The following is a 143,123-nucleotide window of genomic DNA, read 5'->3' on the forward strand; positions in this document are numbered from 1 at the left end:
TGTAAAATTGAATGACACTGAGCCCGGACTCAACGTAACAACTTATACTTGTTGCTTCTAGTTGGATTCTCTGCCCTTTGCCCGAACGCTGAGGATTCTGCTAGCTGTTCCGCCCTGAGTTAATTAATTACAGCTATAAAATTTCGTGACCAGCCAGCAGAAACCGGACGACTTCTCCAGGCACGTAAGACTACACTTCCCAGAAAGGATTGCGATACTCTTCTACTGTTTAGTTTCTTTTTCCTATCGTCAAATTTCCGGGTTATGTAGGCGGTGCCAAAATAATTATCCAATGAGCAACTTCGTAGGCTGAGAGGGCAGGATAATTGTTCAATGAGCGACTCGGAAGAGGAACCAATAAGCGGAGAGGTTGCTGGGGCAGCCGGCGTGGGCGGCGTCACTGAGCCGCGCCAGCTGAGCCAGGTGGAGCCTTACCGTCTTTTGCTTTCTGCCTGTGACTAGCGCCGTCCCCCACCGCCGGTCGACCCCGCTTCCATGTCCCTGGCGGACACAGCTCCCCGGAACCTCCACGCCCATGGCCACTAGGCAGAGGGAGTCCTCTATTACCTCCTGCTCTTCCGCCTCGAGCTGCGACGCGGACGACGAGGGCGTGCGCGGCACCTGCGAAGATGCTTCCCTGTGCAAGAGGTGCCTGTCGGGCGCGGGGTTCGGGGCCGGCATCTGGGGCGCGGGCCTAGGTGGGAGGCGGGCCTGCGTCTGAAGAATACGCTCGAGGCTGGCAGGGATGCAGCCCCCGCCTCGCACGACCCTCGCTTCCCACCTGTGAAGTGCACGGAGCAGGGCTTCATGTATTTAATGAATCGTTTCTGAGTTTTTGCTGTGAGCCAGGCAGAGGGCAAGCCTGGGTACCGTCGATGGGAGCAGGCCCCTGAACTAGGCAGACGAGGCCTTGGGCTTCTTGGAGCTAAACCCTGCTGGAAAGACAACATGAAGCACATACTAGCTCCAGCCTCGGTGGGTTACGAGGATGAGAGATGTAGGTTCTCTCTCTTTTGTAGGTTGCATTCTTTAGGGGGTTGGCATGATCCCTGTTGTGCACCTGAAACTCAGGACGACGAGGGGAAATAACCCGCCCAGGGCCAGGTAATATCTCCTTGCAGAGCCAGTAGCACACTAAGTCTCCACAATTAAGGGTGTGGTGGTGGAGATGGGGGCGTAGCCAGCAGAGGTACATGTCAGATAAAGAGAAAACATGAGACTTGAGTGTCCACCATTGATTCTTTCATTCAACAAAAATTTTCGAGAGCTTTGTGCTAGGCCCTTACTTTGGGCTGCTTAGTAGAAGTTCAGTGGTGGAAATACATCAAGAACAAGACAGATATGGTGTCAGACATACTGGAACTCACAGCTTAGTTGGAAAAGAGAGACAGGAAGCTAATAATTACTTATGAAATACATAATTATGATTTTTTTGTGTTGAGTGCTGACAAATACAACAGTGCCATTAGAGTTGTAATTTTGTTAATGATGTTTAAGATGAGAAGAGTTCGGGCACGGTGGTTCATGCCTGTAATCCCAGCACTTTGGGAGACCGAGATGGGCAGATCATGAGGTCAGGAGTTCGAGACCAGCCTGGCCAACATGGTGAAACCCCTGTCTCTACTAAAAATACAAACATTAGCTGGGCATGGTGGCGGGCACCTATAATCCCAGCTACTCGGGAGGCTGAGGCAGGAGAATCATTTAAACCCGGGAGGCAGAGGTTGCAGTAAGCCAAGATCACGCCATTGCCCTCCAACCTGGGTGAGAGTGTGAGACTACGTCTCAAAAAAAAAAAGAAAAAGAAAAGAAAAAAGTGAGAAGAAAAGGCTTGAAAAATAGGAAAGTTGTAAGAGAGTGTTCAGAGGAATGTGAACTGTTAGAGGAGCTCAAAGAATGCTTTTAAGGTGGGAGAAGGAGGCTGAGGCCACATAGTGATTGTAGAGTGGGGAAAACCAGTGTGTTGGTTTAAACCGTGCACTTTTTATGGGTTCTTGGGGACTAAACTCTCAGAGCATGGATTCTGGAGCTAGACTCTGTCAAACTGAGCTTTGCCACTTACTGGCAGTATAAAGTCGGGGAAATTACTAAACCTTTCTGTGGCTCAGTTTCCTGATCTGTAAAATGGGGACTATAATAATGCATCATAGGTGGGCGTGGACAAAAATGATATTTAATATTAGAGCAGTTGGAGCAGTGTCTGGCATGTAGTCTGTGTAAGTGGTGATTGATTAAATCAATAAATACACAAGTATTAAAGTCTTAGAGGCAGTCCCTTGTGAAATTTGTGAATTCGAGTGGATTATACTCAGCCTTTTTTCTTCTGTGGTTTTCACTTGCTATTGGCCACAGCTGTCTTGGCTCGCTGTAACTTCCACCTGCCGGGTTCAAGTGATTCTCCTGCCTCAGCCTCCCAAGTAGCTGGGATCACAGGCACACACCACCATGCCCGGGTAATTTTTGCATTTTTAGTGGAGACAGGGCTTCACCACGTTGGCCAGGCTAGTCTCGAATTCCTGACCTCAAGTGATCCGCTTGCCTTGTCCTCCCAAAGTGCTGGGATTACAGGCATGAGCCACCCCGCCCAGCCTAGTCTTTTCATTTTTAAAACAGTGATAATAAAGGTAACCTTTATGGGTGTCAGGATTAAATGAGATTATCGATGCAGAGGATCTGACACAAAGTGAAGCCCTCAGTAAATTATTATTGCTAGTTTTGATTTCCCTCCAGGCTGAATACTGTTTATAGTTGCTGAATTTGCAGGAGCTATGAGTTAGGGTGGTTCCTGCTGCCCTGAGTGAGTTGTAGCTATAAAATAAAAAGCCAGTCAGCCTTCTGGGGCACCTATAAATCTTTTACTTCTGTTTAGTTTTCTTCCTCCTTTGGTACAGAGCCCTTCTGGGGATAAGGAGGATGTTACCTGTCTCAGAGGATTGCTGTGCAGGTGAAATGTGGAGTGTTTGAACAGTGCTTGGCATACTGGAGGTGTTCAGAATTGGTAGTTACTGTCATCACCACCCCTCATGGTCGTCAAACCGTTATCATCATTATGATCCTGGACTTGTGGTATCAGAAATTTTCTGGTTGGATATATTAGGTTTACACTAATTCCATTTGACTCAGTAGGTATCAATTGAGCTCTTTTCATGCACTCTCCTTCCCTTCCCTTCTCTGCTTTCCTTATGATGTCTATCATGCTATGCCACTGAGTCTGTTCTCCCTCTTTTGTTTACCTATGACCCAGCCATCCCACCAACCCCTTACTGTGTCCTCTGCAGTTACCACCCGATAATCAACATCAGCTTCTGTTTTGTTAGCCACTCCTTAGCCATTCCCTCCCTCCTTTTGCCTTCATCCTGACCCTTCCCCAGGAATATCCCATCTTGAAGCCCTCTCCTGTGGCTCCTCATTCTTCTCGTCCCCTGTGTATCTCAGGATTAGGGGTTTGAGCTTTGTGTCCTCCTGTGTGTGTCCCCCCTCTCATTCCATGGAGATCCTTCCTGCCCAGCTGGAGTCCTCCTGGTTGCTGTTGTTCACCTTCTTCTGGTCATTCACCTCATTCATGGAAGACTGGGGTGCTTGGCCCACAGTGTCTTCTACCTCAGTTCATGACTTCACCTTAGGTGACCTCAGCATCCACATGGAGCCTATGCATGGGGCACTCAATTTCTTGAACACCTGGTTTGTAGTAATCACCTCTTCCTATCTGATTCTGTCTCCCTTTCCCACCGTGATACCCTGTGCTTTTATCCTGATCCTGCACTGCCTCACAGATGAGAGTGCAACACTCTACAGCCCTGACCCCTTTTTCCAAGTTGCTTGACCAGTTATTTTCTGTTTCCCATGCTGTGCCCATTTCTTCTTAGCACCTCAGTGGTTTTCTCTATCTTTTAGATGTTCCCTCTGCTGTTACCTCTTAATTGATTACTTAGGGTTCATCCTTCATCCCTCAGTAATTCTGTTGACAGTGCATTTATCTTCCTTGTCCTTTGGTCTTAGACCCAAAATGCTGGTTTAACCAAACTATCCATTTTTGCCTTGAATTCAGGTGCTAGAAATCACACAGTAGGGTGGCTTGGTGCCACTACAATCATGTCAGCCAGCCGCACCTGTGCCCTTAACAGAACCTGACTATCCTAGTTTGTTTCTCAGATCAACTCACTCTCCCTTTCTCCAGATACTTAATTCAGACGTTTTTCACTTTCTTCAGACTTCTGATTTACCCCACCCCTTTTTTATTCTCAAGATAATATCAGCTATTGCTCAGCATAGAAAATGGGAGCCCTCAGAATGAGACTCCCTTAACTTCCCCCAAGTAACTTTTTAAATTTTGTTTTGAGAGGGAGTTTGGCTCTTGTTGCCCAGGCTGGAGTGCAGTGGCGTGATCTTGGTTCACTGCAACCTCTCCCTCCTGGGTTCAAGCGATTCTCCTGCCTCAGCCTCCCGAGTAGCTGGGACTACAGGCACCCCCCCCCACCACACCCAGCTAGTTTTTGTATTTTTAGTAGAGAAGGGGTTTCACCATGTTGGTCAGGCTGGTCTCGAACTCTTAACCTCAGGTGATCCACCTGCCTCAGCCTCCCGAAGTGCTGCGATTACAGGCATGAGCCACCGCGCCCGGCCTTCCCCCCCCCCACCCCAAGAAACTTAATCATCCTTTCTTACTTTTACAGTTGTGAATTCCTCCAGTAAAGACCACCAGAAACACACCTGTAGTTAAGCAAGCTGGGGTTATTACTTATTGCAAGGAGGGAAAACTCACACCATGAAAAACTGTGGGTCCCATCAGTAAGAGGGTGTTAGACATTTAGGATCTGGGCTTTGGCTGGGCGATTTGGGGGAAGGTCGGATTTTCTCTGTATTGAGTACTGAAAGGAGGTGGGAAAATTCTATCCAGTAGCTCTCTCTTTTCTGGAAGGAGATTTGGCTGGAGTAAGGCTAAAGCTGTAACATGTGAAGAAGCCGCAGTCACTTCTATCAGCTGGGAGAAAGAAATGTCTGGTATTCCGTGGGTGGCACAGTGACCTTGATTTTTCTCTGCTTAGACAAAATGATGAGGTGGTCTCGTTTCGTCTCCTGTCATCAGTGATGCAGAGTGCCCTTGTGTGGGTGGTCTGCGTGGTGGTTTATGTCCAACAGGAGAACAGCATGGCCTTCCTGTGGGTGCCAGTCAGCTTCTAACAACATTAGGGCCTGGCTCGCAGCACCAGGCCAGCTCCTCGAGGTCAGTGCCACTCTTCTCTTTTCTGCAGTGGAGGAGGTGTTAAAGAGAGAAACTGGTAATCCTAGCACTTGGAGAAGCCAAGGTGGCGGATCACTTGAGCTCAGGAGTTCAAGAGCAGCCTGGGCAACATGGGGAAACCTCCTCTCTACAAAAAAAAAAAAAATAGAAAAAATTAACTGGTGTCGCGGTGCATGCCAGTAGTCCCATCTGCTTTGGGGCTGGTGTGGGAGATCACTTGAGCCTAGGAGGTCGAGGCTGCAGTGAGCTGAGATTGCGCCACTGCACTGCAGCCTGGGTGACAAAATGAGATCCTGTCTCAAAAAACAAAGAGATAAACCGGAAACTGGGGTTTGCCGGGCAGAAGACAGTAGCAGGAGCAAAGGCATGGAGACTGGAGTAGAGTGGTATATTAGGCGAACTTGACAGAGAGTAGGGAGTGGGTAGCACGTTAGAATTTAGAAAGCTGTTCAGACAGTGAATCATGGAAGGTCCCAAGGAGTATGGGTTTTATTCGAAGGGATTTTGAGTGGGGAACTGGTGTGATCTTGGTTTGTATTTTAGGAAAATTCCAGGCAGCTGTGTGGGAGAGGGGTCGGTGACAAAAGGGACATCTTCCTCTCTTTTCCACAACCATAGTCCTTGCTTGGGCTCTCCGCACTCACCTGATCTGTTGCAATGCGCTCTTACCTGCTGGCCAGGGTGATTGTCAGGATCGCAAATCTTACTCTGTCACTCACCTAAAAACCTTTTGATTCCCCATCAGCTGCAAGGTAAACATCTGCACTTTGTTGCATGACATACATACTGTACCTTTTCACGATCTGCTCACTCTAACCTGATAGGCCGCCAGCTGGAAATCTCCACTTGGATGTCTCAGTATTATCTCCAGTTCACTATTTCCAAAACTGCTTCATATCAGCTCCTGCCATTCCCAACCTGCAACTCAGTGAATGGTGCCATGGTTTATTCAGTTCACAAGTTAAGGCCAGGTGTGGTGGCCTACACATGTAATCACAGCACTTTTGGAGCCGAGACGGGTGGATACCTGAGGTCAGGAGTTTGAGACCAACCTGGCCAACATGGTGAAACCCCATCTCTTCTAAAAATACAAAAATTAGCTGGGCATGGTGGTGTGCGCCTGTAATCCCAGCTGTTGGGAGGCTGAGGCAGGAGAATCGCTTGAACCAGGGAAGTAGAGGTTGTAGCGTACTGGGATCGTGCTACTGCACTCCAGCCTGGGCGACAGAGGGAGACTCCGTCTCAAAAAAAAAAAGAAAAAAAAAATTGGCATTGTCTTGGAACTGCCCTTTTACTTTCCCTCTTATGCAATCAGTCACCCAGACCTGTTAACTTTTATCTACTAAGTATTTAGGGGATGAGGGAATTATTTGGCTAAGTAAGGAAAGGAATCAACTTTCCTCAACCTCTGTTTCTGTCGTCTGTGATCTGAACTATGGTACTAGTCTCCCAAATGGGCTCCCCCAATCACTCTTACTTCCCCCAAATCTGTATCTCACACTGAAGCCAGAGGTTTGTAAAAGGCCCATTTGATCCATTTGATCGTGTCACTCCCTAGCTTAATGGCCTCCTGTTGCCATTAGAAAAAGACCAACATTTCTTACGTGGGCTACAGGCCCCGGCCTGCTCTCTGTACTTCCCCAGCCTCACTTCATACCACACTTCCCTCCTCCGTCACCGCCATCCCTTCAGTTCATCTAATGTGCCCTGTTTCTTCCATCCTCGGGGCCCTGGAGCATGCCATTCCCTCTGCCTGGAATGCTTCCTCCACCCTCCCTTGCCTGTTTAGTTCCACATTATCTGTTAGGTTAGTGCATTCGCTCCACATTCTTTGTTGAGCACCTGCTCCGGTTGTGGAGGTGCTGTCCTCCACCCTGCCAGTGCAGAAGTGAGCCAAACACAGGATGCAGCTCTTGTGGAGCATTGTTCCTGGAGTGGGAGTGGGTGGGGCATAGCCAGGAAACAAATGAGCACAATATGTGGCATGTAAGATGGTGGGAGATGCCGTGGGTGTGTTGGAAGGCATTGTCATCTGAGATGGAGTGGCCAGGGAAGGCCTCACTGAGGTCAGTGCAGAGGAAAGGCTTGCAGGGGGCAGGGGGTGAGCCCTGTGGGTGTCTGGGGAAGCAGTATCCAGCAGAGAGAAGCAGGAGAGTAGAAATGCCCTGAGGCAGGAGCCGGCCTGACCTGTTCCAGGAGCAACAAGACCAGGATGAGGGATGGGGAGGAGGGCAGAATGGATCTGGGACAGCATGGGCGCAGGAGGTGGGGGCAGATGCTGCAGGTCACACGAGGGAGGCTCTCGTAAGGACCCGACTTTTCCTCTCAGTGGGATGGGAGCTGTTGGAGCATTTGGAACTGAAGAGCGAGGTGGCCTGACTTGGTTTTAACAGCATTGCTTCTGCCTCTGTTAGGAGGAGACTGCAGGGGCAAGGACGGAGGCAGGATCAGTTAGTTGGCTATAGGGGTGTCCCCTGTGAGACAGGCTGGTGCTTGGATCAGGATAGTGGTGATGGAGGTGCTGAGAATGTATCAGATTCTGGGCGCATTTTGAAGGTGGAGTTGATAGAATGTTCTGGCAGAGTGGATATGGGGTGAGACTGAGGGATCCAATATGACTCCAAGGCTTTTGGCTTAGCTCAAATGTGGCTCACTCCAGGAGGCCTCTCTGACACCCGCAGACAAGATCTAGCTTCTGTTAAATGTTCTATAACACCCTGTTCATCTTCTTGGTGGTCGTCGGCCCAGTTGTAGTTTAGAAAGTGCCTAGTGTTCTGCCACTGGAATAGACGCGAACTGAGCACAGATCATTCCTACCTTTGCGCCACGTGAGCTGTATTTGTCAGCTGGCCACAGTGACAGGAACTGAGTGCACATGTTCAAGATTGTGTTTCCTGATGAGGTCTTAACATTCTGGTTTTCTGTTTTACTGACTTTTAGTGGTCTGTGTGTTCTAGGAAGCAGACCAGGGCTTATAAGGCTGAAATTTCATTGTGAAAGTTACAGAACTTAATCTCATTTTCAACTGCATGGAAAAATGTTCTCCCCTTTAGCAGGTCACAGGGTCTCTCCACAAAGCCAAGTTTTTCCTCACGGCTTAGCCCAGGGCCTTTCCGGCATCCTGATGGCATCTTCTTAGCTGTGCCCCAGAGAGTAAGGTTGAGATTGTGATCTGAAATATTTTCAAGGCAGGTGCTGCTTTCCATCCCCAGAGAAGACATGCCACTTCAGAACTAGAACATTCTGTTAAACATGAATTAGCCGTAAAACTTGTCTATCAGGCTGGGTGCAGTGGCTCACACCTGTAATCCCAGCACTTTGGGAGGCCGAGGCAGGCAGATCATGAGGTCAGGAGATGGAGATCATCCTGGCTAACATGGTGAAATCCCGTCTCTACTAAAAATATAAAAAATTAACTGGGTGTGGCGGCGGGCGCTTGTAATCCCAGCTACTTGGGAGGCTGAGGCAGGAGAATTGCTTGAACCTAGGAGGTAAGGTTGCAGTGAGCCAAGATCGTGCCAGTGCACTCCAGCCTGGGTGACAGAGTGAGACCCTGTCTCAAAAAAAGAAAAAAAAAAAAGTCCATCAATAAAGTGAAATTTTATGGTGTTTGATTTCTTTTTTTTTTTTTTATTTACCTTTTTTTTTTTTTTTTGAGACAGAGTCTCGTTCTGTCACCCAGGCTGGAGTACAATGGCGTGATCTCCGCTCACTGCAGCATCTGCTTCCTGGGTTCAGGTGATTCTCATGCCTCAGCCTCCCAAGAAGCTGGAATTACAGGCATGTGCCGCCACACCCGGCTAATTTTTGTATTTTAGTAGAGAAGGGGTTTCACCGTGTAGCCAGGCTGTTCTTAAACTCCTGACCTCATGTGATACGCCTGCCTTGGCCTCCCAAAGTGCTTGGATTACAGGTGTGAGACACTGCGCCTGGCCTTGTTTTCTTTTTGTTTTTTTGAGATGAGGTCTTACTCTGTGGCCCAGGCTGGAGTGCAGTGGTTGGTATACTCACAGCTTACTGCAGTCTTGACCTCCCCGGGCTCAGGTGATCCTCTCAACTCAGTGTCCCGAGTAGCTCAGACTGTAGGAGTGCATCACCAGGGCTGGCTGAATTTTGTTTGTTTTTTTTTTTTTGTAGAGACGGGGTTTTGCCCTGTTGCCTAGACTGGTCCCAAACTCCTGGGCCTCAAGTAATCCTCCCACCTTGGCCTCCCAAAGTGCTAGGATTATAGGCATGAGCCAACACACTCGGCCTTGTTTTCATTTTCTTAAGGAGCAGATTAAATTTTGGGATGTGTTTGCCGAAGTTGATGACTTTTACATCAAGAATATCAGTTTTGGCCGGGTGCCGTGGCTCACGCCTGTAATTCCAGCACTTTGGAAGGCCGAGGCAGGCGGATCACGAGGTCAGGAGATTGAGACCATCCCGGCCAACATGGTGAACCGTGTCTACTAAAAATACAGAAATTAGCTGGGGGTGGTGGTGGAAGCCTGTAATTCCAGCTACTTGGGAGGCTGAGTCAGAATTGCTTGAACCCAGGAGTCGGAGGTTGCAGTGAGCCAAGATCACACCACTGCACTCCTGCCTGGTGACAGAGTGAGACTCCATCTCCAAAAAAAAAAAAAAATATATATATATATATATATATATATAAATTTCAAATTATTTTTTCTCTTAAAAGATTAATATTTTTAATGACAGAAGTAAGTTCTTTTTTTCTTCCTTAATGACTGTATTAGTTTGTTCTCATACTGCTAGGAAGAAATACCTGAGACTGGGTAATTTATAAAGGAAAGAGGTTTAATTGACTCACAGTTCCCATTGCTGGGGAGGCCTCAGGAGACTTACAGTCATGGCAGAAGGCAAAGGAGAAGCAGGTACCTTCTTCAGAGGGCAGCAGGACGGAGTGAGCGCAAGCACGGGGAATGCCCGTCGCTTGTAAAACCGTCAGATCTCGTGAAACTCACTATCGTGAGAACAGCATGGGAGAAACAGCCCCCATGATCCGATTACCTCCGCTTGGTCCTGCCCTTGACATGTAGGGATTATGGGGATTACAATTCAAGGTGAGATTTTGGGTGAGGACACAGCCAAACCATATCAGTGGCCAAATAGGAGCATATTGTCCATGTCATTTCACAGAGATCTGCCTCATTGTTTTTAATGGCTGCACCGTGTTCTGCAGTTTCATACATTGGCCACTCTTCTGTTGTTCATCATTTAGGTGGCTCTGGTTTTGCTCTGAAAATAGTGTGATCAGCATTTTTACACGTGTGTGTGAATTTTCTTGTGAAATAGATTTCCAGGGAGAAGTTTTTGCAAAATGCTTCTTGCAAGATATTATATCAGTTGTACCTACCCATGGTGAATGCAATGCTAATTATTGAATAGTCTCAGTCTCTTTCATTGTTTACCAGCTGCTGGGTAGAAAATAGGCTGTCTCTTTAATTTCTATCCTATAATCACTCATGAGGCTGAGCTTTTAAAATCTGTTCACTGTCATTGATATTTCTTATGTGAACCCTCTCTCCTGATTATTATTATTGTTTGAGACAGTCTCACTCTGTCGCCCAGGCTGGAGAGCAGTGGCACCATCTTGGGTCACTGCACCCTTGACCTCCCTGGTGGCTCAAGTGATCCTTCCACCTCACCCTCCCGAGTAGCTGGGATCACAGGCATTCACTACCATGCCCGGCTATGTTTGTTTGTTTGTTTTTTTCCAATAGAGATGGAGTCTCACTTTGTTGCCCAGGCTGCTCTTAAACTCCTGGGCTCAAATGATCTGCCCTCCTTGACCTCCCAAAGTGTTGGGATTACAGGTGCGAGCCACTGCTTCCAGTCCATGTTATTTCCTGTTGGACTGTTTGTCGTGTCTTGTTTGGTTGTTGTTTTCTTAGTGATTTGTAAGAACTTTTTATTTCAGGCATAGTTATCCTTTGCCTTTGCTTTGGTAGCAGTATTTTCTGTCAAGCTGATGCTTGTCTCTTGGTTCAACTCGTACAGTACATTTCTTTTTTTTTTTTTTTTTTTTGAGACGGAGTCTTGCTCTGTCGCCCAGGCTGGAGTGCAGTGGCCGGATCTCAGCTCACTGCAAGCTCCGCCTCCCGGGTTCGCGCCATTCTCCTGCCTCAGCCTCCCGAGTAGCTGGGACTACAGGCGCCCGCCACCGCGCCCGGCTAGTTTTTTGTATTTTTTAGTAGAGACGGGGTTTCACCGTGTTAGCCAGGATGGTCTCGATCTCCTGACCTCGTGATCCGCCCGTCTCGGCCTCCCAAAGTGCTGGGATTACAGGCTTGAGCCACCGCGCCCGGCCAGTACATTTCATAATTCAGAAATTGTAAATCTTTTTTTCTTTATTTTGAGACAGGATCTTGCTATGTTGCCCAGGCTGGTCTCAAATTCCCGGGCTCAGGTGATCTTCCTGCCTCAGTCTCCTTTGTAGCTGGGATGTAGGCGCTTGCCTCTGTGCCCGCTTCAGAAGTTCTAAATCTTTATGATACAAAATCCGACAATCTTTACCTTTATAGGTTGTGAGTTTGGGGCCATGCTTAGGCTATTTCCAATTATTGTAACTTTTCTTTTATCATTTTTCTGGCTTTGGTTTTATGGTTGGATTGTTCATCTGTCTTTTTTAGTGTGTTGTAAGGTTGTAGTATTAATTTTATTCTACATCATTAGCCATTTGTCCCCATACCAACTACTGAATGGTCTGTATTTCCCCATTGATTTGAGACAACACTTGTATTATATATAAATTGTTTTGTTTTTGTTTTTGTTTTTTTTTGCGACAGATTCTCGCTCTTTGCTTAGGCTGGAGTGCAATGGTGCAATATTGGCTCACTGCAACCTCCACCTCCCAGGTTCAAGTGATTATCCTGTCTCAGCCTCTTGAGAAGCTGTGATTACAGACATGCACCACCATGCCCAGCTAATTTTTTGTATTTTTAGTAGAGATGGGGTTTCGCCATGTTGGCCAGGCTGGTCTTGAACTCCTGACCTTGGGTGACTCACCCGCCTCAGCCTCCCAAAGTGTTGGGATTACGGGCGTAAACCACTGCACCCAGCCTTATACACTAAATTCTTACTTACACTTTAACATTGCAGTGTGTGTTTCATCCTTGACTTCCTGTTAAATTTCTTTCTTTTTTTTTTTTTTTTGAGACAGAGTCTTGCTGTATCACCCAGGCTGGAGTGCAGTGGTGCAATCTCGGCTCACCACAACCTGCCTCCTGGGTTCAAGTGATTCTCCTGCCTCAGCCTCCCGAGTAGCTGGGATTACAGGCATGAGCCACCATGCGCAGCTAAATTTTTGTATTTTTAGTAGAGGCAGGGTTTCACCATGTTGGCCAGGCTGGTCTCGAACTTCTGACCTCAGGTGATCTGCCCGCCTCGGCCTCCCAAAATGCTAGGATTACAAGAGTGAGCCACTATGCTTGGCCTAAATTGCTTTCTTTCAATCTGATAGCTCAAAATGTTGACTTCCAAAGGCTTTTAGTTGCAAATTGAGTCAGATGCAATTCCCACAGCTTGTTTTGCAGATGTAAGGATAGGTTTTTACCAGGGAATTGCTGAGTATTCTTAGTCAATTTGAGCAGCTTTGCTCCAGGAGGGAAGAAGAAAAAGAAAGAATCCTAGGAAAGGACATCTGCCTCTCAAGAGTGTATTTCCTTTCATCAGGAAAGCAGTATCTTTTCAGGAAACTCTACAGGGTAGACCTGTTATTATAAAAGAGTAAAAAGTTGAAAAAGTTTAAATTTAAGTAAACTACAGTAAGCCAAGATTAACTTATTAGAGAAAGAAAAATTGTAAAAGTTTAGTGTAGCCTGAGTGTACATTGTTTTGAAAGCTTATAATAGTGTAAAGCAATATCCTAGGCCTTCACGTTCACTCACCAGTCAGTCACTCACTCATCCACAGCAACTTCCAGCCTTGCAAGCTCCATTCATGGCAAGTGCCTTGTATAGGGGTACCATTTTTTATCTTTTTCTTTTTCTTTTTTTTTTTTTTTTTTGAGACAGAGTTTCACTCTTGTTTCCCAGGCTGGAGTGCAATGGTGCGATCTCAGTTCACTGCAACCTCTGCTTCCCGGGTTCAAGTGATTCTCCTGTCTTAGCCTCCCAAGTAACTGGGATTACAGATGCATGCCACTATGCCCGGATAATTTTTGTATTTTTAGTAGAGACAAGGTTTCATCATATTGGTTAGGCTGCTCTCGAATTCCTGACCTCAGGTGATCCATCCATCTCGGTCTCCCAAAGTGCTGGGATTACAGGCGTGAGCCACCATACCTGGCCCATTTTTTATGTTTTATCCTGTATTTTTACTGTACCTTTTCTGTGTTTATGTTGAGATATGGTACTTTTTTTTTTGAGACAGAGTTTTGCTCTTACCACCCAGGATGGAGTGCGGTGGCACAATATTGGCTCACTGCAACCTCTGCCTCCTGGTTTCAGGGGATTCTCATGCCTCAGCCTCCTGAGTAGCTGGGATTACAAGCGCCTGCCACCACACCCAGCTAATTTTTGTATTTTTAATAGAGTCGGGGTTTCACCATGTTGGCCAGGCTGGTCTTGAACTCCTGACCTCAAGTGATCCCTAGATATGGTACCTTTTTTAAGTTAGCTATGTTTAGATACTTATCATTGTGTTATGGTTGTATGCATTATTCAGTACAGTGTGCTATAGAGGTTTGTAGCCTAGGAGGACTAGCTATACCTTGTAGTCTGGGTGTGTAGTGGGCTGTACCATCTAGCTTTGTGTAAGTGCACTCTGTGATATTTACACAACAATTACCTAACAGCATGTTTTTTCAGAATGTATCCTCATCTTGAAGCAACACATGACTTATGTGTACAGGTGTGTACAAACACACACACATCATTTAAGCAACTCAAGTGTTATGAGGGGAAAAAACAAGTGTGTATGGGGGGTCAGATTTAAATCCAGGTGAGAAAGTTTGAACACCTACATTAAACTTTCAGTTCTCTATGTTAATAGAATTAAGTTCCACAGCTGATATAACTGACTTCAATCTGTAAAGCCGAGCCTGCCTTGTAGGGTCTTATGAGGGTTCCTATTTGTGTGTATTCATATTTTGTCAAGCATTTGGAATAATGCCTGGCACATAGTAAGCACTTGGTGACCGTCGATGAAAGAAGTGAGACTCCAGGCTTGATCCTTATAGGCCAGGTGAGCAGGGAGGCCCCTTTTCATTCTTTGACGCCTCAGATGAGGAAACGGCTGTTGGAGGGGATTTCACACCTTTCAGAAGAAGGCCCCGTCGTTCCAGTTGACGCTCGTGGAGATAGGACTCAGTCAGTAAATGCTTCTTGAATGAAGCATTAGGTGGTTGGACCAGATCTGCCTTTCCCATGGGAGGAAAGAGATGATTTTAGGTGTTACACAGATGTTTATCATTTTTGTAGTTAGCTAATTATTACAGTGTTGTGTTAGCAGAAAATATTAGGCAGCACCTCCGACCTCGGTATTTTTAAAAAGTGATTTAAAGACACACTAAATTGAACAGGTGGCATGTGAATGTCATGGAAACTGAAAGCATTGGTGGATTGAAAGAAAAGTGGGAAAATCTTTGAGGTCTTTCCAAATCTGAGATGTTTGATTCTTTGAGTCTGGCTTTAAATGTGAAATCAGGATATACAAATAGAAGTGATATTCTCTGGGTTTTGGGAGCAGAGACGTGTAATGGAAATGGACAGGCAGAACTGGATGCACAGTGTCATGGAGGGTGCAGAGATAACAGTGTATTAGCACTTTGGTGTCTGCTGTGGGCAGCCTTGTGTGTGTATGTATTCTCTAACAAAATTGGGAACATCCTATACATACAATTTTGCAACGGGGTTTGTTCACCTGATACTGTCACTCTGTGTTCAGTGTTCCTGCAGAGAAATCTTTGTGCCCATTCTTGATGATTTTCTTAGGATTAAGTCCTAGAAATGGGATTGTGTGGTCATTGTGTATGCATGTGTTTCAGGCCTTTTATACTTGTCATCACAGTGCCTTGCAGTATGATTGTGCCAGTTTAAGATTCCAGCAGCTTGAGTGCCCTCTTTCTTATCCCTCTCCAAAGTTCGATTAAATAGTAGTTTTGTTGGACTGGGCATGATGGCTCACGCCTGTAATCCCAGCACTTTGGGAGGCTGAGGCAGGTGGATCACGATATCAGGAGTTCGAGACCAGCCTGCCCAAGGTGATGAAACCCCATCTCTACTAAAAATATAAAAATTAGCCAGGCGTTGTGGCAGGCACCTGTAATCCCAGCTACTCGGAAGGCTGAGGCAGGAGAATCACTTGAAACTGGAAGGCGGAGGTTGCAGTGAGCTGACATCACGCCATTGCACTCCAGCCTGGGCCACAAGAGCAAAACTCTGTCTCAAAAAAAAAAAAATGATAATAACAATTTTGTTGCCAGTTTGTTCAGCAGTTGATTCACTTACTCTCCAGCTGATGTCCTGTACATCCTGAAACTTGCTACTTGTCTCCCTTCAGAACTCTCATCGGCAACCCCCGACAGCACTCTCCTCCTCACTGCCTGACACTGGGTGGCAAATCTTTTCATCTTGGCCACTCTGATAGGCTGGACAGTGAGATCCTTCTTCCTAGGGTGCATGGAAACCCATTGCAGTCACCTGGGTTTGCAGAGTGGGAGGAGGAAAGTGTTAGGGGCACTAGGAGGTGGGAGCCGGTGGGAGTTTCTGGCTGGGTGTGTTTGTGTTATGGACCCGTGCATCTCACCACTCTCTACCACTGTGCACCACTGTGACCACGGACAGGGTGCTCTTGAGGTCAGTCCCAGATGCCCGCCAGGCCCTGCATCTTGAGCCTGCTTCTCCCTCTGGCCTCTCCAGTTTCTTGCTGTCCTCCGGCCTCCCTGCCTCCTCTCTGTACTGGAGGCTCAGGTGTGTTCCCCGAGCCTTTCTGCCTGCCCTTCCTCCTGTCTGGAATGCCGTTTGGACACCTGACTCTCCCATTCTCCAGGGCTCGCCACGGCCATCCCCTTCTGAGAGAGGCCTTCCCCTGTCACCTTCATCCCCTCTATGAGTCACAGCCTTCATTCCTCATCATCTTGTAATTATCTGTCTCTCTCCTTTCTCTCCTTGTTTACTGCTGTACCCCCAGTGCCTAGCACTTGGCAGACACCCACATGTTCCTTGACTAAACTCAGTATTGAATAGTGTGACGAATCCAGAGGTGAGAGGATAGAACTGCTCTTCATTGTCCAAGAGTCCAACAAGTTACGACTTCCAGAGGGAGGCAAATTGATCAGCTTTTCAGCAGAGCTGCTTAGCAGTGGGGTGGGTGCCTTCCTTGGGGAAGTAGTCAAGCAGTGACTTGTTGTTGCATTGGTTCTTGCACTGGATGTTAGGGTTGATGAGATCATTTCTAAGGTCCCTTCCAATCCTTAAAACTGTGGGATGAGTATTCTCATCTGTGGGTTGCTGGGCTATCATTCTTGTTTCCACTGCAGATGTGGCTTTTACCACTAGAGGACACTATATGATTTCTTTGAAATCAGCGTTTCCTAAACTGCCAACCACAATGAGAAAATATGTTTTTCATTGCACTTACACCCTCAACACACACTTGAAACAGAAGTAGGCTGGGCACGGTGACCCACGCCTGTAATCTCAGCACCTTCGGAGGTGGAGGTTGGAGAATCACTTGAAGCCGGGAGTAAGTGTCATGAATGTCTTAATCCTTACTATATGTAATGCATCCTATTTTTTATTTTACTTTGTTGGACATTTAAAAAAAATGCAGATTTACAAACAAACTGATTTTATTGTATTAATGGGTCATGACTGTTTGAAAACATTTTTAAAGTATGCTGTTATAAAACTGTGTGGGTATGCTGTTTTCCTTGGACAGTCTGGGCTTGTGTAACAGATTGTGTCCATTAGTGGATATTTTGCATGTTTCTGTGGTGAGTTGCTGCATGGAACAGCTGAACGTGTGCTTCTTTTTGGGTGCCTGTGGATGAAAGAGGTTGGAGATTGTGCAGAATTCAACACTTACTGTAGTCAGGCCAGAGATGAGCCTTAGTAGTAGATTTAAAGCTATATGATCTGCTTCTAGAAGCTCGGAGACATGACACACCCAAACCCTAAATTTCACCTTACTTAGCAGGCAACAGGAAATGGGGGTATTACTCAGGGTATCACTAGGATGCTTTGGGCTGCAAGTAACAGAAGCCTGACTCACATTGGCTAAAAGGGTGAAGACACTTACTATCTCACAAAATTGATGTTCAGAGGTAGAGCAGTCCACAGACCCAGAGCAGCTGAGCATGGCCTTTGGGATCCAGGTTCTTTTCATGACTCCTCAGTCATCCTAAAGCTGGTTCTACTCATGGTTACAGGAAGGCTTCCTGTGCTAAACGAAGCCTTAACTCCTTGTGGTATAGACTGGGTAGAGAGAATTAAGGCTCCTGTAGCATTTTCCACATTGTTTTGTTGGTGCTTGCTGTGTTCATTTGTTCCTGGTTTCCCTACTCTGACCTCTCTAAGGGGAGTAAGAGGACGGCACCTAATACAGAGTCAGGAGAAACACTTGGGTTAATTCATGCTGTTTGTCGAGTGTTTCTGAGTCTCCCTTCCTCTGGGCACAGGCCTTTTCATTTAGTGGAATTAACTAACTGTGGCCATGAGTTTGCGGAGTGAATAAATGGCTGCACATCTTCTATATGAAGCATGAAGTGAGGTTATTTGCTATGTAGGGTCCTGGGAAGTGAATTAGCAATATGAGGAAAGGGAGTGAGAAGGCCCACTGTAGGCAATGTGATAGGTGGTGTAATGTGAACATAAAGATGAACGGATGGCTGCGTCTTCACATGTGTAACGGGGCACTAAACGTGCACTTGGCCTTTTGAGGTGGATGGTTGGTTTTTGTCGAGTTCCTTGACCTGGTTCCTGGGAACTTGGCAGTGGACCTTGGCCTGAACCTACTCCATCTCTACTCACCTTCCTCCTTTTTCCTCCCTTCCAGGTTTGCAGTAAGCATTGGCTACTGGCACGACCCTTACATCCAGCACTTTGTGAGACTGTCTAAAGAGAGGAAAGCCCCCGAAATCAACAGAGGCAAGCGACCATCTCCCTGCCCAACAGCACCTCATCAGCTGCCTGAGGTTTTAGGGGTTCATTCTTGAAAGGAGTCGTGGTCTGCTCCCTTTCCAGCTGTGCGCAAAAGTGCTTATTTCACCAGATCCTCACCAACATGATGTGTTATAAAACTTGTTTGCAGCCTTAAAAAGGAATGAGATCATTTCTTTTGCAAGGACATGGATGAAGCTGGAAGCCATCATTCTTAGCAAGCGAACAGAGGAAGAGAAAACCAAACACTGCATGTTCTTACTCATAAATGGGAGTTGAGCAGTGAGAACACATGGACACAGGGAGGGGGAACATCACACACTGGGGCCTGTCGGGGTGAGGGGTAAGGGGTAAGGGGAGGGAGAGCATTAGGATAAATACCTAGTGCATGCGGGGCTTAAAATCTAGATGACAGGTTAATGGGTGCAGCAAACCACCATGGCATATGTATGCCTATGTAACCGACCTGCACATTCTGCACATGTATCCCGGAACTTAAAAAAAAAAAAAAACACACAATATCTACTTCCACTTTAAAATCATGAGAGTTTTTGAAATTTTATTAAATTTAATGAATTGGGAAAAAAAGTACTAATCTTTGTTAATCTGTCATGTGAAAAATGGTATCTTATTGCAATTTTAAAAATATTTCTCCTATTTATAGGTAACGTTGAAGATCATTTTCATATATTTGAAGTCCATTTAAATATCTTTCACTGTAAACTCCCTATCAGTAATCACTTTTTTTCCCCAATGAAAAAAATACATAAAGCTTTATTTTTCAGATGTGTATTCCTACTCTAATTGGATAAATACGGAGAAACTGCTTTATAGTACAGTTATGAGGAGGACAGTCTCTTATCAGAGTTTACATCAGACTTTTCCTCTGTTTGGTTGGTTGCCTATGGCTCATCTAGGTGTGTGGACTAATTATGTGGATTTAATTGGGTTCTTCTATAACCCAGTGTCTATAAGGAGACATTCCAAAGGCTTTTGTATATTTCAGGCTGAGCATATCTTAGTTTTCACGCCTCTTGTCTGTGTATATGAATCTTCCCTGAGGATGGAAGTTGAGGATTTCTGCCCAGTTGCACAGCTTGAGGGTTGTAAGCCTAGAGGGTCTTTTACAGCTTTGTTGACGTTCCCCACTGGTGAGAGGGAAATGTTGTGAGACCTGGTAATTCTCATATGAAGGAGGGCTCAGAGGTGCTGACAGCAGTAGGCCTAGGCTTAGGAGATTTGGCCCTTAAGATTCTTCAACAGGGCTGGGTGCGGTGGCTCACTCCTGTAATCCCAGCACTTTGGGAGGCCGAGGCGGGCAGGTCACGAGGTCAGGAGATGAAGATCATCCTGGCTAACACGGTGAAACCCCATCTCTACTAAAAATACAAAAAATTAGCCGGGCGTGGTGGTGGGCACCTGTAGTCCCAGCTACTCAGGAAGTTGAGGCAGAAGAATGGCATGAACCTGGAAGTGCACCACTGCACTCCAGCCTGGGCAACAGAGCGAGACTCCATCTCAAAAAAAAAAAAAAAAAAAAAAAGATTCTTCAACAGAGTTGGGTGTGGTGGCTCACGTCTGCAATCCTAACGCTTTGGGAGGCCAAGGCAGGTAGATCACTTGAGCTCAGGAGTTCAAGACCAGCCTGGGCAACGTGGTAAAATCCTGTCTCTACAAAAAATAAAAAAAAATTAGCCAGATGTGGTGGCTTGTGCCTGTAGTCCCAGCTACTTGGGAGGCTGAGGTGGGAAGATCACTAGAGCTCAGGCAATCGAAGCTGCAGTGAGCTAAGATTGTACCACTGCATTCCATCCTGGGTGACAGAGCGAGACCCTATCTCAAAAAAAAAAGAGTCTTCAGTAGATTTATTTTCCTCCCCAGCTCACAATATACATAGGGTTGGCCATTTAAGTATTTATTTATTTTGAAGCTTGCACCAACAGGCAACTTGTTCCAGAACATAACTAGAATATTGTTTCAGATGCCTGCCCCTTAGAAACTCCAGAGCGTAAAGAGAAGTCTGTATCTGGACATGCATGTGCCATGTGCAACGTTTGTTTGGCAGCAGCCTGAATGTGTTAAGTCCCCAGTTGCTCTTTCCCAGACAGCAGAGTATGCAGGAAAGGTAGTCATTCAGCTCCTTTCTGGCTTAGCAGTATAAAGCCTGAGAGGGAAGAGATGGAGAATTACTTTTTGTTGCCTTATTTTAGTGTTAATGACACTATTAGGCTCTGCAAATAATTTCCACCAATGAAGTCAAAGGCTTTGAGACAGGAGCCTGCCTTATTCTCAGCCAGATTGAGAAATTGACCAAATGACCATAATTCTTGTGTGTGCAGGGAATCTTGGCCCTCAGGTTGGATCCTGTAGGTGGGTTCTATAAGAAATGCCAAGAAATTTTAAAGTGGTGGTTTCTGAAAACAAGGACATGCAATTTTATTTTGCATTCCCTCCCCTGCTTTTGAGGAAGATTTCCTAACAAATGCTGCACAGGCAAAGACCCCCACCCCATGCCCTGGCAGCACCCCTCTCTTCTACCCTGGACTTGAACCTTTAGAATGCAGCCAAATTGGAGTACCTCCTAAATGGTGTATGGTGACGACATATTTCCCCCAATGTCCAATCCATCACGGATGATATCTCTGTAAAATACAATAGAAATGATCTAGAAAAATAAAATGAAAATGACATACAATGTACAATTCCAAATCATTTATTAGTAGATCGAACAGACTTGAAATTTCTCTGTCAAATTGTAATAAAGTTTCTAAATGCTATCAGGTTTTTTTCTTAAAATAGGCACATACTGTTAACAGCCATGCATATACTTTGAGCAGCAGAGTTTTAGAGCACAGACAGACCTTGTGGTCTTTTCTTCTTTATTTCCCATCTCCTTTTCCCCAACCCTCCACCCGAAAACTTAACAGTGGCGCAATCTTGGGCCACTGCAACCTCTGCCTCCTGGGTTCAAGCAATTCTTGTGGTCCATCCTCCCAAGAAGCTGGGATTACAGTTTTGCACCACCATGCCTGGCTCATTTTTGTGTTTTTAGTAGCAAGCCATTTTATTAGGCAACAATTTGCTGGTCTTCTCTGTGACCCCCATTTTACATAGAGACTAACCCATTCAGGGTGGAGGTGAAGGGAACAGGATAACAAATATAGCTTCCTTTGTGTTAACATTCATCTGCTCAGTGTCCTGACCCATAATATTATTTTTCATGTGATCTCACAATTTTCAGGTTTACCTGAGTCCAGAGTAGCTTTCAGTATAGCCATGAAAGGCACATTTCCAAGATGGACTTCAGACGTTTCAAAGTAAAACACTTATTTTTCATATATAAAAATATAGCTCGTTTTTTCAAAGGCAGTTAATTGCTTCATGAAATAGATTGTACTTACCTTGGTTCAGATGCCTTTAACAAAAACAACAACAACAACAAAAAGAGAATTTGAAAGTTGCTATTTCTCCCATCGAGTCTGCAGATTAACCTCTGACACTGCAGAAGGGTGCATGCTTTCTGATTTGCTCTTCTGCTGGGGTGGGCTTCACAGGGATAATTTCTGTCATCTCTGTGTGATAGCTTGTTTCTGTGTCCACCCCTCAGGATATTTTGCTCGAGTCCATGGTGTCAGTCAGCTTATAAAGGCGTTTCTACGGAAGACAGAATGTCATTGTCAAATCATCAACCTTGGGGCAGGCATGGATACCACCTTCTGGAGATTAAAGGTATGTTCAAATTCCCCTCCTCCCTCTCCAAGTGTTTAGATTTCATTTTTGGAAGATTTTCACCCTTGGCCGGGCGTGGTGGCTCAAGCCTGTAATCCCAGCACTTTGGGAGGCCGAGACGGGCGGATCACAAGGTCAGGAGATCGAGACCATCCTGGCTAACCCGGTGAAACCCTGTCTCTACTAAAAAATACAAAAAATTAGCCGGGTGAGGTGGTGGGCGCCTGTAGTCCCAGCTACTCAGGAGGCTGAGGCAGGAGAATGGTGTAAACCCGGGAGGCGGAACTTGAAGTGAGCTGAGATCCGGCCACTGCACTCCAGCCTGGGTGACAGAGCGGGACTCCGTCTCAAAAAAAAAAAAAAAAAAAAATTATTTATATATATATATATATATATATGTGAAAAGTTCTGCAGCAAAAGCCTGTCTCCCACCCCCGTCCCATCTGCCTAGATGCGCCTATGACTGTCAGTCCTGTTTTATCTCACCAGGGCCCTAGAGACAGATGTTTTAGGTTGTCTCTAATTGTTGTTACAAATGGAGCTATAATAAAAACCCTTATATTTCTCTCAGTATGAGTAGAAATATGTCAGGAGGAAAAATTCCACCAGTAGAATTGCTGGAATGGAGAGCCCATGCATGCATTTATAACTTTTTTTTTTTTGAGCCAGAGTCTTACCCCGTCACCCAGGGTGGAATGCAGTGGCACAATCATGGCTCATTGCAGCCTCGAACTCCTGGGCTTAAGCGATCCTCCCGTGTAGCTGGGAGCACAGGCATGCATTACCACATCTGGCTGATTTTTAAGTTTTTTTGTAGAGACAGTGGTCTCACTATGTTCCCCAGGCTGGTCCTGAACTCCTGGCCTCAAGCAGTCCTCCTGCCTCAGCCTCTCAAAGTGCTGAGATGACAGGCATTAGCCACTGCGCCCTGCCTACATTTGTAATTTTGACAGTAACTAAGATTTTGTCAGGATAATGGCATCTTGGGTAAAATTTGGAGATTTGTATGGCTAGCTGATGACAATATGTTGCAAAGCCATTTTGTAGTCTTTTTCTGATTTGGTCTCTTAACTGCTCTGTTAGAGTATGAATGCAGGTCTAATTACATTCTCACAGGGAAAGAAAACTAGAGTGTGGTCTTTAACTCCTGGGCTTAGTTATTTTATTTTATTTTTTTGAGACAGTCTTGCTCTGTTGCCCAGGCTGGAGCGCAGTGGTGCAATCTCAGCTCACTGCAGCCTCCACCTCCCGGCTTCAAGCGATTCTTCTGCCTTAGCCTCCTGAATAGCTTGGACTACAGGTGCACGCCACCACGCCTGGCTAATTTTTGTATTTTTAGTAGAGATGGGGTTTCACCGTGTTGGCTAGGCTGGTCACAATCTCCTGACCTTGTGATCTGCCCACCTTGGCCTCCCAAAGTGCTAGGATTACAGGCGTGAGCCACCGTGCCTGGCCACCTGGGCTTAGTTTTTATAGCCAAACCGTTTCCCTACAAAGTCCTCACTGATTGGCCGGGCATGGTGGCTCACGCCTGTAATCCCAGCACTTTGGGAGGCTGAGGTGGGCAGATCACTTGAGGTCAGGAGTTAGAGACCAGCGTGGCCAACGTGGTGAAACCCTGTCTCTATTAAAAATACAGAAATTAGCTGGGTGAGGTGGTGGGCACCTGTAATCCCAGCTACTCGGGAGGCTGAGGCAGAAGAATTGCTTGAACCCAGGAGAACGGTGGTTGCAGTGAGTCGAGATCATGCCGCTGCACTCCAGCCTGGGTGACAGAGTGAGACTTTGTCTCTGAGAAAAAAAAAAAAAAAGTCCTCACTAATTGCTTTTTTTTTCTTTTGTAGGTTTGTACAGATTTTGCTTGGTTCTATCAGGTCCGTCATATGACAGTAATGGGTACGTGCGTTTCTCCAGATTTTTTGCGGATGTTGACCAAGACCTGCTTATCTGTTTTGTCCCTAATCAGTTTACCTGATGTGAAGGTCTTTGGTCATCAGAGCTGTCAACCCTTCTCTTACTAAAGTGAGAAATCAGTGACCTCAACAGAGTGTAGGTATTTGTTTGCCTCTGCATTCTCTTCTCAAGATATAATCACTAACATGAAGTGTTTTTACATACGTGACCTCATGAATTAACTCGAGAACTCTGTAAGGGTGTTTTGCACAGATGAAGGAAATGGGACTGCAAGATTGTCTTCCAGGATCCTGCAGCCAGAGGCTCTGGGGCAGGGATCAAGCATTGGAATCTGCCCATTAAACTCCACATTTCTTCCTCTTTCCCCTGCACACAGCCTCTGGTTTTTCAGGAGGGTGACCTTCCCTTTTCTGTAGATCTGTTGTGTCTTTGTTTTTCTGTCATTGTTGTTTTTGAGACAGAGTCTTACTCTCTCACGCAGGCTGGAATGCCATGGTGTGATTTGGCTCACAGCAACCTCCACCTCCCGGGTTGAAGCGATTCTCCTGTCTTAGCCTCCCTAGTAGTTGGGATTACAGGCATTCACCACCACGCAGGGCTAATTTTGGTATTTTTAGTAGAGCTAGCATTTCACTGTGTTGGCCAGGCTGGTCTCAAACTCCTGGCCTCAAGTGATCCACCTACCTTAGCCTCCCAAAGTGCTGAGATTACAGGTATGAGCCACTACGCCAGGCGGACGTGTTGTGTTTTTGTAATGAGTTGTCCCATGGTGTGGTGTGAGGAACCAGAGCACAGTACAGTGTGAGAGAATGTGCTATGTCAGTGTTAACAGAGGCCGCTGGAGAGATCCTGCCATTGGACCTGAGACCCCTTTGATTTGTTTCGCAGTTTGTTTTTTTTTTCTCCTGTCTTGTAGATGGATTAATAACTAATAAATCTGAGCCTCTTATTTCTGAGCAAAGTACCCTGAGGCTTATGTACCCCTCCTAAGAAAAAGGCAGTCAGTCAGTAATGAGGAAGGAAGACTGTATAGTGTCTGAAAGTTCTTTGTGGAAATGTTTTGGTTTTGATTGGTAGTTATATTGGGCTGAAGGCCTTTTTTTTGGTCTGAAGTTTCTTGTAAAATATAAATATATATATACACATATATATATGTGTATATATATATTACATTTGTTTGCTTTTTTAGAACAGGTGTTACAAACTGTAGCCCAGGGCCAAATCTGGCCCACAGCCTGTTTTTGTAAATAAAGTTTTATTGGAAGACAGCCACTCCCATTTGTTTGCATATTGTGCTTCAGCAGCCATATGACAATTATAACAGCAGAGTTGCGTAGTTACAACGGAGACCATCTGGCCTGCAAAGGCTAAAATATTTACTTTCTCGCTCTTTACAGAAGCAGTTTGCCAATCTCTGTTTTAGAGGTATGTGCGTGTCTCTAAAAGCGTAGCAAAAACATTGTCTGTGGGTCTTAGTGTCTTATGCTGCACCTTCCAGCCGGAATGGTTCCTAGGTTGCACCAGCAGAAGTTTAGCTGTGAGTCATGGGTGTGAGCTTGTTCTGTAAAATCTCAGGAGCCCAAGACTGTACAGTTAAAGACTCCCATCTGCTGGCAGTGAGCAGGAACAGGACAAAGAACAGTCTTGTCACAAAAAAGGAATAAAGGGGCCAGATGCAGTTGGTCACGCCTGTAATCCCAGTACTTTGAGATGCCAAGGTGGGTGAATTGCTTGAGCTCAGGAGTTTTGAGACCAGCCTGGGCATCATGGCAAAACCCCATCTCTACAAAAAATTTAAAAAATTGGCCAGGCATGGTGGTGCACACCTGTGGTCCCAGCTACTTGGGAGGCGGAGGTGGGAGGATTACCTGAGTCCCAGAGGTTGAGACTGCAGTGAGCCGAGATTGCGCCACTGGACTCCAACCTGGGCATCCAAGCGAGACCCTGTCTCAAAAAAAAAAAAAAAAAAAAAAGGAATAATGGGTGAGTGAAACACTTGAAGGGGTCTCTATTTCTTGGTGTCTCCGGAATTCTGTTTCCATAGAACCAAAGGATTCGTACAACCTATTTCTCTCCATCTCCCTGTGGAGGGAAGCAGGGTCAATTTTGGCAGTCTGTGAGGTGGTCAGCCATGTTGAGTCCTCTTTGGGTGCCCCATTCCTCCTGCCCTGTGGCAGCTGTTCCCAGTCTCGGTGTCTTCCATTCCAGTCAGTTGCATGCAGGCTATTTGGGGTGAAATGTCAAAAGGGCCATCAAGAATCACAGAATAAGAAGTTGAAGCATCACTTGTCACACACAGTCATTTTGCCCCCTTCTCAAGAAACAGGATTTTTTTTTTTTTTTTTTATAAGTTCTGGGGTACATGTGCAGAACGTGCATGTTTGTTACATAGGTACGCACATGCCATGGTGGTTTGCTGCATCCGTCAACCCGTCAGAGTCTCACTCTGTTTCCCAGGCTGGAGTGCAGTGGTGTGATCTCCGCTCACTGCAACCTCTGCCTCCAAGGTTCAAGCGATTCTCCTGCCTCAGCCTCCCGAATAACTGGGGTTACAGATGCACACCACCGTGCCTGGCTATTTTGTAGAGATGGGGTTTTACCCTGTTGGCCAGACTGGTCTTGAACTCCTGGCCTCAAGTGATCCACCAGCCTCAGCCTCCTAAAGTGCTGGGATTACAGAATTGAGTCACCACATTGGCAGGTTGTCTTTTTTAAGAGGTCTGGGTGTGCCTTTTGTAAGCTGTCTCTGCTCTGACCTCTTATTCAGAGGTTTTACAAGGCTCGGGAGTGCTAATGCGTGGGAAAGCTCTTTAAAAAGGAAGAAGTCCCGTAAGAGCTGCGGGGCAGTATACTATCTTTCGTTCATATGCTTTTTTTTTTTTTTTAGCACCAAGAAAATGTTGTTCTTGTTGTTTTCTGGAATTTTAGGTGATCCTTAACTTCCCATACCCTGTGAGCAAAAGTTCTTAAAAGGTGTTGTAGAAATTGAAATTCCTAGGGAAAGTTATTTCCATTTCCCTTCTATCCATATCCCTCAATATCCCTCAAGTAGCTTTTTTTCTTTCTTTTTTTTTTTTTTTTTGAGAGACAGAGTTTTGCTCTTGTTGCCCAGGCTGGAGTGTAATGATCTCAGCTCACTGCAACCTCTGCCTCCCGGGTTCAAGCAATTCTCCTGCCTCAGCCTCCCAAGTAGCTAGGATTACAGGCACCCACCACCACGCCCAGCTAATATTTTGTATTTTTAGTAGAAATGGGGTTTCACTCTGTTGGCCAGGCTGGTTCGAACTCCTGACCTCAGGTGATCCACCCGTCTCGGCCTCCCAAAGTGCTGGGATTACGGGCGTGAGCCACCGCACCTGGCCCCCCTCAAGTATCTTGAAATAGCTTCTGCATAACCCTACTCAGCAGGCATGGACTGTACCTGTAAGTGTGATCAGCTCAGATTCAGGAGCCCAGGTGTCCTGGGATGGCTTTTGTGACAGGATCTGGCTCTGTATCCCAGGCTGGAGTGCAGTGATGCAATCTCAGCTCACTGCAGCCGCCTCCTCCCAGCCTCAAGCGATCTTCCTAACTCAGCCTTCTGAGTAGCTGGGGACTACAGGTGCAAGCCACCATGCCTGGCTAATTCGTATTTTTGGTAGAGATAGGGTATTGCTATGTTGCCCAGGCTGGTCTCGAACTCCTGGGCTCAAGCAGTCCTCCTGCCTCGGCCTCCCAAAGTGCTGGGATTACAGGTGTGAGCCACTGTACTTGTCCCTCCTTTTTTGTTTTAAAAAGATAAAGCCAGCTGGGCGCGGTGGCTCACGCCTGTAATCCCAGCACTTTGGGAGGCCGAGGTGGGTGGATCATGCGGTCAGGAGATTGAGACCATCCTGGCTAACATGGTGAAACCCTGTCTCTGCTAAAAATACAAAAAAATTAGCTGGGCATGGTGGTGGGCGCCTGTAGTACCAGCTACTCGGGAGGCTGAGGCAGGAGAATGGTGTGAACCTGGGAGGCAGCACTTGCAGTGAGCCGAGATCGCACCACTGCACTCCAGCCTGGGCGACAGAGCAAGACTCTGTCTCAAAAAAAATAAATAAATAAATAAAAAAGATAAAGCCCAGGTTGGGTCCTCTGGGATTCCAGCAGAGGACTGGTGTGTATGTGGGAGGGTGCTGTATCTTTCAGCCCTGATGTTTGCTTTTAAGGGTTACTTATCTACTAGGATATGGTTGCAGGTGATTTCTGCCCCCATCATGCTGTCCACAGGAGGTCTGCTATCCCCCACTCATCCCCTGGGATTCATCTATCCTTCCATACTTGTGCTTCATCTCCTGTTACTGTCTCCATGAATGGTTCTCTTACCTGCCCGGTTGCTCCAGTCAGAAACAAGGTGTCACCCTACCTTTCCTTTTCCTCCATCCCGTCCTCTACCAGCGAAGCCATCACCAGGTTCTGGATGTCAGCAGTCGTCTTTGTTTTAAAAAAGTAGTTCTGTATTTCTGGGATAAGTGGTGATGGGGAGAAGGGGAGAGGCTGGGCAGGTGGGCCAGGCTGTGGAGTACCTTGTTTCTTGCTGAGTTTTAGCAGTGTGCAGAGCTGCTGAAGGCCACCGGCAGCAGCTAGTGCAGTGCACAGCAGCGTGCAGCTTTGAGACACCAGAGGCGGCGCTGGGACAGTCTGGGTTGGAGGTGATAGAGCTCAGGAGGAGTGGAGGGATTCCAGAGGCATCAGCAGGGCTGAGGTACTGGGTGGCTGAATGGCGAGGAGGGCACGGAGAGAACACTAGGATGATAGGATGATGTGTGCGTGACTGGGTAGGGAGGGTGTAGCTACCAAGCAAGCCAGGTGACCCAGGGCTGTGTGTGCGCGCGCACGTGTGTGTGTGTGGTTGTGTGAGTATGTGTGTCTTTCATATTTGTTTGACTGCAGGCCACAAGAAGAAATGTTATATCCCGAGCAAGGGCCCCCATCTCTGTACTTGCGTCTGTAATAATAAAGGCACACAGAGTGTGGATTTGAATGCTAGAGACCTCATTTTAGGGTGCTGCTTTCCTTTGATCCCCGCCCCACTTTCCTTCTTGCCCTGGGACCTTCTTTCCAGCACGTTGTGCAGTATTGAAAACACAATATACCTTCCCTTACTGTTATAGCTCATAGGCTCTTTGGATCCCCGTGTGATAATTTTACTAAGGTTGGGCCCTTTCCTGGGAGCCCCACATGTATTGCTTCATTAATCCTCACAACCCCATGAAGTGTTAGCATTTTCTTCACTTTTCGTTTTTTTTTATCTTTGAGACGGAGTCTCGCTCTGTCGCCCAGGCTGGAGTGCAGTAGCACAATCTCAGCTCACTGCAACCTCCACCTCCCGGGTTCAAGCGATTCTCCTGCCTCAGCCTCCCGAGTAGCTACTTTTTGTATTTTTAGTAGAGATGGGGTTTCACCCCCGTCATGTTGGCCAGGATGGTCTCGATTTCTTGACGTTGTGATCCGCTTGCCTCAGCCTCCCAAAGTGCTGGGATTACAGGCGTGAGCCACAGTGCCCAGCTTCTTCACTTTTCAAACAAGTAAATCCTGGCCCAGTGAGTTTACTGACTTTCCCAAGACCTTACAGCATATAAGTGGTGGAGCTGGTGTTTGAGCCCCTCCAGCTCCAAGAGTGCATGTTCTTTAATCTACCATCCTTCACTATCACAGAGAAAAATGTATCAGAGGCTGGGCACCTGTAATCCCAGCTACTCTGGAGGCTGAGGCAGGAGAATCACTTGAACCCGGGAGGTGGAGGTTGCAGTGAGCTGAGACTGTGTCATTGCACTCCAGCCTGGGTGACAGAGTGAGGCTCTATCTCAAAAAAAGAAAAAAATATGTATCAGAAAATAATACCTTTAATATATGTTATGCTTTTGATACTAGCTGTTTTAACCTATTTCATTCAAAAATTAATGCTCGTCAAAATCTACTACATTGATTCCCTGACCCTCCTAATAGAGCTCAAGCTGACTTTTTTGTTGTTGTTACATCGTTTAAACTTTTTAATATTTTTGTATGGGCAGGGTCTCACTGTGTTGCCCAGGCTGGCCTCAAACTCCTGGCCTCAAGCGATCCTCCTGCCTCAGCCTTCTGAAGTGTTGAGATTACAGTCGTGAGCCACTGCACCTGGCCTCAAGCTGCCTTTTGAAAATATGGAGTGTATTCTACTTCCAAAGCGCCTCTGAGCTCTCCCCACCATCCCAGCTGCCACCTCCTAGCTCAGGCTCATTCCTGGACCTTACCTTCTTATCTGGCTAACTCCTCTGGCGTCCTGACTTTTACCTTCATCTGTGCTTGCTTCCCTCAAATCGATTCATGAGTAATTTGAAAAACATGTCTGCCCATATCAGTCCCCTGATTTAAAATCCTTAAACACTGTATTGCTCTTAGGTGCCTAGTGCTTGCTATATGGAAGATGATCAGCACATGTAAGAGTAAAGAAATAAAAAGTATTGTGTGTTTTTCCCCAGGATGAAGATCTTCTCCCAAGTAAATATTTTGAGGTTGACTTTCCAATGATCGTCACAAGAAAGCTGCACAGTATCAAGTAAGTGTGGTGTGGCCAGAAGAACAAGAGCCAGCTAGAATTCAGATCTAGCTCTCAAGAGGTGGCAGATCTGAATGCCAGAGACTTTAGGGTGTTGCCTTCCGTTCACTGCCTCCCACCAACTTTCTTTTGCCCTGGCTCTCATTCCAGCATGTTGTACAGTCTGCAAAATGCAATATACATTTCCTTATTACAGATCACAGGCTCTATGGTTCCCCATGTAATTAAAATTAACACGAGGCCAACCAGATTTCCCAGACAAGGATTTTGTTTTTGGGGCTTGTACTCAAGCACTAGGGAGACAGCGGAGGCTCAAGGACTGTGTTGTTGGCTCCCTGAAGAGGCTTGCAGGGATGTTTTTATTAGCGAAGCGTGGGAATTGACATCACGAGTAAGGTGTGCAGGCTGGGCCGGGCAAAGCACGTGAGGGGTAGGGGATGCGGGTCACTGTATCTGGTTGCGTTGGTTATCTTGATTAATGGGCCACTTGGTGGTCTGGCTGGCGGGACGAAGACTGTCAATCAGTTGTTCAGTGTTCCTTCCTGAGGTGGGACACTCCATAACCTTGGTTTCATATTTAGATTTCCTAAGGCCAGTTCCTGGAACTTTTAAGTAGAAGGCATGGTTAAATATTATGAAGAAGCAACCCCATTCCATTTCTGTTCTATCTTTAGTTCCCTTGAGAGATTTCACCCTCTATTCTTAAGGAGAAAGGGCTGAAGATCTCATCTTCTGAAGCTACTTCCTGCTGAACAGGGATGTCGTCCTTGCCTCACTTCGAGGGGTGGGGAAATCTCTCACTGACTGTCCTAAAGACCTGTAGGGACTGGGGTGCTCCTGGGATGGTATGGGTTAGAATCCTTGGGCCATCATTAGCTTGACTTGGAGCGACTGAAACCTGAAAGACACAAACTTTACCAAAAGGTTAAAAACACAATACCCCAAAAGTAATAGCAATTAAATGACCACTTAGGGTCTGAAGAAAGGTAAAAACCATGTCATACTTTGTAGGTATGCACTGATGGAGTCCCAGATGATTTGAGCAGTAGAGTTATTGAGATTATGTAGCCAGGTAGCCTCTTGGTAAATCTTTACTTTTATTTTCTTTTGGAGACAGGGTCTCACTCTGTCATCCAGATAGGAGTGCAGTGGTGCCATCATGGCTCACTGCAGCCTCAACCTTATGGGCTCAGGTGATCCTCCCACCTCAGCCTCCGGAGTAGCTGGGAATAAAGGCACATGCCACCAAGACTACCTAATTTTTCTTTCTTTTTTTGTAAGTTTGTAGAGATGGGGTTTTGCCATGTTGCCCAGGCTGGTCTCAAACTCCTAGGCTCAAACGATCCACCCACCTTGGCCTCCCAAAGTGCTGGGATTACAGGCATGAGCCATTGTGCCTGGTCTTGGTAAATCTTTTGAACTTGCAGTTTAACCAATTCTGAAATGTTAATGTAAGAACAACAGATGTGGTTTATTACTGCGCATACCCGCCCTTGTTCAGCAAGAAGATAATCCAGGGCAAATCTGTTGTCTAAGGCAGCATTGGCTAGGGAGTGCAGGGAGGCTTGACGTCCTTTTATGGCTCTGCCTCTACTAGTTGCCAGTGTTTCAAGGGTTTGAAAGTTTCTCAAAGCCGCCTCACAGTGTGCAAAGCCATCCCAAGGGGCTGCTAAGGGGCAGAGCCACCCCAAGGGGCTATTCCAACTCCCGCCAAAATTAGCCCTATTGCCCTTTTAGGTTTCACATGTGTGATATTATGAACTGTTACTCCACTGGGACTTAAAGTACCTAACGTGCATTCCTCATTGTGTTGTACATTATGCACACAAGGGCACACTAGTGCAAGTAACGGAGAGGTAAAATTGGCTGAGGGGTAGCTGTTGGTCAGATGGCAGTCTGGGTGTCCACAAAGGAACAGAATACCCCATGGGTGCACAAACTTACACAAGGCGAGAGGAGTTCAGGTGAGCAGCTAAGCTTTGGAGAGAGGTGTGACTGTTTTGGCGTGGGGGAAAAGATAGCCTTCCTGAACCCAAGTTTGATTAGGGTTTTTCTTTACTGCTAAGAGAAAACCTGGTGGGATTCCAAAGTAGGCGGTCCAGCTTCTCTTTTTTCCACCCTTTTTGGTGACCAAAGCATTTAGCAGCCCAATGAGGTTTATACATTCAAAGGAAAGGGAGATACTTAGGTCCACAATAAGAGGTACAGAGGTTATTTTAGGTTTCCATACCTCCTTTGTGAGGTTGGTAGTTGAGCTTTTAGGGAATGGAAGAGGCAGCCCCTCTGAGCCTGGAGATGATGGTAGCACACCCAGCAGTTGGACAAATTATGACCTGAAGCTATAATGCTGGAAAGGTTGTCAAGAGAGATCATTTCCCATTTTAATGGATCCAGCCTACCCTGTGCCCCGATGGGGAGGAGTAGGAACAAAGTAAGGAGTAGCATCTTTATACCCAGCAGGGACAAACGAAGTCTTTACCTGAGGGAGGAGGCTGAGCAAAGCAACAGAATAATAGTGAAACAATTAGTAATATGAGGAAAAGTATTGGACTCAAGATCTCTAACCACATTACTTCTCCGATGATGAATTGGCTCTCCTGAATTTGAGGTCTTCCACAGGTTTTCAGGAGGAAGATGGGCCTTCTGGGCGAGTCTGGAAACATTTAGGAGAAAGCATTTCTGATTGGGAGAGGTGTACCCAGCTAGTGATTCCTTGTGACTTGGCTGCGGTTGGAGTGGTCAGGGTCACCCAGTAAGGGCCCTGCCATTTAGGCAAGGGGTGGTTCTCCGGGGAGCCTGCCCTTCCAGTCTTTAGAAGGACTTGGTTCCCTGGATTAGCTTGTAAAGGGGTTTTCCCATCCTTAGTGGGGACTGGTAGGATTTTGTTTCTGTACTCTGAAATCGCTTTTTGAATCTGTCCTAAATTGATACTGTAATTTTTTATGTAATTCTTCACGTAACAGGAGGTCAGTGGTGGGGAAAAGCCTCTGGTAGATCATCTCAGAAGAACTAAGTCTTAGTCTGCACACAGGGGCCCTGCGGACCCTAAGAAGACTGGGAGCATCTTAACCCAGGGCTCGCGTGGCTCCTAACAGAGTTTGGCTGGAGTCGTCTCAAGTGTATGGTTCATCTTAACTTTCCCTGATGGTTGGGGTGCCAGTTCATTATCCTATCAAAGACTGAATGCTATCATTCAGTCTTTGCATTCTCAAGAGGCTTATCTCACAAGCCAGGCCTGCTGGAGTGTGTTCTTTGGGCCCTGTGCATTGATGCTGTGAGTCCTCATCATCTGTGGTTGGGAGTGAGGTTGCCATGTTCAAAGTCTGACATACCCTCAAAGTAATATCCAGGGTGTCTAATAAGAGAGCTTGGTGTCCCTTGACTTCTAACCCAGTCTGAACCTGGTGGGGAGTCATAGCTTCTGTATATTGTCCCCGTGTCAGCCTAGATGCTTCACTAAACAGCAGGGCAGTGGCTGCCACTGCCCTCCAGCAGCCAGTCCAGTTCTGTGCAACTGGATTTATCTGTTTTGAAAAATGAGCCACTGACTTCTGAACAGGTCCTAACCTTTTAGTTAAGACTCCCAAAGCTGTTCCTAGTGTCTCACAAACATATAAGGTAAGTGGTTTTTCTCAGTTGGGGTGTCCAAGGGCGAGGGCTTGACCCAGCTCAGTTTTTAGGGATTCAAAAGATTGTTGACATTTCTTCTCCCAGTCCAAGGGCTCTCTTTCTTCCCCTTTTAGAGTCTCACGTGGGGCTTTAGCTGTCAGGCCATAATTTAGAATCCAAATACAATAGAAGCCCCTCAAGAAACCCTGGGGCTGCCTTTTTGTTTGTGGGACCAGCAATGAAGTGATTGCTTTTTCCAGTCCACAACTAGTGTTTGGGCTCCTGGAGTCAGAATGAACCCCAGATATTAGAACTTCTGTAAATAAATATGGGCCTTGGATGAGGCTGACCTTGTATCACCGCTCAGCCAGGAAATTCAAGGTTTTAATGATATTAAAATCTGAATCCTGCCATGTCTGTCTGACAATGAACAAGTCATCCACATATTATAATAAAGTCCCATTCTGTAGGCTTAGCGCCCTGCATTCCCAGAAAGGTGAGGGCCTTCCCGGAAGCCCTGGGGAAGCACAGTCCATGTGTACTGTGTGGCTTTCTGGGTATCAGGGATTTCTCCATTCAATGCAAAAAGATACAGGGATTCTGGGTGGAGAGGGCTACACAAAAGAAAGCATCCTTGAAGTGTAGTAGAGTGAAAAACTGAGCATCTCCAGGTATCTGAGCACAGACAAGCTTGGGACCAATGTTGGGTGGATGGGAATGACTGCCTCATTACCCCACTTCAAGTCCTACACAAACTGATATTCTCCATTAGGCTTTTTAACAGGGAGGACTGAGGTGTTGCCTGGGGACTGGCACGGTTTAGCCCTTGCTGTAGGAATTTGTGGAGTAATGGCTGAACCCCGTTCAGTGCCACAGGTTTTAGGAGGTACGATTTCTTCCATGGGTAGCCCATCCCAGGCTTCAGATCTGTCTTTGCTGGGGAAGCTTTATTAGCCTGTCCTAGGACTGAAGTGTCCCATAGGGAAGGGGTGACGGGATCCTTGCTTTCTTTGGGTATGTTTTGGGTCTCAAGTTCCTTTCCATTTAAGAGTGCTAGCAGGTGGACTCCCTGTCCTGGCGCTGCCTCTACCTGCAGTCTGTCCTCTTCCAGGGAGGTGGTGGCTCCCATTTTGCTTAATAAGTCTCTACCCAGCAATGGAGTAGGACATTCTGGGGAGCATACAGAAATGAGGAGAAATAAGGCTAGACATGGCCTCACAAGCAAGAGGGAAAGTAAATTTTCTTACCTTAGGACACCTGTCTATTCCCATTACCCTGCAATTGCAATTGGAGAGGGGGCAAATAGGCTGGGTCAGGACAGAGCAGGCGACTCTGCTGTCCACAAGGAACTCAGTTTTCCTACCTGCCACATCAAAGGTGACCTGAGGGTCCGTGGTGTGATGATGATGGAGTGTGCTGCAGTCGGAGCCAGGGTGCTGTCAGGCGGTGTCTATCAATCTCATCTGAAAGCTTGGTGAGGAGTGGGGACTGGCCAGGGTTGCCTGCCGGCTGTCCTGTTTTATGGAGGTCAGGGCAGCCTCTCTCCCAGTGACCCTCTGTCCTGCAGTATGTACATTGGCTCCATCCAGGGTTGGCTGTCTTCGATTGGTTGGTCTCCTGGGCCTCCTAGGGTCACCCTCAGGTGGTGGATGAATTAGGGCAGCCAGAAGCTGTGCTGTTTTGGTCAGTCTCCTCTTCTCATCTGCCATCTCTGTCCTGCCTGTTATTGAAGACCTTAAAAGCCTCCTCTGCCAAGGTCAACATCAGGGTCTGGGGTCTGGCCTCCAAATTTTCTGTAATTTCCTTCTAATGTCCGGAGCTGGCTGAAGGATAAAATGCACAGCACGTGATGCCTCCGCTCTGCTGCCTCCAGGTCTGCATGGGTGCATTTCTCAAGCGCTTCAGGGATTCTATTGAGAAAGACTACTGGGATCGCCTCCTTTCTCTGGGTACTTTTCTTGACCCTGTCATAGTGTGCAGGTTTGACTATACATTTCCTTCTTCCTTCAGTCAGGCAGGGGACAGAGTGGCTTATTCTAGCTTTATCTAGGTTTTCTCCATAGTCTCACTCGCATGGAGACTGTGTCTGGGACCGCATCTCGCCCTACACGGATGACTGCATATTGGTGTTTAGTGACTACCTAGATATTGGCATATTCCTTAGCCTTTTCAAATATGTGTTGCTTTTCATCAACACTGCAAAGTGACCATAACATCCCGTCACATCAATGAAAAGGTGAAATTTAGTCTAACAAATTCATCTCTAAACTTACCAGGATCCTCTGAAGGTCTACCAAAGTGTTCTTTACATAATCCTAGATCCACCTCCAAAAAAGGAATGTGCACCCTTGTCCCTCCCCTGTTTCCATCCATTTCTCTGAAGGGAAAACAGCCCTGGGCCAGTGGGGAAGCAAAAGAGGGTGCCTGTTTGGAGTCCGATTAGAGCACTATTGCGGACAGCACAGGGGTCCCCTCCCCAGGAGGCCTGCTTAGGATAGGGAGGGAATTCCGGGAGCCTGAGGCTGTGGAGGTCCACTTCCTCAAGTTCCTTCAGGAGGAACCTGGAAATAGGGGCCACACACACCTGACAAGAATCCAGTAGCTTTGGGTCCTAGCATAACTTCATAAAAGCTTATATCTAGTTATCTCTCCTCATTTCTCTGTCCATTCACAGAATAGATCCGGCTGTAAGATAGTGTTAAAACTAGGAGATCCACTTCCACCCATGGCCATTTTTCTTGATCTAATGTGTACTAGGGCAGGTTGTATTACAGAGGAAAATCAGTTTCTTTTTTTTTTTTTTTAATTAAATTTATTTTTTTGAGACAGAGTCTCACTCCATTGCCCAGGCTGGAATGCTATGGTGCGACCACAACTCACTGCAGCCTCAACCTCCTGGGCTTAAGCGATCCTTGCCTTAGCCTTCCGAGTAGCTGGGACCACAGGCAGGCACCCCCACACCTGGCTCCTTTTTCCTGTTTTTTGTAGAGGTGGAGTTTTCCTGTGTTTCCCAGGCTGGAGTTTCTTTTTCTTTAAGCCATCGGATTTGGATTCCTTCCATTTAGAAATGATACATCCCAGACGTGAGTCTTGGAAGATGCCTGGGGCATTGCCCATGACTGTAGCCCCTGTGTCTGCTTGTCTTAGTAAAGGGCCAGGGGCAGGGTGCAAGCACAGGTGTCAGGCGACAAGAGAGTTGGCTCCCAGCCCCGCACAGCACAACAATACAGGTCACACGAGAGGGCAGGTGTGGCCAGTGAAGAGAACTTCTCCCCAAAACGGAGTGCTAGCTTGGATGGGTTCTTTTTATTCTTCAGCCTTACACGAGGTCCGGGTTCTGCTGACCAGTGTCCTGCATTTGGTAGTAACCGAATGACAGTCAATAAGATGTTGAATGAAACACACAAAAAGAAAAACAGATCAGGGCATGAGCTAGGCAAACTCCAGCCCCATGTGCCGTCCATTCTCCCCACACAAAGGCAGCACCCAGAGTCCTTAGGCTCGAACACTGAACAGACAGAGAAGAGCTCACAGGCTTCCGTCCCCCCAGGTGTGGCAGAGGGAGGGAAAGCACTGAAAGACTTGAAGTTGACAGAGGCCGAAGCCAGGGTGCCTGATAGTTCCTGCCAGCCACGTCAGTCCATCCTGCACGGGTGTCTATTCAGGTTGAGCCAATGAAGTTAAAAGTGAAGGAAAGAAAGCAGAAAGGAAGAAGGAAAAAGACAACAAATAGGGGACGCGAGGGAAGAGAAAGCGTTGTCTGGGGCGGGGGTGGCGAGGAGTCTCTCGGAGACCGGAGGAAAACTCACCAGTCGCGGTGGCAGTGCTGAATCAATGGGGCCTCACTCCGGCCCACTGGCTCATCAGCCTCCCCTGCGGGGCGGGTAGTTGTTCCTTGTGCTCCTGCCTGGCTCACCGGATAATCTGTTATGGCACCAAGCAGATTTCCCAGACAAGGCTTTTAGTTGGGGGCTTGTGCTTGAGCGCACAGGGGGACAGCAGAGGCTCGAGGGCTCAGCGACTGGCTCCCTGAGAGAGCCGGGAGAGACATTTTATTAGCGAAGCCTGGTAACTGACATCAGGAGAGGGCATGTAGGCTGGGCTGGGCAAAGCATGTGAGGGGTAGGGGATGCGGGTCAGTGTATCTAGTGGCTGATGGTTATCTTGGTTAATGGACCACCTGGTAGGCTGGACAGAGGCAACAAGGCTGTAATCCAGCTTGTTCAACCCCAGGCCTGCCGGTGGGTGACATACGGGCATGTGACATGCGGCCCAGGACTGCTTTGAATGCAGCCCAACACAATTACGTAACATTTCTTAAAACATTATGAGATTCTTTTGTGACTTATTTTTTTTAAAGCTCGTCAGCTATTGTTAGTGTTCGTGTATTTGTGGCCCAAGACAGTTCTTCCATTGTGGCCCAGGGAAGCCAAAAGATTGGACACCCCTGCTGTAAATCAGTTGTTCAGTGTTCCTTCCTGGAATGAGACACTCTGCCGCCTTGGTTTGACATTTAGATTTCCTAAGGCTAGTTCCTGGGATTCTTTAAATAGATCTGGTTAAACATGAAGAAGGAGCCGTATCCCATTCCTGTTCTTTTTCATTATGACTCTCCATCCATTAATGTAGTTTCCCGGAACATTTAAAAAGTGACCCCATATTTTCATAATCTGAATTTGTGTGTCTTTTGTTTACTACTTTATTCCAAGGGCATGTAGAAAGTTACCTGGCCTTGGCTGGGCACAGTGGCTCACACCTGTAATCCCAGCACTTTGGAAGGCCAAGGCTGGTGGATTGCTTGAGCCCGGGAGTTCGAGACCAGCCCGGGCAACATGGCGAAACCTCGTCTCTACTAAATATACAAAAATTGGCCAGGCATGGTAGGTGCATCTGTAGTCTCAGTTACTTGGGAGGCTGAAATAGAAGGATCACTTGAGCCCAGGAGGTCGAGGCTGCAGTGAGTCATGATCACACCACTGCAGTCTAGCCTGGGTGACAGAGCAAGACTCTGTCTCAAAAAAAAAAAAGTAAGTTACCTGTCCCAGAATAGATGTACAGTAAGTGGTTTTTTTGTGTATGTGACTGAATTAATGGAAGACTGAAGTTAGTTATTACATATGAGATGTTATGGGCGCCATTCCGAGTCCAGTATCAGGGAGTTTACGGAGTTGCAGATGACAGGTTTACTAATGTGTGCTGAGAGCTTTCACAGCCTACTACCACGTTAAGTGCTTCACTTGGATTGTTTCATTCAGTCCTCACAAGACACTCATGAATTAAGTGCTGCTGTTATCCCCTTTTTGCAGATAAGGAAACTGAGGCTTAAAGAAGTTAATTTGCCCAAAGTCTTCTATCTAGGAAAGGGTGGAGCTGAGATTCAAACTGTGACTTCAAGCTCAAGATCAAGGAATCTTAATTGTTGGTTTTTTTTTTTTTTCGAGACAGAGTTTTGCTCTTGTTGCCCAGGCTGGAGTGCAATCTCGGCTCACTGCAACCTCCACCTCCTGGGTTCATGCGATTCTCCTGCCTCAGCCTCCCTAGTAGCTGGGATTACAGACATGTGCCACCACGCCTGGCTAATTTTGTATTTTTAGTAGAGATGGGATTTCTCCATTTTGGTTGGGCTGATCTCGAACTCCTGACCTCAGGTGATCTGCCCGCCTCGGCCTCCCAAAGTGCTGGGATTACAGGTGTGAGCCACTGTGCCTGGCCCGCATCTTAATAGTTTTAACTACAGTCCCTCCCCATCCCCCCTTTTAACTTAGTCATTTAAATAAAACCCTAATTCTTATATTGAAAAAAATGTGAGTAAACGTTAAAGTGTTTCAGCCATCCTTTAGAAAAGTCTGATCCTTACAAATTGGAAATAACTTTCAAGCTTTATTTTTTTCTGGATCCATGAAAATAATGGATCAGGCCTTATGTGCCTCCTGAGTTTACCTTTTCTTTTCTATTTAATATATTTAATTTTATATTAAATATGCTTTTTAAGTGATACATGGCAATTCTGATGCTCTGGGAACTCGAAAGTACTGGCTGGTTAGAACTCTGAGTGGAATAAGAGTAACTGGCTCTTGGTTAAGTCCAGAGGTGGTTTCCTGGGATAGAAAGTGTGTTGGTGTTTGGTTATGGTTGTTGGGATATTGATGCATATCTCATTTCTGATTTTTTGCCTATTCTGGATTGGTGGAGTTACCACATAAATGTTACTGAACTTTAAGTTTGTGTAAGAGTCCATTCTTCTGGCTACTTGTGACAAATAACAGGTAACTTTTAAAATTTGATTGAGAATAGGCAGCAAACTAGAGATGGCCCAAAAAAACATTGGAACGTTTGAAAAATTCTTGTTAGGCTATCTTTAGCTATTTCTAAGTCTAAATACTTCATGATCAGTTTGTGATTTGGACATCGGATGCCAAGTGTAATGCTTAGCCAATGTCACCTGAGACCTGTGTCCACTGAAGTTTTACTGTATGTGTGTAGGGTCAAAAGTGATTAAACTGAAGCCCTTTTTAGAGGGGCCCCTGCTTTGAACAATAGCAAATATATATTTGCCATTTTGCTAGTGAGTGTCTGCATTTGTGCAGTAAATGAGCTCATGAGTAAATTGAAGAGCAAATAGACTCATCTTTCTCCTCTTTCCCATCTTCCCATAGATGCAAGCCTCCCCTATCCAGCCCCATTCTAGAACTGCATTCAGAGGACACACTTCAGATGGGCAAGTATCAAGCTAATGCAAAATTGACTGTATCAGTATTTTTGCTTCCCACCCCTTTTTTGAAGATGGGGTTTGTGTGTTGGGGGGGGGTGTGTGTGTGTGTGGTGTTATACAATGTATTGTCAACTGAAGAATGACGAGGTTCGTAAATTTGGAAAGGAGAGCTTGCTTTCTCAGAGAGGGTTGCAGCCTGCAGGGAGGCCATTCTAACAGGCTAGGAAGCACAGCTTCCTGCCAGAAGCCAACAACAGATACTTTGAAGGAGGGGCAAAAGGAGGAGGAATTTATGCTCAGCCGGGTGGGCGAACATACATATTTAATGAGCTATAGGAGGAGTCATGAATATTTATGAAGGGACAACTGTGTGCATGTGCGGTTGAGCTTCACACCCCATCATAGGTCCCATGTACAAAAAAAATGGCAGTGTTAGCATGATCCAAGGGTGGAGGTTTTGGCCCTCTGACATCAAAAGGTGAGGCAGAGGACACAAAAACCCGCATCTTTCGGAGACTGGCCAGCACCACTCCCTGTTCTGTGGTCTCTTATCAGGAAGGAATGCTGGTTGACTGTTTTGAAGTGGCCAAAGAGAAGGGTAGCAGTCAGGCAGCTGGGTTGGATGATAGTAGCAGTAGAGTCTTCTGAAAGGGCTGGTTGCTGTTTAGCCCTTAGGGAAGAACGCCTCCAGGCAGTTAGTAAGCAAGGGGTTTAAAGGAGGCATCTTACCTTCCATCCCCACGTGGCCAAGAACTCAGTTTTCAAGGTCGTTCTGGGATCCTCTTGGTTCAGGTGGCTGGGGGGCTTAGAATTTTATTTTTAGTCTACAGTAGACTTTTGCTGATACATTTACATTTGTGTTGGGGTTACCACGAAGGAATTTTCAACGACTTTCTGTATGACTCTTCTTAGATGTCCTTAGGTCTCTAATCTTCAGTCTTTCTGTAAAGACCTTGAGTTAGTTGCCAACATTTCAAAAATAAACTTCTCATGAAAAATCTCGATTTCTAACTTTCCTTGGAAAATCAGAAGACGCGGTAACATTAGGCCATGATTTCCACAAGGGAACAATTAAATAGTGTCTGCCTCAGTTAGAGGAGTTGCCGTCTTCCAGTTCTTTCCCCACCACTCTCTGGTATCTTACGCTTGACCTGCTTCACTCAATTCTGTTACCTGCTTGGCCCTGGCAGTCAATTTTCCCCGTTTTTTCCCTCAACTTTTAATTATGATTGTGTCTTTACAATGGTTTTCCCATTTCTGAGCCTTTCAAATTATGGGTAAATCTCTACCACAATTTTCCGTTATTTTCACTTTTGTCTGAGAGAAGTTAAAGGGGTTTATTAGTAATTCAGATCAGAGAACGTGCAGAGAGGACAGCCTTCACCAATGGTCAGCACAGGTAATACTGTGGGCATCAGGTGACTAGATGAGCCACGTCCTTTTATTACAACAAGTAGGGACATGAGAGGAGGGAAAGTGTTCTCTGAGGCGGGGGTGGCAAGGAGTCTAGACTTTTTCTAGCCCGCTTCGCCAGATTCTTCCAACCTCTACCCATTACCCAGTTCCAAATCTGCTTCCACGTTTTCAGGTACTTGCAGCCACAGCCCCTCTTCTCAGCTTCTCAGTACCAGTTTTCTGGTTTAGCTTATTTTGTGCTTCTATAACAGAATACCTGGGACTGGGTACTTTATAAAAAGAACAGAGACTTAGTACAGTTCTGGGAAGTTTGAGGTTGAGGGGCCCACATCTGGCCAGGACCTTCTTGCCGTGTCATCCCATGGAGGAAGGTAGAAAGGCAAGAGAGCATGACTGTGTGAGAGAGAGGTGAAGGAGTGCAAACTCAGAACCTACTCATAATCCCAAGATAGTGGTATTAATTCATTCTTTGGGACTGAATCACCTCTTAAAGGTCCTACCTTTCAACACTGTTGCATGAGGGATTAAGTTTCTAACACATGAATTTTGGAGGGACACATTCAAACCATAGCACCTGAACACTGGGTATTGTGATTTAAAATTTTTTCTACCAGTCTGGCTGGGCGTGGTGGCTCATGCCTGTAATCCCAACACATTGGGAGGCCGAGGCAGGTGGATCACCTGAGGTCAGGAGTTCGAGACCAACGTGGCCAACATGGTGAAACCCCGTCTCTACTAAAAATACAAAAATTAGTTGGGTGTGGTGGCAGGTGTCTGTAATCCCAGCTATTTGGTAAGCTGAGGCAGGAGAATGGCTTGAACCTGGGAGGCGGAGGTTGCAGTGAGCTGAGATCATGTTGCTGCACTCTAGACTGAGTGACAGAGTGAGATGAGAGTCTATCCAAAAGAAAAAATTTCTACCAGTGTGGTAGGCCAAAATGATGCCCTATTATTTTATTTTATTTTATTTTATTTATTTTTATTTTCTTTTGTTGTATTTTATTTATTTATTTATTTATTTTATTTTATTGTTTATCTTTATTTTATTTTATTTATTTTATTTTATTATTTTATTTTATTTTATTTATTTTTTTGAGATGGAGTCTCCCTCTGTCACCCAGGCTGGAGTGCTGTGGCTTGATCTCGGCTCACTGCAACCTCTGCCTCCCAGGTTCAAGCAATTCTCCTGCCTCAGCCTCCCGAGCAGCTGGGATGACAGGCAAGCGCCACCACACTCGGCTAATTTTTTTTGTATTTTTAGCAGAGACGGGGTTTCAGCATCTTGGTCAGGCTGGTCTCAAACTCCTAACCTTGTGATCTTCCTGCCTCGGCCTCCCAAAGTCCTGGGATTACAGGCATGAGCCACCATGCCCCACCGATGCCCTATTATTTTTAAAAAAATGTATGTAACTTTGAATGCTAGTGAGATGGAGCATCTTTCCTTTGTTTTATTGGATGTGGGGACCTCTTGTAAAGTTTTTCATTTCCTTTTAACATTAGTTTGTAGTTTCCTTTTCCATTTATAGGAACCCTTCATAACACATTGATGTGTTCTTTGATAAAAGTCTGTTGTCAACTTTTTTTTATTGAACTTTTTTCTCGTTCTTTTACTTACCTGTTAACTTTGTGTCTCGTCGGTAAATTTTTTACTCTGGTTCTTTATAGTTTTTTATTTTGCCATCATGCCGGGAAAGGAGAATTTGAATAAAAATGTGAATGAAAATTTGGGCAAACTGATAGGTGATCTTAAAACTGACAAAAATATTTGTTTAAAAATGGCCTTGTTTTATCAAACCTACAAGGCTGTGACGGTAAGAATCACCATTATTTATTTATCAATCAGTAAGAAAGGAAAAGTGCTGACACTTAAGCTGACACATCACCAACTGTTAGATGCATCCTGATTTCAGGAATGTTAAAATGTGAAAGGATGCATCTTAGAATTGATGATGTATTTTTTTAAGCTAAAATCTGCTTAGGGTAAAAAATCAAAAGTGTACAAATGGACACACAATGAAAAGTCAGAAGGTGTTTTTTTAAAAAGGAAGGCCGAGTATGGTGTCTCACACCCGTAATCCCAGTGCTTCAGGAGGCTGAGGCAGGAGCATTGCTGAGGGCACCTAGTGAGACCCTGTCACAAAAACATTAAAAAAATTAGCTGGGCATGGTGGTGCACGCCTATAGTCCTAGCTACTTGGGAGGCTGAGGTGGGAGGTTACCTTTAGCCCAGAAGTTGGAGGCTGCAGAGAGCTATGATCGCACCACAGCACTTCATCCTGGGTGACAGTGTGAGACCCTTTCTCTCAAAAGAGTGAAAAAGGGAAATTGTGTTCTGTTACCCCCTTGCTTAAAACTCCCTACCGGGCAGAACCCATGTTGTTCATCAGGCCTCTATGTGCCTCCTGATTTCCCTCCCTCCCTCCCTCCCTCCTGCCCTTCCTTCCTTCCTTCCTTCCTCCCTTCCTCTGTCTCTCTCTTTCTTTCTCTCTGTCTCCTTCCTTCCTTCGTGCCTGCCTGCCTGCCTTCCTTACTGCCTTCCTTCCTGCCTTTCTTCCTTCCTTTTTGAGACAAGGTCTCACTCTGTTTTTGCTCAGGCTGGAGGACAGTGGTGCAATCGATCACAGCTTACTGCAGCCTTGAACTCCTGGGCTCAAGTGATCCTCCTGCCTCAGTCTCCCAAGTAGCTGGTGCTGCCACACCCAGCTGATTTTTATTTTTATTTTTTGGAGAAGGTCTTGCTGTGTTGCTCAGGTTGGTCTCGAACTCCTGGGGTCAAATGATCCTCCCACCTCGACTTCTCAATGTAGGGATTACAGGCGTGAGCCCCTGCACCTGCTCCTGATCTTCCCTTTGACCACAGTAACTATGATCTAGCCACATAGATACCTTGCTGTTCTGTGACTGTGCCAAGCATGTTCTTTCCCTCAGTCCTTTTCATTTCCTCTCTCTTTGCTGGATGGGCTCCTTCTCATCAGCTCAGCTGCCACTTCCTCAGAGGGGCCCTCCCTGACTACTAGGTTAAAGACAGACCCTCTCCCTGCTGCCTAATTTCACACTCTTCTCTTTCAGTTTCCTTGTGGTACTAAGTGCTCCGTGATATCATCTTGATTACTCATTTACCTAATGATTCACTTTCTCCCTCTTCTACCATGTAAGCTTCCTGAGAACAGGGACTGCTTCTGTCTTGTTCGCCACTGTAACCCCTGCACCAAGAGCAGTATCTAGCGTAGTGTTGAATGAATACTCACGTGACTGCTTGAATGGATAAATGTTTGTTTTTGTAATCCACTTCAACTCTGGTGAAATTAGGTAGGCAGAAAGAGAAAAGAATAGCAAGTGGACAGCATTTCAGAGTGCGAACAGGATTTCAGCTGCGCCCTGAGAAGGCCCTAGGTAGGGAACAGATGATCTCAGCCGGGACTCACTGAAGGAAGAGCTGGAAAGGCCAGTGTGGCTGGGGCTCGCGTGGCAGGAGGTGTGTGCTTCATGATTGAGAAAGATCGTAAAGCCGGCTGAGAATTTTGGACTCCATTCTAAAGGGAGTCGGAAGCCTGTTACGCATGCCCCACAACACCCTGAACTTCTCTGTAGCCGCTTGCGCTTGTTCTCTCTCTTTCCCACTGGATTATAAGCCCATGAGGGCAGGGACCATGTCTTCTTGTTCATCAATTATTCCCAGGACTTGGCCCAGTGCCCCGTAAGTATCAGATGGGTAGTCAGACAAACTAACCCTCTGTACAGTCTGGAAATCCGCCTCAGGCTGTCTCCATTTTACCTCTTCTTCTTTTTTTTTTTTTTTTCCAACTAAAGGCTCCTAGGAAAATCTGTGAACCTAAAAGATCACTTTGCAATGCTTAACAACAGTGATAGTCTCTCATAGAAGATACCATGAATGGGATTGATGGGATTCACTACAGATCCAACACATCTCTTTTGAAATGCACCTGGCGGTGGTGGAAGAGATTATTAGTCATATGATACACCAGCACTTGTGTGTGTATGTGTTTAACTACTGTGTTACGTTGTGTAAGTCTTCAGTTTTCTCATGCCTTTTCACCTCATGACCTACTCCCCTCTTAAAAGTGATTAAGACTGGCTTGGTGGCTCACACCTATAATCCCATCACTCTGGGAGGCAGCGGCAGGAGGATCCCTGGAGCCCAAGAGTTCCAGACCAGCCTGGGCAACATAGGGAGACCCCCCTTCTTCCCTTCCTCCCTCCCCCCACCCCCCCACATCTGTACAAATAAAAAAAATTAGCCAGGCATGGTGGTGCACGCCTGTGGTCCCAGCTACACAGGAAGCTGAGGCAGCCTGGCGGGGGCGTGTCAAGGCTGTAATGAGCCATGATCATGCCACCGCACTGCAACCTGGGTGACACAGTGCAGCCCTGTCTCAAAAAAAAAAAAAAAAAAAAATGATTAGGACGATAAAGTATATGAGCTTAATGAGGCAAATAATTAAAGCCTGTATCTATTAGTTTGTGCACTGTAACAAACTGCTGCATAGCATGTGGCTTAAAACAACAGCCGTCTGTTTAGCTTACAATTCTTTGGGTTGGGTTCATTCAGGTGGAACTTCTCAGCTGGGCTCATTCCAGCACCTGCCTGGATTTAATCACTTGTGGTTGTCTTCACAGAAGACCTCTGCTGTGTAGCAAGCATTGGGCTAGGCCAAGGGGTCCCCACCTTTCTTGCTTCCCAGTAATTTGTCTCAATAATGTTTTCATAGTACTCCTGAGCCAAAAAACACACTCAGCAATTCTTTTTGATTAGCTGGGTTTAAACAGCCGAAGTATTTATGTCCTAACAACTTATTAGTCATTTGAAAAAAAAGTACACATACAGGGAAAGAAAAATACCATTTTTACTTCATTCGTAAGCACCCAGAATTGCTTACTGTGATGCGTGCCCTGTAGGGTACTTTACAGCTTCACCTTGGAATCAGATTAGACACCACCCCTGTTCCACATTCACATTGGCACAATACGTACTTTTTTTTTTTGAGAAGGAGTCTTGCTCTGACATGTCACCCAGGCTGGAGTGCAGTGGTACACACTCAGCTCACTGCAACCTCCGCCTCCTGGGTTCAGGCAATTCTCGTGCCTCAGCCTCTCAAGTAGCTCGGATTACAGGTGTGCATCACCATGCCTGACTAGTTTTGTATTTTTAGTAGAGGTGGGGTTTTATCGTGTTGGCCAGGCTGGTCTCGAGCTGGTCTTGAGCAATTCACCTGTCTCGGCCTCCCAAAGTGCTGGGATTACAGGCAGGCATGAGCCACCGTGTGCCAGCCTGGTACTTGCTTTTTAACCACAGCAACATCCGAACACTTAGCTTTGCAAGGATACAGAGCAATCTGATGTTGAAACTGTGATGGCCTTGAGCTAGTCGCTTACTTATGCCTGACGGATGTTGAGTAGTATCTCTGTGTTCCCCTGAAAAATTTAAAATATTCCTCTCTGCCCTGGTGAATTTCCCATTCCACCCATGGTACCACAGTATCATCACTTTACCATTTCCTTGAATCCTAACCACAGTCTTCTAAGACTGGCATTGTTCACGTTTTATGATTAAAAGAAAGGTAGTCTCAAGTGATTATGTGACTTTCCCAGAGTCACGTGAAATTTTTTTTAGAGATGGCCTCATTCTGTTGCCCAGGTTGAAGTACAGTGATGCAATCACAGCTCAGTGCAGCCTCGACCTCCCAGGCTCAATCAGTTCTCCCGCTTCAGCCTCCCAAGTAGCTGGGACTACAGGTGTGCGTCACCACACCCAGCTAATTTTTGTATTTTTTGTAGAGGTAGGGTATCGCCGTGTTGCCCAGGCTGGTCTTGAACTCCTGGACTCAAGCAATCTTCCCGCCTTAGCCTCCCAAAGTGCTGTGATTACAGGCGTGAGCCACAGTGCCCAGCTTACTCACATGAAATTTGACATTAGGGCTGTTTGAGACCAAAGCCCATATAACTGCAAATTCACTCCAAAGCGAGTTTTTATTTTGGATACTATGTTCTGGATAAAAGCCACAGCATGTTAAGTTTCCCTATCAGAGAATAATTGGAACTATTTAGGGATTTTTAACAATTGGATATCAACGAATGGCCTTTGGGTTTTTGTGTGTAACTTTAATGCGGGGTTTCACAACCTCGGCACTCTTGACACTTGGGTTGGATAATTCTGTAGTGTAGGACTGTTCTGTACATTGTAGGATGTTTACCAGCATCCCTGGCCTCTGCCCACTGGATGCCAATGGCACCCTCTGGTTGTGACAACCAAAAGGTGTCTCCAGACATTGCCAGATGTTCGCTAGTGGCAAAGTTGGCCTGTTGGAGAACCACTGCTTTAATTTAATAATGACCAAGCCTGAGTAGTTAGGATTTTCACAACCGTCTTTTCATTCTGGCTGTGTATAAATTGGTTCTTAAGTTTTTAAATCATATTATGATCTTATATTTTCAGGGCTTCTCTTCCCTCTTAACCCTCTTAGAAATCAATCCTCTAAAGTAGTATTGATCACAGAAAGAACTGCTAGTAGCAATATAGAGGTTTTAAATCAATGTTAATTGACTTTCTCAGAGTTGAGTAAGTATGGTCGGTCTTTTTTTTTTTTTTTTGAGACAGAGTCTTGCTCTTTCACCCAGGCTGCAGTGAAGCGGTGCGATCTAGGCTCACTGCAACCTTCACCTCCCAGGTTCAAGCGATTCTTCCTGCCTCAGCCTCCTGAGTAGCTGGAAAAACAGGTGCCTGCCACCATACCCAGCTGATTTGTGTATTTTTAGCAGGGATGGGGTTTTGCCATGTTGGCCAGGCTGGTCTTGAACTCCTGATCTCAGGTGATCCACCGGCATTGGCCTCCCAAAGCGCTAGGATTACAGGCATGAGCCACTGTGCCCGGCCGGTCTGTTTCTTTAGAAAGTTCTTCTGTAAGTATCACACAAAATGTTTTCAGTTGCCTTACATTTTTATCTTATGAAATAGAATATAGGAAAAGAAGGGATTGTGGATCTCATTTTGGCAAGCGAGTTACCTTTCCCACCAGCTCTCAGAAGCATTCCAGACAGATAAGGATTTTTTCTGTTCTCGTGGCCTCTTGCCAGTGCTAGACTTTGTACAAATGGCCTTATTTTCCCAGAATTATGAAACTCCTTTGAAACTTGCTCTGAGCCTATCCTCCACAAATACATTCAGTTCCCTGCAAAATAATGGTAAGGCATCCTTCAGGGACAGATAATGGACCTGTTATTTCCCCACAACTTGAGTAGCCCCTGACTTAAGAAGAGCAACTGAATCATGTGATGCTGGTGTGTGTTACTCAAGTCATCAAATTCTGTCATTTAAAGGGATCTTAAGGTCCTCTTGTCCAGTGCTTCCCATGTGGTATGCCAGTGTGCCACCACATACAGCTGGGCCACTGCAGAGTGGCGGGTGAGCCTCAAGTCACTGACTCCCTTCAGCTCAGATGTACCTTGTGTACAGCTTACAAGAATAATCATGATGATGTGTGATTTATGCTTTACATGTTAACATTAGATCCTAATGTAAGAGAGATCTCCCCTGAACTACATGGTACTAGACTTCATGTGTTAATATTCTGGTGTATTTGTTGTTTTTTGGCCAGGGACGGAAAAACTCATTTCGAATGTGCTTATTATTAATATATTTGTTATTTGCAAGAAGTTATGCAGGCATTTTGGAATTATTTTCGTAATAGGGTAGACAACTACCTTCATATTCTTTTATTTGGTAGAGACAAGGTCTTTGTTCTGTTGCCCAGACTGGAGTGCAGTGGCAAGATCATAGCTAACTGAAAGCCTTGAACTCCTGGGCTCAAGCCATCACACCTCAGCCTCCAGAGTAGCTGGGACTACAGGCATATGCCACCACATCTAGCTAGTGTTTAAAAATTTTTTTGTATAGACAGTCTTGCTATGTTGCCCAGGGTGGTCTTGAACTCCTCATTCAAGTCGTCCTCCTACTTGGGCCTCCCAAGTTGTTGGGATTATAGGCGTGAGCCACCATGCCCAGCCACATGCCATATTCTTTATATTACTTTCCTGATTCCTGGCACCCTAGGGCCGACTTCGGGTTCCCTGCTTGCCCTTTATTGCTTTCCTGACATCTAACAGGCTCTTAGGAGGTATTTCTTTAGCTTATGGTGTGTAGCCATATGTATTTGAATCAGCCAAGTGAAGTTATCAAGATAATAAATGAGAAACTACTTACATGTTGTAGGTTAGCCTTTTCAGCATTTTTTGCTGAAGTTCTCAGAACCAAGAGAACCTGAATTATTAGCAGTAGTATGGGTAGCTGTTGATGTTTCAGCTCCTGCCATGGTTTGTATCCTCAAGGAAGTTGAATGAATAATGTCTGAAGTTGAGTGAATAATAAAATCAAGCAATTTTCTTTCTTTAAAAAAAATTTGTTAACTTTTATTTTTTTATTTTTATTTTTCTGAGACGGAGTCTCACTCTGTTGCCCAGGCTGGAGTGCAGTGGCACAATCTTGGCTCATTGCAACCTCCGCCTCCCAGGTTCAACTGATTCTCCTGCCTCAGCCTCCCGAGTAGCTGGAATTACAGGCGTGTGCACCACCGCACCTGGGTAATTTTTTTTTTATTTTTAGTAGAGACAGAATTTCGCCGTGATGGCCAGGCTGATCTCGAACTTCTGACCTCAGGTGATCAGCCCGTCTCAGCCTCCCCAGGTGCTGGGATTACAGGCATGAGCCACTGCGCCTGGCCTTAACTTTTAATTTAAAAAAATGTGAAGTGTACGCAAATACGTTGTGACTAGGTTCATGAACCTCCATGTACCCATCACTTAACTGTCTCATTTTATTTGTAGCAGTCATTCCAAGAGTGTAAGTCCTCAGACTAAGCATCAGTAGCATCTGGGAACTTACTAGAAATGTAAAATTTTTTTTTTTCTTTTGAGACAGAGTCTTGCTTTGTCACCAGGCTGGAGTGCAGTGGCATGATCTTGGCTCACTGCAACCTCCGCTTCCAAGGTTCAAGCCATTCTTCTGCCTCAGCCTCCCAAGTAGCTGGGATTACAGGTGTGCGCCACCACACCCAGCTAATTTTTGTATTTTTAGTAGAGATGGGGTTTCACCATCTTGGCCAGGATGGTCTTGATCTCCTGACCTCGCGATCTGCCCGCCTCGGCCTCCCAAAGTGTTGGGATTACAGGCATGAGCCACCGCGCCCAGCCGCTAGAAATGTCAGTTTCCGCTAGTGGAAGATGTAGTGAATCAGAAACTTGGGGTGGAGCCTATCAGTCTGTGGTTTAGCAAGCCACCCAGCTGATTCTGATGACCACTGAAGCCTGAGGATCACTATAGATATCATTTCATCCTACCTCTGCTGGAGTCTTTCAAAGCAAATGCTGTCATTTTATTTGTGAATACATTAGTACATAAATTGTCTTTTTTAAAACATAACACAAATGGGCATAACATTTAGAAAGCAGCCTGCTAATGGGTCCCCATATTTAAATAGGCTTACCATCTGATCTCTTTTTTTTTTTTTTTTTTTTTTTTTTTGAGATGGAGTCTCTCCGTTGCCCAGGCTGGAGTGCAGTGGTGCAATCTCGGCTCACTGCAAGCTCCACCTCCCAGGTTCATGCCCTTCTCCTGCCTCAGCCTCCAGAGTAGCTGGGACTATAGGTCGCCTGCCACCATACCCGGCTAATTTTTATTTTTATTTTTTGTATTTTTAGTAGAGGCGGGGTTTCACTGTGTTAGCCAGGATGGTCTCAATCTCCTGACCTCGTGATCTGCCCAGCTTGGCCTCCGAAAGTGCTGGGATTACAGGCTTGAGCCACCACGCCTGGCTACCCTCTGATCTCTTAATTCTGCTCATACTATGTACTTTAAAGAAATAACTGGACAGATGCTTCATGATGTATATACAAGGATGCTTGCAATGCCTAGATGGGGAAAACTCAGGAATACCACATCTCATAGTGAGGGATTGGCTAAATAAGTTATGTTTTATCCAGTCAGTGGAATGCTATGAAATCATTGTACAGAAGGATGTCCCTGATGCTGTTGTTATGTAGGAAAAGCAGTTTTCAAACCACATATTGGGTGGTCCCATTTTCTTTTCTCTATTCAGGGTGTGTGTGTGTGTGTGTGTGCGTGCGTGCCCACCATGTGCATGAGAGGGAGAATGTGTTTTTGTTGTGTGCAATAACTTAAGCACATAGGGCAAAATGCTGAAATGTTACACACCAAAACACGAATAGTTATCTTTGGAAGATACGATTTTGGATAATTTTTACCCTCCTCTTACCTATTTTTTTTTTTTTAACAATGATGCGTGTATTTTTATAGTAGGGAAAAACCATAAGGCTACTATAACTTTGGAAAAGACATATTCATTAAAATTATAGCCTCTGATTGCATTTGCAGATGGACACATACTGGATTCAAAGAGATATGCCGTTATTGGAGCCGATCTCCGAGACCTGTCTGAACTGGAAGAGAAACTAAAGAAATGTAACATGAATACACAGTGAGATTTTTTTTTAAAACCTCTTTTACATTTGTGATTTTATGCTAATTATGAGACAAGGCCAGTCGGAAGTGCAGCATGATACTCATGTTCTTATTTTTTATTCTGTAAGTTTTATTTCATTGCTACCTAGTTTTCTGAAAAAAAATCTTTTTTTTTTTGAGGTGGAATTTTGCTCTTGTTGCCCAGGCTGGAATGCAGTGGCACAATCTCAGCTCACCGCAACCTCCACCTCCCGGGTTCAAGTGATTCTCCTGCCTCAGCCTCCCAAATAGCTGGGATTACAGGCATGCACCACCACACCCAGCTAAGTTTGTATTTTTAGTAGAGATGGGGTTTCTCCATGTAGTCAGTCTGGTCTCAAACTCCTGACCTCAGGTGATCTGCCTGCCTTGGCCTCTCAAAGTGTTGAGATTACAGTTGTAAGCCATCACGCCTGGCCTAGTTTTCTGAAATTTTTTAAGCAATACTGTTCTTCAAGTCTGTTTCTACATCTGAATCACCTGTGTTACTTTGTAAAAATATTGGTGCCTAATTTCATATAAAAGTTTGAGAGAAGATAATTGTATGGATAGAAACATGTTTGTGACATATAAAGAAAAGATTGGTGTCCAGAATATATAAAGAACAACTACCATTAAAAGCCTCATAGAAAAATGGGCAAAGGATAGATTACCAGGCAGTTCAAAGAAGAAACTGAATATCATATGAAACAGGTATTGGGCATCAGTGATAATCGGATGAAATTCTATTTTACTCTCACCAAGTTGGCAAAAATGTAACAGCTGACAGTATCAAGTGTTGGCAAGGATATGGGGGATAGGGAATGATACACCACTGCTGGAAGTGAACTTGGTGCAACCATTGTGAGGAGCAATCTGAAAGTATTGAGTAACATTGTAAGTATGTGTACCATAGGATATAGCAGTTCCACTTTCGTGGGTGTCCCCTTGAGAAGATCTTGCATATATGCCTAAGGAGAATGTTCCTTGTAGTTCATGAGTCTGGGAACTGAGTCCAGCTGCACAGGTTTGAATCCTGACAGGAACATGCACTAGACCATGACCTTGGATAACTTCACTTCTCTGCATCTGTTTCCTCTTCTGAAAAATGTGAATTATAGGCTGGGCGTGGTGTCTCATGCCTGTAATCCCAGCACTTTGGGAGGCCGAGGTGGGCAGATCACCTGAGGTCAGGAGTTTGAGACCAGCGTGGCCAGCATATTGAAGCCCCATCTCAACTAAAAATACAAAAAATTAGCTAGGCGTGGTGGTGGACGCCTGGACCCCAGCTACTCAGGAAGCTGAGGCAGGAGAATCATTTGAACCCAGGAGGTGGAGATTGCAGTGAGCCAAGATCACGACATCGCACTGCAGCCTAGACGACAGAGCAAGACTCCATCTCAAAAAAAAAAAAAAAAAGTGAGAATGTGAATACTAATAGAACCCACCTGTAAGTGTTAGCGGTTGAGAATGTTGATAATTGTCAAAGAAGTCTCTAGCAAACCAGCTCTTCATTTCTGTAGTTTTAATTGTTGCTGATGATTTTGATGGTTCCTCAAAGAGAAGATAAAAATAATTCCTAATCCCAATACTTAGAGATAACCACCTTAATAAATTTTATCCCAAAATTTGTAAATATATGTTTTTCTTTAAAATGTGATTATGCTATGTGTATAATTTTGGAACTTTTTGTTTGTTTGGAGACAGGGTCTTACTCTGTCACCCAGGCTGGAGTGCAGTGGCGTGATCTGTGCTTACTGCAGCGTGAATCTCCCAGGCTCAAGTGATCCTCCCACCTCAGCTTCCTGAGTAGCTGGGACCACAGGCGTGCACCACCACACCCAGTTAATTTTTGTAGAGACAAGGTTTCACCATATTGCCCAGGCTTGCTTTGAACTCCTGGGCCCAAGCAATCTGCCTGCCTTGGCCTCCCAAAGTATTGGAATTACAGGTGTGTGCCATTGCACCCAGCCAGTTTTGGAACTTTTAAAAGAATCGGCTGGGCACGGTGGCTCACGCCTGTAATCCCAGCACTTTGGGAGGCTGAGACAGGCAGATCACGAGGTCAAGAGATTGAGACCATCCTGGCCAACATGGAGAAACGTCGTCTCTACTAAAAATACAAAAATTAGCTGGGTGTGGTGGTGTGTGCCTGTAGTCCCAGCTACTTCGGAGGCTGAGGCAGGGGAATTGCTTGAACTCAAGGGGCAGAAGTTGCAGTGAGCTGAGATTGCGCCACTGCACTCCAGCCTGGTGACAGAATGAGACTCCGTCTCAAAAAAAAAAAAATCAAATATATGTGTGTATATGTACACATACAATCATTTGTTTGTTAGTCTATTCACTCATTTAGCAAATAATCGAGGTTCTGTGAGGTACCGGTACTCACTATAGAGCCATGAACAAAACAGCTTACACATTGCTGTGTAAGGAAAAGAGACATTAAACAGCTAATGACATTTGACTGTTTAGTTACTCCTGGGATATCTGCTTTGAAGAAGTGCAGGGAAGCATCTGATAGGCCACTTGAATCTGGGGACCATGGATAGCTTTTGTGTCAATAAACACAGTCCCTGAAACATCATACTTATGAGCTGCATAGTAGTCCATTGGGTAGGGCATACCATGTTCTTTCAACCAGTTTCTTGTTGGGCTTAGCTGGATGTTCTGCAGTTTAGGCTGGGCTTAGCTGGATGTTCTTCTGCAGTTTGGGTTGGCCTTCCTTAGCTGGAGGTTATTCTGCGGTTTGGACAGGGCTTAGCTGGATGGTTCTGATTGGGGTTGGGTTTAGCTGATATCCTGGAGTTCAATCATGTGGATAGTGGGCAGGCCAGCTAGGGTCTGGCTGGCTGTCAGTTGGGAGGCCTCCTTCTCTTCCGCAGATCTTCTCCTCCTATAGCAGGCTAGCTTGGGTTCCTTCAGATGGTTCCTTCTCCTCCTATAGCAGGCTAGCTTGGGTTCCTTCAGGTTTCCAAGTGCAGCAAGAGAGCAAGCACCAATGTGCAAGTGACTTTAAAACTTCTGCTTGCATCATGTTTGCTACTGTCCTGTTGACCAAAGCAAAAGTTTCATGACCAGCCTAGATTCCAGGGGTAGAAGAATAAACACCTCTCAAATGGGAGAAGCCTCAGTGTTATGTTGGCATGGTGTGAGTGCGCAGCAGGGGAGAACTTGTAGCCGTTTTTGCAGTCCACCACACACGCTTAACATGTTTTCATTGCCACCCAAATCATTGCTCACTGCTCACCTGTTCACAGTAGAAAGCTCGGATTGTGATGGTATTCCCCAAGTATTTCTGCCCTGACTGGGGCTGTGCTCGCTCAGGCCTTCTGATTTCCCTGGGGCATGGACTGCCCCACCAGCACTGCAGTATGATTAGAGGGTCCTGACTTGATGATAACAAATTTATGTGCCTTTTTTTCTTCTCTTAAGATTGCCAACACTCCTGATAGCTGAATGTGTGCTGGTTTACATGACTCCAGAGCAGTCTGCAAACCTCCTGAAGTGGGCAGCCAGCAGTTTTGAGGCAGCCATGTTCATAAACTACGAACAGGTAAAAGGAAGCACAGGAGAATTGGATTCTGTACAGGACCCCTGTGGTGGTTTCCCTCTCCCAGCACCCTTCGGATAACTTCCCTTATCCTTTTCCTTCTTCCTCCAGCCTCTCACATATCTCCTTTATTCATCAACCAGCAATCTTAGTACTCCTGACCCCTTGACCTCCTGCAGACTTTTAGCCAGAGTTATTGGAACTTCTGTCTTAGCCTTTACAAAAGTCTTTCAAGTTCTTATTTTTATCATTACATGTACCGTGGAGTCATAGAACATGAGGAAGGGGATTTTGGCTACCAGCATTTCGGGGTAGCAACTCAGATGCTGTCAGGGACAGGCAGGTGGTACCAGTGGAGGAAGTCAGCCAGGTGTAGTAGTGTAGGGTTTGGGGACTGTGGTGAACTGGAGCACCAATGTCCCACCTCACGGGAGTGGCCACTGTCCATTTACAGCCAGTTGTTATCATGTAGGCATGTGAGCCTAGAGCTGCCAGAACTACTGATTTTTGAAAGAAGCTGGAAATGTAGGATTTTAATGTAAAATATTCTAGTTTCTAAGATGACTGTGTATGATTTACCAGCTGCCTGTTTACTTCTTCTGATTTATTGCAGAAAAAGTTCTGTTTTAGAGCTTTGGAATAGCCCAGCTTGGGTTGAATCCTGGCCCTGGCTTGTGCTCTCAGCTATGTGACCTTAGGTAGCACAGCTTAGTGATTGGGAGTCCATGCTCCAGAGGTGGGCATTCCTGCTGTGTGACCTGGGCAAGTTACATAACCCCTCTGTGCCTGTTTCTTTTTTTTTCTTTTCTTTCCCTTTCCCTTTCCCTTTCTTTTCCTTTTCTTTCTTTTCTTTGCCAGAGTTTCACTCTTATTGCCCAGGCTGGAGTGCAATGGCGCGATCTTGGCTCTCTGCAACCTCCACCTCCCAGGTTCAAGCCATTCCCCTGCCTCAGCCTTCCAAATAGCTGGGATTACAGGTGTGCACCATCACATCCGGCTAATTTTGTGTTTTTAGTAGAGATGGGGTTTCACCATGTTGGCCAGGCTGGTCTCAAACTCATGACCTCAGGTGATCTGCCTGCCTCAGCCACCCAAAGTGCCGGGCTTACAGGCGTGAGCCACCATGCCCGGCTGTCCCTCTGTGCCTGTTTCTTCATCTGAAAATAATAGTCCCTACTTCATAGCATTGTTGTGAGATGTAAATGAGTTAATGTATCCAAAAGCACTGACAGTGTTGCCCAGCTGTAAGTAAGCATCAGCTATTTTTTGCTCTCTCTGAGCCCCCGTTCTTTGTTTTTAAAGAAATAATACCCACTCTTGGCTGGGCACGGTGGCTCACGCCTGTGATCCCAGCACTTTGGGGAGGCCGATGTGGGCAGATCACCTGAGATCAGGAGTTCAAGACCAGCCTGGCCAACATGGTGAAACCCTGTCTCTACTAAAAATACAAAAATTAGCCAGGCATGGTGGCAGATGCCTGTAATCCCAGCTACATGGGAGGCTGAGGCAGGAGAATCGCTTGAACCAGGGAGGCAGAGGTTGCAGTTAGCTGAGACTATACCATTGTACTCCAGCCTGGGTGACAGACTTGAGACTCTATCTCAAAAAAACAAAAAACAACAACAACAACAAAAAGTATGATACCCGCTCTCCAGATTATTATGGAGATTCCTGAGATGCTGTCAGTGGCTTATCGCATGATAAGCACTGATACATGCTCACTGTTTTTATTGTGTATTGCTTTTTGTTTATTTGTTTGTTTGAGGTAGGGTCTCACTCTTATCACCCAGGCTGGAGTGCAGTGGTGGGGATCATGGCTCACTGCAACCTTGACCTGGGGCTCAGATGATCCTGCCAGGTCATCCTCCCAAGTAGCTGAGATCACAGGTGCACATACCACGCCCAGTTAATTTTTAAATTTATTTTGTAGAGACAGGGTTTTGCCATGTTGCCCGGGTTGGTCAGTTTTTTTTTTTAAATCTCCTTTTCTTTTTTATTTTATCACACAAAAGATCAATAAGGGGACTTGCCCAGTGTCATGTAATTATGGACAGATCTAGGGCTAGCTCTTGGTCTCTCAACCTCCTCCCCAGGTCCCTTCCTGCCCAGGTTCCTGTGTAGATGGTTCTTGATTGGTTGATTTTGCATCCTTCCCTCTCTTTAGTTGGGAGCGCTCCTCAGACTCTGTCTTCCGTCCTGATGGATGGATGTAATGGAAGGTGGCCTCACTGGTCTTTTCTTTTGATGTGAATAAATCCTGGGGACCTATCTTTGCTTTCAGGATAACCACATCTGGGGAAACAAATTCCACTGTCCATACTCCACGTTTCGGATTTATGCTGCTGCTTTCACTTTCCTTACTTTGTGTATTTTGTTGAACAAGTGTTTATTCAACATCATATGAGAGATGATGGATTCAGTGAATTCTGACCAGAGATCTTGTCACTTTGGAGCAAGCCTGGGAATATGCCAGTTTTCAAAATGTTGTCCACAGCTGTCCCTCAACCGGTTCTGCTCCCACTCGCCACCCTCACCTGGTGCATAATGAACATTTAAGTTAATTCAGTAATTTCCTAACAAACACAAAATGATCAGCACTTCACAAACATGTATTAATTGCTCACATGCCTTACATTGTTTACTTTTCCTTTTTTTTTTTTTTTTTTTTTTCCAGAAACAGGGTCTTGTTCTGTCGCCCAGGCTGGAGTGCAGTGGTGCTATCATAGTTCACTGCAGCCTTGAGCTTCCAGGCTCAAGTGATCCCCCAACCTTAGTCTCCCCATTAGTTAGGACTGTAGGTGCACACCACCATTCTCAGCTAAATTTTTTTTTTTTGGTAGAGACGGGATCTTGCTGTGTTGTCCAGGCTGGTCTCAAACTTCTGGCCTCAAGCAGTTCTCCTACCCCAGCGTCCCAAAGCCCTGGGACTACAAGCATCAGCCACCATGCTTAGCTTGTTTTCTAATTAGTAGTTTAAGATGACAAAACTACATGGATGATAATAATTTCAATCATAATTCTAAAGCAGTGGTAGCAAATTCTTAGATTTTGCTTACTATATAGCAGGGACTATTCTATGAGTTTTACATATATTAACTTATTTATTTATTTATTCATTTTTTGAGGTGGAATCTTACCCTGTCACCCAGCACAATCTTGGCTCATTGCAACCTCCACCTCCCAGGTTCAAGTGATTGTCCTGCCTCAGCCTCCTGAGTAACTGGGATTACAGGTGTGTGCCACCATTCCCAGCTAATTTTGTATTTTTAGTAGAGACGGGGTTTCACCATGTTGGCCAGGCTGCTTTTGATCTCCTGACCTCAAGTGATCTGCCTACCTCGGCCTCCCGAAGTGCTGGGATTACAGGTGTGAGCCACTGCACCTGGCCTATTAATTTATGTAATTATCACAGCTAGCCACAAGTAGATACTAGTACTATTCTAATTCCATAGGTAAGGGGAGACTGAGGCACAGAGTTATGTAGTTTACACACAGCCTCAAAGCTCTTAAATGTCAACAAAGATTCAAACCCAGGCAATAAAACGACAGAGTATGTGCTGACAAACACTTTCTATCTGGAATGAAGAAGTGCCATGTGATCATTAGTGCCACATTCCTTTCTCTCCACCAAAATGGTGTTGGTTCTTGTCTAGCAGTGTTGTCGTGTGAAGCGGATTTTCCGCCGCTGAGATGAAGTTTCATTCTTGTTGCCCAGCCTGGAATGCAGTGGTGCGATCTCGGCTCACTGAAACCTCCAACTCGCAGGTTTAAGCGATTCTCCTGCCTCAGCCTCCCTAGTAGCTGGGATTATACTTGCCTGCCACCACACCCAGCTAATTTTTGCATTTTCAGTAGAGATGGGGTTTCACCATGTTGGTCAGGCTGGTCTCAAACTCCTGGCCTCAAGTGATCCGCCTGCTTCAGCCTCCCAAAGTACTGGGATTACAGGCATCAGCCACCGCACCCGTCCTTTTTTCTTTTTGAGGCAAGAGTCTGTCATCCAGACTGGAGTGCAGTTGCACAATCTTGGCTCACTGCAACCTCTGCCTCCCGGGTGCAAGTGATTCTCCTGTCTCAACCTCCTGAGTAGCTGGGATTACAGGCACATGCCACTGTGTCTGGCTGATTTTTGTATTTTTAGTAGGGACGGTGTTTCACCATGTTGGCCAGGCTGGTGTTGAACTCCTGACCTCAAGTGATCTACTCGCTTCAGCCTCCCAAAGTGCTGAGATTACAGGCATGGCCACCATGCCTGGCTGAAAGTGGTGAATTTTTGAAAAAGCGATAGTGTATATACAATGGTGTACACTAATATTGTTTCCTGGCGTTTTTCATATATAATTTGAGGTTTTTTAGATCAGTTTTTGTAATTCAAAAAGTAATACCACATGCAGAGTACAAAAATTAAAAATACAACAGGGTAGACAAGGAAAAGTAAATCTCTCTCTTGCCCCAGACCTTGGTCCTCTAATCTGGAAAGCAAGGCTGCCACATTCCAGAATTTTTCTGTGTACATAGAGATTCTTTTTTTCCTTGAAGACACATGGGCGTATACTATCCATATTCCTCTCTACTTCACTTTTCAAGAGTTTACCCTAGAGGTCATTTCATGTCTGTATCTGTCTTCCTTCTCTTGTTTTCATGGCTATATATAATTTCGTTATACAGACATGCCAGGAGTTATTTCCAGATTCTTCCTATGTTACCTAATGCTGTGATAAACATTCTTGCATCTTAGCAGATACGTGTAAGTGTGTCTGTAGGGTAGATTGCTTTCGGTGGAGTTGGTGGATCACAGGTTGAGCATTTATTTTTTATTTTTTGAGATGGAGTCTCGCTCTGTCGCCTAGGCTGGAGTGCAGTGACACAATCTCGGCTCACTGCAAGCTCCGCCTCCCGGGTTCACGCCATTCTCTCCTGCCTCAGCCTCCTGAGTAGCTGGGATTACAGGCACCCGCCACCATGCCCGGCTAATTTTTTGTATTTTTAGTAGAGAAGGGGTTTCACCGTGTTAGCCAGGATGGTCTCGATCTCCTGACCTTGTGATCTGCCCACCTTGGCCTCCCAAAGTGCTGGGATTACAGGCGTGAGCCACCTCGCCCTGCCAGGTTGAGCATTTAAAATGGGTGTATCCTGCCCAATTGCCCTTCCAGGGCTACCCAAGTTTATGCTCCCACCAGCACTGTGCTGGTGCCTGCCCCTCAGTTGTTTTCCTATGCTGGGTGTGCCTCATCAGACGTCAGCCTCTACTGCTTAAAAATAGGATGATGATGTTTTATTTTGCATATTTAACAAACCCTTAGAGTAATGTCTTACCTTCTCTTTCCCTCCTAGGTGAACATGGGTGATCGGTTTGGGCAGATCATGATTGAAAACCTGCGGAGACGCCAGTGTGACCTGGCGGGAGTGGAGACTTGCAAGTCATTAGAGTCACAGGTCAGAGAGCAGGGACTGGGACATCCATTTGGACCGTTAGTCAACCAAGATATATAAAGGTCTTTCTTTGCAGATACGATCATGGAGAAGCCCTGTTCAGTGCCTGCCACCATAGGCTGCTGAGCCTCCATGTGGGCCGCTAGTTCATGATACTGGGAAGACCAAGTCCTGCTTTGCCATCTTGGTGTAGAAAATACACATTTACATTTCCTACACCCTATTATTTTGACTTTGTATTATGCAAATTTTCAACAAAAAGGTAGAGGGAATGGTAAAATAAAAACACACGTCCCATCACCTAACTTCAGTATTACTTATTTTATCAGTATTATTTCCTGTATTCTCCCACAATTTTTTTGTTGATGTTGGAATATTTTCAGGCAAATCCCGGACAGCACATGATTTCACCCCTAAATACGCATGTGAATCACCTACCAATAAGGACTTGCTTCTCCCAGGATGATGATGACACCATTTCACAGATCATACCTCACAAGCTGACAACTCCTTCATAGCGTTTAATGCCCAGTTCATGTTCAATTTCCCCAGTTATTTTAAAAAAACCTTTTTTTTATAGTTGATGTGTTTGAATCAGGATTTAAACGTTGTCCACACTTTGTAGATGATTGATATGTCCCTTAAACCTCTTTGACTCTATAGTAATGCCCCCTTCCTTTAAAAAAGTCATTTATTTTTTCTCAAAACAACTCCCACCCCTGCCCCCATATAAATAGGTTCATTTTTTTGGGTGGGTGTGGTGGCTCACACCTGTAATCCCAGCACTTTGGGATACTGAGGCAGGCAGATCACCTCAGTTCAGGAGTTCCAGACCAGCCTGGCCAATATGGTGAAACCCCATCTCTACTAAAAATACAAAAATTAGCCGGGCGTGGTGGCACACGCCTGTAATCCCAGCTACTCGGGAGGCTGAGGCAGGAGATTTGCTTGAACCTGGGAGATGGAGGTTGCAGTGAGCCGAAATCAAGCTACTGCACTCCAGCCTGGGCAACAGAGTGAGCCTCTGTCTCAAAATAAATAAGTAAATTAAAAAATAAATAAATAAATAGGTTCATTTTTACATGTCTTTTGTCACATAACCATTAGAATGCTTTAAAAAACTGTCACTCATAGAAAAGTTCTTCCTTTATTTCTCTTTGGAAGTACTTTAGTGAATTTCTCCCCATTATAACAATGCTTGTTCAGTATGGAAAGTTGGAAAGTAAAAAGAAGATATTAGGGTCTAGGATGTGCTTTTGAGAAAGGAGTCAGCTCAGAGGAGGTCTGGTGTGCTTAAGAGCGTCTCAGTGCCTGGCACACTGGCTCACACCTCTGATCCCAGCACCTTGGGCAGCTGAAGGGGGAGGAATCGCTTGAGCCTAGTAGGTCACGGCTGCAGTGAGCTGTGATCACACCACTGCACTTCAGCCTGGGCAACAGAGTGAGACCTTGTCTCTTTAAAACAAAATAGTGTCTCAGATTTGTAAGCCAGTGCCTGGTAGTTCTCTAGTTCTCCATTTCTCTTCGTTGCACGTTTTAGAAAGAACGGCTCCTGTCGAATGGGTGGGAAACAGCATCGGCCGTCGACATGATGGAGTTGTACAACAGGTTACCTCGAGCTGAAGTGAGCAGGTATGGGGTTGGTGAGCGTCAGCTTGATGGGCATTCATTGTGAACTGAAGGCATGATTGCCTCTATTCTTTAATGCAGAAAAACAGAACAATATGTGGAGATTTCATTTAAAAAAAAAAAAAAAAACACAAGGCCAGGCACGGTGACTCACACTTGTAATCCCAGCACTTTGGGAGGCATAGGTGTGCAGATCACTTGAGGTCAGGAGTTCGAGACCAGCCTGGCCAATATGGTGAAACCCCGTCTCTACTAAAAATACAAAAATTAGCCAAGCAGGGTGGCACGCATTTGTAATCCCAGCTACTCGGGAGGCTGAGGCAGGAGAATCGCTTGAACCCGGGGGCGGGGGCGGAGGTTGCAGTGAGCTGAGATCATGCCACTTCACTCCAGCCCGGGTGAAAGAGCGAAACTCTGTCTCCAAAAAATAAAATAAATAAAAATGCAAAAGTTAGCCAGGTGTGGTGGCACAGGCCTGTAATCCCAGCTACTAAGGAGGCCAAGGCAGGAGAGTTACTTGAATCCAGGAGGCGGAGGTTGCAGTGATCTGAGGTTGTGCCACAGTATCCAGCCTGGGTGACAGAGCAAGACTGCTTCTCAAAAAAAAAAGACCCTAACTAGACCTATTTTGAAACAAGTTAAACACTGATAGCAGCTTGAAAGTAACTCATTAGCTATTAGCTGAGATAGGGCTTATGCCCAAACTGATTATTTTAGTTGAAACAAGCAGTTACACCTGGAAAACTCCCAGAGCAACCTTGGCAGTGGAAATTTTACATAACTTTGGAGAGGGAGGAAAACGACGTTGCTCAAGGACGTATAAGGGGCTGGAGGGTTTTTAAATGGACTTTTCTCCCCATTATAAAGGAAATCTATGCTTGTGGTTCTAAAAAGTTCCTCAAGCATTATAAAGTGCATGAAGTATAAAGTAGTTGTCCCCTCTGTAGTCACACTTGGGAGGTAGCAGTTCTTAACATATTGGGGAATATTCTTTTCCTAGATAGAAAGATAAATATTTATTAATACATAGATTTCTATTTTTTTAATCCATGGATTCATACTACACATACTGGTCTGTAAACCACCATCCTTTTTGAAAACAATAGATTGTATTTGCCTTTACATATCAAAATATTGAGGGTTGCCATATCCCATTTAAGGGTACAAAGGGCCATGCGTGGTAGCTCATGCCTGTAATCCCAGCACTTTGGGAGCCCAAGGCAGGTAGATCACCTGAAGTTAGGAGTTCGAGACCAGCCTGGCCAACATGGTGAAACCGTGTCTCTACTAAAAATACAAAAAATTAGCCGGGCGTGGTGGTGGGCGCCTGTAATCCCAGCTACTTGGGAGGCTGAGGCAGGAGAATTGCTTGAACCCGGGAGGCAGAGGTTGCAGTGAGCCGAGGTCACGCCATTGCACTCCAGCCTGGGTAACAAGAGCGAAACTCTGTCTCGGAAAAAAAAAAAAATAGGGTACATAGTATTTATGTTGATATGTGGATATAGTATATTGATAATAATTTTTAAATAATTAAAAATGTCTGTAGCTAGGCATTTAGTTGCAGTGTCTTGTTTATTCATCTTGTTTTCATTTCCCTGTTATAAACAACACTGGAGAGAACATCACCGTTGTGCATCTATGTACAGCCCTAGTGCGCACTTCAGCTCTTTTTTTTGTAATCACTCTGTGCTTCCTGATTCCTGCTTTCTTCTTGTCTTTGGAGACCTAAGATCAATAGCCTTTGGTCTCTTACAAGATCATGAGAAGAATTTTTGGCTTTGCTTTTCCATATAACTTCTTAACATTTAGACGTATCACTGTTTTTCCCAAATATGTACGTGAATAATTGGCCATGAAAGCCTGGAGGGTTTGAGAAAGTGCTGTCTCCACGTGATCAGGTCAGTGCTTCCTGGATTCTTCTGGAAGCATCCTTCTCCACAGGCTGGTTTTCATTTGCTATATGTCAAGACGACTGTTTTGAACACCCCTGACACGGGTTTGCTCTGGGACTGCTTCTAGATGCCCAGAAAGGAGCCTATGACTAGCATCAACCACAAGGAAACTCTTGCCTCCAGGAAGTCATTTGTCTCATGTTTCCAGGACTTCTGTAGACAGCAACGTGTAACCCTCGTGGGGGTGGTGGGTAAGGAGATTGGAAGGCCTTTGTCTATCTATGCCAGGCCGAACAGCCTGTCCAGCTCTGTGAATGCCACGTAGTTTGTATCTGCTTTCGCCAGAAACTGTGGAGTATAATAGGAAGCCTAAGGCGAGGCTATTCATTGAACAAATGCTGAGTGTCTGCTGTGTACCTGGCACTTTTCTAAGCACCAGGGTTACAGCAATGATCAAAATAGGACAAAAGACATTCCTGCCCTTGGGAGCACTCTTTCTAGTGAACAGCTTAATAATTAGTAGTGTCTCCTGATAGCTGTACTTGGTAATAACTGTCTTGGAGCCTTCAGTATGGTGATGGATTTTTCTAGAACTTGGTATCAGATCTGCTTTGGATGTCTCCTGGTAGAATGACTTGGGAAGCAACCACATTAGTTAATGTGTAGTCATTCTTTCTTCAGATGTGGTCCTGAGACCTGCATACCAAGATGGGAATGAACTCACAAATACAGAAACATGCACAGACATGCACATGTGTTCACACCTGTGCATACGTGCATATAACAGACAAGGCCTGGGCAAGTGGCAGGACTCGATGTTAGCAGTGGCTATTGTGAATAGTAGGAATATGGATCCTGTTTCTTTTTTTATTTTATTCTGTATACTTTTTGAAAATGCCTGACTTTTCCTCCATAGTGTGTACATATTTTGACATAAACTTTTTTTTTTTTTGATAGAGATGGAGTATTGCTATATTGCCTAGGCTGGTCTCAAACTCCGGGCCTCAAGTGATTCTCCCATCTTGGCCTCCCAAAGCTCTGGCATTAGAGGCGTAAGCCACTGCTCCTGGCAAACAGAAACTTTTTAAAGAAGCTGTTTCCATGTGTTTGTGCATATTTCTCTCTGTGTGTATATATTTATTTATTTTATTTTATTTATTTATTTTTTTTGAGACTGAGTCTCGCTCTGTTACCAGGCTGGAGTGCAGTGGTGTGATCTCTGCTCACTGCAACTTCTGCCTCCCAGGTTCAAGCAATTCTCCTGCCTCAGCCTCCGAATAGCTGTGACTACAGGTGGGCACCACCACGCCAGGCTAATTTGTGTATTTTTGGTAGAGATGGGGTTTCACCATGTTGGCCAGGCTGGTCTCAAACTCTGACCTCAGGAGATCCACCCACCATGGCCTTCCAAAGTGCTGGGATTACAGGCATGAGGCGCTTCACCGAACCTGTGTATGTATATTTAAAAGTTTAGATTTACAAGGCTTTTTTGGAAAAGTCATACATGCATATAATTTTTTATAAAGCCAGAATAAAGTAGTATAGAGTAAAAGCAACCCTCCTCACTGCTGGTCTACTCCCTTCTCTCTCAAGAGACAAGTACCATTTCTGGTTTCTTCTGTATTTTCCAAAAGTCTGTACATATACAGACAAATTTGTCTCACTTTTTCTTTACATGGAGAGTGGTGTACTGTGCACATTACTTGCTTTTTAAATCACACAACTTGCTTTTTAAATTCCATGATATGTCTTGGAGGTTATTGCATATTAATACGTATGGACCTACCCCATTTTTTAAAATGGCTGCGTAGTGTCCTGTTTTGACGGTATCAATCTGCTTCAATTTACTCTGCCTGTCTCCTCCAGTTACCACTAGTTTTTCTTACTGAAGTTTAACAGCTCTTTATATAATAAGGAACTCAACCCTTTGCCACTTGAATTGCAAATATATGTTTCTAGTTTGTCATTTGTGTTTTGACTTTGTTTTGACTTTGTTTCTTTTCAGTGAAAAGATTTAAAGTGGAGCCACATCATAATTACTATTTTATAGCCGCCTTCTTTCCACTTAACCTATCGTGAACATTTTTTCATATCCGTAACTATGGGCCATGATCTTCCTTTTCAATGCAGACCCTGGGATTGTTCTATTTTAATTCTTCCCACAGGATAGAATCACTTGAATTTCTGGATGAAATGGAGCTGCTGGAGCAGCTCATGCGGCATTACTGCCTTTGCTGGGCAACCAAAGGAGGAAATGAGCTCGGTGCGTGACTGTACTTTTCTTGCCTTGACCTGGAAGTAGTGAACTTTTCTTTTTCCTTTTCTTTCCCTTTCTCTCTTCTTTTTTTGTCTTCCCTCTTTCCTTCTCTCTTCTTTCTTTCTTGTTTTGAGACAGGGCCTCACTGTGTCACCCAGGCTGGAATACCGTGGTACGGTCATAGCTCACTGCAGCCTCCAATTCCTGAGCTCAAGTGATCCTCCTGCCTCCTGAGTAGCTGGGACTACAGGAGCCGGGCTGATTTTCTGTAGAGGTCTCTCTAAGGCTGGTCGTGAATTCCTGGCCTCAAGTAGGCTGGGCACAGGTTCTCACGCCTGTAATCCCAGCACTCTGGGAGGCTGAAGTGGGGAGATCACTTGAGGTCAGGAGTTCAAGACCAGCCTGGCTAACATGGTGAAACCCTGTCTCTATTAAAAATAAAAAAAAAAGAAAAAGAAAAAAATAGCCAGGCATGGTGCCAGGCGCCTGTAATCGCAGCTACTCGGGAGGCTGAGGCAGGAGAATTGCTTGTACCTGGGAGGTAGAGGTTGCAGTGAGCCAAGACTGTGCCATTGCACTCCAGCCTGGGCAAGAAGAGCGAAACTCCATCTCAAACAATAAAAAATAAATAAATAATTCCTGGCCTCAAGCAGTCCTCTTGTCTCAGCTTCCCAAAGTGCTGGGATTACAGACATGAGCCACTGTGGCTGGCCGGAACTTTTCTTCTTCCCAAACTGAAAGATATATTTGGAACTTTGGGCCCAGAAAGAACTAGAGGATCATGTACAAGTATCCGTGAGCATATCCAGAGAATTTGCTGTTATATCTTGTGTGTTTTTATAGCACAAAAACCAGGAGAACTGTTTAAGCCACGTAGCCCAAAACAACCCTTGAGAGATGTACTGTGGAGTTCCCGCAGCTGGAAGGTAAAAGAGCTTGAGAGTTTAAAGTAAAAATCTCCAGAAAAGTAACCGGCGTGTCTTTTCCATCCACTTGCAACCAGGTTCACTGGATGTGAAACGCACAGATCCTTACATCTCCCTCACGAACCCAGGCAGCTAGCGGCTGGATTTTCCCTCTTCTTGTTAAGGTGCACATCCCTGTCTGTGGCCGAGTAGGGCCACGGGGAGCAGGTGTGGATCCATCTCTGTGTCTTGTTACCTTGGTCTTGGTTCTGGTCCAGCTCCTTTTTAGTTGCCCCCTGCTGGGCTTGCTTCGCCCAGTGGTTAGGCTTTGAGTGTCTCTCCAGACCGATGGAGGCCACTGTAGATCCCAGTTCTGGCCTTCAGTGGAATAGCTTCCTTTCAAGCTTCCCTCAGTGACATGCAATCACAAGCAGGCAGCTGATCCGAAACAGAACTTGACAGAGGCAAGGACCTCCCCCATCCCCTATGCAAAAATTCCAGGTTGACTTGAGACTGATAATCAGCCCCTTTGGACTTGTCATTCCACACAGAATTGCCTAACTGTGCAGCTCAGCCCACACAGACCTTTCACATTGGTTTGGTTTGGTTTTGGTTTTTTTGTTTGTTTGTTTTGAGATGGAGTCTTGCTCGTTGTCCAGACTGGAGTGCAGTAGCATGATCTCGTCTCACTGCAGCCTCCGCCTCCTGGGTTCAAGTGATTCTCCTGCCTCAGCCTCCTGAGTAGCGGGGATTACAGGCATCCACCACCATGTCCAGCTAACTTTTGTATTTTCAGTAGAGACGGGATTTCACCATGTTGGCCAGGCTGGTCTCAAACTCCTGAACTTAAGTGATCTGCCTGGCTCGGCCTCCCAAAGTGCTGGGATTACAGGCATGAGCCGCTGTGCCTGGCCTTCATGTTTGTTTTGGATTTAAAGTCATTTATTGGTGGACTGAGCACAGTGGCTCACACCTGTAATCCCAGCACTTTGGGAGGCTAAGGCAGGCAGATCACCTGAGGTCAGGAGTTCGAAAGCAGCCTGGCCAACATGGTGAAATCCCGTCTCTACTAAAAATACAAAAATTAGCTGGGTGTGGTGGCGCATGACTGTAGTCCCAGCTACTTGGGAGGCTGAGGCAGGAGAATCTCTTGAACCTGGGAGGCAGAAGTTGCAGTGAACTGAGACTGTGCCACTGCACTCCAGCCTGGGCAACAGAGCGAGACTATGTCTCCAGGAAAAAAAAAAAAAAGTCACTTATTGGCGTATTTTTATATTATCCTCCTCTTAATTATATTAAAAAAAAATACTTCGTAGTAGGAAAGTTGAAAGCTTCTAAAAAATATAACAAAGAAAATCCACCTGTATGCCTGTCAGTCAGAGATGATCTCTTGCGACTTTTCCCTTCCCCTCTATTTCTAAATACTGTTTTTTTTTTTTTTTTTTGAGACAGAGTCTCGCTCTGTCGCCCGGGCTGGAGTGCAGTGGCCGGATCTCAGCTCACTGCAAGCTCTGCCTCCCGGGTTCCTGCCATTCTCCTGCCTCAGCCTCCTGTGTAGCTGGGACTACAGGCGCCCGCCACCTCGCCCGGCTAGTTTTTTGTATTTTTTTTTAGTAGACACGGGGTTTCACCGTGTTAGCCAGGATGGTCTCGATCTCCTGACCTCGTGATCCTCCCGTCTTGGCCTCCCAAAGTGCTGGGATTACAGGCTTGAGCCACCGCGCCCGGCTGTTTGTTTTTATAATGAGTTAAATTTTTATATTTATGCAACTTTGATTTCAAGTGTTTTCAATTTATTATTATAACTTTTAGTACTTCCCCCTGGCAATTAAAAATGCTCAATGAGCATAATTGTAATGGCTTTATAATATTATATTATGTCACTATGGCTGAATTAATTTTTCCTTATTTTTGGAAACATAGGTTATTTGTAATACTTTTAAGTGAACTCTAGTTCTAACAAAGGAACAATATATTGAGCATTTTAATGTCAGGAATTTCTTTTGTCCCCACTGACCCCTGGCTGCTTTGGGACATCAGTGCTTGTCTGTGTGGAATATCCATCTCTGCCTTTGCTCAAAGTTCAGCACATAAAGGGTAGATTTTTGGCGTTAACTGCAGACAGTCCATAAACTGTTATAATGCTTTCTTAATCCTTGTAAAACCACCCATAAACACAGTCTTGCCCAACCTTTTGTCCTTGCGAAACCTCTTTTATGTTAGCAGGCGGGCGGTGCTGCAGTGGTCAGCAGTGTGACTGGTGCCCCTGAGCCGGTCACTGGGGGTCCTCTCAGGGCCTCTGCTCCTGGCCACCAGGGTCTCCTAATGGTGTCTGTGTGTCTCCCCTCAGGGCTGAAGGAGATAACTTATTAATCTGTTGAAGGCTTATGCCAAGCCAGAAGCAGAAGCCACTCGCCCTCCTGGAGGATACCTGCGAGCTCCCTGAGTGGTGGGCGGGCCTCGTCTGCGGGTCTCATCCCACACCCTGAGAAGCCTCGATCACTACAGTGGTCGCACATGTTCCTCTTCCTGTTCCTGTTGACATGTCGGTGTTTAAATAAATCTCACTTGCCACCAGTTTCCTGTGGTTGGAACTCTGCTGGCTGCCGCTGCTCATTCTGTGCCCCATGGGTTGGGCGGGCCAGGGTTCACCTCTGTGTTAGCTAAAGCCAAGGACCCCAAGTCTGCTTTGACCTTGGCTTACTCCCTGTGAGTCACACTCGGCCCATGACCTTGAGTCCATTTTAGGATCTGCTCCCTCACGTGCTGTTCGTTGCAGCACATGACATTGTGCCTCACACCCTGACCCCTGGCCTCCACCAGATGCGAGGCTAGTGCTCTTCTCCAGCACCTGCCTCGGCCCTGGCCACGCTGGCCTGTTCAGTTGCCTCCTTCATCTTGGTCATGGTGGCCAGCTGAAGGATGACCCCTAAAGTGTCCATGTCCTGATCCCCAGAGCCTGTGAGTGTGTGTTACCTTCTGTGGCAAAGGGGCTTTGCAAATGGGATTAGGGGTTTGAGATGAAGAGGTGGTCCTGGGTTATCCAGGTGGGTCTGATAAGATCACAGAGTCCTCATTAGAGGGACAGACGAGACGTCAGAGTCAGAGGAGGAGAGGCCCAGAAGACAAGAAGCAGAGGCAACCAGGGGATGCTGCCTAGGGCAATAGCAGCAGACCCTCCCTCAGCCTCCAGCCGGAACTGCCTGCCGACACCTTGATGTTAGCCCAGAGAAACTGATTTCAGATTTCTCACCTCCAGAGCCGTAAGAGAATACATCTGTGGTGGTTGTTTGTTTTTGAGATGGAGTCTTGCTCTGTTGCCCAGGCTTGGAGTGCAGTGGCATGATCTCGGTCCACTGCACCCACTGCCTCCCGGGTTCAAGTGATTCTTCTGCCTCAGCCTCCCAAGTAGCTGGGATTACAGGTGCGTGCCATCATGCCTGGCTAATTTTTGTGGTTTTAGTGGAGATGGAGTTTCACCATGTTGGCCAGGCTGGTCACGAACTCCTGACCTCAAGTGATCTGCCCGCCTTGGCCTCCCGAAGTGCTGGGATTACAGGCATGAGCCAATGTGCCCAGACTGATCTGTGATGTTTTGAGCCACCAAGTTTGGGGCTTAAACTTAATAGCCACAACTGGAAGTCAGTGCAGTTATGAGACAGGTTGGTAGGGCCCCTGAGTGATGACCTCATGTTTCAGAAACAAGGCCTGTCCCACACCTGTCTGCTGAACTCCCTGAGTGATGGCTAGGCTTCGTCTACAGGGACTTCTTAGTTATGAGACTGGCGTTGTGAGCCGGACCCTGCATGTGCAGGGTGGCACTGCAGAAGCCCTCAGCGCTGTCCTTTGTTGAAGAGGTAACAGCCCCTCTTCTACCATTCAGAATCCTTAAATCAGAGTCCTCTAGAGTGTGGGCCCTGCACCTCTAGTGGCATGCTGGTTGATGGGGTGTGTTCCTATAAATAAATATCTGTGATAAAATGTATAAATTTGGTGCAGTAAGATTAGCAACAATTTAAAAAAGAACAATTTTAACAGTAAAAGGTTATGTGAATGTGGTCTTTGAAGATAACTAGCCTGGTGCAGTGGTGCACACTGAATCCCAGCACTTGGGGAGGCTGAGGCAAACGGATCATGAGGTCAGGAGTTCGAGACCAGCCTAGCCAACATGGTGAAATCCCCGCCTGTGATCCCAGTTCTTTGGGAGGACGAGGTGGGCAGATCACAAGGTCAGGAGTTCGAGACCAGCCTGGCCAACATGGTGAAACCCCATCTCTACTAAAAATAACAACAAAAAGTCTGGGCTTGGTGGTGGGCATCTGTAATCCCAACTGCTGGGGAGGGCTGAGGCAGGAGAATTGCTTGAACCCAGGAGGTGGAGGTTGCAGTGAACTGAGATTGCGCCACCGTACTCGAGCCTTGACGACAGAGCAGGACTCCATCTTGGAAAAAAAAATTAGCTATACTCATTTTTGGACCTCAACTGACCTCAGGTAACTGAAACCTTGGAAAACAAAACCACGGGAAAGGGGGAACTCTGGTATATGTACAGCATTAGCAGAAACAATGTTTACTTTTGTTGTTGTTTTTGGAAAGGGCCTTGCACTGTCTCCCAGGCTGGAGTGCAGTGGTGCAGTCATAGCTCTCTGCAGCCTCAACCTTCTTGGGCTCAAGCGATCCTCCTTCCTCAGCCTCCCGAGTAGCTGAACCACAGGCACACACCACCACGCCTGGCTATTTTTTAATTTTTTGTAGAGACAGAGTCTCCCTGTGTTGCCAGGGCTGGTCTTGAACTCCTGGGCTCAAGTGATCCTCCCATCCGTCCTATTCCAAATTCGATGTTGAAATTAGGCCAATTAAGAACCCTACAATGGCCTCCACGTGCTCAAGTGAAGAGAAGAGTCACATGCCTTTCACTTTAAATCAGAGCTGGAAACGATTAAACTTAGGAAGGCACGTCAAAAGCTGAGATAGGGTCGGGTGCGGTGGCTCACCCCTGTAATCCCAGCACTTTGGGAGGCCGAGGTGGGCGCATCACCTGAGGTCAGGAATTTGAGACCAGCCTGGCCAACATGGTGAAACCTCATCTCTACTAAAAATATAAAAAGTAGCCAGGTGTGGTGGCGGGCACCTGTAATCCTAGCTACTTGGGAGTTTGAGGCAGGAGAATCGCTTGAACCTGGGAGGCGGAGGTTGCAGTGAGCCAAGATGGCACCACTGCACTCCAGCCTGGCTGACAGAGTGAGACTCCATCTCAAAAAAAAAAAAAGTAATAATAAATAAAAAAGGAGCTGAGACAGGCTGAAAGCTAGAGCTGTGGAGCCAAACAGCCAAGTTGTGAATGCAAAGGTAGAGTTCTTGGAGGAAACGAAAAAGTGCTACTCCAGTGAACACACGAATGATACGAAAGCGAAACCATATTATTACTGATAGGGAGAAAGTTCGAGCGGTCTGTATGGAAGATCAAACCAGCCACAACCTTCCCTTAAGCCAAAGCCTAACCCAGAGCAAGGCCCTAACTCTGTTTCAATTGTGTGAAGACTGAGAGAGGAGAGGAAGCTGCAGAAGAAAAGCTGGAAGCTAGCAGAGGTTGGTTCCAGAGGTTTAAGGAAAGAAGCCGTCTCCGTAACATAAAAGTGCAAGGTGAAGCAGCAAGTGCTGATGGAGAAACTGAAGCAAGTTGTCCAGAAGATCTAGCTGAGATCATTGATGAAGGAAGGTGGCTACACTAAACAGATTTTCAATGTAGGCGAAACAGCTTTCTCTTGCGAGAGGATGCCATCTGGGACTTCCATAGCTAGAGAGGAGAAGTCAATGCCTGGCTTAAAAACTTCATAGGAAAGCCTGACTTCTTAGTGTCTAGTATCGAATGCAACTGGTGACATTAAGTTAAGGTCAGTGGTTATTTACCATTCTGAAGATCCTAGGGCCCTTAACAGTTGTGCCAAATCCACTGGGTGCAGTGGGTCATGCCAAGGCAGGCGGATTGCTTGAGGCCAGGAGCTCGAAACTAGCTGAGCCAACATGGCAAAACCCCATCTTTACTAAAAGATACAAAAGTTTGCTGGGTGTGGTGGCGTGTGCCTGTAGTCCCAGCTACTTGGGAGGCTGAGGCATGAGGATTGCTTGAACCTGAGAGATGGAGGTTGCACTGAAGCAAGATTGTGCCACTGCACTCCGGCCTGGCCTGTGCGACAAAGTGAGACTCTGACTCAAAAAAAAAAAAAAAAAAGGGCCAAATCTACTCTCTGCTATAGAAATGGAACAACAAAGCCCGGGTGACAGCACATCTGATTATGATGTGGTTTACTGAGTATTTTAAGGCCATTGTTGACACCTACTACTGAGAAAAAAAAATTACTTTCAAAATATTATTGCTTATTGACAGTGCACCTGGTCGCCAAAGAACTCTGACAGAGATGTGCAAGGCGATGAAGGCTGTTTTCATGCATGCTAACACAGCGTTCATTCTGCAGCCCCATGGATCAAGGAGTAATTTTGGCTTTCAAGTCTTCCTATTTAGAAATACATTTTGTAAGGCCAGGCACGGTGGCTCACGCTTGTAATCCCAGCACTTTGGGAGGCCGAGGTGGGTGGATCACAAGGTCAGGAGTTCCAGACCAGCCCGGCCAATATGGTGAAACCCCGTCTCTACTAAAAATACAAAAATTAGCTGGGCGCGGTGGCAGGTGGCTATAGTCCCAGCTACTTGGGAGGCTGAGGCAGGAGAATCGCTTGAACTTGGGAGGCGGAGGTTGCAGTGAGCCAAGATCGTGCCATTGCACTCCAGCCTGGGCAACAGAGTGAGACTCCGTCTCAAAAAAAAAAATAGCCTTAGCGCGACATGGTGACGCACACCTGTCATCCCAGGTACTCAGGAGGCTGAGGCACGAGAACCACTTGAACCCGGGAAGCAGAGGTTGAGCTCTCAGTGAACTGAGATCACGCCACTGCACTCCAGCCTGGGCGACAGAGCAAGACTCCATCTCAAAGAAAAAGAAAGAAAAAAAAAAAAAAAAAGAAGCAGCTTATCCATTTAGGCTGGCCAAGGAAGCTTTCCTGAGACTGTCATACAAAGTCCCCTAGGCAGATGGATTAGCATTCACAAGAGAGCATGCTTGTATGCCCGTGTCTTCCATCATTACTAACCAATTGCATATTTGTGCTTCTAATTGCTTGTGTTAATTTATTCTGTCCCTATAACAACTCTACATCAGTTTGTTTTTATCCTTTTTTTTTTTTTTTTTTTGAGACCGAGTCCCACTCCTGTCACCCATGTGGGAGTGCAGTGGCATAATTGCAACTCACTGCAGCCACTTTGGGCTCAAGGGATCCTCCCACCTCAGCCTCCCAAGTCTAATTAGCTAGGACTACAGGCATATGCCACCTTGCCTGGCTAATTTTTTACATTTTGTATAGATGGGGTCTCACCGTGTTGCCCAGGTTGGTCTTGAACTCCTGGGTTCACGCAGTCCTCTTGTCTTGGCCTCCCAAAGTGTTGGGATTACAGGCGTGAGTCACTCTGCCCGGCCTCATTCTCATTTTAAACATGAGGAAATAAGGGTATGTGGAAATAGTGTAATTTGTCCAAGGTCATACAGCCAATCAATGATGGAACTGAATTTGAAACCAGGCAGGTGGGCTTTAGAGCCTGTGCTTTTGACTGGTATGTTGTTTGTGTCTCCTTTCTCCCCGCCCTAAATAGCACATAAAATCTTTTTCTTTTCCCCCAGCACCACCATTACATGAAGGTGTGGGGTCTCATTTCTTCACATTTGTCAGATTGGCTTATTTCTCCTTTTCTGGGAACTCCTTGATGCTGTTGATGAAGAATGACCCTCTCCTCAAAAGTCTTACAGTTCTTAGTGAGGCTTTTGAATACTTAGTTGCAGGAATGGCTTTTGAAATGCGCTATCTAAATAGTTTCAGGAATGCAACATTAATTGATGAATGCCACCAAGGACTTGGATTCATGCTTTTTGCTCTGTCTTCCTTGGCATGTTGACTTTTTTCCTTTTTTTGGAGACAGGATCTCGCTCTCTCACCCAGGCTGGAGTGCAGTGGTGTGATCTTGGCTCACTGCAACCTCCACCTCCCAGGTTCAAAGTGCCTCAGCTTCCTGAGTAGCTGGGATTATAGGCGTGTGCCATCATGCCCAGCTAATTTTTTTTTTTTTTTTCCAGTAGAGATGGAGTTTCACCCTGTTGGTCAGGCTGGTCTCGAACTGCTGGCTTCAAGTGATCCACCTGCCTTGGCCTCCCAAAGTGCTGGGATTACAGGTGTGAGCCACTGCGCCTGGCCAGCATGTTGACTTTTCATCTTTGGCTTGTTGCCTCATGGTCACAAAGTAGCTCCCAGAGTGCCAGGCATCACAACTGCATTCATGGCAGGAAAAAAGAAGGGTCTTTTTTTTTTCAGTAATCTTTGTCTTTTTTATCCAGAATAAAATTGCTCCCAAATATGCCTAATAGACTTCTCTCTGTATCTCATGCTAAGAACTGGGTAGGGTTGCCAAATGAAATACAGAATGCCCAGTTAAATAGAATTTCAGTAAAGAACACATAATTAAAAAAATATATAATTAGGACTCATGTAATATTTGGCAGATACATACACTAAAGAAATGTGTTGTTTACCTGAAATTTGCAATATACTTACACTAAAAACGTTATGTGTTGTTTACCTGAAATTCAAATTAACTGCGTGTTCTCTATTTTTATTTGCTAAATTTGGCAACTGTAGGATTAAATCTACTTGGAAGAGATAGTGGGAAATAGAATATCTGGCTTTTGAGCTTTTGTAATACAAGACAGGCAAAATACACAGAACTTTTAGATCATCGGCCACCCAATATGAAGTCATTTTAGTTGTGTTTACTGTAGTGTGCAGAGAATTGGTTTGTGTTGTGTTTTGTTTTGTTTCGAGACAGAGTCTCCCTCTGTCGCCCAGGCTGGAATGCAGTGGCACAATCTCCGCTCACCGCAACCTCCTCCTCCTCCCGGGTTCAAGAGATTCTCCTGCCTCAGCCTCCCGAGTAGCTGGAATTACAGGCGCCAACCACCATGCCTGACTAATTTTTGTATAGTTAGTAGAGATGGGGTTTCACCATGTTGACCAGGCTGATCTCGAACTCCTGACCTCAAGTGATCCGCCCGCCTTGGCATTCCAAAGTGCTGGGATTACAGGCGTGAGCCACCGTGCCCAGATGAGAATAGGTTTCTATAGCATCAGAAAATTTATGAAGTTTGAGGCAGGGTCAAATGATATTTTTTCATCTTACTGTTATTTTTTTGTTTTGTTTTCTTAAGAGATGGGGTCTGGCTCTCTCACCCAGGCTGGAGTGTGGTGGTGTAATCACAACTTTCTGCATCCTCAAACTCCTGACTCAAGGGATCCCATCTTAGAGGCTTGTACGCCTTTCATTTTTGGTTGGGAGGAGTGGATATCTGATCATGAATAAAGCATCTGTTATGGGCAGGAGATATATTTATATTTTGGTTTATTTCTTTATATCCCTCCTTGTTCTATAAAGGGAATTGAGATATCTAATAAAACTACAGCAACAGGGCGGGCGTGGTGGCTCACTCCTGTAATCCCAGCACTTTGGGAGGCCGAGGCGGGCGGATCGCAAGGTCAGGAGATTGACACCATCCTGGCCAATATGGTGAAACCCCATCTCTACTAAAAATACAAAAAATCAGCCGGGGGTGGTGGCTAGTGCCTGTAATCCCAGCTACCCAGGAGGCAGAGGCTGCAGTGAGCCGAGATTGTGCCACTGCACTGCAGCCTGGCGACAGAGCGAGACTGTCTCAAAACAAACAAACAAAAAAACTACAGCAACAGAAAAAAAAAAACAAAACAAAACAACAATTAAATGCTTAGGGGAGTTGGAACATGAAGTTGTTTGTTTGTTTGTTTCATTTTGTTTTAAATGCCAGGAGCTATATCACCCACAGATGTGCCCATTTTATTGTCTCAGACAGATGCTGGAAGCAGGCCACAAATCTGACTTCCCCCAAGTCCTCTCAAGGATTGAAACACGATTCAGTTCCCATGAAATTACAGCCAGCCACATGCTCAAGAGAGGCACAACTCTTCCTGCAGGAGACCCTGGAGAAGCTTCTCCCGAACACCCTCAATGAGATCCCTGTGATTCGCATGTTTGTGGACTTGGGTTTGTAGCTGATGCCCCAGGGGTGCCTGGATGCGACTGATGACTTAATGCCGAAGTGAAATTCCATGAAGGTGATTCTATGAGGCCAAAGCAATGCGATCTAATTATTTAGCTCTGGGAAGCTGGATTTAATGACAGAGTAGAATTTAGAAAATCTGGAAGAACTGAACCGGGTATGGTGGCTCACGCCTGTAATCCCAGCACTTTAGGAGGCCAAGGTGGGTGGATCACTTGAAGTCAGGAGTTCGAGACCAGCCTGGCCAACATGTTGAAACCTTGTCTCTACTAAAAAATATAAAAAATAGCCGGGCAGCCGGGCAGTGGCTCATGCTTGTAATCCCATCACTCTGGGAGTCTGAGGTGGGCAGATCATGAGGTCAGAAGTTCGAGACCAGCCTGACTAATATGGTGAAACCCGTCTCTACTAAAAATACAAAAATTAGCTGGGTGTGGTGGCGGGCGCCTGTAGCCCCAGCTACTCAGGAGTCTGAGGCAGGAGAATGGCTTGAACCTGGCAGGCAGAGGTTGCAGTGAGACGAGATCGCACCACTGCACTCCAGCCTGCGTGACAGAGTAAGACTCTATCTCAAAAAAAAAGTATAAATAGCATACCAACATTTTCTTGTACTCATAAGTTAGAATATAGAATTATTCAGAAATCTTTGTTTAAGGCTACCTTTGTGATTGCATTTTTCTACTACATTTGGATTTTTTAGAACATTTAATTTTAATACAATATGGAAGTCTAAAACAATAAAATAGATATTGGGTAGATATGAACATTGCTATGGTATTTGCATTTTATTGTGTACCTTCAAAAGAATAATATTAATAGTTTTAACTTAAAACTATGGTGTTGGCTGGGCACAGTGGCTCACGCTTGTAATCCTAACACTTTGGGAGGCCAAGCCTGGCAGATCACTTGAGGTCAGTAGTTCCAGACCAGTCTGGCCAACATGGTGAAACCCTGTCTCTACTAAAAATACAAAAATTAGCCAGGTGTGGTGGTGCGCACCTGTAATCCCAGCTACTTGGGAGGCTGAGGTAGGAGAATTGCTTGAATCCGGGAGTCAGAGGTTGCAGTGAGCTGAGATCGTGCCACTGCACTCCAGCCTGGGCAACAGAGGGAGACTCCGTCTCAACAAAACAAAACAAAACAAAACAGAAAGTATGGTGTTTATAATACACTGTAAATTACATTCTTTGCAACTACAACACACACACATACAGATATATCCTTTAAAATTTTTGCCCAGAAGTGCTCATGCCTAGACACTACACTTAACCTTACTTTTTTTACCTAATAAAATATTTTGCACATCTATAATCCCAGCACTTTGGGAAGCCGAGGTGGGCAAATTGCTTGAGCCCAGAAGTTAGAGACCAGCCTGGGCACCATAGTGAGACCCCATCTCTACATAAAAATACAAAAATTAGCCAGGCATGATGGTGCATCCCTGTAGTCTCAGCTACTTGGGAGGCTGAAGTGGGAGGATCACCTGAACCTGGAGCGGCCAAGGCTGCAGGGAGCTGTGAACGTGCCACCCCACTCCAGTCTGGGTGACAGAGGGAGATCCCATCTCAAGACAAAGCAAAACACAACCGAAACATTTTGGAGATCTTTCCATGTGAGTACCTGTGGATCTACTTACTTTTTATCAGCTACATGGTATTTCTTTATTTCAAGAAATTGATTTGCATTTATCTGAGTGAGGTTAAGCCATAATGAGTGAGACTGAGCAACTTTTCATATATTTATTAGCCTTTTTTTATTCCTTTATCAATGTCCTGCCTGGTTAAAAGCTGGGTTGTCCTTTTCTTAATAATGTATGAATATTCTTTGTCAGTTAAGAAATTAATTAGACCTATGTCTGTCATATGTATGGCAAATATTCTCCTAGTTGACTTTCTGTCTTTTATCATTGGGTGTGTGTGCTTTTTTTCATCTATAGCTGCTTTAGAATTTTTATAAAATCTTATCTTTAAAATTAAAAAAAAAATTTGTTTTGGCCGGCACAGTGGCTCACACCTGTAATCCCAACACTTTGGGAGGTCAAAGCAGGCGGATCATTTGAGGTCAGGAGTTTGAGATCAGCCTCACCAACATGACGAAACCCCATCTCTATTAAAAATACAAAACTTGGCTGGGTGTGGTAGCGTGCTCCTGTAATCCCAGCTACTTGGCAGGCGGAGGCAGGAGAATTACTTGAACCTGGAGGCGGAGGTTGCAGTGAGCTGAGACTGTGCCACTGCACTCCAGCCTGGGTGACAGACTCTGTCTTAAAAAAAAATAATAAAAAAATAGAAAGATGTTTTTGACTGGGCACAGTGGTTCACACCTGTATTCTCAGTGCTTTAGGTGGCTGAGGCCAGGATTACAGGTGTGAGTCACCGCTCCTGGCCCCTCATTTTAAAATGTATTCAATAATTTATTTTTATCAGTATGGATTCATGGACACTTATTGTATACCTTGGGTATACAATCCATTACTGCTTTATTTATTTTGTCATGTGTAGGTTAAAAAAAACAAAATTATCACTGGGTGCAGTGGCTCACACCTGTAATCCTAGCACTTTGGGAGGCTGAGGCAGGCAGATCATTTGAGGTCAGGAGTTTGAGGCCAGCCTGGCCAACATGGTGACCAGCCTTGGCCTCCCAAAGTGCTAGGATTACAGGCGTGAGCCACCGTGCCTGGCCCCATGTTCTGTATTTTCTCTGGTTCAGATGATCAATCCTTTCCGTTTATAAGCGTCTAGTATTCTTGTCAAGCCTCTCCCCTCTCATGACTACAAAAACATCCACCCATGTTTTATTTTAGTGCTTTTATGGTCCCTATTTTACATTTTAACCTTTGGTTCGTTAGAATTTATTTTGAGCTAAAGAAGGAGGCAAAGATCCAACTTTGGTTTTTTTCTTTTGTTTGTTTTTTATATGAGGTTACCCAGTTTTCCTAACACGATATAGGGGCCAAACAAAAGCTTCCCCTTTGCTCTCCGAAGGTTTGCTGAAAATCACTGACAAGAGGCAGATAAGTAGGAGAAAAGTCGTATACAGTTATTTGATCATCGTTTTATGTGACACAGGAGCCTGCAGAATGAAGACCCAAAGATACAGGGACAACTGTCCATTTTTAAGCTTAGGTTCAACAAAGTATGGACAGCCGTATAGCAATAGGATTGAGCAAAAAGGGTCCGATCTACTGCTAATACACTGCGTGGGGAAACCCTGCAAGTCTTGTCTGTCTGGATTCTCCTTGGCCTCTCTGAGCAGCTCTTTCCTTGCTGGTGTGGGCCACGACCCTCTCTAGAATGGGGGTCTTATGATCTACAATCTAACAAGATAGTTCAGATAAATTCTGGGTCTGTTTTCACACCGAAAGGCAGAGGAAAATATACAGTAATATTTTTAGAGTTTATGGCTGGCTTGGGGGAAAAGGGGATCTGGTTTCTATCACCAGCCTTAAGGAAGAAGGATTCTAGTTTCTATGACTTGCCTCGGGGGAGGAAGAGGGGCCAGAGACAGGAGGGCGAGAGGGCAGAGAAAAACTTTTTTTTTTTTTTTTTTTTTGAGATGGAGTCTCACTCTGCCGCCCAGGCTGGAGTGCAATGGTGCGATCTCGGCTCACTGCAACCTCCGCCTCCCGGGTTCAAGCGATTCTCCTGCCTCAGCCTGCCAAGTAGCTGGGACTACAGGCGCCCCCCACCACACCCAGCTAATTTTTGTATTTTTAGTGGAGACGGGGTTTCACCATGTTGGCCAGGATGGTCTCAATCTCCTGACCTCGTGATCCACCCACCTCGGCCTCCCAAAGTGCTGGGATTACAGGCGTGAGCCACCGCACCTGGCCAGAGAAAAACTTTTGTTTCTGAAGCCTTCATTTTAGGCTTCAGACCTCAGCCATTTTCTGAGCTCCAACAACTATTTAGTTTTTTTTTTTGGAGACGGAGTCTCACTCTGTTGCCCAGGCTGCAGTGCAGTGGCACCATCTGGGCTCACTACAACCTCTACCTCCCAGGTTCAAGCGATTCTCCTGCCTCAGCCTCTCCAGTAGCTGGAATTACAGGCATATGCCACCACACTCGGCTAATTTTTGTATTTTTAGTACATTCGGGGTTTCGCCATGGTGGTCAGGCTGATTTCGAACTCCTGACCTCAGGTATCCACCCGCCTCGACCTCCCAAAGTGCTGGGATTACAGGCATGAGCCACCATGCCCGGCCTTATTTAGACACCTTTAATTCACGACTGTAAACATCAATATAAATTTTCATGTGAGTGTCTGAGTCCAAAAGGACTCCTTTAAAAAACCTACGGGTTATCAAAGAACTATGTATTTTGATTATTGCAAATTATTCACTCTTGGCCTTAAATGAAGAATTCCTTGAAAAAAACAAGGTATGCCTTATCTTTAAGGGGAAACTATTTTACCCAATAGCGATTTGTATAAACCTGTAATCCCAGCACTTTGGGAAGCCGAGGCGGGTGGATCGCTTGAGGTCAGGAGTTCGAGACCAGCCTGGTCAACATAGTGAAACCCCGTCTCTATTAAAAATACAAAAAATTAGCCAGGCGTGGTGGTGGGCGCCTGTAGTCACAGCTACTCGGAAGGCTGAGACAGGGGAATCGCTTGAACCCCAGGGGGCAGAGGTTGCGGTGAGCCGAGATCGCACCATTGCACTCCAGCCTGGGCAACAAGAGTGAAACTCCATCTCGAAAAAAAAAAAAAAGAAAAGAAAAACAAAGACTGGCTGTGGAAACAGACTTACAGGCTTGGTTGAATGCCATCTCCACGGTTCACATGTGTGAACCTCTCTGGGTCTTTACCTCTCTGGGTCTCAGCTACCTTGTCTGTAAAATGGGGATGATAATTATGATCCCTACCTCACACAGTTGTTGGTTGGACTAAATAAAATAAAGCCAGAATCCATTGTTTCTGGGGCTATCATTGACATCCAGACCTGTGTTCTTAATTTAAACCCCCACCCCAACTCACACTGATACCTTCAATTAGCTTTCAGCTTCTGGGTGACCTTTTTTTTAAAAAATTATACTTTAAGTTCTAGGGTACATGTGCACAATGTGGAGGTTTGTTACATATGTGCCATGTTGGTGTGCTGCACCCATTAACTCGTTAACTCATCATTTACATTAGGTATATCTCCTAATGCTATCCCTCCCCCCTCCCCCCAGTCCAAGACAGGCCCCGGTATGTGTTGTTCCCCACCCTGTGTCCAGGTGTTCTCATTGTTCAGTTCCCACCTGTGAGTGAGAACACACGGTGACTGGTTTTCTGTCCTTGCGATAGTTTGTTCAGAATGATGGTTTCCAGCTTCATCCATGTCCCTACAAAGGACATGATCTCATCCTTTTTTATGGCTGCATAGTATTCCATAGTGTATATGTGCCACATTTTCTTAATCCAGTCTATCATTGATGGACATTTGGGTTGGTTCCAAGTATTTGCTATTGTGAATAGTGCCGCAACAAACATACGTGTGCATGTGTCTTTATAGCAGCATGATTTATAATCCTTGGGGTATATGCCCAGTAATGGGATGGCTGGGTCAAATGGTATTTCTAGTTCTAGATCCTTGAGGAATCGCCACACTGTCTTCCACAATGATTGAACTAGTTTACAATCCCACCAACAGTGTAAAAGCATTCCTATTTCTAGGGTGGCCTTTTTTTTTTTTTTAATTATTATTTTTGAGACAGGGCCTTACTCTGTTGCCCAGGCTGAAGTGCACTGGTGCGATCATGGCTCACTGCAGCCTCAAACTCCTGGGCTCAAGTGATCCTCTTGCTTCAGCCTCCTAAGTTGCTGGGACCACAGGCATGCACCACCACACCCAGCAAATTAAATTTTTTTTTTTTTTGAGATGGAGTTTTGCTCTTGTTGTCCAGGCTGGAGTGCAATGATGTGATCTTGGCTCACTGCAACCTCCACCGCCCAAGTGCAAGCAATTCTCCTGCCTCAGCCTCCCAAGTAGCTGGGATTACAGGCATGCACCACCATGCCCTAATTTTTGAATTTTTAGTAGAGACAAGATTTCACCATGTTGGCCAGGCTGGTCTTGAACTCCTGACCTCAAGTGATCTACCTGCGTTGGCCTCCCAAAGTGCTGGGATTACAAATGTGAGCCACCATGCCCAGCCAATTTTTTTTTTTTTTTTTTTTTTTTTTACATGGACGGGAGGGTCTTGTTATGTTTCCTGGGCTGATTTTGAACTCTTGGGCTCAAGAGATCCTTCCTTCTCCACCTCCCCCAGGCATGAGCCACCGTGCCCGACCTCAGCTTCTGTTTTGTATTTAACAAGCCAGCTCCTGACTACACAGTACACTTGGCTGAAGTCTTGACCCTCTGCCTTATTTCTGTCCACCCCATCCATGACTCCTGTCTGGGATCCCACTGTCTGGGATCCTGCTCCCAGGAGAAGCTGGTGCCACTTGACTTCCCTTCTTGAACCCCAGGGGGCAGAGGTTGCGGTGAGCCGAGATCGCACTATCGCACTCCAGCCTAGGCAACATGAGTGAAACTCCATCTCAAAAAAAAAAAAAAGAAAAGACTGGCTGTGGAAACAGACTTACAGACTTGGTTGAATGCCATCTCCACTGTTTACATGTGTGGTCCTTTACCTCTCTGGGTCTCAGCTACCTTGTCTGTAAAATGGGGATGATAATTATGATCCCTACCTCACACAGTTGTTGGGATTCTTGTTCTAGCTAAGAGTGTCCTGCCCACCTGTGGGTATGACTTTGTACTTTCAGCCAGAGACTACCAATGCAGCACCCTCTGCTTTGGGCTGATGGCTGGGGTCCCACTTAATCATGCCACTGTTTTCTTCTCATTGGCCTACGGTATCAAGGTCCTACGGGGTGTTGAGGAAAACTAGGATACTCACTGGGACAACTGCATATTCCCAAAGAGGATGACTGGGAATGCAAATGACTCCTTCTGTTGTCAGAATTTCTGGCATTGTGACAAAGAGACATTGTTAACAGACAGGTACACCCTATCTATTGGACTAGAGTTGGGTCATCAGCGGTGGCCACATAAACCCCAGGGCAGCTTACTGGAATGTGACTTTTGCCTTCATGTTCTGCTTTATATGACAGTTACTGGTGCATCTGACACATCTCCCTGATTTGACCGGAAAGTCTACTTGACATTATCTGTTACTCAGCTATATTCTGGATGTGTCATAAGGTGACTAAGGTATTGCCCTGTCCATATTCACGAGCAAAGTCCTGGGCTTCAGAAACAAGAAGACAGGGCATGTCTTCTTGCTGTGGTGTCTCTGGTCCAGCATCTCCTAGGAATTCTGAAATCTAAAGAGCAAATGGTATCTTGGCAGAAAAGGGAGTTCAGCAAGCAGAATTCTCTTTTTTTGAGGAAGGGACAAAAATCCAGCTCCAACCGGCTTAAGAAAGAAAAAAAACCTGAAAAAGACCAGGGCTAGGCCAGGTGTGGTGGCTCATACCTGTATTCCCAGCACTTTGGGAGGCCGAGACGGGCGGATCACGAAGTCAGGAGATTGAGACCATCCTGGCGAACACAGTGAAATCCCATCTCTACTAAAAATAAAGTTTTAAATTAGCTGGGGATGGTGGTGCATGCCTGTAGTCCTAGCTATTCAGGAGGCTGAGGTGGGAGGATTACTTGAGCCCAGGAGTCCATGACTAGCCTGGGCAACATAGGGAGACCCCATCTCATATTTTAAAAAGGAGAAAATAAAAAGAAACAGTTATTACATGGATGTTTATAGCAGCACTATTCACCACAACCAAAAGGGGGAAACAGTCCAAATTTTCATCAACAGATAAATGGATAAACAAGGGCTGGGCGTGGTGGCTCACGCCTACAATCCTAACACTTTGGGAGGCTGAAGTGGGTGGATCACCTGAGGTCAGGAGTTCGAGACCAACCTGGCCAGGCATGGCAGTGGGCACCTGTAATCCCAGCTTCTTGGGAGGCTGAGGCAGGAGAATTACTTGAACCAGGGAGGTGGAGGTTGCAGTGAACCAAGATGGCATCACTGCACTCCAGCCTGGGCAACAGAGCAAGACTCCATCTCAAAAACAAACAAACAAACAAAAAATATGGTCTATACCTGCAATGGAATATTATTCTGTCATCAAAAGCAAGGAAATTCTGACACATGCTACAACACAGGTGACCCTTGAGGACATTATGCTAAATAAAATAAGCCAGACTCAAAAAAATATATATCGTGTGATTCACCTAGAGTAGTCAAGTTCATGGAGACAGAAAGTAGAACAGTGGTTCCCAAGGCCTTGAGGGAAGAGGTTTAGGGAGTTAATGGTACAGAGTTTCAGTCCGGGAAGATGTAAAAGTTCTGGAGGTGGATGGTGGCAATGGTTGCACAACGATGTGAATGTATTTAATGTCACTGATTTGAACTTAAAAGTGGTCAAAATAGTAATTTTTATGTTATGTATATTTTCCCACAATAAAAATTAAATTAAGGCCGGGCGCGGTGGCTAACGCCTATAATCTCAGTGCTTTGGGAGGCCAAGGCGGGCGGATCACGAGGTCAGGAGATGGAGACCATACTGGCTAACACGGTGAAACCCCGTCTCTACTAAAATATAAAAACTAGCCGGGCGAGGTGGTGGGCGCCTGTAGTCCCAGCCACTCGGGAGGCTGAGGCAGGAGAATGGCATGAACCCGGGAGGCGGAGCTTGCAGTGAGCCGAGATCGCGCCACTGCACTCCAGCCTGGGTGACAGAGCGAGACTCCGTCTTAAAACAAAAAACAAAAAACAAAACAAAACAAAGTTAAATTAAAAGAAAGAAACAATCGCTATTGGGACTGAGAGGAAGAAAGCGATTTCGCCCCACACTTTCTTGGCAATACACTTAACTCAGACTGTCTAGTATGGTGCCCTACAAACAGAATAAATAAATAAAAATTTCCTGGATATATCAATAAAGTAACTTGAGATGTTCTGGCCCTGTCACCAAGCCAGCGATGATTTCTTTTCTTTTCTTTTCTTTTTTTGAGAGGAAGTCTCACTCTGTTGCCCAGGCTGGAGTGCAATGGCACTTGTGAGCCACCTTGCCAGGCCACCAGCAATAATTTCTGAGCGAATGTTAAGATCATCATCCTCTGGCCGGGCACGGTGGCTCACACCTGTAATCCCAGCACTTTGGGAGGCTGAGGTGGGCGGATCACCTGAGGTCAGGAGTTTGAGACCAGCCTGGCCAACGTGGTGAAACCCCATCTCTACGAAAAGTGCAAAAATTAGTCAGTCATGGTGGTGCACAGCTGTAGCCCCAGCTACTTGGGAGGCTGAGGCAGGAGAATTGCTTGAGTCTGGGATGCGGAGGTTGCAGTGAGCCGAGATCACGCCACTGAACTCCAGCCTGGGCGACAGAGCAAGACACCGTCTCAAAAAAAACAAAAACAAAAACAAACATACAAAAATCATCCTGTACATGTCACATTGTGGCCCTGAATACTTGAGTCTTTGTGGGAACCTCAGCATTATCTCACGCAGACCTGATCATCAGCATGTGGCTGTCAGCCTTTCCCAAATAGCCCAAATCCCCTTCAGTTCTCAACCCTTCTTGCCCATAGAGCACATCAGGCAACATCTAGAGACCTTTTTTTTAGATGGAGTCTTGCTCTATTGCCCAGGCTGGAGTGCAGCGGTGCCATCTCGGCTCACTGCCACCTCCACCTCCCAGGGTCAAGCAATTCTCCTGCCTCAGCCTCCTGAGTAGCTGGGATTATAATTTTTGGTTGTTATAACTGGGGGAGCAGGGAGATTTCATGGATAGAAGCCAGAGATGCTGCTAAACATGTCAGAATGCACAGGACGGATCCCAACAACAAAGTTATTCAGTCCTAAATGTCCATAGTTGCCAAGGCCAAGCCCACCCCGGAAGCCCTCTTACCTGTCCAAAAGCTCAAACATGCACGTGCACACACACACCCTCACCTATGTCCTCCTAGGTACCTTCCTGGTCTGTGTTAATTTTCAATGAATCACAAGACGTTTACAGCATAAAAATACGCTTCGAAAATTAACTTATTGCTCAATATCCTTTATAGCAAAGGGTCATGCAATACATTTGCCTTGGGTTCAATTACATGCTTGGGATTCTGCATGACAGGGTAGGGGCAGGAAGAGGAAGGGAAAGGGAGGGGCATTGAGATGCACCCATAGCGCAAACAATAAGGACCGATGCCCCCTCCCACCCAGCTGGGCCCCACTGAACCATCCTGACCTCAACACGCAGATGTAAATCACCATTCAGGTGCAACACGCAGAATGGACTTTCTGGAGGTTGCGAGGAGGGTTAAGGGGTAAAGAAGGGAAATCATGCTGTTTCAAAAAATATGTTTAATATAAGCATACAGCCAGGTGTAGTGGCTCGTGCCTGTAATCCCAGCACTTTGGCAGGCCAAGGCGGGTGCATCACCTGAGGTCAGGAGTTTGAGTCCAGCCTGGTCAACATAGTGAAACCCTGTTTCTACCAAAAATACATAAAATTAGCCGAGTGTGGTGTAGTCCTAGCTACTGAGAAGGCTGAAGCAGGAGAATCGCTTGAACTGAGGAGGCAGAGGTTGCAGTGAGCTGAGATCATGCCACTGCACTCCAGCCTGGGCAACACAGCAAGAAAAAATATATTTTGGCTCCCCACCAAAAAAAAAAAATATGTATATATATAAAATAAAACTGTATGATTATATATATATGTATATATGTGTAAATGTATAATGTATGTATGTGTGTATATATGTATATGTATATATGTACAAATGTAATATGTATATATGTATAAAATCATACAGTTTTATTTTAAAAACCGAATACATATTGACCTCTCTGTGTTTCTCAAGAGGTGGTTTAACTTACAGAATGTTGCAGTTTGACACTTTTTATCAGGCCAGAAGTTAAACTTTCTACTTGATTGACAAAAATTCTTTTTGTGAAATAAAGTCAGAAAAATAAAAACAAAAGCAAAAAAATCTAATTACATATTCCTCTCCCTGCTTTTTTTCTGAGACGGAGTTTCGCTCTCATTGCCCAGGCTGGAGAGCAATGACACGATCTCGGCTCACAGTAACCTCCACCTCCCAGGTTCAAGCCAGTCTCCTGCCTCAGCCTCCCGAGTAGCTGGGATTATAGGCATGAACCACCACGCCAGGCTAATTTTGTATTTATAGTAGAGACGGTGTTTCTCCCTGTTGGTCAGGCTGGTCTCAGACTCCCGACCTCAGGTGATCCGCCCTCCTTGGCCTCCCAAAGTGTTGGGATTACAGGCGTGAGACACCGCGCTGGCCCCTCTCCTTGCTTTTAAATGTTTTGTATCCAGACAGCTTCCAGGTGGATGAGTTAGTCTCGACAAATATTTTCCCCCTAGGTGTTTTGTTGTTTTGTTTTGAGACAGAGTCTTGTTCTGTCACCCAGGCTGGAGTGCAGTGGCTCGATCTCGGCTCACTGCAACCTCTGCCTACTGGTTCAAGCGATTCTCATGCCTCAGTCTCCCAAGTAGCTGGGATTACAGGCACTCACCACCACGCCCAGGTAGTTTCTGTATTTTTAGTAGAGATTGGGTTTCACCATATTGGCCAGGCTCATCTCGAACTCCTGGCCTCAAGTAATCCACATGCCTCAGCCTCCCAGTGATGGGATTACAGGTGTGAGCCACCACACCCAGCCAATACCCCTAGGTTTTAAATGTATACTATTGCATTTACATTTTTTTCTGTTACGTTAAATATAATAGAATTACATCATTTAACTTACGGATGACTGTATAACTTATGTTTGTAAAATCCTACTCCATTAGACCAATGACTAGAAGTATAAGAGTGATAGTTATTCAATAGGATTCCAACAAAAAATGCCAAATTGGCCAGTCTTTTCTACAGTTTTTCAAAGAACAGAATATATGTGGCTCTGATTAAGCGAGATGTACGTTCTAATTCAACAAATATGTATTGAACATACACTATAAAGAGTTATTAAAGTTCTATGCTAGGTGCTGTCATATGTATTTGGCTTAGTAATCAAAACAATAAAATATCTTATACAGAATATTTAAAAACCGATGGAAGTAATCCTTGTAAACAACTGGAAGCACTGCATAATTTTCCACCCTTTCTTTTATACTTATTGAATGGTTTAGATGACCAGACAGGTTTTTTTTTTCTTTTTTTTTTTTTTTTTCTGTCTTTCCTTTAGTCTAGCTTAGAGGGTCTGAATTGTAATGTTCATAAGAATTGTAAACATTAGGGCTGGCGCAGTGGCTCACTCCTGTAATCCTAGCACTTTGGGAGGGCGAGATAGGCAGATCACTTGAGGTCAGGCGTTCGAGACCAGCCTGGCCAACATGGTGAAACCCCATCTCTACTAAAAATACAAAAAAATTAGCCAGGCCTAGTGACACATGTCTGTAGCCCAGCTACTCGGGAGGCTGAGGCAGGAGAATTGCTTGAACTCAGGACACAGAGTTTGCAGTGAGCCATGATTGAACCACTGCATTCCAGCCCAGGCAACAGAGTGAGACTCCATCTCAAAAAATAAATTAAAAAATAGGCCAGGCATGGTGGCTCACACCTGTAATCCCAGCACTTTGGGAGGCCGAGGCAGGTGGATTACTTGAGGTCAGGAGTTTGAGATCACACAGTGAAACCCCATCTCTACTAAAAATACAAAAATTAGCCAGGCGTGATGGTGGGCGCCTATAATCCCAGCTACTCGGGAGGCTGAGGCAGGAGGTTTGCTTGAACCTGGAAGGTGGAGGTTGCAGTGAGCTGAGATTGCACCATTGCACTCCAGCCTGAGTAATACAGCAAGACTGTCTCAAAAAGGAAAAACAAACAAACAAACAAACAAACAAACAAATAAATAAATAAATGTCTGAATGTTTTTCTCTAAGTTCTGAATAGAATTTCTAGGTCCTTATTCTATTATCTTTTAAAAAAACTCTTAATACTTAACATTTAATTTAAAAAAATTACTAACATTTCCTTATCTCTAATCTCATTATTCAATCTTTTTCTCCTATTATTGGGGACAAATATGCCTCTGAGTTTTTGAGGAAAGCATATTTTTCTAATTAGACTAAATTATTTGTGTTTTCTGAAGACATTAGAAATTCTTTCAACTGGGTGACGTGACGAGACGCCATCTCTACAAAAAATTAAAAAATAGCTGGGTGTAATGGCATGCGCCTGTAGTTCCAGCTACTCAGGAGGCAGAGGTGGGAAAATTACCTGAGCCCAGGAGGTGGAGGCTGCAGTGAGCTGAGATCACACCACAGCACTCCAGCCTGGGCAACAGTGAGAATTCATCTCCAAAAAAAGAAAATAAATAAATAAATTTTGGAGAATAAGAAGGAGAATGAAATAATTTTGGAGAAGATTCTTAATTAAGACCCACATCTGTTCCCAAACTCTGCCCAGGATTTTTTCATCCAGAGGTCGATTTTCACAAGTGAAATAGAACCAGATGACTTTGTAAAAAGGTATTGCTTGTTCCTGTTTTCCGGTGGTTTCTCTCCTGTAGAGAGATTTTACCTGTTAAAAGCATAATTTTCAGAGTTTGCAAACTGATTCAGATCCTAATTATATAATATATGACCTTTTGTGAATCACCAGGTCTTTGAACTTTAGTTTCCTGCAAAATGGCAACAATACCTACCTTATAGGATTGTCACGAGGAGTAAGTAGGATGTTGTTTGTTAAATGGTCTGTGCAAGGCCTAGGCTAGGACTTACTGCATGTTAACCTTTATTCTCCTTAACAATTTCAATTGCTGTCATTATAAAGAGCATAGTAGAGGCTCCAGATTTTTTTTTTTTTTTTTTTTTTTTTGACAGAGTCTCGTTCTGTCACCAGGCTGGAATGCAGTGTCACAATCTCAGCTCACCGCGACCTCCACCTCCCAGGTTCAAGAGGTCCTCCTGCCTCAGCCTCCTGAGTAGCTGGGATTACAGGTGTACACCACCACGCCCGGCTAATTTTTGTATTTTTAGTAGACAGGGTTTCACCATATTGGCCAGGATGGTCTCGATTTCTTGACCTTGTGATCCGCCCGCCTCGCCCTCTCAAAGTGCTGGGATTACAGGTGTGAGCCACTGCACCCCACCTTCTGATTTTTTTCTTTTCTTCTTCTTCTTTTTTTTTTTTTTTTGAGGAGGTGTCTTGCTCGGTGGCCCAGGCCGCATTGCAGTGGCACCATCTGGATCCCCCCTCACTGCAACCTCCGCCTCCCAGGTTCAAGCTATTCTTGTGCCTCAGCCTCCCGAGTAGCTGGGATTACAGGCGCCCGTTACCATGCCAGGCTAATTTTTGTACTTTTAGTAGAGACAGGGTTTTACCATATTGGCCAGGCTGGTCTCAAATTCCTGACCTCAAGTGATCCGCCCTCCTCGGCCTCCCAAAGTGCTGGGATTACAGGCATGAGCCACCACACCCAGCCGAGGCTTCTGATTTTTAGAGGCAATTTCCAAATGTGCTTATTTATTTGTTTAGACACAGGGTCTTACTCTGTCTCCCAGGCTGCAGTGCAGTGGTATGATCAGGGCTTTCTGCAGCCTCAAAGAGATCCTTCCACCTCAGGTCACCCCCAACCCCCGGCCCCAGTAGCTGGGGCTACAGGCGTCTGCCCCTAGGCCAGGCTAATTTTTTTAATTTTTTTTTTTTTTTTGTAGAGACGGGGTTTCGCCATGTTCATATTGCCCAGGCTGGTCTTGAACTCCTAAGCTCAAGTGATCCACCCACCTCAGCCTCCCAAAATGCTGGGATTACAGGCATGAGCCACTACGACTGGCTTTTATTTATATTTCATGGTGATAAAATGTTATAGCTGACAGCATGGAGTTTGAATTCAGTATTATCTTCAGCATTCTCTTCTTAGGTACTAAAGAGTCACCTACAGATTTCCTCTTATGTCCAGCAGGTGACTGTCTGAGAATAGACTGGTTTTAACTTTTTATTCAAGTATACCATACACACAGAAAAGCACACATACTGTAACAGCTAGATGAATTTTTGCTAAGTGAACTCACCCGGTTAACCAGCGTCTGCACCGAGAAACAGAAGTATCACCCCAAAACTCTCCACGTGCCCTGGGCAGTAACTAACTCCTAAAGCTAGTAGTGTGGCCAGCTTTGCTTCTTTCTGGGTTTTAGAATCCACAGTATGTACTCCTTTGTGTCTAGTTTCTTTCACTTTATGTTTGTGAGATCCATCCAATTTCTAACCAATACACGTGATTTGCGTTTCCCATGATGCTTTCTCTCTTTCTCCCTTTCAAAACATTATCATTACTCTGTAATCCCAGGACTTTGGGAGACCAAGGTGTGCAGGTCTCCTGAGCTCAGGAGTTAGAGACCATCCTGGCCAACATGGGGAAACCCCGTCTCTATTAAAAATACAAAAATTAGCCTGGTACGGTGGTGGGCGCCTGCGGTTCCAGCTACTCGAGAGGCTGAGGCAGGAGAATTTCTTGAACCTGGGAGGCGGAAGCTGCAGTGAGCCGAGATCGTACCACTGCACTCCAGCCTGGGTGACATGGCGGGACTCTGTCTCAAAAAAAAATTATCATCTTTTATCCTTTTATCTTATGTGCAGTATATCAATTATGCTTCAATAAAGTTATTAGAAAAAAACAAGAAAATCATACATATATATTTTGTTGCTGTTTTTTGTTTGAGACAGGCTCTCATTCTGTCACCCAAGCCAGAGTGCAGTGGCCCAAACATGGCTCACTTCAACCTTGGCCTCCTTGACTGAAACGATCCTCCTGCCTCAGCCTCCCATGCATCTGGGACTACAGGCACATGCTACCAAGCCTGACCAACTTTTTAATTTTTAATCTGTAAAGATGGGGTCTCACTTTCTTGCCCAGCCCCCCAAAATTATTTTTTCTTAGTTGAGACTTGAAGGATGGGTAGGTTGTCTTTGGCATTAGGGAGCAGTTTAGGTAAAAGAAGTAGACTGTCTGAAGACTTGAACAGTGAGAGAAACTATGGGATGTTCAGGACACTGAAAGAAGACATTCATCTTTTTTTTTTTTTTTTTTTTTCCTATGGTGAACAGTGATGAAGTTGGCCAGGCATAGTGGCTCACGCCTGTAATACTAGCACTTTGGGAGGCCTAGGCAGGTGGATTGCTTGAGCTCAGGAGTTCAAGACCAGCCTGGGCAACATAATGAGACCCTGTCTGTACAAAAAATACAGAAACAAAATTAACCGGCCCTGGTGGCGTGTACCTGTGGCCCCAACTACTCAGGAGGCTGAGGTGGGAGGAACTCTTGAGCCTAGTCAGCGAAGGTTGCAGTGACCCGAGATTGCACCACTCCACTCCAGTCAGAGTGATGGAAGTGAGACCCTGTCTCAAAAATACAAAATAAATAAATAAATGAAGTCAATGTCTCTGTAATTGTATTCTCACCTAATGGAGTTTTTATTTCTGTAGTCTAGAATTCCCAGTTTGAGGTTTGCTGGGTCAAAGGTGTGTGTATCTAAGTATTTAACAATAAATACTTCAAGATTATGTTACAAAATACTGTAGCAATTCCCACTTCTACCAGCAATGTATAAGTTTGCCTGTTTTCCCCCATCTTTTTTTTCTTTTCTTTTTTTTTTTTTTTTTTTTTTTTTTGAGACGGAGTCTCACGCTGTTGCCCAGGCTGGAGTGCAGTGGCGTGATCTCGGCTCACTGCAAGCTCCGCCTCCTGGGTTCACGCCATTCTCCTGCCTCAGCCTCCTGAGTAGCTGGGACTACAGGCGCCCGCCACCGCGCCCGGCTAATTTTTTTTTGTATTTTTAGTAGAGACGGGGTTTCACTGTGGTCTCGATCTCCTGACCTTGTGATCCGCCCGCCTCGGCCTCCCAAAGTGCTGGGATTACAGGCTTGAGCCACCGGGAGTCTCACTCTGTCACCCAGGCTGGAGTGCAGTGGTGTGATCTCAGCTCACTGCAACCTCCACCTTGCAAGTTCAATCAGTTCTCCTGCCTCAGCCTCCCAAGTAGTTGGGACTACAGGCGTGAGCCACCACGCCCGGCTGATTTTTGTAGTTTTAATAGAGACAGAGTATCACCATGTTGGCCAGGCTGGTCTTGAGCTCCTGACCTCAGGTGATCTGCCTGCCTTGGCCTCCCAAAGGGCTGGGATTACAGGCGTGAACCACTGCGCCCGGCCTGTTTTCCCCTCCTTTATCAGCACTATATGTTAATCAGTTAAAAAAAAATCTTTCTATCAGTCTAATGGTGAAAATGTTATTTCTGTTGCTTTAATTTGAATTGTTTTCTGGCTATTGCAGAGATTAAGTATTTTTTTTTTTTGTCTGTTTATGGATCTTTTGGATTTTTTCTTCTGTAGAGTTATTTAATTTGGATGTAGATTAAAAGGATAAAAGAGATAGAAAAAGAAGCCGGAGTGCCAAGCTCTCAGTAGGTTCTCAGAAAATGGTGGTCATTTTTATTGTTCAAAACATGCAGATGAAGAGAAGCTGGACCTTTGCTGATGAGACTTAGTGGACTTCTTCCTTCGTTCAAGAACGCTTTGGCTGTAGAGCATTCTGAAATAGCCAGTATAACTGGTTACCTGTGACTCAAAAGACATTCAACAACTTGACCTTGATACTGCAGGGGAGAAAAGAAAGAGCTGGTGACTTCTATGAGGAAGGAAGTTGCTAGGTGCAAACTAATCTTGCAGTTTGAGAAGATGGAAAGGTGAAAACTAGACTTAGTTCCAACGGCTGGTGGCCCTGAGCTCCAAGTGGTAATATATTGAATACATTTGCAAATCTACTGAGATAGAAAGAAAGCAGTTTCAGAAGAGAATGAGAGGTTCTGCTTTAAGTTTCTGTGGTTGTCCACAGAGCACAGCCTAAATTGTCAAGTCTCTGCATTATAAATGGTGTCTAGTTTTGAGAAGAAATCATTAAGCTGAAACCCAGTATCTCTGGAATTTTGGGATGATGTATCTGCAAGAACTGTTCTCTTCTGAAAGTACTTGAAATAGAAGAACATACATTCTTTAATTCAGAGGACCCCACACTTTCTTGGTTCACTCTGTGCAGAGGCCCCTCCCCCCAAAAAATACCTAATAGCTCTATTTATTAAGGAATTCGGTTCGAAACACTTAAAAAATTCTTTTTTTTTTTTGGAGACGGAGTCTCGTTCTGTCGCCCAGGCTGGAGTGCAGTGGCCGGATCTCAGCTCCCTGCAAGCTCCGCCTCCCGGGTTCATGCCATTCTCCTGCCTCAGCCTCCCGAGTAGCTGGGACTACGGGCGCCCGCCACCTCGCCCGGCTAGTTTTTTGTATTTTTTAGTAGAGACGGGGTTCCACCGTGTTAGCCAGGATGGTCTCAATCTCCTGACCTCGTGATCCGCCCGTCTCGGCTTCCCAAAGTGCTGGGATTACAGGCTTGAGCCACCGCGCCCGGCCTAAAAAATTCTTAAGTTCTAACAACTTAGTAGCCATTTGAATAAAACCCCACATGTCCACAAAAAATTCACATATATTGTACATACAGACAATAATACACATACACTGAATAAGACACGTACGTTAAAAACATATTTTATTTATATTTGTATTTCATTCTTAAATAATTACATAACCTCCCAGCAGATTCACCTTGCCTGCTGCTTAGACAGAGCCAATTTATCAAGACAGGGAAATTGCCATAGAGAAAGAGTAATGCACGCAGAGCTGGCTGTGCAGAAGACCAATTTATTACTACTCAAATCAGTCTCCCTGAGCATTCAGGGATCAGAGTTTTTAAGGAAAACTTGGTGGGTGGGAGTAAGCCAGTGAGGCAGGAGTGCCGATCGGTCAGAGATGAAATTTTAGGGAGTCGAAGCTGTCTTCTTGCGTTGAGTCAGTTCCTGGGGGGAGGGCACAAGATCAGATGAGCCAGTTTATCCATCTGGGTAGTGCCAGCTGACCCATCAAGGGCAGGGTCTGCAAAATATCTCAAGTACTGGTCTTAGGTTTTATAATCATATGTGTGTGTGTGTGTGTGTGTGTGTGTGTGTGTGTGTGTGTGTATATATATATATTTTAAGATGGAGTCTTGCTCTGTTGCCCAGGCTGGAGTGATCTTGGCTCACTGCAACTGCTGCTTCCCAAGTCTAAGTGATTCTCTTGCCTCAGCCTCCTGAGGAGTTGGGACTACAGGTGTGTGGCACAACGCCCCGCTAATTTTTGTATTTTTAATAGAGACGGGGTTTCACCATGTGGCCAGGCTGTTCTCGAACTCTTGACCTCAGGTGATTCGCCTGCCTCGGTCTCCCAAAGTGCTGGGATTACAAGCGTGAGCCACTACATCTGGCCTATATATATGGTCCAAGGTGGCTGTCACAGCACCAGCATCACATCTGGCACAATAGTACAGCCATCAAGGCAAGAAAGAAGAGAAAGGTGAGATGCCAGGGTAAAATGTGACCTGCTTCTACACTCCATCTGGACCTGGTGTGGGATGGCAGACAAGTGTAGATGCAGAGAGGTCTTGCCAACCAAACAGGGATAAAAATGAGAAACCTTGGTCGTGTCAATGAGACCTGGGTTTGGAAAACTAGGAAGTTTGCCAGCCAAAGAATTTCTTAGGAAGATAGTATCTCCTTAGCCCACTACGTTTTTCAGTGGTTTTGAGAGAGCAGTATATTGTGTATGAGGACATCAGGACATACTCTAAAACTCTCATGTAGTGGAAATATGTTGTTTTGTCTGAATGGCATTCAGGTTTTCCCTGGAAGCCACTAGTTTTCTTTTTCTTTTTTTTTTAATTGAGACAAAGTGTTGCTCTGTTGCCAAGGCTGGAGTGCAGCGGTGCAATCCTGGCTCACTGCAACCTCCGCCTCCCATATTAAAGCAATTCTCCTGCCTCAGCCTCCCGAGTAGCTGGGACTATAGGCGTCCGCCACCATGCCCAGCTAATGTTTTGCATTTTTAGTAGAGACGGGGTTTTACCGTGTTAACCAGGATGGTCTCGATCTCCTGATCTTGTGATCTGCCCACCTTGGCCTCCCAAAGTGCTGAGATTACAGGCATGAGCCACCACGCTGGTCTAGTTTTGGAACTATGGAATCCAACCTTGCCTTGAGCAAGGGAAGGGTATTTTTAGAGGACTATTAGGTAGTTGGCCCAGGCATCAGAGAGGACATAATATCTGATCTGAGATCTGAATGAGCAGTAGAAGTTGGCCAAGAGGGCAAACAAGGACTCCAAACAGAGGGACCGGCATGGACAAGGCCGGGTGAGGGCACATAGCTTATCTGATAAGTTGTTTAGGGTTCATGTAGCAAGAGATGATTCAGGGGCTAGGAACTGACGCCTCTGTGGCTAGCTAAGGGAGTCTGGTTTTGTCTTGAAATCATGGGAGACACTGAATAACTTAATTCAGGGAAAAACTCAACTAGAACCATGGTCTCCGGGAAAGCAACAATTTCTAGTATGTGGCAGACATTGCTCGATATTCATAAACTGCCTTTCTTTTTCCCCCTGGGCACAGGGCAAGACTACAATTCCCAGGCTCTGTTGTAGTCAGGTGAAGCCATGTGACTGAGTTTGAGCCCATCAAGTATAGAGAAAGGGATATATAGTATTTCTAGGCCCAGCACATAATAATCTCCTGCACAGCCCTCCACATTCTCTTTTTCCCGTTTTGCTGGAGAAGATCTGAGGACCTAGATGGGGCGGCTCCAAGATGGAAGTAGCCTGGATCCCTGAGTCACCATTTGGAGACGAGCCTGCCATGGACTGTTATGTGAGCAAATAATCCATTTTTTTGAGGTGGGGGTGGGGGATGGAGTATCGCTCTGTTGCCCAGGCTGGAGTGCAGTGATGCGATCTTGGCTCACTGCAACCTCCGCCTTCCAGGTTCAAGCGATTCTCCTGCCTCAGCCTCCTGAGTAGCTGGGATTACAGGCGTGTGCCACCATGCCCGACTAATTTTTGTATTTTTAGTAGAGACAGGGTTTCACCATGTGGGTCAGGCTGGTCTTGAACTCCTGACCTCGTGATCCGCCCGCTTTGGCTTCCCAAAGTGCTGGGATTACAGGTGCAAGCTAGTGTGCCCAGCTTAGTTTTTCTTTGTTCAAGGGACTAAGCAAGAACAGATGAAGGCATGGGTGAAAACAAGAGAGAATTATTCTGGAAGCAGTACTGGCAGGACTTGAGCAAATAATGAGGGGGATGGGGCAGCCTTGGGTCAGACTATCTTATGTTGCTATTTATAGGACGTGGAAGGAAGGGTCTAAGAAACATCCTGTATGATGTGCTGTGGGATATGTGGGATATGGAGGAGGTAGAGAACAGGGCTAAAGATAACCTTCCTAGAGGTGAAGATATCCGGCAGAGACCCTGTATTCCTGGGCCTCTCACTGACATGGGCTGTCAACAAACTGTCACACTTTTCTCTAGATGCATCCACTTTTGTCCTGAAGCAGATATTCTTTGTGTACACAGCCATGGGTGAGTTCTTTAATTTCTTTGTGCCTCATTTTTATCATCTGAAGATGGTGATAATAAGTGATAAGACTTATCTCAAAGCGGGGTTACGAATATATACAGAGTGTTTAACATGGTGTTGGAGATGTAGTGAGTAGTTGAGAAATGTCAGAAATAATCATTAAAATTCCTTTAGCTCCAGCATGACTTCTCTATCAGTGATAGATAGTGTCTCTATCAGTGACAAACACTCAGAGATAAAGCTATGAGCACAGAGCAGGATTTTGCCTGTCTTGTTCACTGCTACATCTCCAGCCAGCTTAGAGCAGTGACTGACTTGCAGCAGCTATTTAAATGTTTGGTGAGTGAATGAATGGATAAGGAACTCATCTCATTTTCTTTCCTTCCTCCTTCCTTTCTCCCTTCCTTCCTCCCTCCTCCTTTCTTTTCTTTCTTCCCTTTTTTCCATCCATCCATCCATCTATCCATCCATCCATCATCTACCCAACCATCTATCCATCCATCCATCCATCCATCCATCCACTCATCCATCTACTTATCCATCCATCCATCCATCCATCCATCCACGCATCCATCCATCCATCCATCCATCCATGCATCCATCCATCCATCCATCCATCCATCCATCCATCCATCCATCCATGCATCCATCCATCCATCCATCCATCCATCCATGCATCCATCCATCCATCCATGCATCCATCCATCCATCCATCCATCCATCCATCCATCCATCCATGCATCCATCCATGCATGCATCCATCCATCCATCCATCCATCCATCCATCCATCCATCCATGCATCCATCCATGCATCCATACATTCATCCATCCATCCATCCCTCCCTCTTAGAAAGGCAGTAGAGTGTAGTGGGTTAGCTCACAAGTATTTTTTTTTTTCAACTGTGGCAAAATACACATAAAATAAAACATGCCATTTTAACTATTTTTTTTTTGAGATGGAGTCTCGTCCTGTCACCCAGGCTGGAGTGTAGTGGTGTGATCTCAGCTCATTACAACCTCTGCCTCCCGTGGTCAAGTGATTCTCCTGCCTCAGCCTCTGAAGCAGCTTGGATTACAGGTGCGCACCACCACACCCAGCTAATTTTTGTATTTTTAGTAGAGATAAGTTTTCACCATGTTGGCCAGACTGGTGTTGAACTCCTGAAATCAAGTGATCTGCCTGCCTTGGTCTCCCAAAGTGCTGAGATTATAGGTGTGAGCCAAACATGCCTGGCAATTTGAACCATTTTTAAGTGTACATTTCAATGACATTAAGTACTTCACATTGTTGTGTCACTATATCATCCATCCCAAAACTTTCCTCCCAAACAGAAAATCTGTACCCGCTAAACACAAAGTCTTCATTCTTCCTTCCCCTCGGGCCCTGGAAACCACCATTCTACTTCTGTCTCCATGAATTTGACTAGTCTAGGTACTTCATACAAGTGGAATCATATACAGTATTTATCCTCTTGTCACAGTCCACAAGTTCTGTGATCATATAAGCTGTATAATCCTGGGAAACTCAATCTTCCTGACACTCCACTTTCTCGTCTGTGAAATGGCTATAATAATAGTACCTGCTTCACAGGGTGGCAGTGAGGTTTAAATGAGATAATAGAAGGCACTTAGCCCCAGTGCCTGGCACATAGAACATGCTCACTATTAGCTATTACTTACAGCCAAGCATACATTGTAAATTCGTGGACACTGGTATTGTGTGTCTAGCACTGTCCTGAGCACTTTACCCATATTATCTCATTTAAACTTCCCAACAACCCTATGACACGGTGCAGCCACAAACATCCACACCCAACAGATGAGAAAACAAAGGCCCAGAGAGGCCAAGTGGTGTGCCCAAGGGTTACATGGCTAGTTTACGGCAGAGCTGGGACTAAACTCCAAGCAGCCTGTTTCCAAAGTCCATGGGTCTTGCCGCTGCATTGCATTACCTCTTGCTAGTCTCTGCTGCCTCTGTCTGTGAAGGATCGTCATCTATACACTCAGCCCTGGCTCAGGTTGTCACGGTGACTGCAGGTGTTTGAAGCTGTGGGACTCAGTGGAAAAATACTTGAAAATGGGTTTGCTGTTTCTTTCTTTTTTTTTTCTTTTTGAGACAGGGTCTCACTCTGTTGCCCAGGCTGGAGTGCAGTGGTGTGATCTCAGCTCACTGCAACCTCTGGGTCCTGGGTTCAAGTGATTCTCATGCCTCTTCCTCCTGAGTAGCTGGGATTACAGGCAAACACCAACACACCATTTCTTTCTTTTCTTTTCTTCTTTCTTTCTTTCTTTCTTTCTTTCTTTCTTTCTTTCTTTCTTTCTTTCTTTCTTTCTTTCTTTCTTTCTTTCTTTCTTTCTTTCTTTCTTTCTTTCTTTCCTTCCTTCCTTCCTTCCTTCCTTCCTTCCTTCCTTCCTTCCTCCCTCCCTCCCTCCCTCCCTCCCTCCCTCCCTCTCTTTCTTTCTCTCTCTCTCTCTTCTTCCCTCCCTCCCACCCTCTTTCTTTTTCTCTTTTCTTTTCTTTTTTCTTTTCTTCTTTCTCTTTCCTTTTTTTTTTTTTTCCAGAGCCTTGCTCTGTTGCCCAGGCTGGAGTGCAGTTGCACGATCTTGGCTCACCGCAATCTTCGCCTCCTAGGTTCAAATGGTTCTCCTGCCTTCGCCCCACTAAGTAGCTGGGATTACAGGCATGCACCACCACGCCCGACTGAGTTTTGTGTTTTTAGTAGAGATGGGGTTTCACCATGTTGGCCAGGCTGGTCTTGAACTCCTGACCTCAAGTGATCCACCCACCTCAGCCTCCCAAAGTGCTGGGATTCCAGGTGTGGGCCACTGTGCCTGGCTGAGTTTGCTGTTTCTTAACATGTGAGGTTCCAACCCAGTGGGACCCACTTACATGCGCTGTCCTGCTTTGGACCATGGGGAGCTGGGGTGCTGGACCCATCTCCCACCTTCTACAGCCTGAAGTGTGCTCCCAGATGACATAGCCAAGCTGGCATGTTTTTCCCTCATTGGTGGAAAGTTCAGCAATCCCTGACTCCCTCATCCTGCCCTGCTGAGATTTAAAAAAATTTCCTCCTCTGGGCCTCAGAGCCGCCTCCTACCTGAGGTTTATTGCTTTCTCTGCACTTGCATTGAGCCTCTGCAGCCCTTTAAAAGGGGCAGAGCCTATAGTGTGACCAGCAGGTCCTGTCCCTAGGAGATAACAGTGTCCCGGACAGCAGGTGCAGGTTTCCCAGCCGCTCAGGCAAGAGCCTGATGTTTGTGCCACCTGATCCTGATGTCTGGAGAGGTGAGCCCTCTGCCAGCATCTTCCTCTCCAGGCTGGCAGAGCAAGGGGGGCTGTGAATTAATTCAAGGTTGGGGGTTGGGACCTTCTGTATCTGGACTTGCCTCCTACCCATGTCTTCTGTCCCTTTTTCCCTACGGCAGATATCCATGTGTGAGCCTGAATTTGGCAACGGCAAGGCCAGGGAGCCGAGTGTGGGTGGCAGGTGGCGAGTGTCCTGGTATGAACGGTTTGTGCAGCCGTGCCTGGTCGAACTGCTGGGCTCTGCTCTCTTCATCTTCATCGGGTGCCTGTCGGTCATCGAGAATGGGACGGACACTGGACTGCTGCAGCCGGCCCTGGCCCATGGGTTGGCTTTGGGGCTCGTGATTGCCACCCTGGGGAATATCAGGTGAGACCAGCTCTGAGGATTCAGCCTGGTGCTGACTTGGGGCGCTGGGGGTGGAAAGCAAAGCTGTTGTCAAGGACCTCTGGGCGCATATATTGGGGATTTCAAGGAGCACTCTGGATAACTATGGGGTTGGGAGTCAGACTGTCTGGGGTCAACTCCAGACCCCGCAGCCTGTGAGCTTGTGACTTTGGACAAGTCATTCTCTTTTTGAGTAGCTGGATCACAGGCATGTGCCACAGCACCCAACTAAGTTTTAAATTTTGTTGTAGAGATGGGGTCTCACTATGTTGCCCAGGCTAGTCTTGAACTCCTGGTCTCAAGCGATCCTCCTGCCTTGGCTTCCCAAAGTTTTGGGATTACAGGTGTGAGCCACCATGCCTGGCTGGCAAGTCACTCTCTAAACCCAAAGTTCCCCACCTATAAAATGGGAATAGCAGCGTACTTTTAAATGGTTTTTTTTCAAGCCAACACATCTATATTGCTAACCATGTACCAGGCACTAGTCTAATTACTTTATAGATATTAGTTATTTAATCCTCACAAAAGCCTTGTGGGGTAGGTCTTGTTATTGACCCCATTTTATAGCTGCAAAAAAAGAGAGGCTGTGTAATCTGTCCAAGCTTAGAGGGCCAGAGAGTGGCAGAGCCGGGAGCCAAGAACAAGCTGTCCGGCTCCAGCGCTCAAATCCAAGTGCCTCGGGGGGAGGCGTGAGAATTAAATGAAGTAGAGCGCCTGGCACACACCAAACATACAATAGGCATTGGTTGCTGTGTTATTGTTACCACTAGAAGGGGGTTTTAGGGAAAGCAGAAATGCATAGAAGACCTGAGCCAGGTTTTCCCACCTGGGTATGTGGGGATTTGCAGTGGTCCTGGCTTATCAAGAGGTGACCAAGAAGGAGGGGCAGGGAAAGGGACAGGCTTCTCTGGCTTAGCTCTCATCTGGGTAGAGGATCAATGGGAAGGTCTGTGGACATGGCTACTGGTTCCCAGGAGAGCCAGCCAGCACGACGAAGATCTTGAATGGGGTGCCTGGCAGGGTGATCTGGGACATGGCTGGTCTGTATTAAATCTCACTCAAAACATAGATCTGAATGGGGAAACAGAAATACTGTTTCTGAGAAAACCAGAATGGAAAAGAGCTTTAACATCTCTTTAGACTGGGTGCAGTGGCTCACGCCTGTAATCCCAGCACTTTGGGAGGCTGAGGTGTGTGGATCACCTGAGGTCAGGAGTTGGAAAGCAGCCTGGCCAACAGAGTGAAACCCTGTCTCTACTAAAGCTACAAAAATTAGCTGGGAGTGGTGGCAGGTACCTGGAGTCCCAGCTACTTGGGAGGCTGAGGCAGAATAATTGCTTGAACCAGGAGGGGGAGGTTGCATTGAGCCAAGATTGTGCTACTGCACTCCAGCCTGGGCAACAGCGTGAGACTCCATCTCCAAAAACAAACAAACAAACAAACAAACAAACAAAACCACGTCTCTTTAGACGTCCAAGGGAGACTGTGAGTGAAAGAAAAAGTATATGATATTCCCTTTGGACGGATCTGAGATTGAAGGCAACCTTTATCACTTCTTAGCTGGGTGACCACAGCAAGTTGCCAAAGCCTCTGTGCGCAGTGGTATAAATGTGAGTAATAATAATAGCTGATGTTTATTGAACGCTAACTCCATAGATAGTACTATGAGCTGTACTTGTATTAATTCTTTATATCTTTGCAATACCTTTCTCAGGCAGAGATCACTGAGGCACAGAGAGGTTATGTAACTTGGCCAGTGTCACACAGCTCTTCAGTGGCAGAGTTGGGCTTTGAACCCAGGCCAGCTGGCAGGAAAGATCATCTCTTTGGCACTGCAAATACTGCCTCTCTGTTTGGCTTTTTTGACAAATATTTATTCAGCACCTACTGCGTGCCAGACACTGACTTTGAGGTTGTTCACCGGATCCAGGATAAGTTATGTATGTAAGTTGTAAGCACCACAGCACCTGGCACAGAGTAAGTGTTAGAGAAAATTTGCTGAGTGAACAGTGAATGAAGGAATGAATGTGTCTTGATTGTTTTATTGCTAATGAGTGTAAACCAGGAAATGTGTGATTCTCGTCACCTGGCCCTCCTGGTACAGCCATGCTCTGAATGACAGTTTCTCTCCCTTTTGGGGCTCCCGTGGGAAGCCGCCTCACCCTGACTCCATCCGTGTACCTCAGCAGAGCCCAGGCTAAGCTACTTGAGGCCAAGTAGGCCCGGCTGCCCCTCTTCCCAACCTGTGGAGTTTAGCACTGGCTGGTGCTTTCAAACCATGCATGGAGGTTGGGCACGGTGGCTCACGCCTGTAATCCCAGCACTTTGGGAGGCTGAGGCAGGTGAATCACCTGAGGTCAGGAGTTCAAGAGCAGCCTGGCCAACATGACAAAACCCCGTGGTGGCACGCCCCTGTAATTCCAGCTACTTGGGAGGCTGAAGCAGGAGAATCGCTTGAACCCAGGAGGCGGAGGTTGCAGTGAGCCGAGATTGCACCATTGCACTCCAGCCTGGTGACAAAGTGAGACCCCGTCTCAAAAAAAGAAAAAAAAAAATCAAATCAAATCAAACCATGCATGAGGGTCTGGGCCCAGAGCTGAGTCAGACAAGTTGGGGCAGCTGGTCTTGAGGTATCAGGGTGTTGGACAAAGTCCTTTTGTGTAGAGCTGAGGTCCTCTGTCCAGTCTCAGCTGAATGTCCTATGTCCATTGGAGGTTGGGTAAACTCATTGGTGGGCTCTTAACATTTGGGGGGCACTTTGGTTCTTGCGTGACATGGGGAGTCTTGGGGTCCCTTTCTCTCTCATTGGGGAGTATCCATTCCTGGAAACCAGATGGATTCAGGAGGCCAAACTGTGACAATAGTTCCTCCATTAGAGTGGGACTGGATGGGACACTGGTGAGTGCAGCCACCCTGGCTCTGGGGCCTGGGCTGGTTGAACATCTTGATGAATAGGAAGGCTCTTTACCCATGGGCCAGGGAGTGGCTGATCAACTGCAACCTGCCCTTTGACCTCAGGTTCTGACTTGTCTAATTCCCTTCCACACCCCAAACTCCCAATCCCAGTCCCCAACCTGGTCATGAACCTCCAATTCCACCCCATGATTCTCCATGCCATTTCCAGCCCAAACTCCAAATCTGCATTTTACACCCATCACACTTTCAGACCACAAGTAGGGTTTTCATTGGCTGAGCAGTTCAACCAATCAGGAGGTCTTATTCAGGGCCTAGCTACTCATAAGGGGAGACCCGGGCCGGGCAAAGTAGCTCATGCCTGCAACCCAGCACTTTGGGAGGCTGACGTGGGTGGATTGCTTGAGGTCAGGAGTTCAAGACCAGCCTGACCAATATGGTGAAACATCGTCTCTACTAAAAATACAAAAATCAGCTGGGAATGGTGGCACACGCCTGTCGTCCCAGCCACTTGGGAGGCTAAGTCAGGAGCATTGCTTGAACTCAAAAGGTGGAGGTTGCAGTGAGCCGAGATCATACCACTGCACTCCAGCGTGGGCAACAGAGCAAGACTCCGTCTCATAAAATCAAACAAATCATAAGGGGAGGCCTGGATACGGCTCATGGGCTACTAACTTGGAGCCTTGGTGTCTCAATGTGACCTGTGGCCACATCTCTGAAGGGCTGGAGGGAGGCTCGGAGGGAGTCAGGGAGGAGTTAAGGGATGGTCTCCTACACGTGCTTCCTCCAGGGCCATCCTGGGGGCTGGACTTAGGATGTAGAGGCTGCCCTTTATCTCTTATCCTCTGCCTGGCATCTCAGGGAAATTGGAAGCAATTTGGCGTCTCTTTGTATTTGAGCTGAGCCCTGGACTGACTCTCACCCTGTGAAACCAGCCTGGTGGGTTGGCTGGGACATGCTGTCTCGAGTGCCAGCCATGTGGTCAGCCCTGGGCTCATGACTCCCTCTGCTCTTGTGGGTTACAGTGGTGGACACTTCAACCCTGCCGTGTCCCTGGCAGCCACGCTGATCGGAGGCCTCAACCTGGTGATGCTTCTCCCGTACTGGGTCTCACAGCTGCTCGGGGGGATGCTCGGGGCTGCCTTGGCCAAGGTGGGTGAACCCCAGGCGCTGGGCTAGTGGCTTCCTCTCTGATGGGGCTGCTGGAGGTGTATGATGTGTGTGTGTGTCGGGGGGGACAGTGGGGAGTGGGGAAATGTCCAATCTTTTGCTTATTTCTGCCGGTGGAATTGGTGGACGTTTTTCTTCTCTCTTTCTTTCTTATTGCATTTTATTTTATTTTTATTTATTTGCTTTTTTTTTTTTTTTGATGGAGTCTCACTCTGTTATCCAGGCTGGAGTGCAGTGGTGTGATCTCGGCTCACTGCAACCTCTACCTCCTGGGCTCAAGCAATTCTCCTGCCTCAGCCTCCTGAGTAACTGGGATTACAGGTGCATGCCACCACGCCTGGCTAATTTTTGTAGTTTTAGTAGAGACGGGGTTTCACCATGTTGGCCAGGCTGGTCTGGAACTCCTGAGCTCAAGTGATTTGCCTGCCTCAGCCTCCCAAAGTGCTGGGTTTACAAGCGTGAGCCACTGGGCCCGGCCTCTCTTTTTTTATTTTAGAGATGGGGTCTCACTCTGTTGTCCAGGCTGGAGTGTGGTGGTGCAATCATAGCTGACTGCAGGCTGGACCTCCTGGGCTCAAGTGATCCTCCTGCCTCAGCCTCTTGAGTAGCTGGGACTATAGGTGTGTGTCACCACACCCAACTAATTAAAAAAATTTTTTTGTAGAGGTGGGCTTTCACTATGTTGACCACATTGGTCTCCAACTCTTGGTCTCAAGTGATCTTCCTGCCTTGGCCTCCCAAAGTGCTGGGATTACAGGCATGAGTGACCCAGCCTGGCCAGCCACAGAATTTTCATAGCTTTACGCATAAATCCATGGATAGACTTTTTCCCTCCATCCCTCTTTTTCTTTTTTTCCCTCTCTCTCTTTCCTTTTGCCCTTAAGTCTCAGTTCAACCAGGGACCCTTCAAGCCCGTCAAGATGTGGGCCTTGCTTGGCGGGTGTGTGGGGGGTGATGGATGGGGAGCTCTGTTAGCTTGGCTGCAATAGGGTCTGAAGCTGTAACTGCTGACCCACCGCAGACTTTGTTCTCAAGCCTCACTATACTGTCATCCCCTGCCCTGGTCTCTCCATGCTCCCATTTGAGAGCCACAGTCTGTTCCCCTATCTATGGAACATGCCCAGGACCTTCCTGCTCTGCTTCTTTAGGAAAAGCAGTGCCCAGACCTAGCTCAAGCCCTGCCACTTAAAACCTGTCAAACACGGCTCTGCCAGTTGTGGGACAGCACGGTTCCCTGAGCACATTCTCCCTGCTAAATGTTTTACACATATTCTCTTATTTCATCTCCCAGCAACTTTACGAGAAACCACAGTCAGCTCATAGACAGCGCTTACCTTGTGCCAGGCACACCAGCGGCCTTGTCTGTGAGCCGGGAGCTGTCAGTATCATCCCTATTTTATAGATGAGAAAACAGAGGGGCAGAGAAGCAGGCAACTTGCTCAAGTTCAGACGTACTTGTAAGCAGCGCAGCCCCGACTGGGTCCAGAGTCCAGAAGCTTGCGCACTGCGCTGTTTTTCCCCTTTGGGGCTGTGACAGCCCTGAGGCTGACTGCCCATAGAAGTAATTGAGCTCAGGCTTCAGGGCCCTCCTGCATACGCCCCTTCCACGGTTCTATGGGGGCCTAGCAATGAGTTCACCTGATCATATGTGTTTGTAAAGTTTGTAAGAGTAAAGTATGTTGAGCCGCACATGGCAGCTGATGCCTATAATCCCAGCATTTTGGGAGGCGGAGGCAGGAGGATCACTTGAGCCTAGGAGTTCCAGACCAGCCTGGGCAACATGTGAGACCCTCCATCTTTACAAAAAATAATAAAAAAAAAATTAGGTGGGCGTGGTTTGTATGCACCTGTGGTCCCAGCTACATGAGAGGCTGAGGTAGGAGGATCACTGGAGCCCAGGAGATTGAGGCTGTAGTGAGCTATGATTGGGTCACTGCACTCCAGCCTGGGTGGTGAAGCTAGACTCTGTCTCAAAGAAAGAAAAAAAAGGTAGTTTATGTTCTTTTTCTCAAAGAGGATCATCTAAGTTACATAAGCTTTAGGCCTGTAACCTGGAGCCATGACTGGGTTATCCTCAGTTTTCTTTTTCTTTTTTCTTTGTTTTTTTTTTGTTTTGAGATGGAGTCTTGCTCTGTTGTTCAGGTTGGGGTGCAGTGGTGTGTGTGATCTCAGCTCACTGCAACTTCCGCTTCCAGAGTTCAAGTGATTCTTGTGCCTCAGCCTCCTGAGCAGCTGGGATTACAAGTCCCTGCCACCTTACTCCGCTAATTTTTGTATTTTTAGTGAAGATGGGGTTTCACATGTTGGCGAGGCTGGTCTCGAACTCCTGGGCTCAAGTGATCCACCCACCTCGGCCTCCCAAAGTGCTGGGGTTGCTGGCGTGAGCCGCCACGCCTAGCCCCATTCCTATTTTTCACCTGAACAAAGTGAGGCTCAGAGAGGTTTAGTAGCTCACACAGGGTCACAGAGTAAAATCTGGCAGAGCTGGGATGTGGATCCAGGTCTATGTAACTGAAATTGGACATAACCCTTCACTGGCCCTTACGGTGGGCAGGCATGTTTTAGGCCCTCTCCCCTCAGTTTCCAGCTGTCTCTCTGCCCCACTGTGAGGCTGAGCAGCTTCTCTGTGCAGGCGGTGAGTCCCGAGGAGAAGTTCTGGAATGCGTCTGGGGCAGCCTTTGTGACTGTCCAGGAGCACGGGCAGGTGGCAAGGGCGTTGGGGGCAGAGATCATCCTGACGACGCTGCTGGCCCTGGCCGTGTGCATGGGTGCCATCAATGAGAAGACAAAGGGCCCTCTGGCCCCATTCTCCATCGGCTTTGCTGTCATCGTGGATATCCTGGCCGGGTGAGTGTCCCTTAGCAGTGGAGCGACCATGCCCAGATCTGCACTGTTCAGCTCTGGAGGAGCTCAGGCCTGAGGGCCACAGATTCAGTTGCTATTAGGGGCCAGGAAGGTGCTGCAAATGGGGAGGTGGGCTGGCATCAGGCAGACAACAGGGAGTGGTGGGGACTGCGGTGTCGGAGGCGCTCCAGTCAGTTCAGCTCTTGTCAATTATTGCTGGGAACATGGGTCTGGGGTGATGATTTCATTCAAAGGAAGTCAGAAATTTAAATTTGTACGTGATGTTTTCCAATTTTCGTAGCATAAATACAACATTTCTGTGAACTGTGTTCATTTGGTCACTGGGCAGCCAGGTTTTAGACTCAGGATTACAAAAAGCATCTGTAGCTGTTGTCTCCTTTATTTTGAGTTTCCCAGCAGACTTTGGAAGGGATTAAGGCAACAAGATTGGGGATGATGTCTCCCGTTTTATAGATAAGGAAACTGAGGCTCAGAGATGATAGAAGTGACTTATTTAAGGTCAGTGGGCAGTGGCAAATTAAGTGACAGATTTGGGACAAGAGGATGAGTGAGCCCTTTTTATTTTTCTTATTTATTTTATTTAGAGATGGGGGCCACGCTATGTTGCCCAGGCTAGTCTTGAACTCCTGGCTTCAAGCCATCCTCCTGCATTGGCCTCTCAAAGTACTGGGATTACAGGAATGAGCCACATTGCCCGGCCCAGGGAGCCTCTCCCTAATGTCTGACTCTTTCCTTTCTTTTGGACGCAGAACCAAGTCTAACCTGTCTCCTGGGTCAGCTCTCCCTCAGCTTTGGGAGGTGGAGCCTGGGGCAGGCTGGGGAATGTGTAAAGTTGTGGCCATGCTTTGCTGCCCCCTAGTGGCCTTTGATTCACTTACAAGTCTTTTGACTTCGAAGCTGGACACAGGGTGGGGATGAGGTCTACGGCCCCAGCTTGAGAGAATAGGGAAAAGACAGAGCCCCAGAATGAGAGAGGTGCACCTGGGGAAGAGTCTCCCTGTAGGAGATTCTGGGCCTTAAGCTTGTGGTGCAACAAGGGCCTCATCTGGACCAGTTAGATTAGTTAATGCTTTTTGTACATTAATTATATTCGAGGTGTGGGCTCCATTTGCATTTTCTCATTCACTCCTGATGACAACCTATGGGATAGTCACTTTCACCTCACTTGAATACAGAGAGGTTCATGGATCTCCCCACAACTAGAACTATCTGGGCTGGGGTTTTTCTTTCTTTATATATATATGTGTGTGTATATATATATACACACACACACATATATATATATTTTTAAAATTTTTGTGGGTGAACCTAGTAGGTGTATATATTTCTGGGTTACATGAGACGCTTTGATACAGGCATGCAATGCATAATTACCATGTTAGGGTAAATGGGGTATTCATCCCCTCAAGCATTTATTCTTTGTGTTACAAACAACCCACTTATACTGTTCATTATTTTATTTTAGTTTTAGTTTTAGTTTTAGTTTTTGAGACAGAGTCTTGCTCTGTCACCCAGGCTGGAGTGCAGTGGCATGATCATGGCTCACTGCAACTTTCAACCCCCAGGTTCAAGCAATTCTCCTGCCTCAGCCTCCCCAGTAGCTGGGATTACAGGCATGCGCCACCACACCTGGCTAATTTTTGTATTTTTAGTAGGAACGGGGTTTCACCATGTTGGCCAGGCTGGTCTTGAACTCCTGACCTCAAGTGGTCTGCCTGCCTCGGCCTCCTAAACTGCTGGGATTACAGGCGTGAGCCACCGTGCCTGGCTGAGGTTACATGAGGTGTTTTGATACAGGCAAGCAACGTGTAATGATCACGTCAAAGTAAACAGGGTATTCATCCCTTCAAGCATTTATTCTTTGGGTCACAAACAATCCAATGATATACTTTTCATTATTTTATAATATGTGGGCTGGGTTTTGAATCTAGGTCAGCTTGACTCCAAAAGGACTGAAACTGATGGACTTTGCTCTGTAGACTTTGGAACAGATGTAGATCCAGCTTCTCTTCCTGCCGTCGCTGAGCAGGCAATTTTGCTGGGCGTTCTAGAGGAGTTTGTGGGGAGTGCTGGACTGCACGCTCAGTGGGGAGCCACACCTTCTGCTTTCTAGTGCTGATAGCCTCTCTACCTTCTTTAGGATCTACCCAGGAGCTCATGATGTGGGAGTTTAGAGAGGGTTTCTGGGTGGTGTGTGACTAGGCCTAGTTGGGGACATGAGCGTGAGGTGAGGTGGGGCCTGGCTGGGATCCTGGTGACCAGGGTGCCTGGGTGTTTGCAGGGGCACTGTATCTGGAGGCTGCATGAATCCGGCCCGTGCTTTTGGACCTGCGGTGGTGGCCAACCACTGGGACTTCCACTGGATCTACTGGCTGGGCCCACTCCTGGCTGGCCTGCTTGTTGGACTGCTCATTAGGTAGGAGTGTGACACAGGGTCACTGGCCCGTGGAATGGGCACTTGGCAACATCTCTCATAGAGTCCGGGGCTAGAGGGCTAGGCTCTCACTTGGGTTTGGAAGAGAAAAGAGGGAGCCTCTTTAGAGGCAAAGAAAATGGCTCCATCTAGGAGCTTTGGTTGCAAGTGACAGAGATCTATTTCAAAACAGCGTTTGCCATAAAGAGGAATTCATTGGCTCACATCATCAGAAACTTCACAGGGAGCAGTGGTTTCAGGTGGTGCTCAGACAATGTCTTTAGGACTTGGTCTTTCTCCTTTTTTTTTTTTTTTGACAGAGTCTCCCTCTGTTGCCCAGGCTAGAGAGCAGTGGTGTGATCTCAGCTCAGTGCAACCTCTGCCTCCCGGATTCAAGCAATTCTCCTGCTTCAGCCTCCCAAGTAACTGGGATTACAGGCGCCAGCCACCACACCAGGCGATTTTTTCAGTATTTTTAGTAGAGATGGGGTTTCACCATGTTGGTCAGGCTGGTTTCAAATTCCTGACCTCAAATGATCCTCCTGCCTAGGCCACCCAAAGTGCTGGGATTACAGGTATGAGCCACTGTGCCCTGCCTTGGTCTTTCTCATAGGCTCTGTTTTCCCCCGGGTGGGCTTCATGCTTAGATAGACTCCAATGGAGGCGAAGATGCTTACCAGCCACTCGAGGCTTGTATCTTAGCAGCTTAACAACTCTAGAGGAAATAGAACAACAAGATCTAGCAAAAAGCCAGGGTCTGGTATTCACTGGTTTGAACTGGCCCACCGTGCGTGGGTGATTTGCCCACTTCAGAATCAATCACTGAGCTGCGGGGGTCAGGCACTTTTTTTTTTTCTTTTTTTTTTTGAGACGGAGTCTCTCTCTGTCACCCAGGCTGGAGTGCAGTGGCGAAATCTCGGCTCACTGCAACCTCTGCCTCCTGGGTTCAAGCAATTCTCCTGCCTCAGCCTTCTGAGTAGCTGGGATTACAGGTGCACGCCACCATGCCTGGCTAATTTTTGTATTTTTGTAGAGATGGGGTTTCACCATGTTTGCCAGGCTGTTCTCGAACTCCTGACCTCAAGTGATCCGCCCGCCTCAGTCTCCCAGAGTGCTGGGATTACAGGTGTGAGCCACCATGCCCAGCCGATCAGGCACTCCTATTGGCAATGTCTGGAGCAAGAACCTAAGCCTGAAGTGGGGGTGAGGTCAGCCTTACCTGAACACCGCCAATAGGACCCAGAGTAGGGGAGGAGTAGTTCCCCATGGGGGTATTGTACAACTCCAGGGGACCCCATCTACATGGGAAAATCGTGTAAATGGTACCCCCAAGGGCATGCATGTTGGAAGACGCCATTCACATGAAATACAATGTGAGCGGTGCTTCCCGGAGTGCTGCAGTAGATAAGAAGGTTGGTATTGCCAGAAGGATAAGTGGATTCCAGATGGAAAAGACTAGAGTCCCCGTGCATCCTGCTTGGCCGCTTCTCCATGGGCTCTCTTCTTATATCCCATTCCTTCTGGACTCTGGACTCCAGGAGTGCAAGGATCACTGTCTGGATTTAGTAAACACAAGTTGGGCCTACCTTGCACTGTCTGGGAGAGGACAGGCCCTGAACAGGCTAATCTAGGCAACTTGCTCCCCTGCCCACCAGCGGTCCTGGGGTCTGCAGGACCCAGCCTGTAGTTCAGTGAAAAGCGTCACTATTTTCTTGAGACAAAGTCTCGCTCCGTCGCCCAGGCTGGAGTGCAGTGGCATGATCTCAGCTCACTGCAGCCTCTGCCTTCCAGGTTCAAGCTATTCTCCTGCCTCAGCCTCCTGAGTAGCTAGGACTACAGGTGCATACTGCCACGCTCAGCTACTTTCTGTATTTTTGTTTTCGTTTTTTGAGATGGAGTCTTGCTCTGTTGCCCAGGCTGGAGTGCAGTGATGTGATTTTGGCTCATTGCAACCTCCGCCCACTGGGTTCAAGAGATTCTCCTGCCTCAGCCTGCCAAACAGCTGGGACTACAGGCACCGCTACCATGCCCAGCTAATTTTTATATTTTTAGTAGAGACAGGGTTTCACTGTGTTGACCAGGCTGGTCTCAAACTCCTGACCTCATGTGATCCACCCTCCTGGGCCTCCCAAAGTGCTAGGATTATAGGCATGAGCCACTGTGCCCAGCCAGTTTTTGTAATTTTTTTTTTTGGTAGAGATGGGGCTTCACCATGTTGGCCAGGCTGGTCTCCAATTCCTGACCTCAAGTGATCTGCCTCCCAAAGCGCTGGATTACAGGTGTGAGCCACCGCGCCCAGCCATCACTATTCATTTTTTTCCTGGGCTTTCAGAGTGGCAGCAATGAGCATCTTCAGGAAAAGGGTTAGAAACTAAGCAGGACCCAGGCGTGTGGCTCACGCCTGTACTCCCAGCACTTTGGGAGGCCAACGTGGGTGGATCACTTAAAGTCAGGAGTTGGAGACCAGCCTGGTCAATATGGTAAAACCCTATCTCTATTAAAAATACAAAAATCAGTCAGGTATAGTGGTGTTTGTCTGTAGTCCCAGCTACTCGGGAGGCTGAGGTATAAGAATTGCTTGAACCCGGGAGATGGAAGCTGCAGTGAGCTGAGATCACGCTACTGTACTCCAGCCTGGGTGAGTGAGACTCTGTCTCAATTAAAAAAAAAAAAAGAAAAGAAAAAAAAAAGAAACCAAGCAGGAAACAGTGTCTCCCTCTCCCCAAGGGAATCTGGCTATTAAGGCTGGGGAGGCTCAGGAAGTCATCTCTCTGGAGAGTTCTGAGCCTGGAGACATGTGGCGAAGGGCTGGGTCTCTCCTCCGGGGCTGAGACCTTACTGGGTCCTCTTTCTTTCAAGGTGCTTCATCGGAGATGGGAAGACCCGCCTCATCCTGAAGTCTCGGTGAAGCTGAGCTCATGGGATTCCTGCTGCTCCAGGTGTCCTCAGCTCACCTGTCCAAGACTGAGGACCAGAGAGTTCCTGCATTTCCTGCCAAGGCAGAGGCCCGGAGGAGCCACTCCCTGCTTTCACTGCTTGGGCCTGGGTTCTCAGATAGACTGACTGCTGAGGAGGCTCTTGGTTCCTGGAATTCCTTTGTGCTCATCAGAGACCCCAGCCTGGGGAACACGCTGCCCGCACTGCCCAGAGAGTGGTGCAAACACCACAACACGAGGGTATTTCTTGAGAGGAAGGTCCCCGAGTTGGACGAGGAAGCTGTTTCTGCACATCAGCTCATTCCCGCACCCCGTTTCTTTCTCCTTCTCTTGTTTCTTGATTGTTTTGTTGTAGAAGGGCCTTCTGGGGGCCCGGTCACTTCCTTGCTTCTCAAGCTGACAATTCTCACTTTGCAATAAATAGTCCAGTATTTCCTTCCATGTGCTTACTGGCTTGCCTTTCATTTGAGAAATGGGCACTGCTGAGGAGAAAGCAAGCAAAAAAAAAAAAAAAAAAAAAAAAAAAAAAAAAAAAAAAAAAAGTCTGGGGTTAGGCCTTGGCCGTCCAGAGCGGCTGATCCTACAGGCCAGCTGAGAGTCTTGGGCCACAGCAGGCATTTGGAGTTCAGGCCAGCCTAGAGCCGGTCCCCACTAGACAGGCCCATCCTGGAGCTCAGAGTGCATATTGAGTCCAATTTGGACTCTAGCCAGAGTCAGTTCCAGATCACAGACCTCAGGACCCTGCTGAAAAGCCCCGGGAAGGGTCCAGGGTCTGGCTGAGTACTCAGGGCTGTCCTCAGTTGAGTGCTCCGTGCTGTCCAGGACATGAATCAGCCCATTCATTCACTGTAGCTGGGGAGGTGGGTGGGGGGCGGGGTGTGGGCTTAGAGTGGGCTGCAAGAATTCCCTGAAGAAATAGTAGGTTGGTCCAAAATATATATATATATTTGCTTTTCGTTTTTTTGTTTTTGAGACAGAGTCTCGCTCTGTCACCCAGGCTGGAGTGCAGTAGCATGATCTCAGCTCACTTCAACCTCTGCCTCCTGGGTTCAAGGGCTTCTCCTGCCTCAGCTTCCCAAGTAGCTGGGATTACAGGCACCCGCCACCACGCCCGGCTAATTTTTGTATTTTTAGTAGAGACGGGGTTTCACCATGTTGGTCAGGCTGGTCTTGAACTCCTGACCTCAAATGATTCATCCACCTCAGCCTCCCAAAGTGCTGGGATTACAGGCGTGAGCCACCGTGCCCAGCCAGTTGGTGCAAAAGTAATTGCAGTTTTTTCCATTACTTTCAATGGCAAAAACTGCAATTACTTTTGCACTAACCTAATAGAATCCTGAACAAGTGACACAGTACAGGCCTGAAGAGCCAGTGGCAGTTGGGTGGAAGATACGAGTAGAACAAATAAGAAAGGATGGAAAGACACACTCTGGAAGTCACCCCTTCGAAGTAGAGTGTGTGTCTTCTCCCTAAGAATCAATGGGTCATTTATGGAAGATGATTATTATAACACCAGAAAGAAGGGCAGGGAGAAACCACTCTCAACAACAAGCAAAATCTCACCCCCTTCAACGAGATGAGCAAAATGCTGTCTTGAGTGAAAATGAAGAAAATCACCACTACAATAAGAGACTGCCCATTGAGAACATAGATTCACGATATATCCACACATTCAAACCATTCTCAGAGAAAAGGAGATAACAAACCAGAATAATGATGACAACTCAACAGAATAGAAAAGGGGAGGAAAAAATATGATACAACCAGAAACAAGCAAATTAGGACATCTACACAGAGTTAAAAATGGGCCAGGCATGGTGGCTCATGCCTGTAATCCCAGTACTTTGAAAGTCCGAGGCGGAGGACTGCTTGAGGCCCGGAGTTCGAGACCATTCAGGCAACATGGCACGACCCTGTAACTACAAAAAATAAAAAAATTAGCTGGGCAGGTGGCACATGCTTGTAGTCTCCTCTACTCGGGAGGCTCGGGTGGGAGGGTCGTTTGAACCTGGGAGGTTGGGGCTGCAGTGAGCTATGACAGCACCAATGCACTCCAGCCTGGGGAACAGAGTGAGATCCTGTCTCAAAAAAAAAAAAAAAAAAAGCCAGGTGCTCTGGCTCATGCCTGTAATCCCAGCACCTTGGGAGGCTGAGGTGGGTGGATCACTTGAGGTCAGGAGTTCAAGAGCAGCCTGGCCAACATGGTGAAACCCTGTCTCTACTAAAAATACAAAAATTAGCCAGGCATGGTGGCGGGCGCCTGTAATCCCAGCTACTTGGTAGGCTGAGAGAGGAGAATTGCTTGAACCCAGGGGGTAGAGGCTGCAGTGAGCCAAGATCGCGCCACTGCACTCCAGCCTGGGCAACAGAGTGATACCCTGCCACAAAATGAAACAAAAGAAGAGTAAAAAAATGTTAAAAGTTACCATTTTGTTCGGTGAAATAATGAAATAAATCTTTGACAAATCTAGTAAATAACAAGTTATATATCCATATATATGTATACCTACATGTATGTAGCTAACGTTTATGGAGAGTTTGTTACGTGTTAGGCACTGTGCTGAATGCTTTACGCGTATTATGTCATTTACTCCCTATGACAATCCTATGAGATAGTACCGTGGGTTGAATAGTGTCCTCCCGAAATCTGTGTCAGTCTACAGTCTTAGAGCGTGACGTTATTTGGAAATACGGTCTTTGAAGATGCAATTAAAGTAAGGGTCAAGACGAGATCCCACTGGATTAGGATGCCCTTTCCTAGTAAGAGACAGTAAAAGAGGCGCAGAGACACAAAGGAGAAGGCCACGTGAAGATGGAGGCAGAGGTTAGGGTTATACTGCCAAAAGACAGCACCAAGAGCCGCCAGGAGTTGGGAGAGGGAAGGAAGTTTCTCATCTAGAACCTTTGTGGGAAGCCTGGCTCTGTTGACAGTCTAATTTCAGACTTTCTGGCCTCCAGAACAGAGGGAGAATAGTTTCTGTCATCTTAAGCCACGAAGTTTGCGGTGTTTGTTCAAGCAGTTCCAGGAAACAAATTCAGGTAGATTCTCTCATTATTCTCATTGTGCAGAGGAGCCAATGGAAGTTCCAAAGGATGGCGTTATGCTAAGCTACACAGTTAGTGCATTGGTGGGGCAACTGTTGAAGGTCAGGTATATCTGGCTGCAGGGTCCATGATCTTTGTCATCATACTTTTCTGTTTCTGAATAAGGGACAATATTATGTCCTCTGCCTAGTCTCCTACTTGCCTATTAGTTCCTCATTAAAAAGGGGACAGAGCCATGGTGGTGCGTGCCTGTAGTCCCAGCTAGTCAGGAGGCTGCAATGGGAGGATCGCTTGAGCTCCGGAGGTCAAGGCTGCAGCGAGCTATGATTGCACTCCAGCCTGGGTGACAGAGCAAGACTTTGTCTGGGGGGGGGGGGGGGAGAAGGAGGACAGAAAGACATTCATTGTAACTCTTCTCATTTCAAACTTGCAATTGGATTTTAGGCTGTGGCTTTCATTTCCATTCCTAGACTATAAGCTCTCAAGAGCAAGATGGATATAAATTCATCTTTGTATTAAATAACTGTACATTATGTGTTTGGCATTTGCTGAATAGAAGGGACTCAGTTCTTTTTTTTCTTTCTTTTTTTTTTTAAACGGAGTCTTGCTGTGCCGCGCAGGCTGGAGTGCAGCGGTGTGATCTCGGCTCACTGCAACCTCCGCCTCCTGGGTTCAAGCGATTCTCCTGTCTTAGCCTCCTGAGTAGCTGGGGTTACAAGTGTGTGCCACCATGCCCAGCTAATTTTTGTATTTTTAGTAGAGACAGGTTTTCACCAAGTTGGCCAGGCTGGTCTAGAACTCCTGACCTCAAGTGATTGGCCCACCTCAGCCTCCCAAAGTACTGGGATTACAGGCGTGAACCACCGTGCCTGGCCAGAAGGGACTCAGTACTCACTGACTGGAAGAATGGCATAGGCTGATCCCAGTGACTTCCAAATTCATTCTGACCCTACAGAGTGGAATCCAAAACTCATGCAGATCATCAGGTTCATCTCTCTCCCAGCTCCCTTTTTCTCAGTAACAAGGAGGTCACAGAATTTTGGGGTGTTAGAGCTAGAAACTCTATTACAGTAGTAAAATATGGTGGCTGTAAGTTTACGTCCTGAGGAAGATCCAAGTTTAAGTTTCAGAACTGTCACGTTTTTGCTGTATGTGCTTGAAGCAGCTATTGAAATTCTTTAGCCTCAGCTTTCTCATCTGCAAAATGCAACTATTACCTCAGAATGCTTATGAAAATTAACGTTTATAAAGTATTAGCACAATGCCCAGTACATAGTAAGTACACAATCTGTTAGCTCTTATATTTATCATTTAATCAAAGGTTTTGCAATTTGCAGGTATCAGAATCATGACAAGGGGTGGGGTTTGGCAAGAAATTTCTTCTTCTTTTTTTTTTTTAGAGACAGTATCTTGTTCTGTCACCCAGGATGGGGTGCAGTGGTGCAGTCACAGCTTGCTGCAGCCTCGACCTCCTGGGCTCAAGTGATCCTTGAGCCTCAGACTCCTGAGTAGCTGAGACTACAGGTGTACATCACCACAGTGGCTAATCTAAAAACTTATTTTTGTAGAGATGGGTTCTCACTGTGTTGCCCAGGCTGATCTTGAACTCCTGTCTTCAAGCCGTCCTCCCACCTTGGCCTCCCAAAGTGTTGGGATTACAGGCGTGATTACCAGCCTTGGCAAGAAACTTATAAATAGACTTGGCATATATGTATTTTCTCAGTCAAGTATTCTCATATAGGGACCATTAGGGCCTCCCAAGGGAAAAAGGTTGGAACCCATCATCCTGTCCAACACCAAATTTCAAAATCCAGAGAAGCTAAATAATTTGACTGTAATTACAGAGTTGTTGAGCAGCAGAGTTCAATTAGAATCCAGGATCTTGGACACACAGTCTAGTGCCCTTTCTACTGCAACAGGTGTGTACTTAATTCTCCAGACCCTTGGGGTACAAGTACGGAGCCATTTCCTTTTGCCAGAATTGTGTTGACGTCCTCACATGCCATGTTGTTAGGAATTCTAGTATCCCTACTGGATTACATTTTCCAAGAACCCTGGGGGTTTAAACAAGCCAAAAGGGAAGTGTGCTGATATTTATTAGTACTTGCATGGGCCAGTTGCAGTGGCTCATGCCTGTAATCGCAGCACTTTGGGAGGCCGAGGTGGGTGGATCACCTGAGGTCAGGAGTTCAAGACCAGCCTGGTCAACATGGTGAAACCCCTTCTCTACTAAAAATACAAAAGTTAGCCGGGAGAGGTGGCGCACGCCTATAATTCCAGTTACTTGGGAAGCTGAGGCAGTAGAATCTCTTGAACCTGGAAGGCGGAGGTTGCAGTGAGCCAAGATGGCACCATCACACTCCAGCCTAGGTGACAGAGTGAGACTCCATCTCAGACAACAAAACAAAACGAAACACCTTGCACGTTGTAGGGAAATTACTTCGTGCCTGCAGCTGCTGTTCTCTCCGCTGCCACATGGTGCCGCTGTTGGAAGAGGTGCTCAGAAATGGTGTATGCTATAGCAAAGTCACACTGGTGTCTTCATAGAGGGCTCCTTTACTGATAATTCCACAACGTCCATGCCAAGCACACTTGCATGCTCCATGGACTCTGCATATGTATCCAAGTAAGCTTATGGCCTTTCAGGTCCTTCCTCTCCCCTTGGCCCCCCTAGATCCCTACACACACCACCACCACCACCACCATTTTCCCTCCAGAGTCCAACCACCTCAGAGTGAGTTAGACATTTACCTGTCTTGGAACTCAAAGCCACTGTTTCCCCTCCAAGTCCCTGGACCCATCATAAAGTTTGGGGGTTATGATGAGCAATGCTCCTTTTAGTGCTTGGAACACAAAGCATTCATTCTCCTCCCTTAATGTCTAATTGCCTCAACTGACTTTTAGGAATTGAAAATTTGTAATCCTTAAGAGATTTTTTTCCCCTCAGAGACTTAAAGTCTCTCTTCCAATTCCCAGACCTGAGTGAGTTCATAGACTTAAGTCTCTGTGAAGGAATGGGAGGTCAGGTAACCCTGTGGAAGAACCTGATGGAACACGGCCTGTGAAGACAATGAGCTTTTATCTTGGCTTTCGCCAAAAAGTTTTGTGACCATTTACTCAAGGAAAATACAGGGGGACTCATCTAGTTACGGATAGTCTACAGACAAGGTCTCTGGGTTCCACTGCAGCACGCTGCATAGAGCAGAGGCTTATCAAGTCCACGTGACAGATACTTTGTCTGGAACTGACCTCACGTTTAGGTGAACTGGCTCTCTGGACCCACCCTATAGTTCTTCCTACAGTTCCTGATGGTATAGTTGGAAATAGATCTTCAGCAAGTGGTAAAATCTCTACCCTGCCTTTACAACCCATGCAGCTGGAGTTGGAAAGGCTAAGTGGAAGCCACTGGAACACTTCCTGTATGCCAAAATTGTCAATCAAAAGCAACGCTGAAGGGTGACAGAAGATGCCACCCCCATTTGTGCCCTTTTGGGAATAAGGATTGAGTTAAAGGCACTTGAGAAACAGCAGGTGCCACAGGGTGCTCTCACTCCTCTTTTACTTCCTGAAAGCAGGAGATGAACCCCCAAGTGAAAGATGCCCTCCCTGTCCTGGGAAGAAAGAAACGTTCTTATCACAAGATGGGGAGACAAGGTCGAGGGAAATCTGTACAGACCTTGTTAAAATAATTCTTATCTTCCTTTGGTCCTCCCATATATTTTAGGTACTTTTCCACAACTGACTCTTTGTTCAATCCATAATACAGTTAGGTTTTGCTACTTCTTTGGGTCTTCATTTCTTGTGGAAACTCCCGTGTATGCTTTTCTCTTATCTGTTTTGTGTTATTTCAATCCTCACGCCTAGCCTGAGACTCCAAAAGAGTAGTTTTGTCCTTCCTGTTACTCTATCTTCCAAGAAACTTTCAAGGCTTCTTCCACCAATTAGGCTATGGGGGAGTGCCTCTGAAACACAGGCAGCACGTGTATCCAAGGCTAATTCCCTCCTAGCACTGGAGACGACCATTACTGGGACAATGGCAGGGACAACCACCAGAGGACTGCTGCCCACAGACAGCTGTGGACTCACAAAAGACCCCTGCTACTTGCGGGCAACAGCAGTGAACTCGAATGAGACTGGAATTCTTTTCATTGGCTACTAGGATCAGCTTTTATCAACTTCTTTGGATACATTATATTTTCCCTTAATAGAATGACACCCTTCAAAGTATGGCAGAAACCAATGGGAGCCATTTATTTTAGACATTTATTCCACGAACAAGTTTTCAAGAAGACATCTAAGTGAACACTGATACAAAACAATGAATCGACATCTATTTGCTCCGGGTCTTGGAATGCATTCAGAGGCAGAGGCTTCCAGTTTCACAAGTTACTCAGACACTCCTTTAGCCAGGGCTGCCCCAGCTCCTCACAGCTGAGTCTTGTCTGTCACCGGGAGCCAGACCTCCTGACAGGCTTTCTTCACTTCAGCCTACCCGCCACTGGGTATGGAGGTGCTTGGGGGGCTGCCTGCTGTGGATCATGAGGGACTTGCCCTTTCTCCTTCCCAAACAAGCTCCTGGGCTGACTTTGCTGTCACAGCATCCCTTCCCTTTCCTGAAGCATGAGATGGAGTTGGTATGGCCAGATGCGGCAGGCACAGGAGAGCTGGGCCGGCAGCCTGATCTTCTAACGTCTTCCGCATCTGTATCACGCTCCACAGCCTCATGAAACATTAGAACCACAGCAACTTGGCAATCAAGTTCAACTTCTCTTCAGATGAGGCGCCAAGGCCCAGAGAGGCTATGATGTATCAAACAACGCTCATTAAGTAGTGACAAGACTAAAACTGTCTCTTTCAGCTTCTGGTCTCATACTCATTCCACCAAGGCAGGCTGCCCTGAGCCGTTTGTGTGTGAGGTTTCCCTCTTTTAAAAACTGTTTCTTTCCAGATGAATGAATTAGGTTGAATGCATTAATAACATCACTGGTAAGAACTGGAGGTATCTGTGGCAGTAACAAAGCAAGCCTAGGTGGGACATACGAGCCCAGTTTCCAAAATACCTTTGATAAGATGACAGTGAAAAGTTGTCTATGCTGTTTTTCAAAAACAGGATTTGACACAATTTACAAGGAAATAAGACAAAATGAAATAAATATAGGTTGGGGTAGGTGGCTGAGGTGGGCTGTAGGTTTTGTTGAGCTTTCCAGCAGCCAGAAGAGAGACAGAAAAAGCAGCTTAAGTTATAAAAATCACAGTGTTTGTGATACATACATACAGATCTACACGCATATGTAGATGTGTGTGTGTGTATATATACTGCGCTTAGGATCAGAGCTTTCCTTGGTACTGAGATCTAGATAAAAAAACCTTTTTCTATGAATCTTCATAAAGGCAATGTTATATGATCTAAAAGACACATTGATCTGAACATGATTATTCATTTTGACTTACATGTACCAGATGAAAACAAATAAAATGCAGGGAGACAAGTAGTGTTGGTCTAAAATGGGGGATAGACCTTCCATTTCTTCAGAACAAAGTTCATCAAATTAATGTAACACATTTCCAGACAGCCCATTTACAATTAGGAGTAGAGGTAGGGGAACCCAAATTCCACCTCAGCTTGCTCCCAGGCATATAAGAGTTAAATAGAATCAGTTTGTCCCACTAGAGAGGGAAAGGCTCTTGACCCTTTCCTGCCACTGGGGAAGGGTGAGAGATGAAGGTACAGAATATGATTCTGGGCAACCTAGCGAAACTCTTCTGCAGGTGAAGGTGATGTTCTCATGACTGAGCTCCTGGCCCTCTGTAGCTGCCATGGTATAAGTGGCCCCCCCTTTTGCTGTGATACTTCCTCTATCAACTGTGAGTTCCTTGAACCCAGGCACCATGCCCCTTCCTTCCTTTTTGTATCCTTCACTGTGGCTAGAACATGGCCTTACATATAACAGTGCTTCATATTTATGAATAAGTCATCTACTTTCCTGAATCATGCTTCCATATAATATCAATCCTGTGTACGTATTACTAAGTGGTTATTTCTATTAATGTGCATCTTCTCTAGAGCTGGAATTCCAGAACATCTATACAATATAAACACAAGCCCACTGGCACCACACACATCTTACTGTGCTATGCATACTACCAACATGGAACTGTACTTAGCATTAGAAATCTTTAACTTAGACGACACAGAAAAATCAACCTACTGAGATGTGAAAAGTCATAACATTTCCAACAAACATAAACCAGAAACATTTATCAATGTTTACCTGAGTCACCTGCCTTCCAACAGGCCACGCCCCATTCTGGCACCATAAATTAGATTTCTTTGTACAGCACCTACCCTCCTAGGTACTTTGCTGAACAAGTTTCAAAAGATTGAAAACATACCAAAAGGAACAGTATCATTTCCAGATGGCTTCAAATAAGACCATTTGACAAAGAAAGGGAGAGATAAGAGCAAAATAATCACTTACAAACAGCCCTGACTCCAGTTCCCTTTCCATTAAACTTGTGACTTCTCCCTTGCCAAAGCAAAGCCACCCTGGGTTACCTACATACTAAGGGAATAAACACCACTAGCTCCATCCTGAAGCAACTGGCCCTGGAAAATCAAATTTCTGGGTTTTATCTGCAACTTCAAAAGTGAATTAACCATCCCCCATCAGAACTTTTCCTTCAGTGTTTACTGGGTTACTGCTGGGGGTTCTCAAAGAGATTTTTCAGACAAAACAGGTAATTGAGGAAAACAAAAATGGTGTTCTGGATTTCTGGACTGAGGTTTTTATGAATGTTCCCACTTTTCACCCAGTGAGCTCTAGGGTTGTATAAGTTACTTGGGGCACTACAGTTAGGTTTCTGATGCGGTGAACAGGGACTAGAAGCCTCAGGAATAGAGACTGGGAGATTTAACAGCCAGCCCCGAGAGCACTGATCTAAGCTGAGATGGCCATCTGATCTACAGCAGGCCAAAGGAGTACAACCGGTCTTAGAAATGTTTCAGGTGTCTATTACCTCTTCCCTATCCCCTTAAAGTTTTAGAAACACTATTATTATACTGCAGTGTGGGGGTAGGAGGTACAAAATATGCCAACATACCAGTCATGTTCTAAATAAGAGCCAGAGAAATTAGAGGATAGAACTAGAACGTGTCTGAAATCCTGCTTTACTTTAGTGAGACACACCATGAACAGGCCTCCTATTCCATCTGAGGAGGAGGGCACGGTAGTTCAGAAGAGGTCGGCAGGCGCACCCAGAGCAACTGAGAGGTAAGTGCAGGGCTACAAGAAACAGTACAAGGACCTGGCATTACTTATAGACCGGAGAAGCAGCAGCCAGGGGATTTAAGTCTTCAGGTACAGAAAAGGATGAGGGGTGATCAATTGCTTCTCACCTCCACGTAGGGCAAGGCATTAGTAACAGGACTTCAGTAACAACACAGGGATTCTGCCCTAGCTATTTGGATCAACTTCTTGACACAAAAAAAGGTACACTGTAACGGACTTCTGAGGAAAGCTATAAAATCTTCACTCTTCTTTTGTGGATCTCTTCAAAACCAAGATGGATTTGATGTAGTTCTGATCAGACTCCTCAAAGTTTTCCCTAAATGTGAAAATCTGTTATCAAGTTGCATCCAGGATCTCATGGAGTAGGTAACAACAACAAAAAAACTTTTGGCATTTTTTATATCCTTGAAAACAACTCTCATCCACATGGAAGGATCTTGAATGTTGCCAGACTTAGCAATCCATCTGCAGTGGCCTCAACGTACTGAGGAGTATTTCATTCTGAACTTGGACAATACATCTTCTCCACATTCTTAAAGGAGAAGCCGAGACACACAGAAGAAGAGGAACAGACTGATCAAGTTAGAGGCAGAGGTGAGAACAGGATGAAGGTGTCTAGTTTATTTATATTCTCAAGTTTATCTTGGGAATTACACTTCATAGCTAAGAAAAGATTGCTTCCAAGATGAGATTAGGGTAAAATGGCTAAAGGGGCATTTAGGAAGAGAAGATCATCATCAAAAAGTTTTCCTAAATTCATCAATCTTTCCCTTATGTGGGTTCTCAGGGCAATACAGAGATGGAGGGTGTGGCAGAGGCTTTTCTCTCACATGAACTTCCCGATGTTTGGTAAGAACAGAACTCTTATTGAAACGTTTGCCACACTGGGCACATCCATAGGGTTTCTCTCCAGTGTGTATTCTCCGATGTTCTCGAAATCTTGTACAGTTACTGAAACTTTTTTCACAGTCCACACATTTGTAGGGATTCTCCCCAGTGTGAACTCTCCGGTGGGCGCTGAAATGAGAACTGTTGGTGAAGCTTTTCCCACACTCTCCACACTGATAGGGCTTCTCACCGGTGTGGGTTCTCTGATGTATAATAAGACTAGAGCTCTGACTAAAGCATTTTCCACACTCTCCGCATCTGTAGGGTTTCTCTCCTGTGTGGATTCTCTGGTGGGCACCAAAATTTGAGGAGTCATTAAAGCTTTTTCCACAGTCAAGACATTTAAAAGGTTTTTCACCTGTGTGGATTCTTTGGTGTCTGATCAGGCTCCTGCTCCTACCAAAGCACTTCCCACAGACACCACACTTGTAAGGATTCTCCTTGTGGTGGGTCATCCGGCACATCAGACGAGCACTCCTTCCAAAGCTTTCTCCGTATTTGAGAAGTCTGTAGGGTCTCTTCCCCACAAAAGGCCTCTGATGCACAACGCCTTTCCCTAAATCTCTAGGCTGAGACATCGGCTTTCCCTGTCTAATTCCTTGAAGATTCTCCCATTGTCTTCCTGAGATGCATTCCCTTTTGTGATATTTGCTGGGGGCGGTATTCTGGGAAACAACTCTTTTAGACTTTTCTATTAATGCCCTACGCTGTTCCATGTCCTTATAAACTACCTGTGCTGGATCCTCCTTGATGCTATTTCCAAATTCAAAATCTGAAAAAAACAAAAGACAATACAAATTTCATACAAGTCTGATGTTAACCATAAACAACCTGGCTTGCAAGGCTTGATCCGTTTGCTCTCCATACACTTCTCTAACCTCAGACCATGTGACTCTTCCCTGATTCATTCTGCTGTATTTCTTTCCATTCATAAACAGGCCAATAACAGCCAGTACAGAGTAGGCCTTCAGAAATTGTTCCTGCATTATAATCCAAGCCATCATTCCCCATCCATATCCCAATTAACATGAGGGCAACCTGGCTTATCTCCCTGAAGTTCCACTCTAATTCATCCTATTTTCATAATTTCACCTCTATACTAAAGCACAGTACATCACACTGATCTACAGATTAGATTCTGACCAAGTCCAAGTTCCTTGAGGGACTTGAGTAACTAAATTCCTCTACATATCTAATCGTATCCCATCCAAGAGTACCTGTTTCTTCTCAAATGTTCTTCTCACTTTATTTTTCAGGCTGTCCTATAAACCACACTAATTGAAATCTTAATTCTCACTGTTCCCCAAATTGGAATTATTTTCTCACTCTTTTCATCTACATCCCACATTCACTACATCTTGGATCCAGATTTTCTGTGAAGTTTTCTGGACAGAGAGCATGACCTTGTGAAGAGAGACAAGCTTTGGAATTACACGGCTCTGGGTCTGGTCCCATCTTGGTCAGTTATGAACTGTGTGATTTTTGTATTAACTTATTATGGAAAATTCAAACACAGAAAAGTCTGGACAACAACAGTATGTATAATGAACTCCCATGAATCACTTACCTACATTTAACTATGACCTATTCATGGCCAATCCCATTTCATTTCCACTCCCACACACTCCCTGCTCCCTCCATCCAGACTACTTTGCAGCCAATTCCAGACATCACATTATTTCATCCGTAAACATTTCACAAGCTGTGCAACTTAGGCCCAATTCAGGTTGACTTGATTCCCAAACCCTTGTTCTGAAGCATCTGCTCTCCTGCCTTGTTTCTATTGCCAGTTTCAACATTACCTTCCTTCCATACATTCAGTGGAAACCACAGATAACTCTCAATCCCAAGTGCGGAGGCTGTGGCATGGGAAGCGGAAAGGAGGGCAGCCATCAATCAATCTAGTCACTTAAGTAAAAAGCCCTAACAATTCCATCTTTCACTTATTAGTACTTTTTTTGTCACCCAGGCTGGAGTGCAGTGGCATGATTATAGCTCACCACAGCCTTGACCTCCCAGGCTCAAGTGATCATCCCACCTCAACCCCCCAAGTTGCTGGGATTACAGGTGCACACCACCACTCCCAGCTAATTTTTTATTTTTTGTAGACATGGGGTCTATGTTGCCTAGGCTGGTCTTGAACTCCTGCATTCAAGCGATCCTCCCACCTTGGCTTCCCAAAGTGTTAGAATTACAGGTGTGGGACACCACATCTGGTCTGTCAGTACTTCTTTTGAAGTTTTCTGATTGAGTACAATGTTATTCTGAGATTTGGAGGAAGTCGCAGCCTAGCAGTTGGCTTGGAGAAAGCTTGATAATTTGATGATATGTCTGGAGCTCACTTTAAAAACAAGATTCACAAGGACTTTGTTTCCAGAATTATCAAAGCCAGGGTTCTACAGGACTTAATTCAAGCCTTCATACTATCATTTCCCATATATATACTAAGCTAGAGTCATTTGCTTCAATAAACTAGTCCTGAATTACCCTGCACATTCAACTGATTGCCGGGGGGCTTAATGTAGTGTTATGGGAAGATGGAGCTCCTGTCCTTCAGGAGCTCACCATGTCTGTGAGATCTTACATCTAAAGTGCTCAGTGCCATAAGACAGAGACAGACAAAGTATGGGAGGTGAGACATGGAGATATGTAGAGCGAAGAACATTCAACGTGGAGGGAACATCGCAAGCTAAAGTTTGGATGGGAAAGGGCTTGAGGTGTGTGTAGGAAATAGCCAGTAGTTCTGCTCTGAATAAGCACAGAGTTGAGGAAGGAAAACACTAACATGTAGACTAGAAGAGTAAGATAAGCTCAGATCAAAAATGGCTGTGAAACCTTAATAAGAGTGTGGGTGGGGAAAACTGGTTTGGAGGCTTTTACAACAGTCTAGGCAAGAGAGAGAGAAGACTGAACTAGACAGTGGCTAATGGTAACTGAAGAGGGGACAGATAGATGTGATAGTCTGGATGAGGGCGGGAGCCCACAGGGAAGAGCCATGGTGTGGTAAGGAAGATGGTGATGTTAGTTTTGAACATCTTAAGCCTGAGTTACTAGTGACAGGCCCACGAGGGCCTAAGTCAGTGGGAAACATGCAGGTGGAGCTCAGGACCAGAATAAAGTCTTTCATTTAGTCTCTGCCTCTCTTTTTTGTCTTGCACACCACATATAACTATAAGATGTTCTTCTTTTGTGCTTACTGACACTCTTCCTTCATCCAAGATTTTTCTCATGTGTAATTCCAAGTTTTTCTTCCCCACAGTACTTCCAGGAGATACAAAACCCTGTCTGACCCATACCAACAAAAACCAAGGCTGAGAACCCAAGGACTGAGTCACTCTAAAGTGAGTTCCTCCTTTGAAGAGAAGCAACATGAAAACAGGAACTTTTGGTTGGTTTGTTTTTTTCAGATGGAGTCTCACTCTGTCACCCAGGCTGGAGTGCAATGGCACAATCTCGGCTCACTGCAACCTGCGCCTCCTGGGTTTCAAGTGATTCTCCTGCCTCAGCCTTCTGAGTAGCTGGAATTACAGGTGCCCGCCACCACACCCAGCTAATTTTTGTATTTTCAGTAGAGACAGGGTTTCGCCATGTTGGCCAGGCTGGTCTCAAACTCCTGACCCCAGGTGATCCACCCGCCTCAACTTCCCAAACTGCTAGGGTTACAGGTGTAACCTGTAACCTGGCCAGGAACTGTTTTATTCACTGCTATATCCTCTGTTCTTCAAGTAGCACAGGCACTCAAATATTTGTTGAATGAAGGAATATTCATGAGCTATGTGCAAGATCTACTGATTTTTCAGTAAATCACACTTACTCCTCTTTTGGACTAAAACTCTTTGGTTTTGCACCTTACCATTTGGGCTCTGCAGCAGACCTGGAGGTTCTTGGAATTCTGGCTCTTGCATAATTTCCTCCTCGCTCATTCTCTCACTGCAGGAGTCTTCTATTACTGCCTCCTGTGAGGTCTCTTCAGGTTCCCAGCCTGTAGGTTCCTGGGGTTCAACCTCAATACCCCCTCTTTCTTGCCTTGAAGGTGATGAGACTTCTTCTGGGGTGCTGGGGAAAGGAGCAGGTGCCCGAGAGTTCATCAGGGCATCCATCTCCTTGTAGAACGCGCAGGACTCTAGCATGTGGCCATTTTTCACCTTGCGGTAACTCTTCTGAAGGCTTTTGAACTTGGTTCGGCACTGTTCTGGTGTCCGGAGGAAGCCACACTCTCGAAGTTGTTCAGCTACAGCCCCATACAATTTGCTCTTCCGATGACAGGCTTGAAGCGCTTCATAAAACCGAGTTTCACGGAGGATATCAAGAAAAGTCTTGGTTTCTTCATAGCCCCAGTGTACACCTGCCATTTGGGGACAAAGTTCACAATGTAAGAAAGAAAAGGAGTCTGTAGCCTCTATACTATATACATTAAGAAATATAGAGGTAAAAAAAATTCCATTTACAGTGGCAACAAGAACTACAATATGCCTAGGAATAAGCTTTGCAAGAAATGAGGTCTATATAAAAATGTGTAATATCATAAAACTAGAAAAAATGACGAGACACCATTTATGAATAGGAAGACTCAAGTTGTACAGATATCATTTCTCATATGAATCTATAGTCAAAATCCCAATCAGATTTTTAAAATTAAAATTGGTAAACTAATCTCAAAGCTTATTTGGAAGAATAAAAATGCACTCCCCAAATCTGCCATTGCTACGGTGATTAACTACACGATTTAGTTCTCTAGAAGGCTCTTTCCAAAGCAGTTAAGAATAATGACTAGAATTTCCAATAGGAAGTTTTCCCCTCAAATTTCCTACCACTTTTGTAACCAGTCTTCCTTAAGGAGCAGAACTATGTTCAGAGTAGTTTTTGGATGTCATTGAATCCTCTACTTTGAGATGAAATGATCTGCACGATAAGACTATGTTCTGCATTTATAGCAGAATAAAACTTTTCAGGGCATATCTAAATATAATTTGTAAAACATACTTTTTGTATGTCTTGTAATCTATAGTAGGAAAAAATCTCTATCCTCTATCTTACTAGGTGGTCTCTTCCAGGCCTATGACTGGATTCCCATATTTGAGACCACCCCAAGAGTCCCAGCCTCATGTTGATGGATTTTCAGATTGGTGAGACCTGTCTAGGCCTAATGTGTCTTCCCATCTTAGCAGATGTTTATTTTTTATTTTTTGAGACATAATCTCACTCTGTTGCCCAGGCTGGACTGCAGCAGCACAATCATGGCTCACTGAAGCTTTGAACTCCTGGGCTCAAGCGATCCTCTCGCTTCAGACTCCTGAGTAGCTGGGCCTACAGGAGTGTGCCACCATGCCTGGCTAATTGTTTTATTTTCTGTAGAGAAAGAGTCTCGCTGTGTTGCCCAGTTGCTCTAGAACTCCTGGCCTCAAAGGATCCTTCCACCTCAATCTCCTAAAGTGCTAGAATTACAGGTATGAACCACCGCATCCAGCCAGATATTTCTTTTGAATGGGTTTAGTCATGAATACATTCCCTAGCCTGATTTACTTTTCCATCCTATGTAAGAATTTATAGGCTGGGTGCGGTGGCTCATGCCTGTAATCCCAGCACTCTGGGAGGTCGAGGTGGGTGGATCATTTGAGATTGGGAGTTTGAGACCAGCTTGACCAACATGGTGAAACCCCGTCTCTACTAAAAATACAAAAATCAGCCAGGTGTGGTGGTGGGCGCCTGTAATCCCAGCTACTTAGGAGGCTGAGGCAGGAGAATTGCTTGAACCCACCCAGGAGGAGGAGGTTGCAGTGAGCCGAGATTGCGCCACTGCACTCCAGCCTGGGCGACAGAATAAGACACCATCTCAAAAAAAAAAACAAAAACGAATTTATCTCTAGCTGGAGTAAAGAAACATTACTAACAACAGTGATACCAGGCAATGCTGTATTGTATTTTAGTATTTTCACAGTGCCTTCATTTATATTATTCTATTTAACACTAATAACAACCCTATGAGGTATTCTTTTTTTTTCTTTTTTTAAATTATATTTTATGTTCTAGGGTACATGTGCACAACGTGCAGGTTTGTTACATATGTATACATGTGCCATGTTGGTGTGCTGCACCCATTAACTCGTCATTTACATTAGGTATATCTCCTAATGTTATCCCTCCCCGCTCCCCCACCCCACAACAGGCCCCAGTGTGTATGATGTTCCCCTTACTACGTCCAAGTGATCTCATTGTTCAGTTCCCACCAGAACTCAAACAAATTTACATGAAAAAAACAAAGAACCCCATCAGAAAGTGGGCAAAGGATATCAACAGACACTTCTCAAAAGAAGACATTTATGCAGCCAACAGACACATGAAAAAATGCTCATCATCACTAGCCATCAGAGAAATGCAAATCGAAACCACAATGAGATACCATCTCACACCAGTAAGAATGGCAATCATTAAAAAGTCAGGAAACAACAGGTGCTGGAGAGGATGTGGAGAAATAGGAACACTTTTACACTGTTGGTGGGACTGTAAACTAGTTCAATCATTGTGGAAGAGAGTGTGGCGATTCCTCAAGGATCTAGAACTAGCAATACCATTTGACCCAGCCATCCCATTACTGGGTATATATACCCAAAGGATTATAAATCATGCTGCTATAAAGACACATGCACACGTATGTTTATTGCAGCACTATTCACAATAGCAAAGACTTGCAACCAACCCAAATGTCCATCAGTGACAGACTGGATTAAGAAAATGTGGCCCTATGAGGTATTCTTTGTCATATTTTACAGATGAGAAAATTGAAACTCAAAGTAGTTACATGATGCGTCTACTGTCGCACAGTTATTAACTGGTGATTTAATTCTGCCTCTCTCAGTCACGAAGTATTTAATATCAGCTCTCTTTTGCATGGTGTATTTGTCTGCCTTTTTAATTTTAATGTCTCTGTATTATATTTAAGATGACTCTCTTAAAAGCAATTAATGTCTGATAATCTTAGTCCTTTAAGTTTGGAATTAACTATATATTTGGATTTATATCTTATTTTTTTCCATCTGACTCATCTATTTTGTATTCTTTTTTCTCTTCTTTCTTGTCTTCTAATTTTAGATTACGCAAAACACGTTTATTTCATTTTTAATGAAAACCTGTTGAAACTGTTACATAATTTTGTACTGGTTATTTTAGATAATGTAATAATGCATGCTTGACTTATTATAATCCAATACAATTGATTGCTTTATGCCAATTATCAGATAATACTAGATCCTTAGCACCCTTTAACTCCATTTGTCTTCCTTCCATGAGGACCCAAACACTCAAAATCCATGCTGTGCTCTAAAGTGAAAACGATTCCTCCATGGCCGCTCGGAGCTGTTACTCTCTGACTGCAATAGGGGTAGCAGCAAGCACTTGAGAGTACTTCAGTGATGTGGCCACACCACAGTGAAAGTGGTGAGGTGTGTGTGACAGCACCCCCCTGGGTTTGGTCACTTCTGGTCTACTCCTTTTTCCACAAGATCACACATCTGTTTTCTTACAAGAGAAACAAAGCACAATTCTTACCACTGAGGTTCTGAAATAAGACAGGGGCACCATGGATTTCAGACTTGCGGATAAATTCAACGCCCATTTCATCACCATCAGAATCTTCTGCAGCTTCCTCCTCCTCCACCAAGCTGATGTGTTCCTTACCACTGATGGCAATTCTCTTCAGTCTGGGGAGAGGTATCATCTCCTTTGGCTTATCAGTGGACGAAGCATGGGCTGCAGGGTTCAACAAAGCATCCATGTCCTCAAAGAAGGCGCAGGGTTCTAGCATGTGGCCATTTCTCACCTTTCGATAGCTTTTCTGGAGACTTTTGAACTTGGTTCGACACTGTTCTGGGGTTCGAAGGAAGCCACATTCTCGCAACCATTCAGCCACAGCACCATACACCTGGCTATTTCGGGGACAGGCCTGAAGTGTTTCATAAAAGCGAGACTCTTTGAGAATTGCCAGGAAAGTCTTTGTTTCCTCATAGCTCCAGTGGACACCTGCTATCTTTTCATCTTCTAAACCCCACTGCTGCTGCTCTCTCCATGTTTTTCCTGTACTCCTTGCAGGGACCTGAATAGCATGAACTGACTTTTCCTTGACGTAGTTGCTTCGTAGGATACTTCTCTTGTTAGAGGAATGCAGACCTAGAGTCCATGGCTCCCTTCTCTGTTCCAACCGGGTTATCTTGTTAGATGTAGACGCCGTACTTCCTATAGTAAAAGAAACATATTTCATGGTAGACATATAAGTCATTACTGCATGCCTCAATCTTCTGCTGTCACATGCTCTCCTGGGCCACTTGTTCACACCCAAACCTTTCTCAGCTGTGACACTGCACATTTATTTTTACATGACTTCCTTGGTACAAACACCTACTAACTTACATGATCATTTTACTTCTCATGTATGTACCATTTCTTTTCGTAGCTAGTTCTTAAAAGAAAACCTTTAAGGGTAAGAATATACATTTTTAATCTTTGATTCCCTCTCAGTAGCCAATGTTGTGTTAGGTTCAGGGTATGCTTCTACTCAGTATTTGTTACTTGTAAAATAAAGTGAGTATTTTCCCCACATTCCCCTCCATGCCCACCCCAACATACATACATATATATGTACTGGGACTACAAGAGATGAGAAGTCAAGAATTTTTTGTTAAACTGTATTACAAATCTATAGTAATCAAAACAGTATGGTACTGGTATGAAAACAGACACAAAGACCAGTGGAACAGAATAGAGAGCCCAGAAAGCAATCCATGCATGTATGGCTAAATAATCTTTGACAGAGTGCCAAGAGTACATCACTAGGAAAAAGTCATCTTTTCAACAAATGGTGCTGGGAAAACTGGATATCCAGATGCAAAAGAATGAAACTGGACCCCTCTCTTACACGACTCACACAACTGAACTCAAAATGGATTAAGCCTTAAATGTAAGACCTGAAACCATAAATCTCCTAGAAGAAAACACAGGGGACAAAGCTCCTTGACAGTGGTCTTGGCAATAATTTTTTTGGATATGACATCAAAGCACAGGCAATGAAAGCAAAAATAAATGAGTGGGACCATATCAAACTACAAAGCTTCGTACAGCAAAAAAAATCTAATCCAAAACAACAACAACAAAAAGTCAACAAAGTGATGAAAAAATCTATGGAATAGAAGATTTGCAAACCACTCATCTGCTAAGGGGTCAATATCTAAAATATATAAGGAACTCCTACAATTCAATAGCAAAATAACAACAACAAACCAAACAATCTCATTAAAAAATAAGCCAAAGACATGAATAGACATCTTCCCAAAGTAGACATACAAATGGCAAATACGTACAGGAAAAGGTGCTCAACATCGCTAATCATCAGGGAAATGCAAATCGAAGCCACAATGAAATATCACTTCATACCTTTCAGAATGGGTATCATCAAGGAGACAAAAATAAGAAGTGTTGGTGAGAAGAAAATGAAACCTCTGAATATTGTTGGCGGAGTTGTGAATTGGGAAGTCATTATGGAAAACAGTACAGAGGTTCCATAGAGAACTAAAAATACAATTACCATATGATCCAGCAATCCTGCTACTGGGTATATATGCAAAAATATTAAAATTAGTAGGCCAAAGAGGCACTACCACTGCAGCATTATTCACATATAGCTAAGATACGGAAGCAACCAGGAGGCTGAATGGATAAAGAAAATGTGGTCTATATACACAAAAGAATACTATTCCACCTTAAGAAAATTCTGCCTTTTGCAACAACATGGATGAACATGGAGGACATATGTTAACTAAGGTAAGCCAGGCACAGAAAAGACATATATCACATGATCTCACTTTCTTGGCAGGATCTAAAAATGTCCAACTCATAGAAGTAGAGAGTAGAAGATGGTTACCAGAAGCTGGGGGAGGAGGAAGGAGGAATGGGGAAAGTGGAGATTTGATCAAAGGGTACAAAATTTCAGTTAGATGGGAGGAATAAACTTTAGTAATCTATTATACAGATTTAGTAATCTATTACATAGTGACTATAATATGTAGTAATGCTTTGTCTATTTCAAAATTGCTAAAAGAGTAGATTTTCTTTTATTTTTGAGGCAGAGTCTCGCTCTGTCACCCAGGCTGGAATGTGGTGGCACGATCTCAACTTGCCTATGCCTCCTGGGTTCAAGCGATTCTCCTGCCTCAGCCTCCCAAGTAGCTGGGATTACAGGTGCCCACCACCACACCCAGCTAATTTTTGTATTTTTAGTAGAGATGTTGTTTTGTCACGTTGGCTAGGCTGGTCTCAAACTCCTGACCTCAGGTGATCCACCTGCCTTGGCTTCCAAAAGTGCTGAGATGACAGGCATGAGCCACTGTGACTGGTCTAAAAGAGTAGATTTTAGATATTTTCACCATGGGAAAATAAGTATGTAAAGTGATAATTTTTTTTTTTTTTTAAGACAAATTCTCCCTCTGTCCCTCAGGTTGGAGTGCAGTGGCAGGATCTCAGCTCACTGCAACCTCCGCCTCCTGGGTTCAAGCAATTCTCCTGCCTCAGCCTCCCGAGTAGCTGGGACTACAGGTGCACACTGCCACGCCCGGATAATTTTTGTATTTTCAGTAGAGACGGGGTTTCACTATGTTGGCCAGGCTTGTCTTGAACTCCTGACCTTGTAATCCACCCACCTTGGACTCCCAAAATGCTGGGATTACAGGCATGAGCCACTACGCCACGCTGAGGTGATGGATTTGTTAATTAGCTTGATTTAATCATTCCCCAATGTAAACATGTATCAAAACATCACATTGTACCCTATAAATATATACAATTATCTGTCAATTAAAAAAAGACAAATAACAAGGTTTTGGAGAAAAGGGAATCGTCGTGCACTACTGGTGGGAATGTAAACAGGTACAGCCATTATGGAAAACATTAGGGAGGCTCCTCAAAATATCAGAACTACAATATGATCCAGCAATCCCACTTATGGTATATACCCCAAGGAGACAAAATCAGCATCTTGAAGAGATAGCCATACTCCTGTGTTCACAGTTCACAGTGAATAGTCACTGGACTATTCACAATAGTCCAGACATGGAAACAACCCAAGAATCTGCTGACAAATGAATACTGAAAATATGAAAATACAGGAAAAAATATATATAATGGAGTACTAGTCAGTCATAAAAAAGGAGAAGCCTGGGCGCAGTGGCTCAATGCCTATAATCCCAGCACTTTGGGAGGCCAAGGTAGGTGGATTACAAGGTCAGGAGTTCGAGACCAGCCTGGTCAACATAGTGAAACCCCGTCTCTACTAAAAATACAAAAATTAGCCGGGCATGGTGGCATGCACCTGTAGTCCCAGCTACTTGGGAGGCTGAGGCAGGAGAACTGCTTGAACCTGGGAGGCAGAGGTTGCAGTGAGCCGAGATTACACCACTGCACTCCAGCCTGGGTGAGAGTAAGACCCTGTCTCAAAAAAAAACCAAAAAAAAACCAAAAGGAAATCCTGCCATTTGTGACAACACAGATGAACTTGGAGGGCATTGTGCTAAGTGAAATAAACCAGAGAGAGGAAGACAAATATGATCTCACTTACATGTGGAATCTAAAATGCTGAACTTAAGAGAAAGCGAGAAGAGAACAGTGGTTGCCAGAGGCTTAGGTAAGGGGAGATGTTGGTCAAAGGGTATAAGCTTTCAGTTATATGATTAATAAATTCTAATTATCCAGCATGATGGTTACAGTTAATAATATTATAGTGTATACCTGAAATTTACTGAGAGTGTAGATCTTAAGTGTTCTCAACACACAAGTACATAACCATGTAAGGTGATGGATGTGTTAACTCAAACGTGGTTATTATTTTACAACGTATATGTACAAAAAATCATCAAGTTGCAATATGATATTCTTAAATATACACAATTTTATTTGCATATATATACATATATATATTTTTTGAGATGGAGTTTCGATCTTGTTGCCCATGCTGGAGTGCAATGGTGTGATCTCAGCTCACCGTAATCTCCGCCTCCTGGGTTCAAGCTATTCTCCTGCCTCAGCCTCCCAAGTAGCTGGGATTACAGGCATGTTCCACCATGTCCAGCTAATTTTGTATTTTTAGTAGAGATGGGGCTTCACCATGTTGGTCAGGCTGGTGTTGAATTCCTGACCTCAAGTGATCCGTCTGCTTTCACTTCCCAAAGTGCTGGGATTACAGGCATGAGCCACTGTGCTTGGCCTTATTTGCATATATTTAATAAACATTACATTTATTTGTACCCCAGTAAAGCCAAAAAAAATTAGGTAGAAGAACCTAATTTCCCAACAAAAACTTACAGGAACCCACAAATATATACATCAAAGAAATAAAATTGACTTGTTTTGCTTAAGGAGGTTGAGGGTGGGTGGGCAAAAAAAGCCTTATAGCTTCTTATAGAGCTTTGTGGTCCTGAGACACATCAAAGATGTCTTTCTCCTCAAAAGAGATTGAGATCCACTCTTCTGTTACATGAAGGGGAAAGATAATCTGTGACTTCACATTTGAAAATTATTGGTACAGATACATTTTCATAAGTATTTATTGAAAACAAAATATTTCATTAATAACGTATTTCATTTAAAAAAACAACTTCTGAAGACATTTTGGTGAGGTTAATAGGAAAGAGCTGTTAAGAACAGAAAGCAAATTGAGAATGTGCCAGCTTACAATACAAAAGAGATGAACATGTCGTAATTTGAATCCTAGCTACATTGCTTTCTTCACTTTTTGATCAGGGGAAGTTCCTTAAGCTCTCTAAGCCTCAGTTTCCTATGGAATAATACCATTTACTGTACTATACCATTTTATATAATACAAATATGACATTCATATGTAACTCCTCTCCAATGTTTTAATCACTAAATTATTATTATTTTTTTTACTGGAAGAAGGAATGGGTGAGGGAAGAGAACCTGGCTAAGTAATTACACTGCACAATCCTTAGAGATCCTTTAAGTGTTAACATTTATATCTGACTATCTTCCAATCAGTAGAAATGAATACATTAGAAAGCCCCAAGTCTTATATTTGGAAAGGGAAGGAATCCTTACCCAGGGAGACCATGTTCCCAACATTCTCCTTCCTGAAATCCTGGTAGAGGTCCCTGTGGGCAGGAATCTGATGCACACTCTTTTTGTAGGAAAAGCCTCTGGCCACGTGGACATCTTTCACTGGTTCCTGTAATGACACTAACACCAATGACTACCAAGATAACTGCACAGGTCTTCAAAGGATGAACAATCATGGATGAGGCAGAGAAGGACCCTAAATAAGAACTGAAATCGACGAACAAGTGGATAGTTTGTGCCAAATGAAGCAGAAGAGAAAGAATCATAAGATGACAAGATAAGCAAGATGATCCAGCAAGGAGTCTCATTACTCAGAAGACTGGGTCCCATCTTTTTGGGAAAAGGAGTAACGGGGAAAAAGTCTCTTGTGGAGAGTATAAAAATTTGAGGACAGTGAAGGCACAGAAAAGCATTGTGCCTAAATACCCTAGTAAGGAAGGCCAGAGAAGACAATTATGGCAGGGCATGGTGGCTCACACCTGTAATCTCAGCACTTTGGGAGGCCGGAGTGGGCGGGTCACTTGAAGTCAGGAGTTTGAGACCAGCCTGGGCAACATGGTGAAACCCCGTCTCTACTAAAAATATGAAAACTTAGCCAGGTGTGGTGGCATGCACCTGCGGTCTCAGCTACTCAGGAGGCTGAGGGAGGAGAATCGCTTGAACCCGGGAGGCAGAGGTGGTTGCAGTGAGCTGGTATCGTGCCACTGTACTCCAGCGTGGGTGACAGAGTGAGACTCCATCTCAAAGAAAAAAAAAGACAATTACAATGTACCTGGGACCCAGCAGGAAGCCGTGTGGTTGTCACTTCCTGATCTAGGGTATTCCATTCATCAGCAAGGGCAGGAACCCAGGGAGAAGGCCGAGCTGTAAGAATAGAAAGAAACGATTAGTAATCTGGGCTTCGACCCTTTAATTCACGCTGTCTCTCGTTTTAAGAGAAGAGTATGTATTGAAACACCAACAAATATAAATTCACCATTTTCTCTGTGAGTTGAGAACAATGCCCAGAACCACAGTACCCTAAAGCTGGGATCATAACCTCAAATTCTTTCTGGGGGTAAGCAAGTAAAGTACAAGATGAAGGGGGCCAGGTAAGGACTGTGGGAACTGGAGAGCACACATCTGATTGAAAGGGCACCGCCAATGCTCACGTCCCACTCACGTCTCAGTGTGAGACTATGGCTGTGGTTCCTCCCCTCCTTCCCTTCGCCCCTCTTCTCTTTCCCTTCCTTTCCCTTCCTCCCTCTCTCTCTCTCTCACAGTCTCTCTCTCTCAACCATGGACATTTGCAATGCATTCCATCATAATATAAATTTGGGGAGGCATAAAAAAGTATAGTAGTACCGAATCTTGCCTCTCAGTGAAGAGCTGTATAAGTCAGACATACTTGAGGTTTAAAAATAATTGTGCCATTCTGGGGGAAAGGAAACTAACATTTATTGAGCACTATTATGCACTGGCTCCTTTACGCTGCCTCATTTAATCTGCACTAATGGCCTTGTTACTTCCCTTTTAAAGATGAGAGGACTGGGCGCAGTGGGTCACGCCTGTAATTCCAGCACTTTGGGAGGCCAAGGCGGGCAGATCACCTGACATCAGGAGTTCAAGAGCACCCTGGCCAACATGGTGAAACCCCGTCTCTACTAAAAACACAAAAATTAGCCAGGTGTGATGGCACACGCCTGTAATCCCAGCTACTCAGGAGACTGAGGCACGAGAATCGCTTGAACCTGCGAGGTGGAGGTTGCGGTGAGTCGAGATCGTGCCATTGCACTCTAACCTGGAGCAAGACTCCACCTCAAAGAAAAAATAAAATAAAATAAAATAAAGATGAGAGAGTGGAAAGTCTGAGAAGTATCCTGACCAAGGCCTCATACATTAAAAAAAAAAAATGGCAGAGCTAGGTTTTGAATCGAGGTCTGTCTGCCTCTAAAGCCTAAGCTCTTAGTCTCTGTGCATTCATGTTCCTTTTCATATTATTTGCCCAAGTTCACAGACAGAGGGTGGCAGAGACAAGATATAAACAGAAGACTTCTGACGGCAGGTCCAGTGATGTTTCCCTTCCTCTCTTTAAGCCTGAGATGAAGCCACAGTTCAGGAGATAGAGAGATCACTGTGGACTGGGAAGGACAAGGTATTCATTTCCTAGTATTTGACCTGATTCATTAATGTGCAGGGCAGCTATGAATGTCAGCGGTCCCTCCTCTGCAAAGTCTTAACTGTTTAACCCTCTCGTATGCCACTTCTGTGATGCCTTGTGAGTCAAACTTCAAACACAAATGTCTTGTTCCCTTTCAAACAGCTTTTTGACTTGTTTAGTCAGCCAAGAGCACATACACATGGCAGGACTGAAAAACACAAGATTACTGTAGGGCCTCGGCCTCCCAAAATGTTGGGATTATGATGTGAGTCACTGTGTCTAGCTGTGGAGAGTTTAAATACCACCACAAGATCTCTTAGCTGGTCCAGGCAATCTGTTTCCCCAGTTTGGATCTTTTTTTTTTTTTTTTGAGACACGGTCTCGCTCTGTCACCCAGGCTGGAATACAGTGGTGTGATCACGGCTCACTGCAGCCTCAACCTCCTGGGCTCAAGCAATCCTCCTGACTCAGTCTTCTGAGTAGCTGAGACCACAGGTGCATGCCATCACACTCGGCTAATTTTTTTTTTTTTTTTTTTTTTTTTTTGCAATTTTGT

General features: G+C 45.5%; 3 protein-coding genes across 14 annotated transcripts in view; 2 read left to right on the forward strand and 1 right to left on the reverse strand.

Annotated features, from left to right (window-relative positions):
• Positions 1-384: 384 nt before the first annotated feature.
• Positions 385-79,417, forward strand: LCMT1 (leucine carboxyl methyltransferase 1). Of its 9 annotated transcripts, none has more exons than XM_015442159.4 (12): positions 385-648; positions 18,245-18,336; positions 21,956-22,077; positions 30,474-30,550; positions 40,816-40,877; positions 52,693-52,795; positions 56,230-56,350; positions 61,682-61,783; positions 63,321-63,412; positions 67,467-67,564; positions 68,402-68,484; positions 70,814-71,040. In XM_015442159.4, exons 1-12 carry the CDS (start codon positions 536-538, stop codon positions 70,817-70,819), a joined length of 1,071 nt encoding a protein of 356 aa, XP_015297645.1. In that variant the 5' UTR covers positions 385-535; the 3' UTR covers positions 70,820-71,040. The 9 variants fall into 9 exon arrangements, 7 of the variants coding, with proteins under 7 accessions (XP_015297645.1, XP_045238831.1, XP_015297647.1 ...); XM_045382896.3 differs by lacking the exon at positions 68,402-68,484 and adding an exon at positions 68,562-68,648; XM_015442161.3 differs by lacking the exons at positions 68,402-68,484; positions 70,814-71,040 and adding an exon at positions 78,447-79,417.
• Positions 79,418-103,278: 23,861 nt separating this feature from the next.
• AQP8 (aquaporin 8) lies at positions 103,279-116,533 on the forward strand. The gene is made up of 5 exons (XM_065537730.2): positions 103,279-103,777; positions 107,734-107,860; positions 110,511-110,725; positions 113,025-113,159; positions 116,016-116,533. The coding sequence occupies exons 1-5, from the start codon at positions 103,500-103,502 to the stop codon at positions 116,062-116,064; spliced, it is 804 nt and encodes a 267-aa protein (XP_065393802.1). The 5' UTR covers positions 103,279-103,499; the 3' UTR covers positions 116,065-116,533.
• Positions 116,534-123,364: 6,831 nt separating this feature from the next.
• The window catches only part of ZKSCAN2 (zinc finger with KRAB and SCAN domains 2), a 22,632-nt gene continuing 2,873 nt past the window's right edge, over positions 123,365-143,123 (reverse strand). The window contains exons 3-7 of one of the 4 annotated variants that reach the window (XM_005591502.4): positions 141,200-141,291; positions 140,410-140,536; positions 134,860-135,543; positions 131,168-131,659; positions 123,365-128,086 (exon numbers count right to left, since the gene is read on the reverse strand). In XM_005591502.4, coding sequence (XP_005591559.2) covers positions 127,164-128,086; positions 131,168-131,659; positions 134,860-135,543; positions 140,410-140,536; positions 141,200-141,291 — 2,318 coding nt within the window. In that variant the 3' untranslated portion in view covers positions 123,365-127,163. Of the gene's footprint in view, positions 128,087-128,920; positions 129,174-131,167; positions 131,660-134,859; positions 135,544-140,409; positions 140,548-141,199; positions 141,292-143,123 lie in introns of those variants that run through there. The other 3 variants (XM_074028237.1, XM_045383006.3, XM_074028238.1) reach the window with 3 other exon arrangements.

The sequence above is a fragment of the Macaca fascicularis genome, chromosome 20 (assembly GCF_037993035.2).
Source record: "Macaca fascicularis isolate 582-1 chromosome 20, T2T-MFA8v1.1".
Lineage (NCBI taxonomy): Eukaryota > Metazoa > Chordata > Mammalia > Primates > Cercopithecidae > Macaca > Macaca fascicularis.

Excerpts from the sequence above, each read along its gene's own strand:
- LCMT1 (XM_015442159.4), top strand. The coding sequence starts at position 536 with ATGGCCACTAGGCAGAGGGAGTCCTCTATTACCTCCTGCTCTTCCGCC. Across the intron at positions 40,878-52,692 it reads AGAGGACACACTTCAGATGG|ATGGACACATACTGGATTCA; the intron begins GCAAGTATCAAG and ends TTGCATTTGCAG. Across the intron at positions 56,351-61,681 it reads TGTTCATAAACTACGAACAG|GTGAACATGGGTGATCGGTT; the intron begins GTAAAAGGAAGC and ends TTTCCCTCCTAG.
- AQP8 (XM_065537730.2), top strand. The coding sequence starts at position 103,500 with ATGTCTTCTGTCCCTTTTTCCCTACGGCAGATATCCATGTGTGAGCCT. Across the intron at positions 110,726-113,024 it reads ATCGTGGATATCCTGGCCGG|GGGCACTGTATCTGGAGGCT; the intron begins GTGAGTGTCCCT and ends GGGTGTTTGCAG. Across the intron at positions 113,160-116,015 it reads CTTGTTGGACTGCTCATTAG|GTGCTTCATCGGAGATGGGA; the intron begins GTAGGAGTGTGA and ends CTTTCTTTCAAG.